Source organism: Chlamydotis macqueenii, chromosome 3, assembly GCF_036417535.1.
Source record: "Chlamydotis macqueenii isolate bChlMac1 chromosome 3, bChlMac1.mat, whole genome shotgun sequence".
NCBI lineage: Eukaryota > Metazoa > Chordata > Aves > Otidiformes > Otididae > Chlamydotis > Chlamydotis macqueenii.
In genome coordinates, this window is record NC_141558.1 from 37886164 (window position 1) to 38008059 (window position 121896).

Sequence of the window (121896 nt, forward strand, 5' to 3'; positions counted from 1 at the left end):
AAAAACACACAAACTGTTTCGGAGTTTGCTGATTTCACCCAGCAGAAATTTAGAGTAGCTTTACTTGCCACAAGCAAGATAGTTTTCAACTTTATGCTAGGCAAATTATTTAATTAGCAATGCAACTTTTTATTAATGTCTAGCGTACATCTTCTGAACAAAGACTAATGTGAAGGTCTGGATACTTTCTGAACTAGTCCATATTGTTGTCAGCAATTTCTGTCACTGAGATTCTCGTCTATGTCACCAAAAACTCTGATCGTTAATACTCAGCGCATTTAGTAGTTTCACATTGTCAAAATATTTAAGCAAAAGATAAGTCAGACAATTTGTACTATTGCCTTAAAATTTATGTATTGCAAACTGAATTTGAATGCAAAGAATAAAGAGATCCTCCAGTATTCTGGTTTTAAGCCAGCAGGTTGACAAGTCAGGAGCAATGGAACACTTTGCAAGATTGCCATTACAGAAGCATTTTGAAGATGTTAATTTATCTGCCTTTACTTGCATATTCAGCACCAAATAACCAGTGTCATGAATCATGTCAGCAACAAATAACCAGTGTCACCACTATGAAAATTTGTCTTATTTACATCTCTATCATGTTTGGTCAATACTGCTCTACATGTAGCTCCTCTGTATTTCTTGTCAAAGTTGGTGGATGAACTTCCATTGGCCTCTACATACAAAGATTTTATTGGCCAAAATCAGGATCACTTGACCTTGAGAGATTTGAGAGGTATTTCAGACAAGTCTCATTCTCAACGAGCACATCATCTGAATTTTTGATGCATTATCATCTTTCTGAAAACCTAAGATGCTTTAAGATGATAAGACAAGAAGAAGACATCAGTACTCTTGAAATTTAAGGTAAAGGGATATGATCTACTGAAGGTGTATTGCTTTTGGATTTCAAAACAACCACCATGCCCCCCCCAAAAAAAACCCCAACAAATCCACAAAATGGGAGTTCACGTTTGCATTAAAAGCCACACAGGAAATCGGAACCATCTTGAATAAGGAGAGACCGTGGAGGGAGCTGCCCAGGCCTAAATAGACAGGGGCTTGGGGTTACCATTTGACAAGGTAGTATTAGACTCCATCCTGAGAAGTTGCCTGGTCTGCTAGCTCTGTGAATCCCAGGTTCACAGCTTGGCTGGTGGGATGCACCGGGAGGTCTAGACAAGGGCCATATAAAGCAGCTAGAAAGGGTTCTTGCTGCTAAGAATAACCCAGAATTGTGGGTTTCATCTTGACTCTTTGGAACTGTGCTTTCAACTTCATAATGAAGACCCTAAAGGAGAGAAGATATATTAATGACAGGCTGAACGGCCATTTTGAGACAAATGCTCAAAGATAATTCTTAATAGATTTTGAAATGAGAAAAAAGAGTCAGCTTGCGTTACTTTGACCTTCAGATACCCACATGGAGGGAAGGAGGCATGTCTAGAGGCTGATTCATCACACCTCATGCCTGAATTCTGCACCAGAGGTGCCCATGTTTCAGGTGATGTAAAGCATGTAGGACTGTATTTCGTGCACCTTAAGTTAGGCTTTTCTCAGCATATTTCTGCTTTTTTTTTTGATGGTTTCCCAGTTTTCACTTTCACATCTCTCAGTTCTTCAGACAGCATAGATGCCCTTTCCGCTTGCCTTCACAGCCCAGGCAGAGGTTCAGACCCCATCCCGGTTACGGCCAAGCCAGCATCAGGCCAAGCACTGTTGCTGTGCTTCCCCCTCTTGCTCTGAGGGCCAGTGGTACAAACAGCTCCTGGAGAGGCTGGCTGTAACCATAGTGATAGCAGCAGCCCTGAACAGAGCTGTTCAGCTCTGGGGAGGGGGAGAAAAGGACTTTTCAAAGGAGGAGCATCCTCCTGACTTTGTGTCAGGTTGATGGAGCCAGGTAGGTAGCGGTATTCTCCCTCTATGGCACATGCGGTAGAAATTGCAAAATACCAGTAGATACCCAAATCATGCAATACCTAGGAGTTTCTATGCTTCTGTTGTTACATATAACCTCATCGCTTGGTCTTCTGCAGCTTCTGTCCACAACAATTCATTCAGCCTCTGTACTCACTCTCCTTAACGGCAGCTGTTCAAATAGTTCCTTTGGTTACTGTGATAAAAAGCTCTAATGAGAAATTAAGGAAAGCTGTCATTTTCCAGTCAGAATGATGGTCCAAGAAGGACATAGCCTGGATGTGCTCATACATCCCAAGTAGACTATTCATTAAATTTTGAGAGACCACTTGAATTACTTTTCCTGTGTATGGATCTAATAGAATAACAATACACAGTGACTAGGGTACAGGCTAGGAGGTGTAGGCATATGCTCTACATCCTACAGGAAAGGCCTTTTTTGTGCTTACAAGGAAATAAAAAAAAATAAATTATAGCTTAGATGGGGGAAATAATTAATATGAGGGAGAAAACTTTACAAAGAATAGATAACAGGCTCTTTTACTGGTCCCTAAACCATGTTAAACCAAGGTCACGTTCTGCAAAATACGGAGCGGATGGCATATTGCAGACTTAGGTGGTAATTGGCACATGTTGTGCTGTTCTTTACAGAGCAACAAGGTATGTGCCTTCCCCTTATGCAGCATGCTGGTTCCCACAAGGACAACCTTAAAATCTGTATAATCTTCGAGATCTCTGTTGTCTGACCCAGTCATCCACATCACATGCTTCCAGTACCCAAAGGGGGCTTACAGGAAAGATAGGGAGAAACTCTTCAGCAGGGCCTGTTGTAAAAGAAAAAGGAGTAATGGTTTTAAAATAGAAGGAAGACATAAGGAAGAAATTTTTTACCATGAGGGTGGTGGAACACTGGAACAGGTTGCCCAGAGAGGTGGTAGATATCCCATCCCTGGAAACATTCAAGGCCAGGTTGGATGGGGCTCTGAGCAGCCTGACCTAGTTGGAGATGTCCCTGCTCCTTGCAGGGGGGTTGGACTAGATGACCCTCAAAGGTCACTTCCAACTATTCTATGAGTCTGTGATCACAAGGATAACTTTTGCTGCTGGAGTAGCTTTTAGCTTGGGTCTGACAATAACACCAAGGTTAATTGACCAGAAATGGGACTTGATAGTGGCTTCAATGCAAAAGTCTCGAATTATGAAGTATATTGCACTTCTACACAACAGATTAAAGCTAGGTTTTATTTTTCTTTTTTTTTTTTTACCTTTTCTTTTATACTGAGCACTACTCTTATTCTACGGATTTATTGAAACAAGTCTGTAGACCAAAAGTTACCTAACTTGCTCCTTCTATAGGTAATGTGTATTCTAATATAGTCCATGTAGAAATAGCAGCTTTATATTGATATTAGACAGATGTGAGAATTAAATTAAGAAAGGCCGCAGGTCAACTTAAATACAAATATTTAATGTTCAGCTGAAGCTGCTGATAGCGGGAAGGGGAACATCTGTCAAACAATTTAGGTGAAGTCATGCTAGGCTTCACAGACATTAGCATAAAACAGATTTGCAGGAGTATACAGAAACAGATAATTTACTACTAATTGACTTTCAAAATTTATTACTCATTAACTAATTGATGGTCCTGTCTTTGAACACAAAGTAACTCTGAAGGCATTGATCACAGCTGCATCATTTCCTCAGAGAGGGAAGCATGTTGCCCAAAGTAAAGTCCAAATTTCATTTTTCCATGTGCCATATTTAACTGTGATCCATGGAACAGGCAACCTACCTTGGCTTTGTGGTCATTGCATTTTTCTGTTCATGCAAGCCAGCTTTTTTGGTGAAGGTGCGCCCTTTTGTTATCCGTACTGACAATGTGCCAGCATTTTGCTGTAAGTGGTGAATTGCTGTCATATTAATAACTGCAATAATTGTACAACTGTAATAGTGGTATTTTAATACAATTGCAGTTGGATTCTGACTATGGCCATCGTGGCCAGGGGTGCTTCGTTGACTATCACTTGTCCAGCTTCTGTTTGCTCTGCCAGTGCAAGCCTTATGCTGCTGTCGCTGACACGGAGGGGATGCAGCACAAGTGGCTGAAACAATGGCTGAGAAGCAGTTAGCCATGGTTTGCAAAGGAGAAAGCTTCTCTGTACTCTTGCAAAAAAAAAAAAAAAAAGAAAAGCCTGTCAAGAGAAGTCCATTTCTTTTCTTCACTATGCTACATTAGTAAAGCATAGCTGCAATCCTGAAAGCTAAACCTGGTATCTCACCCACTTATCTGACTCTTACCAACAAATCTAGGTGGCAAATTGTCCATTTCTGAAGAAGGTAGGCTGCCACTAAACAGTAACTTTAATGTGCTGAATACTTTTCAGTAAATTATGTGCATTTACAGCATATTTTTATTGTACATGTTGTCCAGTGTCTGCAGGAGCTGAGGGATAGAGAGCGTTAGGCAAAAGCTATTAAGAAAGTGGGTCTTCAGTCAAGGCCAGGAAGGACGACATACCTACTGTTCAAGAGCTCTGCCAGGTGATAGGAACTGTTTATTTGAGCTTTTCAGCATCCTCGAAGCAGGTTTTAACCAAGCAAGAACTCGATGTATTGTAGAAAAAAGCTGAACTACAAGTAAGAGGTTGCTGGGGTTCAGCATAACGCATTTTCCTTGTGGTCAGCGGAAATGTGGTACCATCCAAACTTCAGGACTGAGCTTTATACCGCATACCGTGTGCCCCGTCTGCTGCTGCTCTAGGCTCAGAAATACACAGCTGTACAGCAAAGTGACAGCAAAATATTGTCAAAGTTTGTTAAGAAATTTGTGAAATTATAATTTCAGTGACAGGTTTGTTCAGCAGAGGTTCAACAGATGTCAGACACATCAAATAAAAGTAAAATCTTCAACCCAGTAAAATCTTCAGCATAATGCATTTTCCTTGTGGTCAGCGGAAATGTGGTACCATCCAAACTTCAGGACTGAGCTTTATACCGCATACCGTGTGCCCCGTCTGCTGCTGCTCTAGGCTCAGAAATACACAGCTGTACAGCAAAGTGACAGCAAAATATTGTCAAAGTTTGTTAAGAAATTTGTGAAATTATAATTTCAGTGACAGGTTTGTTCAGCAGAGGTTCAACAGATGTCAGACACATCAAATAAAAGTAAAATCTTCAACCCAGAGGATAGAATAAGTTTTAAGCAAAAAAAGATAAGCATATATTTAAAAGGGGAGACAGATTGTGAATTGTAATTCCTTATGACCAAATATGACTTCTGTTCACTTGGAAAGAAGCTGGATTAGGCAATTCGATACATGAATGTATGCTAAAACTTATATATGCATATATGTATATCATGGTGATTTTTTTTCCTATGTTTTTAGCAATATTAGTATTTTAATAGTTCTGGTATTTTCAGTGCACATTAGAATTTTGTTAAGGCCTCTGAGCACAAAGCTCAGTCTGTTGATGTAAGACCAAATTCTTCAGCTATGCTTTTGAAGCATAGCTGTGACTGGTATGGCTTGGTGTGTTCTCACTTCCTACTCTTCCAAGCTTGACTTTGCTTTTTTACCGAATCTCTCCACCCACAGGAGGACACTTTTGATTGTGCTGGCCTCCAGTGGCAACCTAAGAGTGATTTCAGGGGTGGGATGTAATCAGTCAACTCCTTCATCTTGACTTCATGCATTACACGTTTTAATGGTCTTGCACAACGTTGCCTGTGTCACAACCACATAAAGAACTAAGCCCTTCTGATTTTGGATTGCTTGGTAAACTGGGATCATTACCAACACGTTAATACAGTCAAGTGCATATATCTAGAAGCAAATCCTATAAGATGTCTTGCTGGAAAGCTTTTACTCTGAAAAGGGGTTAGAGGTCACAGCAGGCAAACAACATATTTGAACTTCCAGTGTGATGCCGTTTGGAAAGACCTGGTCGGACTTATGACTTTATAATCAGATACCACCAACAGGACCAGGATGTGATTTTCGTTTCTTTGTATGACATGGATGACAATCGCACTACAAGACTGCTTGAATTCTGATTTTCATGTCCTTTTTAAAGAATTTTGAGAAAATAGACTAGAGTGTTAGGAGGCTCTTTCCTTCCTCTTCATAGAGAGGTCCATGTGTCCCCTCAAGATAGACATATGGACCATGGCTGTAGGCTGCTTTCCATAAAGGGGAAGAATTTTTCTACTTCTCCAAATTAGATACATAATTTGATAAAGAAGGAAGCAGAAGAGGACAAATAATTTTCTTTGCCAGGAGCATCTACATGAGGTAGGATTTTATTTCTGGCACTTTTTTTCAGCCCAGCTGTAGATGTTGCTACTATTTCTGTAGAGTGAGAGAGATATCCTTTTGCACAGGATGGTTGGCTCAAGCTGCCCCCAAGCCAAATGAGAGATTTTCCATTGGCTCTCGCAGTGGCAGGACCGTACTCAATCTGTTTGCAATCTCCAGTCCTGGTACAGAGAACTGCAATGAACAGTGACAAATATAAGTTCCCCTGCCCTTTCCTTAGCTCACTGAGCAGTCTGATAATGACCACTTACTTGGAAAAAAACATATATTCCAGCATAGGAGGAAAATTGGCCACTCCTCTGTTTGCACACAAAACATGCAGGTAAATATTTGGCATAGGCATTGCCCAATGCAACCCCGCTGCTCTCCTTTCAGCAGCTCTGTTCAGTGCACGTAATGGGGCCATGTTCGCTTGCCTATGGGGCATTCCCAGTTTCTTTTCTTGTATCTTCTGTTTGTGGGATGATTTTCTCGTTTCATCAAAGCTGCTTATACTTGAATAGAAATCCAGAAAAGTAGTCCTCAACTTCTTGAAAATCAGGATATAAAAAGTAGTCATGGATTTGGCACTTGGTAGACAAATGAGTTCCTTTTATTCTTAAGACCGTGGTAGGAATGTTTCCTTCTAGGCTGTCACAAGAAAGCATAATTTCCAAAGTAAGTGCAGGACCTGACTTTAGTTAGCAAACTAAAATACCACTTAAAGAATATGCGTCAAAGTTAATTTCTCCTTGAGTTTTGTCCAGTTGGGTAAGAACAATGTTGACTGCTCAAAATATACAAAAATATACCAAATACAAAAAGAGGTGTCTAAACATCACCTTTAACTAAACCAATCTGTATTTATCCTGCTGCTGTAGAATACTCACTCTAAGAGGAAAACAATTACCTGCTAATCACTTTGTGTTCAGAAAATAAACCAAACATTTCCTGATGCCATGTTGAATTCAGCCCATGAGAAGAAAGAGTACAACATTATTGAGATTTTTAAATTTTTGTTTAGCTATCTGATGAGACAGCCTGTTGTTTAGAAGTGCTGAGCGCCAGCTCTCTCCTTCCATACCACCTTGGAAGTGGTGGTACTATGAGTTATCTTGCAGTTCTTGTGTTTTTTAAGATCCAAAGATTGACAGGAGCAAGTTATCGATCCTGCCTCAGATTAGAAATGACATATGTGGGAGCTAATACTGTGCTAAATTTAGGGTGAAGTAGGGAATGCAAGGCTAGAACTAGAAAATGTGATGCCCTGAAGCCCTTCATCAAGAAACGCCGCTTCCAGTGGGCAGAATGGTGAAAATTATCTATTAGATGAACTGTGATAAGGGAAGTAGCTTGATAATCAGGTACTTCCAGAGTGAGGCCATGTAAAAGGAAGTGTAGTAGGACATGCAAGAGCAGAAAGCTAAAGATTACTACAAATTCTTATGCTTGAAAGAGAGGAACAGCCTCTAGAAGCAAACATTAATCGAGACCAAGATGTGGACAGAAATTGCCTCTCTGACCATGTCTATCAGGCTACTTATTTCTATTCCAGGGTATATAATTAAGTGCCTATATGGAAGACTTTAGTCTAAAATGATGGATTGAAATCTAGCATAAGTCTCATTTCCGTGTGTTGCTAACAGAAAAATTATGGCCATTATTGAATACCATTGATTGTTGACATTTTTGCTTCACAATGTACTTTCCTTTAGCCTTCATTTCTACAGCATTCTCCATTCAAAGAACTCCAGGTACTTCACAAATGCTAATTCAACCTCCCAGCTCCACTGCATGGAAAGTAACTGTTATTACTCCCAGGGACTACGTTCTCTTTATGTCGAGGAAGTGCTCACCACATTGCTGGCCCTGCTAGAGACCTTCTATAATAAGCTGTTTGCGGCACTAGAGATCTAAGGAGCAAAACCAAAAAAAGGCTATCATTGTTCAATGTGAAACAATTCTGCTAGTAAATCTCTAAGCAGAAAGGTAACAAATGGTCAGAAAAACACAGCTTAGTGAAAAAAAATTATTAAAAAAAGACACAGCAAGGATGTCATATAGAAAATACATATGCCATGTTATACCCCATTTACATTTTGGTGTACAAACAGTATTAATGAGCACATGGATGCATATGTGTGGCTTTCAGCTGAGTAAATGGCAGTTAAGGAGTCTTAGGCTGTACTGTACTCAACAGTGGAGAATATGGAAGTTTATCCTTTTGCATCTTTTTTGCCTTTACACTGTCAGACTTGGCAGGTCAGGGCAGAACACTCAGTATTTGTGCATGTTTCATCTTGATGAGTTTGAGTGGGACTATTGTAGAGGGAGGCTAACCCACTGCATAATGGTAATGTATTTATATTTATATGTCTTTTCAATAATTGATGATATGTTTTTATGTCTCTTCAGTAAGCATTCATAGGAATAAACAGCCTTTTCTGCATAACATGCAGGATTAGACACTGCTTTTTATTCACACTGAATTTTGCTGGGATTATAAAGCTGTTTGATAACTACTCATGAAAAAGACAGAAGGTGCATACTATCTGTTTAAACCTGGAATGTATGCATTTATGTACATTAATAGTAGTATCATCATTAAATAAATTAATTTTTTTGACAGAGATGAACTATTCTTTATCTCTCAAGACTGAGGTTGGAGAGTTCACCGCATACATTATGAAAGTCTGATATCTAGAATGCTTGGTAGTCATTCTGATCTCAGATAATGACTTTGGAATAGATGTAATGAAGTGGAATAACTCATTTAGACTGCACCTTGTCAACATCATTATTAATTTAAAACAGTCATTTTTGAAGATTTAAAGTAGTTGCTGATGATCTACATTGGCAGAACTGAGCGGAATATTGGGGCTGGATTTCTAGTCCACTCCTGCCCTTTCATGCCACTCCTGCCACATAAAGGATCTGGAAACCTACCAGGATCATCCCACAAATATTTCTAGTGGCATAAAACCAGTATATGAATGGCATACTGTCTCTTTCCAGCCCTTCGGTAGGAAAGATGGTTGATCTCAACCATGAACGACAGTAATGGGGATGCTGCAGCACTTCATCAAGTTTTTTCTAACCTATATCAGGCACCAAAGAGAATTTCAGTGGTCACTGCAATGAATCAGCTCATGACCATAGGTCAGCTATCTTGATGAAGCTAGGCCTAAATTATGTGGTAAACCTTTATTTAAAATGACAGAGCAGTTTGTAGTGTTAATCCAAATTGTTAGCGATTACCATAGCATTTAGACTGTTTGGATGATACGAGACAATGCAGGAATGCCTCTGAGTGCTCTGATTTTTTGTGTGTGAGTTCTTCACTGCACTCAGACATTCTTGATATCTGTTATTGACCTGCATCAAAAAATTCTGAAGGAAGAAAAAGAAGTTTGCTCCTGTATCAATGACTCACAATCTGGGAAAAACAAAACCAGAACTCTTCAAGCTTTCTTTTCTATTGCGCACTGGCAGCAAAAGATCATGAGGTAACACCTCTTTACCCAAATAAATCAGGTGCAGGCAGTGAATGAATTCCTCACACATTTACAACTCTCCACACTAGTTACCTTGGAGGGTGAATGTCTGATTGCCTTGTTTTACAATTCAGCCATGCTCTGGCCTAGTATTCCTGTAGAAAGTTTTCATATAGATGCTTTATGAGGGCATGGAATGTAAGAGGAGGGTATATATAAGTACTGAATACAAAATGTTAAAATTTGGCAGATTTTCTGTATGTATTTGATGCAGATGTAAAAGAAGAACTTGGCTCTTTGAGGCTTCATTCACAATCAGCAAGACCTTGCACAAAGACTCTGTAAGAATGACATGATTCTTCTGAGCGGAGTGGGGTTAAGGGAGACAGAAGTCTTCATGAAAATCAAGCACATTCTCTTTACAATGTAAAATCCCCACAGATGTAGGAATCCAAAGAACCTGGATACAGTAATGTTTTTTTATTACATCTTTGTGAGTTGCATTCCTGTTGAGGTTTATCAAAACTTTCAGAAATTTCTCTATTCACGGGTCTGGAAGTCAGGTTTAATTATAACCTTTGCTGTGAACCCTGACACACAAAGCTATAAACAAATAATAATTATCTCTGAAACTTGCTGAGCCATCTTTAAATTTTGCACTGAAGTTTGCTGATTTTGGACAATTGGATGAGGTGGCTTCTTAACAATTGCAAAGCACTGTGAGTCCATAAACTTGGTTCTGGCTCATGATCGGTCCACAGCAACAAGAAACTTCTTTTGGTATTTTAGGGGGAAATTATATAGCTGAGATATCTATTCTAGTCAATGTGCATCTTCCAGTTGTGGATTTTTTTAAAGCAAATGTAACTAAGCATTTCTTCTTCATGTAACATATAGCAAATAAAGAATTAGATAATATTTCTGAGTGGCTGAGGATATATTCCAGCTTGGGTCATTAAATTTTTGTTCTCCCAAAAGGACACCAGTAAATTACAAAAATTCACATCAAACAAAATAAAATAGAGTGTTCTTAAAACAATAATAAAAACTGCAGTGAACCTGCTTCAAGCACCCACTTGAGAGACAAGTGAAAAACTTGTAAGCTACTTAACATTTAATGATCTAAAAGAGATGAGTTGAGTCATACTCAGCTTGAAATCAATTGAGTATTCTTCAGGGATAGTTTCTTGAGAGGAGGTTACCTAAGCAAGGAATACTTTCATGTTGCTTTTTACATGTTTTACCTAACATGTAAGTATTGTCCTGAAAACAGTAAATGATATGAAATTGTCTTAGAAAAATAATCACTGGGGGGAAAAAATCCAAACCAACAAAAACCATGGGTAAAGATAGACATCTGTAACTGGGGAAACATAAGATCATGGCAGAAACATTGCTCTCCAGTTCTCACTCAGAAGGGTGATGTCCTTGTCGTTGGCTGCTTCTACATTTTGTAACCTTCCTCAAAGTTACGTATGGCTTTAATTCTCATTTACACTCCTGTCATCACTACAACAGAGTACCTTGCGCTGGTAATACCACAAGTTTGAGGAGATGGAGATCTAGCTCTAGGAACGTGATTCATTTGTTGAAGTGTGGACATCTATCCAAGTTATTTATTTGCTTTCTAGCCAAGAAGTGGAAATTCTGAAGTATAATCCATCTTATCATAAAATAGATGCCTTTATAAAGATCAGATTAATCCCATGTATTTCTCTCCCTTGACAATAAAGGAAAGCCAGGTAATGAGCTCACACACAAATATCCATGGTGTGGGCAGCTAAAGTGACCTAGGATTAATCTTAGTCCCAGCCTCACCAATTTAATTTAAACCCTGTGGTCTTTACATCCCTTTTAACACTGTTGTTATCCCTGAATGAATGATGAGAAGCAGAGATGATGGGATAGGACACTTGAAAAGTATTAGCTCTGGAAAACACATAACATACTGGAACCTCTCCAGTGTCTTTGTGTCCTTTGCCAGGGATTTCAAGAGTGTCCCCAATTCCTTATAGCTGACAATTTCAGAGGCTGCTGGAGTGCAGGATGAACACCTGGTCTTCAGCGATAATAAAGGCTCCAGGCTTTATCAAAGGTCAAAAAACCTGAGACCTGCTGAGCTGCTGAAAATACTTCAGATCATCCTTATTTGAGGTCTTCTTGTAAAAGGAAAAGATATTTTAGAGGGGGTGAAATTAGAGCTCTCCACAAACCCTGGGTAAATGGGCTTTAATATTCTTCCTTGAAACTGAGTGAGAGAGGTGGGGAAGAGAAGGGAAAGGAAATTCCCTCTGATTCACAGACGCAGATGGAGGAGGAACAGGACATCTGCTCCTCCAGCGGGCTGCAGGAGTGGCTGCTTCCCTGGAAGAGCCCATCAGGAGGGTTTCTGACCTATTTGTGCCATGTCTTTTTATCTCCTGCTACTCACATGACCCAGTAATGCTGGAGCAGAGAAAGTTACTGTGATTTATTCAGCTGCCTACATACCAGTTTCAGGGACTCCCCTCTCACACTGCTCAGGCACCCCCCAGACTAATCCCCACCCCATCCATGTGGTTGCGTAGGATGAGTAAATGGGGTTTATCTTAACATTACCCTCCTATTACCTCAGCAAGTTGACTTCAATATGACAGATTTTACTAGAAATACAGCACTAAGATCTTCATCCAGTGTAAATCAGCACAGTGCTATTAAGAATTATTCTGTCCTAGGAGAAGAAACTGCCTGTCAAATTTAGAAATGATACTCTGTACTGTTGCCCAGTTCAGCAACACTTAGACCTGGTGGCAGCTCTAGTGCCTTTTAGCTGGCAAGGGTAGCTAACTGAGCTCATATAAATTAGGGGAAAAAATCCTTCCTTGAAGGAGAATAGAATTTAACTTCCTTATATGTAAGCACCAAGGAAGCAACTGGTAGGAATGATGCAGGTCACTGTGTGTATCTACTGAAAAGTCCCTCATTGTGGAAGGTGACTACTGACTATGGGACTAGGAAGGGAATAAGTTATTCTTTGACGTGAATAAAAGTTTTAGAATTTGAATCTAAGAGAATATCCTGAATGTGTTCAGATTTCCCTTCCCCAGTTTTTGAACTTGCATAGAAGTGGCAGACATAAATCATCACAACATATACTGCTCCAACACTATAGCAACAAATAGCCAAGGCATAATCTTCCAGAACTGAAAATAGTCTTAGTTTCATTTAATGTTTCTCACTACGATTCAGTACCTTCTGTGACATCAAGATGCAGTTGATTGCTGACTAATATACATATATTTCTTGTATTTAGTTCCTTTAGTTTAAAAAAGCAATGCTTTCACTCCTGGGAAGTAAGCTTTGATAAATATTATTCTTTATAATATTGAACTTTGATAAATATTCATCTACCTTCTGACAATTTTTTTTTTTTGCATACTGATGAATAACCAACAAGGTACACATTTCATTCCAGATTACCATGTTATGTTTCTGTAATAAAGCAAACTGGTATTTGATCACCAGCTAGCCAGCATTCTTGCTACAGGTTTTGAAGTTACAGTTAGACTTTACAATAATTCTGTGATAAAAAAACAATTCTGGAACCATTCAACACTCTAAACCCTGAATTCAGCCCAATCTGTGCACATGTGGAGATGCAATCTTTTTTTTTTTTAATTAAAAATCTGTAAGACCAGGGAACAGAATTAAACATGACATTGATTTTATACACTTGCTTTCTGGCTCACTTGTGATGGCAGTGCTCAGACCATGCCAAGCAATGCTTGTTTAACATGATTTACATAATTATTTTTCCTGATTTTTTCCTCTGAAATCGAAACCATTCTGTCATTGGCAGGACCAAATACCAAAAATATAAATCAGTGCCATTGTTAGGATAGAGGCATATATATTTAAAGAGCTCTCAAAATAATCTATAATTTAATTTGGTGGGCTAACAGTCAGTAAAGGCTAAGTCCTATTTGCCTTACTTATGCAAGTTATTACATTGCAATGAGATTAGTCACCTAACATAAGTAGGAGTTGGTTCTGTAACAAATCTGCAAACACACAGAAAAAAATGGAGTTAATCCTGAAATACCATTTTTAGCTTGCTCTCATTGTGTCTCTTTAATATTATAGAGGTGTCCTAGTAGTGAAAGTTTTAACCTTGGCTCTCCTGCTTTTTGAGAGATGAAGTAAGCCCTTCATCTGAATGGTTTTTTCATAGTTTAATATCCTCATCTGTTTTACTTGAAAGCTAGGCTTAAAAAATGAATAATAAATTTGATGAGAGCTGGTTAAAGAAAGCATTGCATTGAATCTGGATTGCTCCCAGCTATCTTAATTGAACAAAGGGAAAGTTTCCAAATATACCTTCTATATTGGCTGACTGCCTTAAAAGTTCTCTGGAGCTAGAAGAGAAAGTCCTTCCTCTCCAAACTAAAGCACATACTATAAATAAAAAATCCATTCAAATCCGTTGTATGAAGTTAGACTCAAAACAATATAAAACAGATTATTGCATTCAAGCTGGCACCTGAATTAAGCTATATGATGTATCTGGTTTGGTGTTGGTACAGATAACAGGGGTTTAATTTTTGTCATTGTGTAATTTTTGCACATGGATAAAAACCTGATTTTTAAAAGTAAAAAATCCTATTCTGATTTGGGTAGACATAAATCAGTAAAAGTACTGGCAGGAATTCCTGGTGATGTGGAAGCTGGTCTGCAAGGTTTGGCCCCAAACTGAAACAGGGGCTGCCGATCCCTGGAAGCAATTGAAGAGAGACGGCTGGTGGCGTCGAAAGAATTGACTGGAACTTGGATTACTTTACCATCTAGAGAGAAGATAAATTCAAAACCTGGTGTTTCATTGAGCCACATCATCCCTCCGAAACATTACCCCATAGCCAGTTGTAGGCACAGGTCTGCGTAGGCTGAGCAGCTGAAGGACGATGCAGTAGGTAGGTTGATGACTGTCAAAAAAAAAAAATCCAGCCTTATTATATTGGTGCTTTCTGAGAGTGGGATGGGATTTCTGCAGTCCTAAACTGCCAGGGAACTCCCTCTAGTGACTGGGAGGGCCCATGGGAGAGGCAAAATGAAGCCAGTGGTGGCAAAGCCTTACGAGACCTTTTCCTGGGGCTGAGGAATAGCAGCACAGCAGTTGTTAGCAGTCGTTAGCATCCCCCTGCCATGCGTATTTTGAAACACAATATCCAGATATCAGTTAGCAAAAATCCCTTTAAAATAGATGCAGTCTGGTTTTGCCTCGTACTGCCAAACCCCACCAGTGGGATGTCCAAGGATCTTATGGAGATGGCTCGGTAACATTGTGGAGGAGGCGCTTGTGTAATTGAAGGCAGCGGTTTGTATGTCATATGCAATAGCCTGTGCTCCCACAGTGAGACCAAAGATTTTTCCATATGGAAGGTATACCAGCTTCTCAGGAGCAGCAGAAACATGTGATTTTCATAATAAATGAGCCTGGGAAGAGGAAGGCAGCACAAAAAATACATATTTAAAACACAGGGGTGGTGTTGATTGTTGTCTATAGGTGATGTTTCATTCTGCTCAAAACAGCAGTCTGGCTTACCTTCTATGCACATAATATACTATACTCTTCACATAAATTGCAAGTTCCTGGGAACTGGTATTTGTCATTCGGTGTGTGGCAATTACATCTAAATTATTCTGAAAAAAAAAAAAGTATACATACAATTTAGTACACAGAAGCATATAATAAAATAATGTTGATGTTTTTAACGAGCTATTCAGCTTCTTAAAGGTTAGGAATTGCCAAAGTTAGGAGAGTAACTCAAATTTAGCTCATTTGTGAGTACAGTTAATAATACTGTACCTAATGACACAGTCACATCTTTTTCCACAGCATTGCTGCCTCATTTTGTCTGGGGGATGGACAGATCTCACTGAGTGGCAAGCTAATCAAATATTCCACTTTCAGTAGGCTCAAGCCCTGCTTACATGTTATTAACACAATTATTCAAATCCTTTATTGAATTATTAATCTCCTCATGAGATTTACTACAATGATCTCTTTGCCATACTATCACCGTTTACCAACATTAATTAATATATCCCTACAGCTCTGTTTTGAGGTTACTCCTCCTTCGATTTTATGCAGAGGGACCTAAGACAGAGAGACCTAAAGAACAGATTCAAACCCCAGAATTATCAAGTATTGTCTAAATTTGGGTGCCCAATATTAGAAGCTCAGAGCCTGATTTTTTCCATGTGTTCAAATCGCAGCTAGCAATTTTAAGTGCAGCTGTGAATGTTCAGCCCTTTTCTAATTTAGACCCAGATGTCTCCTATTGGGCCACAAGAAAATGAAAAATGACAGAGGCAGGGATAGCATCAGTCTCTCCAGGGCAGCATTCAGTTGCCTGCAGTCCCCTGCCTCATTCGCTGCATATTTTATAACTTCTGGAGCTAGTGAAGCAGGAGTCACACGAACAACAGCTAGACTGGCTACACGACCCTGAAACCCTCTTTAATTACATGATTGCATATGATATCTTTCCAGTTATTTCTACTTATTCAGTGCACAGAAAGAATGATCTTAGAAAAATACTGGAATTTCATTGCACATAAACCTTCATTCTAGCATTTCCAAATTATTGAGAGCCTGACTTTGCAAACTCTCTGCTTTCTTTCACTGCATGCTACCTAAGCCTTCTCCAGTACAGCAACACACTAACATCCTGGGGGCATCTCCATGCAAAATATTTCTTAATAAAAGGCCTTTTTCTTTTTTTTTTTTTTCAGTCTATGCTCTGGAAAGGAAGAGTTTTGTGGTGAAAGCCCAAGGCAAGGAAATAGGAAATTTAGTTCCAGAATTGGTTCTGCCATATACTTTCTTAGTGACCTTGGGCAGCCCTTATCCTTGCTGTCATTCCCTTTCATCATCTTGAGGCTGGAACCAGCACGAGGTCTGCTTCAGGGCTGTTTTGTGGAGCTCGACTCATAATTCTCAGTAGAGGCTCAGATTCTCAGGTGGAATGTGCTATAAAAGTGTGAAGTATTATGCAACAGCATGCTGCAATAGAAGTGTGCAATACAAAGCAGTGTCATGAAATACTAATGATGGTATAATTGTATTAGGAGACAAGCCTTTACAAATTGTTTACCTGCTGTAGAAGATATCTTTATTAATTTCATTATTTCTCCTTAACCTGACTGTGATGATGAGATATCAAGGCTCCGATGACTAGTATAAAATGTCCAGCATCCCTGCCTGACTACAGAACACCAAGTAAATACGCACAGCTTGCCTTTAACTGGGATGCCTTGGAGTCCAAAGAGCGTTTCACTGTAGTTTTACATGTTTAATACCCTGTTTTGGGCAAATTCTTTACCTTTCCCATTGACTGCAATAGCATTAGCTTTTTCAGCTTCACAGGAGTCCTGGCTACAGGAGCCTGGCCCCACATAGGCCATTTTTCTATGAGACTCTAGTTGTTAACAGTAGCTATGTAGTTGCCACCTGAAGGACTTTTGTAAGGATGTTTGCCTGACTTTCTGAGTATGGGTAAGTAGTGCAAAATACCAATAAAGACTATTTAAACAGGATTGAGAACAAGCTAAATGATCTGTAACACATCTATACCACTCCTGGTCTGCAGAGGACAAGGACTGGCAATACGGTAAATAATCATGAGGACAGGGCTATCATATACACTGAGCTGAGCTAATGTCTTATACATCTGGGGACAATGTAGTCAAACTACATGAGGGAGATGTGTCCAGAAGAGCATGTAAGGACAAGCAGACAAGAAACTCAATGTGAGAATACACGGTATGCTTGGACGGGGTTGTAAACAGCTGAAGTGTGAGAAGATAATGCTGTAGGTGGAGCTGGTGAGATGGATATTGAAACACCACAAGGGAGTCCTTTGCACATATTTTTTAGAAGATAGGGGAGAATGAGAAAAAGTGCAGACAAAAGGCACAGAAACAAGACAATTTCTGGCAAAACGGCAGAAATTGAAGTCATTACTTGAGGTAAAGATGTGAGAATTTTAAAAAGATTTAATTACATGAATCAACATCTTTCTGGAGAAAATATCCTAGGTAGGATAAGTCTCTTCAGTTAGGGAAGGAAAACTATTAAAAAATCAGTGCCAGGAATTTTAAACTGGGCAAGCTTAATAGCATAAAAGATACCATTTTTTTTTTAGTGGGATGGTAACTTATCATAGCAACATGTCACCACAAGGAGAAAGGTGCATTTTCTGTCCCTTTGGATTCACAGCTTGGATGCCATCTGGAGGATAGGCAGTAGTCCAACACAACATCAATATCAATGATATACAGGATGATCTAATGATCCCTTTTGGCCTGATACTCAAGGAACTGCAGTTCACCAGAGTTCTGCAATTGACTTTAACGAAGGCAGGATTTCATCTTCTGTTCCCAAGGCTTTAATAATAGAAAAGGTATTAATTACCTCTGCTCAAATGAATGGAGACAGAGTGATGCGCAATACCATGGAGGAAAGATGCCAAGATAAAGCAGCAATGATGCAAGTTGAAACCAACTTTTTTTTTTTATTATTTTATGAGTATTTTCTGTGTTTCAGCTGCATAGTCTCTTGAAGCACATCTGTGTGGTCAGTTCCAATTATAGAACACTTCTTGGATGTAACCTCACGTACAGCGGGAACAAGGGCTGCATTACAGGCTTTGGAAAGCAGCAGATGAGAGGGGAGATCCTAGTGATCCAGATTTTGCCAAAAGAACAGATGCAATTTTGGTAATTGAAGGCGAGCTAAGTTGTCAAAGATGGGTCAAATTGAAGGTCATCTGTGTTCTCCATGAAGGGAAGCAGAATTAACAGCAGTGGATAATTCTGGGCTTTGGAAATGACTGTATCTCTGTCAACGAGCCAAGAGAAAAGATAGATTCTTCTGCTTCAGCGGGGTTGACTATTGCTTCAACTTCAGAAACTGGCTTATTTGGATAGCTGCATTTAGATGCCTTGCCAGAAGTGAAGCTGCTGGCTATGTACTAGTTTATTTTAATAAAGATGTGTTCAAATGTTACAAATCTGAAAATGTTTCTTTCCTGTCTGTCTCTGCAGCACACCCTGCGCATAAAAGGCTGATGAGTTATTTAACCCCTTCCATGTTAAGAAGAGCTAGAACACTTGCTATAATAAAAAATATTCTGGGTTTAAAGGTCAAGTGCAGCAAATACTCTGAGAAGGCTGCAGTTACTGAAAGCAGAACTTTGATTTTCTTGTTTTCATTTAGATTTACATTTTGAGACATCGGATCACAAATGCAAGAGGTCCCCCTAAGGTATGAACAGCATCCAGTAAAATATGGACATATATCCAAGATGAATACACACCTACAGGCAAAACCACAAACATACAATTGATCAGAAAGCCCATGAAGTATCCCCCAAAAGGATTTCAACATCAAATATTTTTAATATTTTTGATAGTGAGTATGTACAGTGGAGCCATCAGAACAGTCAAACAATAATGATTAATTTTATGCTTTAGCTCTTTGAAAATACCAGTTCCTCCAGTGAGCATGATAATTAAAAAATGCATAAATAAGTGGGTTCCAGGTTATCAAGCCTCCCTGGTACGTGCCTTTCTCATTCAGAAAACCCTTAAATTCCAAATCGAGTTTGTAACAACCTCATCTGGAACAGAGATGATGTGAATACCCATCTGCCCTAGCCATCCATTTGGCTGCTTAAATAATTAATTAAAATATCCTTCTTCTGAATTCAGTAGAAGTTCCCATGATGTGAACTAAGTGGCATTTCAGCCATTAATTAATGTCAGTAGAAATTATTGGTGCAATATTATGAGTAATTGGAGGAAATTCTGAGGTCTGTTTTATACAGAGACTGCACCAGCTGGTCGCATGTTGTCAGTAGCTCTGAAAAGACAGCAGCACAGTCAGTGGGATTCAGCTCCAGGTCAGCACACGTGAATTTAAGTGTGCCCACACACAGACATCTAGAGACTTTTGAACATGCCTTGGGCATCCTGCTGGGCCACCAGCTCCTGCTGCAGAAGGGTTTGGGTCTCCTGCAGGTCCTGCTGTCATGTGTAGCAGCTCTGTGTGGATGAGTGAGACACAAAAGGGCATCTTGAATGGCACAAGGTACCTGTGCATGGTCACTGCATCCCTCTCATGCCCTCTCTCAGGGATGGTGGGAGTTTGAATGCTTGGCCCACATGTAAACCTAGATATGCAGACATCTATGTGCAGGTGTTTGCATCCTTCCCTGTACATCATCTAGCAGACAGACTAATTTCAACAGGCTGTTTAGGCATACCAAGGGTTGGTCCTAACCTTGGTGTGCCCTAGATTTCTCAGATACTTTAGGAGGCCTCACAGCTGTTCACAAACACAGTCAGACAGTGGGATAGAGAGAGGGGAGAGAGGAGACACAGACCTCAGCCTCAGGATGGGGAGGCTCTCCAGGCAGAGGAGCTGCTGCTGGGAGGGAGTCAATAGGCAGCACTGACAACATTGCTCTCCAAGAGATGGATGCACAGACATGTTGCAGCATCGACAGGGATGAATGATGCTGCCAAGGCCTCTGTTTAGCCACTCAGTAGTTTTCACATCTGAGAATCGGCTTTGCAAAGCCACGGGCATGGCCAGACAGCATTCCCTGAAACAATACAATGACCACTGGCCATGGCACTGGCTGTTGCCCATCCTTTAGGATGCATGGGAGGAAGAAGGGGAAATTACACAGTGTTGTGGTTTAGCTCAAGTCACCACACAGTTTCTTGCTCACCCTCCCCCTCCCAAGTGGGATGGGGGAGAGAACTGGGAAGAAAGGAAAACTCGTGGGTTAAGATGAGGACAGTTTACTGGAATAGCAAAGGAAAATTAAAATAATAACAGAATATAGGGATATTAAAATATACAAAATTAACAACATACATTTTCTAACCACCCAATGTCCCAATGACTGATACAGCCCGTCCCGAGCAGCAATTGAGGAAACAAAATCAAGTAGCAAGCAAAGGAGTGAGAAGGAGAGAGCAAGGTAGAGAGCAATGCCAGCGAGTGAGATGCTCCCCTGCAAGCAACCCCCACTATATGCTGAGCATGATGTTTACAGCATGGAATACTCTTTGGCCAGTTTGGGTCAATTATTCTGTCTGTAGCCCTCCCAGCTTCCTGTACCTGCACATTAGCGAGACTTGGAAAGCCAGACAGTGTCCTTGGTCTCATTAGCAACAACTCATCTCATCAGCGTGTTTATCAACATTCTTCACACACGAAATCCAAACCACGCCAGCTACTGAGAGGAAAATTAACTCCATCCCAGCCAAAACCAAGACACACAGCAACTGATGTCTGTAATGAATACATCATTCGTGTAGAAAAACATATACTCTATCTTCTCTGACACTGTGTTTTATTTTCTTCAGTAAAACTTCCTAACTCTATACCTCAAATTAATACACTGTGCTTTGGCTATGAAGGCCAATCTGAAAAGTATGTAGTAACTCCAGAAGATACTAATAGCCTTTAGGAACTCACTGGTAGCATCCAATAGCTGGCAGAGAAGTGATACATGAATATCCATAGAAATATTTATAGATGCATTGTGTATCAGTGCGGTGGCTGATCTCATTAAAACACATCTGCACGCTTGCCTTCCTAAAATGAGCCTGGGATCTGTGAACGATTTGCAGTATCTGGCCGTAGATGGCACCAAACAACCAGGAGCGGAGCAATCCCTGTTTGCTGCTGGAGCAGCCGGGCGGGGAGGGGGCTGCACCCCAGAGCAGCCCCAGTCTGCCATGAGATGCTAGAAATTTCACTGTTTCTTCTCCCAAGATGCGATTGTGCATATCCCCCCCAAATGAAATAGCCTTTCTGAGCTTCACATCTATTTTTTCATGTTTAATTCCCTCTTAGTCATTTTTTTTTTTCAAATACAACAGCACAGAAAAAGCCCAACCACGGTCATGGACAGCACTTTGAAAGAGCACAGGAAGGGACCATTGCTGCTTTGGACACCTAGCAGTCTGAATAGGATGTTGCATAGGATTGTAAGGGGCTTTCAGAGTAATGAAGCTTAATTTTTGCTTTTGCAAGAAATTAGGTAAAGCAACCCTAACTGATGAAGCTCTGTCTTAAAATCTAATTACTGTTTTTTATTCCCACAAGAGCTATTGGGACAGTGTTTTCCTCCTGTGCCTCTTTGAAGCTTAGAAAGGTTTTAATTTCCAGCCTAGATTCATTTGTGGACATATTATCCTTTTTTATTCCTGTACCAACATTGTGTTTTAGCTTAAATAGCTCTTCTCCCTACCTGGTATATGCTACTCAACAGAGGTTCCCATCGGGCCCATTAGATTGTGCACTTCCAGACATGTGGTCAACAGGCTTTTGAGGAAGAGCATGTGCTCTTTTAGCCTTCATCTCCCTTCCCTGAAGATACACCCAGAGCTTTTAACTCCTTGGGTCCCAACAAAACGCCCAGCTGCCATGGAGGCTGGATCACTGCAGCCCAGGTAAAGAGCTTATAAACACATCAGCTTGCTGAGAGCCATCCAGAGAGCGTGGGCCAGGTGAGATTAGGGGAAAGATGAGTTAGGAGTAAACAGGCAAGGGAAGAAGTGAGGGGATGGGATTTTGAGGAGGGGTGATGGGGTTGAGCAGTGGTGCATATGGTTTGGGGCAGACTGGTCTCTCAACTAGCTTTCGTCGCTTCTGCCATTGCCTGTTGTGACCATAACAGGGAGGCTAGAAAGCAGGCATTGTGGACTGCATGTGAGGTCAAGGCCTCTCTTCACCTATCACCTGCTGTCCTGGAGTCTTGCCATTTGGGTCATCATCCTCCTCCAGCTTGCTAGCTGGATGCTCTTCTGACGTGCTGGTGTCTCGCAGCTGTGTGCCTCTGGGTGCACATCCGTTCCCCAAACTCAGCCATTAAACTGGATCCCAGTGGTGATCCTCCAGCACTTCTCAGAGTACCCTCCTGCAAATAAGTTACTTTTTTTTTTCAAGCACAATGTGCAGTTATTCTCCATCCCTCCTTCTCCCCTCCTTCTCAGCTGTGGCCACCTTGAAACTCTCCTCACCCTGTCTTCCTCCTACAGTCGAGATAATATTTTTTCCTTTTGGAGTGCTTATTAAATACTTTGCAGAAGTCCAGTCAGGCCTCTTTCCTGTCTGAAACAGATCATTTATTTGGAAAAGAGGAAACTGAGACTGAGTAAGATTAAACAACAACCTGATGTACTGACAGCACTGGAGATTCATTTGCAGTATTACCCAGAGGAGGGCAATTTGTCCCCAAACGTAGCTGCTATACTTCGGTCCAGCTCTACTACTCTTTTTGCAAACTAAAAAGAACACAGTGACGTTAAATTTTGTGTATCCTCAGTTACAAACAGGGGCTAGGAAGTTCGCATGTTGCTGGGCCTGAAGGTCTGTTCTCATAATGCTGAACTCAGATGTGCAGTGTTACATCTGAGAATATTGCTTTCCTTTCATTACATTTCTGTTTCATTTTAGTCAATTAATATTGACTAATACTGAGTGATTGCTTCTGGGAATAATAAGAGGAAAGTACGACATGGATATGGAAACAGGATGGGCAAATTTATTTTGCAAACACAAATTCAGACAATTTTAGACTTTATTCAGCACAGGTCTCTCATTAAACATAGAGTATAAGCTCCAGAAATCAAAGATTGTCTTGTATATTCTGTAGGGCACACTAGCTATGAAACCAATAATAATTCTATTGTGTTTTGCCTCAGTAAAAACAGAACACAAAGCGCAGAACTGTAATATAAAAAAAGGCGCTCTCAGCTCATTCCAAAAATTCATACAGAGCCTTTATGCTAGGAGAAGGCAAAAGGACAGGGGGGACATAAAGGGATACTGCTTTACATCTGCAGCTTCTAGGAGTCTGGCTCTTGTTCTGGTTCATGGGCTCAGGGCCTCTGCCTAACACCAACATTTGTTTGAGCACATGCATAAATTATATGTAAGATAGATAAACTGATACCCAAGCTCAGACATTACAGCTTCTTCTCTCACTTAGCGTGAAGTAAAATATCCTAAGCATCCCTCTTCTAATGTTTTTGCTACTGGTCATAAGTGATTACTGTAGTAAGTCCAAGTAACAGCTGTATTCCATGTTCACAAGTTTTCTGTAATCTGCATTAGTATATTTTTTTTCTTTAAAGTACATTTCTCCATTACTGTCCAACAGAATGAAATGTTGATTAATGTCAGCTCACTACAGGAGAGTAGGGAGGAGAGGTGGAATAACTAGACTGGCCACTGCTCTTAACTGAGTCTGCTGGAATTGAAAAATCATTTTCTGTCCTTCTTTCTGTTTGTTTAATAATGTAACAGAAATTTTATTTTATAGGTCTCCCTGAACTTCATCTGTCTTTCCATTCATTTTAGTCATTTAGTATTTTTTCATTTTTTTTTTTTTTCTCGATTTTCTCCATACCAATGACCCCCTCTGAATTAATATTCCTATTAAAAATGTAGAACATTTTCAGCTTCTGTTTGGAATTTATTTTCTGTCATCTCCTTCACAGAAATGAAGTCCAAAGCCGAATACCAGATCAATCCACCTGCCTTCCCGCATGTCCCAGGACACCTAATATGAAACTGTTGCTTTTCAAACAGGCTGAATGTTAGTCTTTTCCAAAACCTAGCAGCACAGAGGGTGGGCTTGTGTGATCTCAGGCAGTAAAACCATTTCTACATGCACAGGCAGGTAGAGGGTTTCCAAGGTCCCCAGCACGCCTGAGCTCCTGGAAAATGAAAATACTCTCTCGTCAGGTCCTGGAGGGATTTGGAGCATGTACTGCTGGTGGCATGGAGGGTGTTATTTTTTCCTGACTCCGAAGCCTTGAAGCATGAGATTTGATTATAATCATTGTCCCATTGCAGAGCTGCAAAATTTATGAGCATTAAGAGCACAGCAGCAAATTTTCTTCTCTCTGTAGAAGATCACCAGCAGGTATATGGGGTAAGCCCAAGATTTCGAATACACACACAAATGCACACAGCTTTCCCTACTCTATCTGCAGGCAGGAGACAGACAGGTAATTCACCCAAAAGCACGTGAGCAGCCTCTATTGCTTTCCTGGGTAAAGTGATCAACCATTCTCTCCTTTTTCTGCCCAAAGGAAGCTTCATTTCATCTAAGCTCAGCTGACAATTCCTGGACCACGTTTTGCTGCTGTTTCCAAGGATGAAACAGTGGTCAGGCAACTTCTCCATTCGAGACACGGTTATCAAGACACCTCCTAGCCTCCTTCTGTGAAAGGTTTTTCCTAATCTTTGGATTATTTCTGGGTCTCTCCTCAAGGCCAGGGCAGTGCGGGACCTCTCCCAGCTGGGCTGCATGGGGGGTACATTTGCCTCCTTGCCCACAAGCCACCCCCCTTCCGAGGTGACCTCTCCTTTCTCACGGCTGCAGAAGCAGTGGTGCACCACGATTTGTCTTCTCCCCCATGTTTCCCTTTCCCTTTTCATTCTCCTCAGAGCTCCTTATTTCCAGTACTTTGTCTCACACTGAAAATGTGTAGAAATAAGTTTTTCCCCCAGTAACTGGATCTTTCTTTGGTAGATGTTAGAACAAACCCTACTGCATCGGAACCAAGTACACAGCAGATTCAGAGCACTAAGTAGCCAATCCCTAGTACGTGTTACTGATGCGGTCTTCTGAGATCCAAAATCTTGCCAGCAAAGACTTTGTGACTCACCCCATGAATCATCATCATAAATGCTGAATATCCTTGGACTAGAAACTGAACGCTGGGAGACCCAACAAAACCAGCCTGGTTCTTCGGAGGTCTCCATTCTCATCTCGCTTGAGACCTGTCTGTGAATGTCTGGATTTACCACTTACCTTATTAATTTCACCAGATGAAAACATTTAGATCTAAATATATGAATATATATATACATTAAAAAAAAATATAAATGCTCTGCGGAAACCCAAGTAGATGGTATTGACACACTGTCGCTCTTGCCCAAACTGTAGCCAAGTCAAAGACAGTGAAATTTCGTTTGATAAGATCTGCCTTCCATGAAATCATGACATTCTTGTATTGACAAATACAATACTTGTATGTTTAGCCTCTACCTCTTTGGTGCTACCATCTTATAGAAACCATTCCAGTGTTTTGCCTGTTAGGCTATTTTCTGTGTATTTTCCCCTCTTTTTAATATTGCAAATGAATACATCAAAAATATTTCAATACATTAAAATACTAGTGTTAGTGGTTACACGATCTCTTCATATATTTCCTTGAAAGTCCTTGGTGTGAAATCTCCAGACCTGTACATTTGAAAACGTTTAAATTTAGTAGGCACCACTTTGCCTTCTCCTGTGTTAATTTTATAAAAATGCAAAAGAAAGCTTCTGTGCCAGATAAAAGCATTGCTGTAGTTTGTATTTTCCTTTTTCCCTACGTAGGCTGAGCACAAATCTGGTTCCTCCATAACCCCAAAGTCTACAGAGGAAAGCTGAGCCTCACATGAGAACTTCACCCAAAGGCTTTTAGGCAGTGGTTTCAGGAAGACCCTTCCTGCCCGTGTGGCAGTGGGTGTTCAGGGCTGCCTTCTGTACCACGCATCCCTTGGTGCCTGCCACGTTCACCAACAACTACAGCGTGCTCATGACCATTTCATCTTCGGCTCCCTCCTGAGAAGCAGCCATAAATCAAATTTCCTTTCAGCTAGATTTGTAGTTTTGGGATTTGCATCCTGATCAGATACAAGGTAATTCACCAGACGATTCTTCTAAGCATTTGGAGAACTGCAAAGAAAGCAGCACTTCTGGTTTCAGTACTCTAACCAGTTGTCGTAGTTCAGCCCCAATCGGGACCAGATTACGCAGTCTCTCTCTCACTCTCCCCACCCTCCAAGAGAACAGGGAGAAATAATATAAGAAAAATGGCTCGAGGTTTGAGATAAGGATGGGGAGAAATCCTTAAAATTACCATCATGGGCAAAACAGACTCGACTTGGGGAAAAGTATTCATTTATTTCTAAAACTAGCAGGAGAATGAGACAGGGAACAAGATAACCTCCCCCCACCCCTCCCTCTTCCTGGGCTTAACATTATCTCTACTACCTTCCCCTCCTGAGCGGCACAGGGGGGAAAAGGGAATGGGGGTCGCGGTCAGTTCATCACGCATTGTTTCATGCCGCTGCTTCGTGGTCAGGGGAAGAACTCCTCGCATTCCTCCCCCGCTCCATCGTGGGGTCCCTCCCATGGGCCACAGTCCTTCGCGAAACTGTTCCGGTGTGGGTCATCTTTTCCACAGGGTGCAGTCCTGTTGGATACCTGGAGTACCAGGGGCACTTAGTGAACAATCCAGACTGAATGGAATTGTTATGTTTGTGAGCAGCAGGCCTCAAGGACATCACTGAAGCCGCTTGTGAGAAAGTACTGAAGCTGTCTGTAAGAAAGTACTGAAGCCACCTGTGAGAAAATAATGAGGCCGCCTGTGAGAAAGTAATGAAGCTTCCTGTGAGAAAGTAAACGAAGAAGCCTTGAGAAGAAGGAAAACAGCTGGCATACGTGACGGTGGGGCTGAACGTGAAGCAGGGTGCAGGTGGAGAGAACTGTGCATGTGAACAAAGAGATTTAACAAATCATATTTTAGCTAGGAGCACGTGCATGATATAGTTAACCAATTAGTAGAGAGCTTGCATATGATACGGAATTAGAAGGGCTATATTAACCGGGATGTATCAACAATAAATTGGCATTTGCTTGATCATATTGGTCATCAGCAGTGTCCGTGACTTCCACGTCAGCACAGTCCCTCCAGAACAGCTGTCCCAGCAGGCCCTCCACGGGCCACAGCCACCTTCAGGCCTCCACCTGCTCTGGCGTGGGGTCCTCCATGGGCTGCTGGTGGATCTCTACCCCTCCGTGGACCTCCATGGGCTGCAGGGGGACAACCCGCTCCACCATGATCGTCACCACAGGCTGCAGGGGAATCTTGGCCAGGAGCCGCATTACTCCTCCCCCTCCTTCTTCACTGACCTTGGCGTCTGCAGCTGTTCCTCACAACAGGCTGGCAGACGCCTCTCAGGATCCTTTCTTTTTACATCTTATTCACTTCTCATCTCCTCTCCATTTCTTGCATCCAGGCCAGGCTGAGTCCGGCCCAGTCAGCTGCCTGGTGGGAGGCCATAGGGTGAGGCCTGCAAGGCCCACAAGGCTCGCGCCTCCCCCTCTCTGCCCCCCGCTCAGCTGCTTCACATCTTCTCTACTTTTTTTTTCCTGTTTTCCCCTTCTTAAATACGTTATCGTAGAGGCATTATCACAGGACATTCTGCTACCAATTTGCTCGGCCTTGCCAGCAGCGGGTCCGCCCTAGGCCCGGCCGAGTCCACTAAACAAAGGGGAGCGACTTCTAGCAGTTTCCTACAGAAGCTACCACCTCAGCCCCCCCCTCACTAAACAAAACCAGAACACCAGTGTTTAATGATATGCTCTGCCTTTACTCCCCACCCTGCTCTACAGCTCTTCTCTCCCCAACACTTAATTCTGATCTTCAAGGTGTATTTGAGCCCTACAAAATTTAGCAGATTGCAAAGCAGTTCATAGAATCATAGAATCACATGGTTGGATGGGACCTATAAGATCATCTAGTCCAACCGTCTTCCCACTACCATTGCTGCCACAGCTACTAAACCATATCTTGTAGCTCCCCATCAAGCAGCCTCTTGAACGCTGCCAGGGACGGCGACTCCGCCACCTCCCTGGGCAGGCCATTTCAGTGCCTGACCACTCTTTGGGAGAAAAAGTTTTTCCTCACGTCCAATCTAAACCTCCTCTGGTACAACTTGTGGCCATTTCCTCGGGTCCTGCTTGTTGCCTGGGAGAAGAGGCCAAACCCCTGCTCATCACAACCTGCCTTCAGGAAGCTATAGAGTGCAATGAGATCTCCCCTGAGCCTCCTCTTCTCCAGACTAAACAATCCCAACTCTCACAGCCGGTCCTCATAAGATTTGTGCTCCAGACCCCTCACCAGCTTTGTTGCCCTTCTCTGGACACGTTCCAGGGCTTCAATGTCTTTCTTGTAGTGAGGGGCCCAAAACTGAACACAATACTCTAGGTGCGGTTACTGTGTATCTTGTGTATCTTACTGTGTATCTGTTACTGTTTATCTTGGCAGTAATTGCATTACCAGTCCTTTTTTTCTCTCCACAGTTATTACTTAGGACACCTATATAAGGCCTTCCCATAGAGAGCCTAATCGGTATTAATGTTGTTGATGACTGTGGTTTGGGAAGTCTGCCTCTCTGTTGCAACAGGGCATTTTGCTCTCAGATTGCACCAAATCCTAATTATCTTTTTTAGTGCATTGAATTTTAAATTACATAAATGTGAGCAGATTATTCCTTCAGTGTGGAAATAGGCTTCCTACAGCTAGCTGACATCCAACACTGGCATGGATTTTTTTGAAGACATCACAGCGTGGCCACAGTAACCCTGGGCAGGGGAATGCTGGGGTGCTTCGGGATTTCTCCGTGCTACAACCCCATGAGCTACAACCATCTCTGGTTGTTTCCTTCTTGCCACATTGCGAGCCAGTATTTTTTTCTCTAGACTATCATTGCTAATGAAAAATCACGATTAAAAGTTTGATGTATCAGGAAGCATCCCTTAACCTGAAGAACAACATTCATGGCATGATGTGCAAGTGACCAAGTCAGCCCTTCAAGGAGCTGCAAAACCTGGGAAGTCTCACTGACATTAGGTCAGTGCACAGGCTGAGAGTAGTTACTGGTCCTCCATGCCTGGTGCTTCTTTCAGCTGAGCTGTGGTTTTGTTAAAGTATAAAAGATGCATAGCATCAAAACAACTAAATAACACAACTGAGCCTTTTTAGATCACTCTGCTTTTTATACATGAGAAATTACAGTTTCCCTAGACAAGCAGTGATTCAATAGATACACCATCAACACAAGTCACACATGCATTCATAGTGCAATAAAACTGTTAGTGTTTTGGCACCTGGGAGAGCATTGCTTTTATTATAAACCACATCTGTAAATGCATTTGCTCTGTTTGGGACCTTCTCCACTTCTCTTTCCATGAGACACAGAGGGGATGGTGAAAATACCAAACGAAGTGCCTCACCGTTTAAGAAGAGAAGGTGTATTTCCCTGGCTTCTTGTTAGAAATGCAATTAGCTTTTCAAACGGTCACTTACTTCCTTCTCTAGGTAGCATGGAGGATGCAAAAACTTAACAGTGCTCAAGTAGAGCCACGCCAGATGGCAAGTGATAGGGAGGTTTTGTCCCCAGATCCTTTTAACAGAGCACGGGACTTCTGCAGTCTGCACGGCACCTCAGCCTGATAAGACACTGATCCCCAAGAATGCTTTGAGTGATGGGTCAGCAAAATCTGGAATCAAAGGCAGTGGCTTTCAGTGAGCTGATCTGAACATGGGAAGAATAATATAGTTTTGATGATGCTTCCCCAGGGGATACCCATACGGGAATTACAGCTATAACATGGTACAGTTTATTTAAAGGGCAGTGCTTGATTTAAAAGGTGTGAGACTGTAACTCAGGAGTTACTCCTCGCTGGCAGTTGATTCTGAACTAATGATTTGGTTATACTAAGTTTAAAAAAAAAAAAACAACTTCATCTCTAATATGCCTAAACTAATAGAGCTAGCAGAACATACTCAAATGGAACATTATCATTAAAAAGCTTTTTCATCAAGTGTCCGGTACAAATAAGTCTGCACTAGAACAGGCTGAATGGGCATTTCTGAGGCTTTCTGCATGGCTGAGAAGTTAAAAAGATGGCTCCTGATTTGTGACATTACAGATCTTCAGCTTTTGCTGTCTTAGGTGCTCCAATACCTCTATGAGTCCTGGTCTTCACAGAAGTTAACTAAGGGAGATTTAATCACAGATCTAAGACCCTAGATTCAGTTACTAGGTTTCCATTTTTCAGATTTCTTATTTCTCCTCCTCTGTATCATGAAATGTAGCACATATATTTGTACTTGCACAGCCAGCAAACCCCAACTTTGATGCTTTAGCAATAGTGACAAATGTGAGATGATGAAAAACTTGAGGATAAAATGCCTGTCAGAGAACCCCAAATTGAAATTCTCAGGACATTGCTTTATTTTATGCTGTTAAATCTAGCTGAAAGAAAACAGGATCTTTGTTTCTTAAGACTTTGTTTCCTTCCACTGTTTCTTTCCTATACTAAGCCACAGACTGTAATCCTGTTTGTCATCACAATCTGTCGTGGGAATTATGATATGATGCCGTTCTCACTGATGGCAAAACTCATCTTTACTTAGGAACACAGGCAACCACATTGTATGATCTCTTTCTTCAGTTTATACGATACAGAGTCAGCCCTAAGGTATCAAATGGAGTAATGAGTAAAACGTTCAGTTCTCATATAAGAAAAATAAAGCAGTATGTCCTAGGTATAAGAAAATTTATCTCAAATTGACCTGTTTCTGTGTTGAATGTCTTAGGTAAGGCTCTTTAGGGTTGAGGCACAGAAAATCAGAGATTACTAAAAAAAAATTTAATCCTGGGATCTATGCCTTCTGCATGAGATTGTGCAGACTGTCTTGCAGAAGCACATGATCTGCAGGGGAGCTGGATCCCCCAGTCAGAGAGGCACCAGCACTGCTTAGTGTAGCACGGTCCATGTCAATGCGAAGAGATGCTCTGGTAACTGAATGAATCCCCAGGAACAGACTTATGTAATTTGAATTCATGCCAGGGTGTGACTCCAGTTTTGATATCATTCCATCATGAAGAAACCTTGACCTTATTCAATCCCAACTGCTCTTTCCCTCCACTGCTAGTATTGTTAATCAATACTAGCACAGGCAGTGAAATTTGGCTTATGAAAGCTGGCATCTAATCTTGATCTATTAAAAAATTGCAAAGAAAGAAATCAAAACATCAATAACTCTACAGAATTTTTCTTACAGGTGCAGAGGATCTTTATCAGAAATAAAAGATTATAAGAGAAACAATATACAGGGCATTGGGTACAACAGAATGATCTGCAGATTTCCCACTATGCTTTTTATGCACCTGGAGCAAGGACTGTACTTTCAATCTATTTTTACTTTACTTTATGGAATTAGGCAGGCTATGAAGAATATTACACAAAATCTCCATGGTTATGAGAGAACATAAAGCTCATTCTCTAAAAGACGGCTCACCTTGAGTCCCTCCATAGGAGCTGCCCAAAAAAAAAGACAGGCAGTCTCTATACTTGCAAGTAACCATACCTGCAAACTCTACACTTTCCTCACCTAATTTTGTGCATTGTGTGAGTTGAAGGTACAGCCAGATAATTGCTTGGAGAATTGCCAAGGTTATCAAAATACACTCAAGGTTTACAGTGAGGAAGGAAAAAAGGAAAGGTTTCATACTAAAAGCAGAGATAATGAGGGAAGAGATTCAGATAGCACACATTCAGCTTCTTTTCCCTGCTGACCTCTAGAGAAAAGGCAGGTCACTCTCATATTGAAGAAATGCCCACAGGCACAGTTAAAATTGGAACTCAGAAACCCTGCCCTGAATATAAGGAAGGTGAGTGAGCAGGAGAATAAGGTAAAATCAGCTCTGAGAGCCACCGTATCTGTGACATGGTTGGCAAGAGAGGTTTCCTCAAGGATGAACAAAGACAATGTTGGAAATGCTTCTGCACAAGGATGTCTTGAAAGCAAAGGAAAATCAGACATATATATTTGAGCTACAAAGTACATTTTAACTATCTAAGCTGTGAATAGGGATCTTGAGAACAGTGTGACTTTCCTACTCCCAGGATAATCATGCCAATAGATATAAATCATGTTTATGCATCTGACAGCAGCCTCCTCACATGGACTGCAGGCGGAGGTTTCGGTCGTAAGGTGCTTACACTCGGTGGCCGTGTCCTCCTCCTGCCAGTCCAGTGCCTCTGCTCTCTGTCTGGCCACTCTTCCCTCTGACCCTCTGCAAGAGGTTTTTCCATACATCCCCCTCCCTACATTCATTTCCCCGCCTGATGTAGCTGATGTGCTGAGAGAGCTTGGGCTCCTGCTGTCCTCTTGTCTTCACCTCTGCAGATTTGGAAGATGCTTTACTCTATCTTACAGCCAGTGAATCCTGAAATACTTTTCTGGACAACAGAAAGAGTGTCCACAGGAGAAATAGAAGCCTTCTCCCTCCCCCATCAAGATGGCCTGCTGCCTCCTGATTAGGCCATTTTCTGGGAAGACCTAAGTTTCAGTTCTTTCAGCCTGAGATAACAGTTAAACAGATACATCCTGAGGCAGAGCTCAGCTGAGATCTCCCAGCTGGTTTATAAGAATCACTAACCCCTCTTCAGCTGATAAATAAAGCAGATAAAATGGATATAGTCCACAGCAGTCCGTGGTCCACCCTGCCTTATCCCTGAATTTAGCCCTCAAAATGCAGCAATTTGTTTTTCTGCTCTATTCAAGATACTCTGTGGGTATGAAGAGGAAGTTCCTGTGCACATTACGTCTATGGCATTTCTAATTGTAATATAATTTTGACTTTCAGGAAGGCTGGTCAGACATGAAAATGTAAAGGGAACTGATCCTGATGATAACGATAAGGACAACTAACTAACAAAGGGGCATTTGGTGTTTAGCTCATGCTCTCTGAGACCACGGCCTGATAATAAAAGGGAACAAAAGAAACGTGATGAATGAGTGGCACTCCTAAGAGGAAACAAAACATAGTCACAAACAAAGACAGTGAAATAATAGGGATCCTTTAAACCAATCAGTGCTTTCCTGCAGGACTCACAAGACACAAAATTCACATAGGCCAAAAAGGCTGATCGCAAAGCATGTATGTATTTGTAAACAAGACGTAGTCTGGAGTCAGGAGAACGGCAAGCGCTAAATGATGTGTTGACTGAAAGGAACATGAATTGGGTCCGTTGAACCTTCAGTGCACATAAAAGTTCAAAGACTCATTTAAATAATATTCCTAGCCTGTATTTCGAATGAAAAAAATAATCTTGGATGTAAGCATTTCCCTATTTTCAGATTTTGCAACACAAAATTTGCCATTTAGCAGTAGAACACAAAATGATAAGCATAAAAACTCAGCAACTGAATCTGGGTTTTTTTTGCATCCAGTCTGAATGAAACAGAAGTATAAAAGAGTACCAAGGCAAGTAACTAGGTCAAAGCCTGATGTTTTCCAGTGCAAATGGATGCAGGTGCTTTGGTTTCCTTTTAGAGAAATACTAAAAAGTTAGAAACCCCCTCCACTTTCTATTTCTACACCGTAATCACAGGCATAAGAAACAACAACAAAAATCCCATTTTACCATATTTTCACTGCTGGATTTAAACAGCTTAATTCAAAAGTGAAACAAGATCCAACTTCACTGCTCAGTCTCATTAACTAAGTTAAAATTGCCACATTTCCGACGCATCGCTGGGCTGGTGTGCAACGCGCACATCCCCACAGTGCTTCGAAGCTCCCTGGCCAAGACCCCAAGGGAAGCATCATAGACCCTCCACCTGGCCCACAGGACCTCAGCTCTGCTACCCCTTCTAAGCCATCGCTCTACCACATCTTTGCTCCCCAATCCTCTTCTTGTGAATGAGTTCAAGAGCTAACTGCTGCAATGCTGTTCCGCTCTGAGTAGGCCCTGAGCAGAGCCCTCCTTCCCCAAGACACCCAGGAGCTCCAAACACGTGCGATCGTCAGCAGTTAAAAGAACAACACAAAGAAAATGAATTGTGAAGAGCAGAGCGTGACACATCCCCTTGGATGGGGAGAAAGGTCTGCTGGGGCAGCGTGAGTAAGTGATTGATCTGGTACACAGATGCAATCTCTGTGCTGATATGGCCACCTGAAATTTCTGGGAAACACCGATATGCCAATATTGACCCTTATTGATCGATATATGAATCCATGTATAACCATGCACATGCCTGTGCATGTGTGCCTTTTACATGTCTGTATAAAATGTAGATTGGCTGGATGCAAATGTGGACAAAACTAACACCCCTGTGTAAGGTGGGGCTGTAAATAATCCAACCTGCTCCATGTCACGGGGGAATACCTGCAGATTTACTTGGGGAGGTTGAGTTTTGGGCTTAGCTGTGGTAGGACCTTTCAGAGGCTTCTCAGCACAGATCCCCCTCTCCTTATCCCAAAGAAATAATTTTGTGTATCCATACAAGAGATTCCACTCATAAGACACAGAATAACAGAGTGAAATTACCTCCCTAAGTGAGAAGTGTGATCAACACTTTGCTAGAAAACCTTCCAGGACCATTTGCAAAAATAGCTGAAGCTGGGTTGTTTGCATTAGCACTCTGAACTATTCCCAAGCTGAGACCAGATCTTTGTGTTTTCTCAGGCATAAGGGGAAGCGGGGAAGCGTTAATGTTTACTGAGTCAGAACACTGCTGCTTAAGGAGCTTAATTAAAGTTATCATTCCTGGCTCACGGTATCTCAAGGCAAGTCACAGACTGCACCGAGCCGCCAGAAAAAGGCAGATAAGCACACCACCATTTTCCGTGTTTTCTGAGTAACCAACTGCGACAAGAGGAAGCGTCGGTCTGAAAATAACCCTGTTACTGTTCACATTTTTTTCTTACCAAGTTCTCACTATAACAGAAGAATGTGAAAATGGAAATAATTGAATTGCACATTGAAAGGGATATATTTCATATGAGTTAAAGATGTTTATCTTCATTGAAATAACCAGACAGGGGGCTGCTGTGCTGCATTCAGTTAAGAAAGGCTTGGTATTCATGTTTATTTTCCATTTACAAATGAGGGCCCCTGGGATAGGATAACTTAGCTGGAACTGCTCATCTTGAAATTATCACTTGGAATCTAGCCCAGTTTGCAATAATCAACGGGTATTATCAGACAGATAGAAGTGGAGAAAATAATAACCTGTTTTTTCCTCCAATTTTTAAATTACTTTGGTTAGAATATAAGAACAACTACCCCCAGCTAGGCAGGGTGCCTGTCTGGTTCAGTCTCCGACACTGGATACTGAGAAGGCTGGGATATATCTGCCATGTCTATGTCTGATATTATTTAAAACTTCTCTATGCTTTTGGTCTTTATGGCACCCTGTGGCAATGAGTTTCTCAATTTAATTACACATTATATGAAAAAAACATCTTCTGTTAATTTTTAATGGCAATTTTATATGATGCTTTTAGATCTTATGTTATGAGCTGTTATGAGAAACAGCTATTTACTATCTCTATATCATTAATGATTTACAGATATCCAGTAAAATTCTTTAAGTCATATTTTTCTAAGCTGAAGAGTGCTGTAATGTTTCCTCCCCTTGCCTAGATGCTGTTTCCAGTTTCTGGTCCTAATTGCCGCCTTTCTGTACCTTTTCTAGATATACTGTACCAGTGGAGCAAAAGTCCATCCAATATCCAGGATGTAGTTTCACCAATGGCTCACAGAGCAGTATAATCATGGGGTTTGTTTCATTTTACTATCTGCATTTAATTAGCTGTTGATACCTTAAACAACGTCAAGTATGTTGGTAAAGTGCGACTTCCAAGCCATGCTTACTCCCTCAGATATAAAACATTTACCTTTATTTCACTTTTTTTACTCCTGTCATTTACTTTTGATTAGCTTCATCATTTGTAAGCAGCTCCCTTTTTGAACTTGGGATGTTGGTATCTTTTCCATTTTTGCAGGGATACTGGACTGGAACACACTGTCCTCCAGTAGAAATAGCTCCTGCAGGCCGCTCAGGACTGTATCTAGAGTGGCTTTTCCTCTTGCGGATCATATGACTAGGTGGGCCAAGAAGTAAAACTGTCTAAAACTGTCATTTCCGAATAGTACTGTGCTATGAACTTTTCCTAATCCCCCTGCAAACAGTTGATGTTTCCCATTGCAGCCTTTAATACGAGAGTGTTTCACAACTGTTGTTACCTTCCAGTCAAGTCACTGGCAGCCCAGCCTTGATCATCAGGTGGATTTATCATGCTCAATTTTACTCATTGAACCGGTCAGCTTTTTGTCAGAGCTTGTCAGGCAGGCTCCTGAGCTTGTGGACAGAAGAGAAGAATGGGCACTTGCAGAGTGGGGCCAGTTCCACCTGTTTGGCACCCTGCCTTGGGATGGGTGGGCTCTCCTCTGGATAGGCCAGTCTGACCTCTGAGTACAGGACAACAGTTTTTTTACTATCATTCCTTCTCAAGTAGGGAATTTCAACCCAAATTTGATTGAAATAGTTGGACAAGTTGTCCAAATGTGGGATGAGCGGGTTCATGGTGCTCCGGGTGAAGAACTGGCTGAAGGGCAGAACTCAAAGGGTGTAGTGAATGGGGCTACATCTGGCTGGTGATCCGTCACCAGTGGTGTTCCTCAAGGTTCAATTCTAGGGCCAGTTCTGTTCAATATATTTATCAACAATCTAGACACAGCAGTTGAATGCACCATTAGCAAGTCTGCTGATAATACCAATCTGGGAGGTGCTGTTGACTCTCTTGAGGGACAGAAGGCCTTGCAGAAGGATTTAGAGAGATTGGAGCATTGGGCAGTGATTAATGGGATTAAATTTAACAAGCCCAAATGCTGAATTCTGCACCTAGGATGGAGTAATGCCAGGCACAAGTATAAACTGGGAGAGGAATGGCTGGAGAGCAGCCCTGCAGAAAGGGATCTGGGAGTGCTGGTTGACAGCAGGCTCAATACGAGTCAGCAGTGAGCCCTGGCAGCCAAGAGGGCAAATTGCATCCCGGGGTGCATCAAACTCTACATAACCAGCTGGTCAAAAGAGGTGATTGTCCTGCTGTATTCATTGTTGGTGCAGCCTCACCTTGAGTATACTGTGTGCAGTTTTGGACCCCACAATTTAAGAAGGATGTGAATGTCATAGAATCATAGAATCATAGAATGGTTAGGGTTGGAAGGGACCTTCAAAGGTCATCTAGTCCAACCCCCCTGCAAGGAGCAGGGACATCCCCAACTAGGTCAGGTTGCTCAGAGCCTCATCCAGCCTGGCCTTGAACGTTTCCAGGGATGGGGCCTCCACCACCTTTCTGGGCAACCTGCTCCAGTGTTCTATAACTCGCATCATAAAAAATTTTTCCTAATTTCTAATCTAAATCTACCCCCCTCTATTTTAAAACCTTTACCTCTCGTCCTATCGCAACAGGCCCTACTAAACAGCCTTTCCCCATCTTTCTTGGAGGCCCCCTTGAGGTACTGGAAGACCGCTATCAGGTCTCCCCGGAGCCTCCTCTTCTGCAGGCTGAACAGCCCTAACTCTCTCAGCCTGTCCTCATAAGAGAGGTGCTCCAGCCCTTTTATCATCTTCGTGGCCCTCCTCTGGACCTTCTCCAACTGGCCCATGTCCTTCTTGTGTTGGGGGCTCCAGAACTGGACACAGTACTCCAGATGGGGTCTCACCAGGGCAGAGTAGAGGGGGAGAATCACCTCCCTCGACCTGCTGGCCACGCTTCTCTTGATGCAGCCCAGGATGCGGTTGGCCTTCTGAGCCGCAAGGGCGCATTGCCTGCTCATGTTGAGCTTCTCATCCACCAGCACTCCCAAGTCCTTCTCCTCAGGGCTGCTCTCAATCCATTCCCCGCCCAGCCTGTATTTGTGCCTGGGATTGCCATGACCCAGGTGCAGGACCTTGCACTTGGCCTGGTTGAACTTCATGAGGTTGGCACGGGCCCACCTCTCCAGCCTGTCAAGGTCCCTCTGGATGGCATCCCTCCCTTCCAGCGTGTCGACGGCACCACACAACTTGATGTCGTCGGCGAACTTGCTGAGGGTGCACTCTATCCCACTGTCCATGTCGCCGACAAAGATGTTGAACAGGGCCGGGCTCAGCACGGACCCCTGAGGGACGCCACTCGTGACCGGTCTCCACATGGACATTGAGCCGTTGACCACCACTCTCTGAGTGCGGCCATCCAGCCAACTCCTTATCCACCGAGTGGTCCGTCCATCAAACCCATGTCTCTCTAGTTTAGAGAGAAGGATGTCGTGCGGGACAGTGTCAAAAGCTTTGCACAAGTCCAGGTAGATGATGTCAGTTGCTCGTCCCTTGTCCACCGATGCCGTCACCCCGTCATAGAAGGCCACCAAATTGGTCAGGCACGATCTGCCCTTGGTGAAGCCATGTTGGCTGTCACCAACCACCTCCTTGCTCTCCATGTGCCTTAGCATGGTTTCCAGGAGAATCTGCTCCATGACCTTGCCAGGCACAGAGGTGAGGCTGACCGGCCTGTAGTTACCTGGGTCCTCCTTATTCCCCTTTTTAAAAATTGGGGTTATGTTCCCTCTCTTCCAGTCATCGGGGACCTCACCAGACCGCCACGACTTCTCAAATACAATAGCCAGTGGCTTGGCAACTTCATCCGCCAGTTCCCTTAGGACCCGTGGATGGATCTCATCAGGACCCATGGACTTGTGCACCTTCAGGTTCCTTAGATGATCCCGAACCTGCTCTTCGAGTACAATGGGCAGTTCTTCATTCTCGCAGTCCCTGCTTGCACCTTCTACAGCTTGGGCGGTGGGACAGGAACTCTTGTCGGTGAAGACTGAGGCAAAAAAGTCATTGAGAACTTCAGCCTTCTCCATGTCCTGGGTAACCAGGACACCAGTTCCCTTCTGGAGGGGGCCTACATTTACCCTGGACTTTCTTTTGTCCCCTACGTACCTATAAAAGCTCTTCCTGTTACATTTTATATCCCTGGCCAGATTCAGTTCTGCCAGGGCTTTGGCCTTCCTTACCTTATCCCTGGCCACTCGCGCAGCCTCTTTGTAGTCCTCCCAGGCTACCTGTCCCCACTTCCACCCTCTATAGGCTTCCTTTTTCACTTTCAGTTGGTCCAGGAGCTCCTTGCTCATCCACGCCGGCCTCCTGGCCTTTTTGCCCGACTTGTTTTTCATCGGGATGCACCTCTGCTGAGCTTGGAGGAGGTGCTCCTTGAATATGGACCAACTTTCCTGGGCCCCTCTTCCCTCCAGGGCCGCCTCCCATGGCACTTGGCCCATCAGGTCCCTGAAGAGGCCGAAGTCCGCCTTCCTGAAGTCTAGGGCAGAGAGCTTGCCATGTATTTTCCTTGCTGCCCCGTGGATCTTGAACTCCACCATGTCATGGTCGCTGCAGCCAAGGCTGTCCTTTAGTTTCACATCCCCGACCAGCCCCTCCCTGTTGGTGAGCACAAGGTCGAGCATGGCACCCCTCCTTGTTGGCTCCTCTATTGCCTGCAGGAGGAAGTTGTCATCCACGCATTCCAGGAACCTCCTGGACTGCCTGTGCCCTTGAATGAGTTCAGAGGAGGGCAACAAAAGTGGTGAAAGGGCTGGAAGGAATGTCCTATGAAGAGCAGCTGAGGACTTTGGGTTTGTGTAGTTTGGAGAAAAGGAGGCTGAGGGGTGACCTCATTGCTCTCTACAGCTCCCTGAGGACGGGAAGTGGAGAGGGAGGTGCTGAGCTCTTCTCCCTGGTATCCAGTGATAGGACGTGTGGGAATGGTTCAAAACTGTGCCAGGGGAGGTTTAGGCTGGACATAAGGAAGCATTTCATCACCAAGAGGGCTGTCAAACACTGGCACAGGCTTCCTAGAGAGGTGGTTGATGCCTCAAGCCTGACAGCGTGTAACAGGCATTTGGACAATGCCCTTAACAACATGATTTAACTTGGTCAGACCTGAAGTGGTCAGGCAGTTGGATTAGATGATTGTTGTAGGTCCCTTCCAATAGAAATAGTCTATTCTAAATTTATTTTATGGCACATTTTCATTCAGTTACCAATTTGAAACTTAGCTTTCTTTTAACAAGGACTACTGCTCCTCTAATGGCAAAATCTTCTCTGTTATTCATATTTATTTGTACTCTACTATATTACCATGTCTCAATGACACCTTCTAGCAGATGCCTACTATTGCAAACATTTAAAATTAAATGTTCCCATTCACTAATTTCCATCCATAGACTCCCAGGACTCACACAGAGCATTTTTCTGTGGAGTCTTGATCTAATCCTGTTTTGTATACCAGATTTTCTTTAGATTGTTTGCACCACTCTTTGTTATTTCCTCTCTGCATTTTGTCATCTTCTCTCAGGCACGCAGAGTGTTTTTGGTTTTACCCTTTTGATAATGAGTCACTCAGACGGGCATGCTCTCCTGCACCTGTCATCTTGTCCTCAATCCTCCATTTAAAAACGCTCCTAGTCTTTTTTTTTTAATCCTCAGTGCTAGCAGACTCCCGCTCCACATTGAAAACTGAGGTTTTCACACATTCCACGTTTGTCTTTATTCTGTTTACTGGAATGCTGGTTTACATAAACAAAGACTCTTAAACACAATATTGGAGATGTTCAGGGAAAACAAATCTCAACTGATAAATATGAATGTGTGTAATGTCCTCATGGGAAAATTAATCATAGTAGTCCAACTCAACAAGAGAGTAGGGAGATGAGGTGAGTCTGTCCATCTTGGTGACAGACTTCCTTGACACAGCTCAGTTTGGTTAGGAGGAACTGCAAAAAACAGTTTGTGCATAATTTATTTAAAATGGACATGCATGATTTTAAATAAACAAACAGAATTCAAGTATTTCTCAGCCTGTTCACAGTTAGGTTACAAAAATATAGAAATATGCACACACAGAGATGAACCTTTTGAAGTAAATGATTTGCTGAAAATTATATCCTTGGTTCTGGTGTTCATTGAGGCATGCTATTAAGCTGAGCTAATTTCTTATGTCTGCCTCAGAAAGCCGCTACCCCAACTGTCGCTGTGGTTTGCACGTGCAGCACAGAGGAGGACACAAAACCCATGCCCTCCTCCTCCAGGGAGCCCTCCCAGAAAGCTTATGCCGCCACTGCTTTCTGTCCTTGGTATCCATCCAGATTTGTCCTGCTGCTTGGCCTGTGACAGGGAATCCCAGGCCGTATAAAGCCCATGAAAATAACAAAGCCTTATGCCATGTATGCTCTGCTCTTTCTCCACCACCAGCCTTACATACACACCTAAAGGATGTGCTGGGGAGGCTGGAGCTGGTGCCATTCATAAATCCGAGCCTTTGCAGGATTCCCAATGCATCCTCTCCCATTCCACTAAGCCAAGGGCATCTTGGATGCGAGGGAGGATTAAGCCTGATCAAGTCAATACTTCCCAGGGATATTAGCTCTGCCCTCAAAGAAGTTTGAAATTTTCCAGAAGATTAAAGCCATTAGTATTTATGATACCATGACTTAGAACAAGGAACTGAAAACTCTATGCGGAACTTCCTATATATGTGTTGTGCCATGCAGAAACCCTTGGGTATTTTACACAGAAATGTTCATCATAATTATAGTACTAGAACATCTTTATCTGCCAAAGCGTCTGCCTTGCACCTGCTCTCCTGCCGTGGAAAGAGAGCAACGAGAGAGAACATAGGCTGCAGCAGGAAGGGGAAGGAAAATAGTAACCTCTTTAGAAAAGCTCCATCAGTTTTTCCTTAAACAAATTTTTACTTGGCCTCAGTGTGGGGAAAACCAAGCACAGCTCTTCCACTGCTTCCTTGCTGATGGATACAAGCAATCTTGTGAAGCGCACCTCAGCTCTACAGTTCTTTGAAGAATTGAAATGAAAGGACGCATCCTTAGAAGTTGGTATTTTCTCTTTATCTGGTTCAGCAGGCACAGGTCTTGCAGTATCGGGACAGGCTTTCTTTCCCTCCCACAGATGGGAACGTATTTATTGGCACTGCGGCATCAGCTGAGAATAGACACCGCTCCTTCGCAGTTCCAAGTAAAGTCGCTGCAGGTTTCAGAAGGAGCCAGGGCAGGCTTTAAAATTGTGTTTCCTTTTGAGGCTATTGAATCCCTTCTAGATTTCCAGCTTGATGCCAGTCAACATGAGGGGTTTTCTTCTGATAAAAGCAAAAAAATGCACCAGGTAATGAAGCCCCCATCTATTCTGCAGTTACTGCATAGCCCTGATTTTCAGCCATTACTAATACAGGTTCAAATTCAAAGAAAAAGGATTTGTTTCAACAAGGTGCTTGAGAACATACATGTGTAAAGGTTGCTTTAACAGAATGTTCACTTAATATTTGTACAAATTAAGTCCAGCAGTCCCTATTCATGTCCTCTGAATCCTAAGTAAATCAGTAAATAAATAAAACCACCATCAAATATACATGTTTCAATGTATTTAAAATACTTATCTCAGACAAAAACTACTCAGTGTGCATGTCAACCTATTTTATTTTGGAGTACTTGCTGAATGCTAATGTCACGGACAATATCAGTGATATCTTGCAGTGCTGAGATAATGAATACCCAAGGTAATAATTTCCATTATGAGATCCGAATTTCAGCTGGAAAACACTCTGTACATTCTTTGCCTTTTAAATTATTTCTTCTTAGTAGCAGCACCATTTTTAAAAACATATATTTGTCAAGTCTTATGTACTTAGGAAGAGATGCCTGACGAGGTTTAGATTTGTTATGTGTCAATCCCCAACTAGGTCATATATATTCAGTTAAAAGTGAATTTAATATATATTTAATATATATATAAAAACATACTAGATATATTTTCACAGCATATATACATATTTTTTTTCTGTGAAGAAAAGAATATATATTCTTCTACAGAATATACATATTCTCTCTATGTTTTATATATATTCACAGCATACATACATATATATTCTGTGAAGGTAAGAAAAAAAAATCAAACAAGAATTTACAATGTCTAGTATAGCCATAAAGTATTTCAATTACAAAAAAAAAAATTATATGATACAAATTGTTATTCTAGATAAATAATTACTTTAAGAAGACAATACGTACATGTAATGGAAAATTTTCAGACTTTTAAAAAATACTTACACTGCAGTAATGCCTGGAGACTGGGGAGATACTTGGCTGACTAACAAAATGCTAATTATTTGGAAACTTCTGTTCCACAGATTAAAGCCACATCAATAACTAGGATAGTGGGATCTGTGGAATTCTTAAAGAACACTAATGAAAAAAATCTGTCAGGAGAAAGTGTAAAAGATGAGACAAGAAAATTTTCAATAATGTGATATCACAATGATTTGCTCTTCTGTATCTTGTATTGTGAATGGTAGGATGTACAAGAATGCAATGTGTAATAATGAGACTGTGGCTACAGGTCAGAGAGGAAAGAAATTAATAAATTGCTGAGCAGAGGAAGATGATAAAAATATGGAGGATGCAGCTTTAAAAACATTGTGATAGTGATCTTCAGGTTCTTTAAAAATTAGAAATTTATGCCTATCAGAGAAAATTTGCTATCATCGACTTTGAAATTTTTCGCTGTAGCAATCTGAATATATATATATTCATATCAAAATCAAACATGGCACCTCATAGTTTATCATCTGATATAAAATACATTTAATATTTTGTATATTTCATAGTAAGTACTCTAATATCTTGAACATTAACTTGGGGCATATAAATACATGCATAGAAGCTTTAGAGGGAAATTAAAAAGGGGAGGATCTTAGGCAAAACCTCCAGATGGAATAAACACATCTGTCTCACACTCCCAGACAATCATGTGTCAAAACAATATTATTAAGATTGTGATAGCAAGCACCAGAAAGTTAGAAAAATGCCAGAATCATGGTTGTCTACACAAGTTAAATTCAGTTCGTCCCTGTATATGCAGTATGGCAGCCAATGCATTGCCATCTTCTGTTTTTCACAAGTATCTTCCCTCTCTCGGTGCCCGGAATAGGTGATGACAATGTACTGAATTGCTATTCAATGTATCATTTGTTCTCCATACAGCCTGCATGCTCTGATGTTTTTCTTGCGCAGCAAAAACTTACAGATGGATTTCAAACTGCTGCTCTGATGAAAGTCTTTTTAGTGAGCCACTCCAACTATAATTTTATAGCCCTAGACACCGCCTGAATTTGAGTGGATTTTCAGAAAAAAAAAATTAGTCCAAATAAAATTTGGAAAGTTATAAACCATGGAAAATGTGATTTTTGAGACAGGCAATCTCAAAAATAAGTGATATTAATATTTATTTTTGGTACCTCTGCTATTTATCTGCATCTTCATTAAGACAGGCAGACTACAACAAGCTCCATATTCCCTGTGTTCGATGCCGCCATTACGGATCACTGGGATGTGAGCACGCAATGAAGAAGCACTGAAATTCTGCCAGGATGGAATTTGCAGCCCCATAACATCAGTCACCAGAAGCCAGGGAGGAACCGCAGGGCGAGGGGTTTTCTGTCAGCGCTTCTCTCCAGGCACCTGCGTAAGAGATCTGACATCCCCGCAGCGCAGCACGAGATACCGAGCTATCTTTAGGGCTCGTGCTGTCTTTCTCAGGTGCTTGTTTGTTAGAGGTACGGCTCACACATCACTGTTTCCTGCAATTAATTCCCTCCTGACAGAGGTTAAATGCTGAATTATATACATCACTGGCTTAGTGGCATGCCTCCTTTTTGACGGTTGATGCTGCACTGATAGAGATACAGGGGAAATTGAAAAACAACCAGTCCGCTTCCATTACTATCTTTGTAGCCAGGAAAGCAATAAATCTGAAGAAACAGTTAATTGAATGGCATTGTGAGAGGAGAGATGACACTGCTAGGGACTGTATTACCAGTCAGAGGAGTCAGATGAGGACATTGCCATGATTATCTAATTTCTTCATCTCTTCTGTCAATAGCTGTTGGGCTAGAGCGATTTAATTTCATTTGGCTGCCTCTTGCTTCTTTTCAGAGGTGAGAGGGTAAATCTTGCCAGTGCCACACTGCAGCACCGCGCGCTCCGACTGCAGCAAACACTGTGACATTGTGCTGCGTTACGCTGAGCGAGCCAGACGCTTCTGCAGAGCCCCGGCATTAACGATGTGTCAGTGCTTCACTGACTCCCATTCCATTAAAAGAAGTTACAAGATTGGTGTTTGGCACTGATGTCTCTGTTTCTTACCTGCATGGAATTCAAAGTGCCCACAGATCAACGCCAAATGATATTCCTGTTTTCTAAAAGATCCCTGTAACCGGTGGCTGATCCCATTACACATTCTTAGTCCCTTAATGTGTCACTTTCCCATGCGGATACATTATCCTTTACCATTTGCCAACCAGGGCCTGGGAGCAGAGTGCAATGGGGCAGGGAAAGAAAGAAGCCCAGCCTGCTGTGTGGAGTCACACCGTGCCCCATGGACATGCCAGGTCTCAGGGTGTGCGTGTGCCACACACACACACAGACACAAAAATTATTCCTTCTTCCCCAGCAGATACCAATCATCACCCGAACGTGCTCTTGTGACCACAGATTTTGTAATAGAATCAGGGCTGGGATAAATCCAGGAAAACTGGAGGTCTTCAGTCTCATTGACAAGAGTGGACTGTAGAGCTGCGCCCCTTCGAGTGAGGCCATTTGCTATGGAATCCTCTAACCCTACCTGATGGTGCTCCCCAAGACACTAGGAACTAGTTTCCCAACAGCACGAAGAAGGTGAAAACACATGTGCTTCCCTGGAAATGCACCCCTCCTTTTCACAAAGTCGTCCTTCCAGCATTCTGCAACACTTCGTATCCAGTTGAATAGAGAAAGGGGGAGAATAATTTTCTCCATAAAATGAAAGAACTACATTTAATACTATTACAGCCTAGTCAAAATTCAGAGAGATGGGAAGAACTGAGATGGATATCTCCACGGAAAAGCATTTCATCTTTAGGCCTCCAAACATACCTCTCTGCAGGAAACACCAGGCACTCGGGCTTAACTGGAATTACACTGTTTGAACATGTGCTGCATTTTTGTATATAAATGACATGGAAAAAATACACAATAGGACAAACACAGTCTTTACTAGCCAAGCAGTAGTTTTATAGCCGTTGGTAATGTGAATAGATTGACCTGCTGATTAAGATCTGTTTCCTTTTTTTTTTAATAAAACTTAACTTGTATTTATTTTATTCCTTAGGACCTAGTTTGGATCTCATATTACTTTGTGGAAATGTTGAACCAAGCCCACTTTCAGGTCCATTAATGGAATTGAACATACTGTACAAAATCAAATAATGGTGAGGATACAGGTTGGTAAAACTACCTGTGCTGTTCTTTGTTCTTTACAAACTGATGCTTTACTTTCAAATTACAGCAGAAAAATGTGTCCTATATATCATATCACTACCAAAAAATGCTTAATGTCTCATAAGACACAACTGCAAAGTTTCCAGTAAAGTAACTATAACTGCACACAGATGAACATAAATTTCCTCTGCAAACATTGGATTTACTGGCAAAAAAAAAAAAATGATCCATTTATGAGCAAATAGAACAAACATGTAAATAAATTACATATGCATGTACAGTCAGTATCTGTAGGCAAATACCAGGCATACACTTACTTTCCAAAACTGGTCCTAAAATGTTGCCAAAATTGGAAGCATCAAGATGAAGCTAAGCTCTAAAATACTCAAGATCAAATTTTGTCTGTTAAGGAGTTTCTGCAGTCTAAATTCGGTGAGCAGAGTTTGACCTTGCCTTTCTCACTAAAACAAAGCCCTAACAAGATCAAGCCAATTCTCTCCGTGTATAAACTCACGCAGTAATTTTCATACAATGTCCCTGTTTTACTAACAAATGAGAGCTACCACTGCCTTTGGAGAGGCTGATGCAAAGCCAGCTGAGTGTCCTCTGTCCAGATATTCCCATGTCCAAGTGTGATTAGCACTGTCTTGTCAAATTTAGCTCTAAGCCATTTGTGAACACCTTCTTTGTTTATAATAGCACACCCAAATCTGCACAGACCTCTGTGTTTGCTCTTCGGTGTATCCTATTAACAGTGCATTACATTTCAAGATGTCATACTGCAGAAAGCCACAAAAGGACTTTTAATGAATTTAAAACCAAACCAAGTGAATTACTTTCATTCTGGATAAATGCTGCTTGGTAAACATTCTGAGAAAACAAAATCGGGTTTTTAGTTCTACTTCTGTAAATCCAGAGTGACTGTACAACAAGTATTGGTACTGCATCTGAAATTGTTCCATTGCAATTATACCAAAAATCCCTATAAAAATCAAACTGTGGATGAACAGAATTGAACCCTGTAAATTGCCAGCGATGATCTGCTTGGAAAGTGATATAAGGAAATAAACAAAATCTATGACCTTACAAGAAATTTTCAAGAAGCTGAGAACTGATGGAATGGCTAGATTTTTTTATTATTGTGTAAGAAAGTAAATAAAACCATATAACATCATATTTCAGTTTTCATTCCACTGTCATATTTACAGCACAGTGTATTAGATCCTGACTGCCAGCCTTGCTTTACTAAAGGCAGTCTAGTTATATACATACAACCAAGAACAACCTTCAGCTCAGGAGCTACTTTTTTTATGTTGAAATACAAAAAAAAAAAAAAAAAGCAGGAACTAAGGCACAGAAAGGAGAAAATAATTTTAATTAGATGAGTCAAGAATGCATGAGGCGACTGTCAGACTTTGTGACAAATTCAGAACTATGCTTTGCACTACTATATGCAAAAAAATGCCCATTTTAAAGCGTGTTCCATCACTACCATTGAACCAACTGTTTGCCCAGCAGCTGTATGTAGCTCCTGCCCACAGAGGTTTTAGCACAATTAAACCGTGGCTTGGAGAGTGACTTAACAACGCACTGTTACTCTTGCTCTGTCCACAAACTGAAGAAGAAAAGACACTCAAGACAAAAGAATCTTCTAGCCTTGATTTAACAATTTCTAGCTTCTATCTGAGGGTCAGTGGGTAAGCGGCAAAATGTTAGGGGTTTTTTGGTTTTTACGTGGTGTCAATGAGAATAAGTTACTATTGCAAAGACAGACATTTGTATTTCTCTCTACAAACAGGAGTACATTACTAAAATATAAAGCCAAGAAGAGTAACAGAGTGTGAAAATATGCAGGGGAACAACAGCTGTTAGTCATTATTTTCTCCTTATCCTTTCAACACCTCTGCTTCAGTTTGCTCTCTAATGGGTAAATCACACTTTCTCCCTAGGACATTTTCTCATTTCGAGCAGGAACTAAAAAGAATTTTGAGACAATTAAGAGTCATTGTCCAAAAACACTCCTTTTGTTGCTTTTACTGTAGACACTGAAATCCATTTTTATGCTTTTTAAAACAGGTAAAGCTGATGTTGTGTTCTTTTAGTCCTTTGTCACTACTAATGTGATGGAGGATGTTTCTGCTTTTCTTCTTTAGACAATGAATCTAGCCTCTGTTCTTTTTTTTCCCTTACAGAGTTTATTTAATATTTCTCAAAAGAGAAATACCAACTACAAAAATGATTGCTCTCACTTCATTTAGGCAAAAGACGAATCTAACATCAGACAGCTTTTAAACATCTGTTTTACGCTTTACCTCATCTGACAAGGTTTCACAGTAGCCATTTGGAAATAGAGAAAAAATAGACAAAATTCTGCTTATGATCAAATTCAACATATTGCATAAGCTACTTTGCGCTGTTCTCCATTGCTTAACTGTAAGATGAATATTTACTGGGAGTTTGAGCCTTTTGTTCACTCTGATTTTAATTAATCTGACTCTAGGCCACAGTGAAAATGAGGTGGGAAAAAATGCAAACAGCTACAAGCATCACAGTGCAGTAAGATTACTCTGGAAATCATATTCTCTTAAACATTTGGCTTAACACGGATGTTTAAACCCCTTGTTGAAGGGGCTAATGAAACTCTAATGAAAAGCCCCTAAGTTGGGCTTTTCACTGTGGAATTGCGTAATAAATTTTCCTTTAATAATTCTTAAAGTCATAATAATTATAAAATTTTCCAAGTGGTCAAATGGCAGAAACCTCCAAAATGACAGAACGCACCCACTGCTGAGGCTGGAATGTATCACAGCGTGCACAAGCTTAAATGTGTGCACTCTCCCATCTATTTCTCTTTCAAAGTAAGAGGTTGCTTTTCTTCCAAAAGGCAATTCAGTCTACATCTGGCTTTGACTTAAAGATCTGAAAAAGAATGCTATTAATCCAATGCTATTAATCTGATTGCATTTCCCACACTGCTTCTAATAGCTAACGCATTTTTACAGCTGGTACTGCTGATAGTGTTTAGTGAAACAGATTGCGCTGACGACACCGTGGAGGAGGCACAGGTAACCTTGTGGCTGCAGCTATTCTTGGGCAGCGCTAAGGCGGACACACTCCTTATGGCTACGCTCAAAAAGGCAAAATATTACTCCAAAGAGCACAGTGCCTCAGCCTTTGTGGTGTCTCAGCAATGTAAGTCTTCAATGGGCCAGTGAACCTGAGTTTGAAGGCCTCCTTCAGCATCGAGGGCGGCTCCATCCCACAAACCCTCCGGCCGGTGTTATTACTGTTCACCTGCTCTTATAAACCATCACTCTGTTGTTTCTGTCCCACTGACGTGCATCAGTGATTGCAATCTCAGAAAGAAAAGGGGGAAAACAACCAAAGAAAATGGAAATACAAATCAGCTCTCTTGGTACCAGGGAACACGGGAATGGTACAGGTTTGGCATAAAACCTTGCGGATGTCGCAACAGCATCTGGTGCTGGCAGCGGGATGAAGTGTGGGCCACGTGGAAAAGAATAAAGGAAAGCACGTTTGCTTGTCAAAATACCCTGTAAGTAAATATTTTTTTTAAAAAAAAGCCACTATGCTAACTAAGAATGCAAGGTTATCTTACGGGGAAGATGCCACGGAGCGTATCGGGGAGGAAGGTGATGGGTTATGACATAAAGACCCCTCTGAGCAGCCTCCTTTTCTGCACCACCCCAAGGTGAAATTCCTTTGTCCGTGCCCGCGCACCCTGCGAGGGCTCCGCAGGACGACCCCCCCGCCCCCCGCCGGTCCCGTGTGTGCCGTCCCGCCCCGCCCCGCGTCAGCCCTGCTCCCGCCGGATCGGGGCTGGTACCAGCGCCGGCGGCAGGGCCCGGAGGAGTGGAGCCGCTGCCCCCTCTCTTCCCCCCCCCCCCCCCCCTTCCCACACGCAATAAACAAACGCGGTTTTATCAACAAAAGGCCTCGCTTGCGGCGGCTTCACCCCCCCGCCCTCGCTGGGGCCCGGGCGCATCCCCGCTGCTGCCTCGCCCCCCGCCCTGTTCCCACAGGGCCCCGGCAGCAGCCATGTGTCTGCTCAAGTGCGATTAACACCGACGTGCCAAATCCACCTCCCCACCCCCGCGGCCATTTGGGGCATGCACGCGCCCGCGCCTCCTGTTTACACAAGCGCGCAGCCCGTTTGCGGATGGCGCTGGCAAATGAGCCGGGGGAGGTGGGCTCCGCGGCGCCCCGCGGCCGCCGCCGCCGCTTATAAAACCCTCCGGGCCCGGGGCGAAGGGAGCCAGGCCAGCGGCGGCCCGGCGGCGGAATGGAGGGCGGAGAAACGGGGAGCGGTGGCCACCGCCGCTGCCCGCCCCCGGGGGCGCTGCCCCCGCACGGGTACTCGCCCCTCTCCTCCTCGCCCCCTCGGTGCGGGGGGCGGCCCGGCCCTGCCCTAACGGCCCTGCCCTTGCCCCGCAGGTCGGCGCCTTTCTGGAGGCCCTGGGTGCCCGCGCAGGGTGATGCAGCCCGGCGGACCAGCCCCGCTGCGGTGAGTAGGAACTCGGGGGGTGGCCGGGGTGGGACCCCCCGAGGGCCGGGTGCTGTGCCATGGCGGTGAGCTGATCTCCTCCGTTCTCTCCTCCTCAGCCTGACAGCCCCTGCGAGCTGGCGGAAGCCTCCCGGAAGCTGGCGCAGTACGCGCACCCCGTCAGGTAAGTGGCGGCATCGAGATCGGGACCGGGCCGCCGCCGGTTCCCGTGGATGGGCTCTGGGCGGACCGGTCCCGTCGCTGGCGGGGCCCGTGGTGCAGCGCAGCCGGGAGAGAAGGGTCCCTCGCTCGGCGGTGCTGGACTGGCCAGGCACGGGCTCCCCCGCCCCTTCGGATGCCACCCACGTCTGGATGTAGATGGGAGCGATTTGGCCATTTGCTTTTTGAACTGACAGGCCCTCGGGGAAATGGTTGCTGGCACTTGTGGATTTACCAGGTCTTTAAGATGAAATGTTGACATGCTTCCGTGGCGTGGGGCTTAGACATGTTACGTGGTGATGGTGGCTTTTTTATTTTCTGTGGTGACAGGGTTGACTGAAGCATCTCGCTGCTCATTCCTGTGCCCAGGGTTTTAAAAAAGGGAGGTAGCAGGGTTATCGTCTGCCTGGCTGTGCAAACCTCTGATGTCCTCCCGGCACACGGGAGTGGGCACAGACGTGGGAGAGAGCGGCAGAAGGAAAGGATACGGACTGGCTAAGGCAGCACTGCCAAGAAAAATACTCGTGCAACTCCTGCTTTCGTGATGAAGGCAATGATGGTATCTGCACTGTCAGTTCTGAAAAGGAAATAAAGGAAATAGCTACAGCTGAATCCACAGGAAAGTTTGTATTCAGAAGTACTAGAAGGTGTTGCAAGGTGCGTAAAATAATTGCACAGGTGGCTCTTCCAGATAAGATGCAGCTTTCTCCCAAATCTAGGCTCTGCTCTCAGACTGGTGCACAGGCTGTCTAAGCAATTGGACGGTCTTTGACTTCACCGTGACTGCTCCCGTGCTTAGGTACCAGTAAATGCTGCAGGGAGCATTGGGAATGGAGAGATGTTACCAAACAAGCATCAGTTGCTTTGTGCTGCGAAGGAAGTGGTGTTCTGTAAAACAGTAGTGTGGAGAGCACTTTCTGTAATTGCTATGAAACCACCTAGTTCTGTTTCTTAATGTATTTCTATTATAAACAATCTGTAATCAGTATTTAATTATGTTGCAATGTGCTAGTCTCTTAGCTCTTGGGACTTCTATTGTGTGTTTCTTCCAGCTACTTCCAAACTGTAAGCAAAAAAGGATGCTATCTGACAAGGAAGACTAATTGTGGAGTGTATTTAATTGCAATATATTATCTCACTAGCTGATAGCCCTTGCTACGCTGTGATATTATCAGCAATTTTTATGTTAATTTCTGGATACAACACAGACTACTTTAAAATCCAGAGCTGTGGGGCATCTTCTGTAAGGAGTCTGTTGGATGATCCTTTTTGAAAAGACAGGAGTTTGGGCTGAAATATCATGGTCTGATCCCCCTTTCACTTTGAGATTTGTTTCAGAGTGTTGTAAACAATGACTTAGGTTGGAGATCCTCAGTAACAAAACTACTAATTTAACCCAAATATACTGGGGATCTTGTCTGACACCAATTATGTTCCCCATTAATAGACCCAGTGAGGGCAGTAATATTTGGATCAGATCCCTAGGTAATAGTCCTGATGAGGTACCGAAGTGGTAAGTTTCAGGTGCAGTGGATCTTGGGCTTTGGAGTTTTGCTGCAAAACTAGCACTTTTAAGTGCATATTTATCTCTTCAGATGAAAATACAGAATCCAGAGAGTATTTTTTTTTTTCTATTTAAATGTAGAAAGCAGTTTAGCAATTGATCATGCGAGGAAAAACTCTGTAGGATGTTTAACAGAATTTCACTGCTATTTTTTGTCTGTCAGCCTCCTAGGAGAATACGCAGTAACAATAAGCAAACCTATTGTATACTTGTTTCAGGCTATTTTGGCCCAAATCAAGGTGCTATGATTACTTGTATCAGGAAGCTGAAGCACTTCTGAAAAACTTTCCAGTCCAAGCTACAATTTCCTTTTATGAAGACTCTGATAGCGAAGATGATGAAGATGAACTGGAACAAGACTCAAGAACAGAATCAGGTTGCTGATTGCAGAAAAGGCCAATGTGACTTCTAAGACTTAATTTAAACTTAATATAAAAAATGTATTATAGTATTTTTAAAGATAATTTATTTGTATGTAAGTTATTCTTAATAAAACTGAAATGTTTTGTAATTTTATCTGAGCCTTTTCCCTTTGTTCTGTTTCTGTCCTGCTTTGTCTAAGGTCTTGTGCTTTGTAGGCTGTAACTTGGACATCAATTTTAGGAGCAGAGAATGGATGCCCTGCTTTGAAGAGCTCTATGGTTATGTGACTTCCTTAAAGCTTGAGGACACAAGGAAAGCTTTTTCATTGTGATTTAGTAGGCTCCATGTGGAAGCATATCAACAAATTGTATTGGATTAAGTATTCCAATTGTGCCTGCTGCTATAAGAGTTTCAAACATGGAAAAGAAACTGTATAGCTGTTTTCCAGATGGAGAGGAGGGTCCAAATCCTAATCAAATGATGATGATTCAATTTAGTTTTTGCTCTTAAGGACAGGGTTTGCCTTAAGTCACTCCTGCTCTCTCATGTACATGAACTGTATTGTTACACATAAATGTAGTACGAGACTATCAGTTTTACTTGTAAAGTCAACAACATCACAAAATGAGAAAAAGGCCCGATGTGAGTTGTTTGATAATCAAAGTCTGGGACCCATCATTGTGTTACTGAAAATCTGAATTAAAAAAAAAAAACACTCGCCAACACGATTTGTAGTGTTAAAGAGCAGGCATTATTTATTGCAGTGGTGGGCAATGGGGGATTGTTCCAGTGAGCATGTGCTCTAGATAGCAACGACTTGGGTTTTTTACTGCAGCAATAAGCAGAAACTTAAAGCCTTCATTAAGTCAGCAATTTAACAAGCTGCTGGGCAAGCAGAGCTAATGATCTCTTTACCAAAACAAAATATTAACTTTTTAGTATCAATTCCCCCCTTTCGGAAACATGTAATCCTTATTATTGATTTCCAAATAATTTTTTAAAATGGCATTTTTGTTGCAGTCAATTGATACAGCAACCAGAACGACTACTATAAGGATTATAATTATATCTTGTTAATTGGCTGGTCCACCATCCCAAAAGAGAAATACCTAGGTTTTCAAAGACAGTTTGTACCTAGTTCTTTTCTAATCTTTCTTTAATTTCCTTAGTACTAGCTGCTACTTCTTTAATTCTATCTAATTGTTTTGTTAAAGATTCAGTGACGTTAGGAATATGTATACAACATTGTTCTGGCTGTTTGTGTAAGTATCCGCAAAGGCCGTGTTCTCTTGCTAGTAATAGATCTAAAGCTTGTCTATTTTGCAGGGTCATTTTTGAAGCAGCCTGGAGTTGCTGGTTTAGTTCCCCCGAACTTGTCTCAGTAGATTTTGCTAAAATATCTATTTGTCCAGTAATAGTACCTATTTCCAGCCTATTTCTTAATGACATTGACTGGGGGCTAAATATAGATTCTAACACCCATCCGGCCATCACTCCACTACTAGGTGGTCTCCAAGGATCATCGCTAGTGCTAGCATCCCTTTTGGTCAGATGGTGCCAAGTGGTGGTAATGGGATTTTTCCTCCAGAGAGGACAGAGAGTTAGTAAACCTAATGTGAAAGTATAGGATTTTCCATTTAAAGGTAAATGTGTCATCCAAGTTCCGTCTCCTCTGACCCATACTGTACGTCCCATAGAGGGCACTGTATCTGTTAAGCAATTGGCTTTCTTATCTTCATGCCAGGTTTGATTCACGTGAGTTAGAAGGCCACGACACAGGCACCCTTGCCTTAATGCTCTCGCTAGGGGTCCTATCTCTTGAATTTCTAAATTCAATGTTGAACAAGTGTAAATTTGGGTGCAATTTAATTTATCAGTAACACTCACATCATTTTGTAAGGGTGTTTCTGTTGAGGGTGTATTAGTCCCTTTTTGTCCCTCCCATTTCAAGCACCAGTTAGCTCCCTGATGATAACGCCAAACTCCTGCTTCTTGGCCTTCCCAAATTGAGGTTTGATCCATTCCCCAGGGTATTTTAGCACAATCTAGTGACATCCAATTGTTCAATTTACTTTGACCTGTTTGTCGTTTTGTTCGGATTTTTTCTTCTACATTCCAACAAAGCTGATGGCCTGTGGGTAGCTTGCTTGTTATTCCTGAACAGTTCGATTTATCATTTTCATAACTCCAAACCACAGTCTCTCCTGTAGTCAATTTGCTAATTTTGTTTGACCAGCATGCACTTCCATTACTGTAATACATTACCTGATCCTGGGGAATTTTTATCATTATGGTTCCTGAATTGTTATGAAGAGCTTGCCACATACGTTCTAAGTTAAAAGTTAAGACCCCCCACTCTAGAGGATATTGGCCTGACTTGGGGAGTGGCAAACAGGCTGTCAGGCTGCTGGCATTGTGTAGCCTTCCAAAAGATTGTAATAGCTGCAGAATCATGTTATCTTGTTCCGCTGTCACTTGGTAACAGCATTGTAACATCAAAATCATAAATCTTTTAAACCCCATTGCTATAGTAATCTGAGTTTACAAACTATTACCCAAGCAAAGAAAATTACAACTGTTAATATAAACACTAATATTCCTTGGGTGCACTCCAACTCTGTTTATGGTTCCAAACTTTCCCAAGTATAATTCATTAAGCCCTATGGAATTTTAAAGTTAATGGGTTATCTGTTTGTTGAACAATCCAATGCGGCACCTCTGGCTCCTGGTCTGGCTGTCCCATTGGTTTCTGGGCCGGCTGATCCTTTGATTCTGGGGCAGGTTTTGTTCATGTGTAACGAATCCAGGGTTCAAGTCCAGCAACTTTCACTGCAGTGTGAGTTGTAAGCAGGAGTGGTATAGTCTCTTCCACTTGTCCTTCAGGGGTTCCTCATTCCAGGTTCGAACGTTGACTCAGTCTCCTGGCTGATGTTTGTGTGCCTGAACATCTACGGCGACAGGTGAAGCCCAGACGATATACCTGTGTAAAAAAGAAAGAACCATTTCCAAAGATACAACATAATCTTTTAATGACTGCTCCCCAGTAGCATGTGTTTCCCTAACTCCAGTTACCATTGCATAGGGCCTCCCATAGAAGATTTCATAGGGGTTCAGTTTCTCCTTAGATGTCAGCCTAATCCTAATTCTTAATAAAGCTAATGGCAATATATCAGACCATATCAACTGAGTTTCTTGATGTATTTTACTTATCTGCCTTTTTAAACTTTGATTTATCCTCTCAACTTTTCCACTAGATTGCAGCCTCCAGAGGGGTTGTAAATCCCATTTAATCCCAATTGCCTTGCACAGCCTTTGAACTATTTCAGCTATAAAATGAGGTCCCCTATCTGAAGACATCCCTGCCAGTATTCCAAACCTCAGGATAATTTCTTTCGATAGATTTTTAACCACTTAGCTTTGTTGGTAGTATCCTAGTCTACTTTTGAGCAGTTTCCAGTGATTTCTCATAAAACTCTGAGGGATTTTCATTTCTGCCTTGGACCACTTGATACAACATGGACTTATTCATGGCTTTAGGGATGGCATGTCTCACTCCAAACACCAGTAATCTCTGATATTTAGTCAATAAATCCCGATGAGCAGGATTATTAGGATCCCATCATCTAGGATTCATGAGTGGGAAGTGATTGTTCACATTATCCGCTTGGTTCTGCTGCACATGAACCCTTTCAGCCTCTTTCTTTGCCTTAGCTATCACCAAAGTCTTTTCATCAACTGTCAACAAGGCATCCAAAACTACTTGCAAATCATTCCAGTCAGGATCCTGGGTTCTTAAAATTGTTTCCAGTACATTCGCTGTTTTTCTAGGATCCCCCCTGTAAATCCCAGCAAGCTCTTTCCAAGCTCTTAAACCCATTACAGCAAAAGGCACTTTTACTGTTACACGTCCATTAGGCCCCACAGCCTGTCTCAGTGGAGCTGCTGTTTCCTATTCCTCCCTGAGTCCTTCTTGCTATCGGAGTAACTCCTCCTCTTCCTCTGGACCTGACTCTCTGTCAGATCCAGGATCTTCATCTTACAACATATCTCCCAGTCCTGGATCTGCCTTTTGTACTTCCTGAGCTCCCCCTTGTCTATTCATCACTCTTGGTCGGATCAATTCCATCTCTTCCTCCTCCATCGGTGTGTACTTTGTATACACCTTTTACCAATACGACAAGCCGAACAACAACACTTTCTAATTCTCTCTTGATCCTTTTCTAATGCTAATACAAAAGGGTCACTTGGTATCTGATTACAATCCTTTCACCGCTCAGGGTGGTTTCACAAAGCAAAGAACAAATCTACATATCGCACTTCATCCCATTTTCCTTCACAGTGACAAACCAGCATTAACTGTAACATGGTATTATAATTCAAACTCCCATTTACCAGCCATTTCTCCTGATCCTCCAGCTTATACACTGGCCACTAATGATTACAATATTCAACAAGTTTTCTACAAGTCAAAGGATCCCTTCCCAGATCTTTCCAATGTCTCAAAATGCAGCCTAAGGGGGAAGCTTTCAAAATTCCACCCCCTGTTGAGGATCCTGAACCTATTTCCAAAGTATTCTCAATGCACAACATTAGACAATATACTTATTAAGCCTGCACAAACTCCGTACACAGTATTTCAGTCGCAACACCACTTTCACACAATTTGTGCAAAATACCAAGATCCGTCATGCATGCAATGCGTCTGCGGATTCAAACTCACAGATGCTATACTCCAGGCGTCCCTGTAGTCACGTATAGAATTTTCAAACCTGCTACCAGGAATTCCAAACTTAGCCCACACCCATGGGACCTCCCAGTCATGACTTACAGAAGGGCTCCAAACCAGAAAATAACACCTTACAATTTATCCAGATGCCGTGCTTCCTGGACTTACCGAGCCAGGGGTCAGAGGATCTCTCTGAAAAATCCTTCAGTGTGCCCTGGGGACCTCACAGTCCTGTGGATCCGTCAAGCCTCAGGAGCAGGGTCCCACCTGGGTTGCCAAATTGTTACCGAAAATCTGAATTGAAAAAAAAAAAAAACTCTCCAACACAATTTGTAGTGTTAAAGAGCAGGCGTTATTTATTGCAGTGGGGGGTCGTTCAGTGAGCATGTGCTGTAGGTAGCAAGGACCTGGGGTTTTTAATGCAGCAGTAAGCAGAAACTTAAAGCCTTCGTTATGTCAGCAATTTAACAAGCAGCTGGGCAAACAGAGAAACAAAACATTAACTTTTTGGTATCAATCACGCAGGCCAAAGTCCCTAACGGGACTAAACAAACCCCAAACTTTGATTCAGGCGCCGGTGCCGCTGTCAGGTACAGCCTGCGTACCGAGCGCTCCCGTGTGTGCTGCTGCGGGCTGGGCTGGTTCGACGGGCCAGCGCCATCCCTGGAGCCCCTGCCCCCCTCACCTCCGCTCCCAGGGGAGCCGGCGCAGCTGGGCGGGAAGGAGCGGGCCCTCACGCACAGCCCTTCTCACCGCGGGCAACAGCAACAGCGCCCGTTACAGTGACCTGGAGACCTGGACGTGAAACCAGCGCCACGGGAGAGCAGCTCCCCGGCGTGAGACACAAAGGTGTAGGCGGTGCACGGCGCTCTCTCCTCAAGGCCCGACTGCGGCGGGACCCCCCAGGCCCCGCGGCGGCAGAACGGATGCCTGGGCCTAGGCGGTTTCCACCGGTATCCTCAATACCCCGCACGGTACCGCCAGGCCGCTACCCCGCCTCAGCCCCGCCCGGACCCGGTCCCGGCCCCCGCCCGCCACCGCGCCTGCGCCCTGTGCCGGAGCGCTCCGCCCGCCCGCCCGCCCGCGGGGCGCAGGCCGCGGCCCGGGCCGGCAGGATGCTGAACGTCCCACCGCAGGCCTTCCCCGCCTCCGGCTCCCAGCAGCGGGTGGCTGCCGGCGGCCGCGCTAAGGTAGGGACAGCTCGGCTGCCGCCGTGGGGGTGGAGGACAGGCGCAGCCGGCGGTTGGGCCTTCCCCGGCACCGCGGCCTTGAGCCCTGTTGGGGCTGCTTCTGCCCCGCCCGCGGGGCTGCCGGTGGCCGTCGCTTGTGGGGGGGTGTGGAAGGTGTGGGTGCAGGCCGCCGCCCCAGCCCGGCGGAGTCACCGGCTCCCTGGCTTGGTTTCGGCCGGCTGTGTGGCCTGGGCCTTCTCCGCGCAGTTGCTGGGGCTTACCGGTCGGCTCCGGGTCGGGACGGCGGCAGGATTGCCTCTGGCCGCTTCCCTCGAGGGGTCTCGTACTCCAGTTGCCGCCGAGGGGACGCGGCGGCTGTGGTCGGGCCCCGGGCAAGGGGCTGGCTCTGCTGCGTCGTTGAAAAACACATCGTACTTCTCATTTTAGAAGGTGGTGGTGAATAACACGTCCTCCTCTGCCTTCCCGGGCTGTCTCGGGGTTGCTCCTGTGCAGAGACAGAGACTTTCAGCTTGAAATTACTGTGTGCAGCTTACGCTTTACGTGTTGAGTCTTCATCTTTGGAGTGGTTTGGGAGGGCATTTAGTGCCTGCAGACCTCACCTGGAAAGCAAACTCGGATTTAGACTAAAAGTAGCATCAAGTCATGTGGGTCTATGTGCTCTTTATTTTCTGGCTTCTGGTTTGGCTACAGTTTTGTAAAACAACGATCCTTTAACCTCGTTCCTGGCTGTTGGAATTTGGATCAAAGGGCCTCCCGGGTCTGTCTGTGGTGCTGTTGAAAAGGAAGGTGCTAGAGACTCTGAAGATCTTGCTCTGCCCTTCAGGGCAAGCCATGGCTAATACATCCCTGGTAAGCTAGAAGACTTCAGTCCCAGCTTTCTCTGGGTGAGATTTCCACTTGTTGTAGGGCTTGCAGAAAGCCCTTATGAATGTTGTGAAGGTGAACTCTCCTACCTCGCCATGACTTTCAAATCTCTTGTATGTGTTGCGTATACATTTCCAGACCATATCTCAAATTATGCTATTAAAAACTTTTTTTTTTTTTTACCAGCACAGGAGAACTTGGTATCTCCAGTTTGCTTTGGGAAGAGTAGTCTAAATGTTTCATAGAATCGTGGAATAGTTTGGGTTGGAAGGGACCTTTAAAGGTCATCTAGTCCAACTCCCCTGCAAGGAGCAGGGACATCAACGTGTTTGTTGATGTTTGAGAATTCCCTTGTGAGGGTTACTATATCGGACACTTCCTTAAGCATCCTTACTGCTGAGTAGGGTTCCCAAATGTTTGTGAGGTATATGGGTTCTGTTGTTTCTTGTTTTGTCCGAGTCCTCCTAGGGAGCTTAGAAAAGTGTATTGAATGGTTCTTTCATCCTTTAGAGTTTAACAACATTTGTACATTTATTATTTTTCAGGTACCTTTAAAACCAGGAAGGAGTCTTATGGATTGGATTCGACTAACTAAAAGTGGGAAGGACTTGACTGGTTTAAGAGGGAAGCTAATTGAAGTGACTGAAGATGAGCTTGCTAAACACAACAAAAAGGAGGACTGCTGGATATGTATCAGAGGTTGGTTGCTGAGATGTTGCTTCTACATTTTTTACCTAGCTGCTCTCTTCTGCACTTAAAGAAAAAGCAACAAAACCCGAACAACAACAACAAAAGCCACACCCAAAACCAGACTTTGTGCCTTCTGTGTTTAGGCCAGGTGTAATCTTGACATAATTGGATACATCTTTGTTCAAGTTAGAGATTCTGTGTCTTGGAGAGTCCTTAGCAGTTGACTCTTTTTAGGAATTGCTTTAAAGCATCCAGAGACATATAAATGTGATCTTTGAGAAATAAGTCTGCAAGCCCACATATTACTTCATAAAACTTAGTGAGGCAAATGACAGTTGCCACACAGAGCAATTGTAATCTCTTATCTAGCATAACAAAGATCTGTGGTAACTAAGCTATTCTGTTTATGTTATTATTTTAATGAAAATTTAGCTCAAAAGTTGAAAGTATCATATGTTTTAAGTTAAGGATGTGTGAAAGGTGGTTTGGAGCAATGGCTGTAGCTTGAAGAATGTTTTCAGTGCTGAAAACGAAGCTCCTAGTTGTCTTACAGAAAGGAGTAAAGTGTTTCCTCACCAGTTTAATAATTTAGAGGCTAAACTATGTTAATATCACCTTAAATTTGTTATAATAACAGCATTTCTGTGGAGATAGATTAAGAAGATCAGAGTACGTAATGTGACATTTCTTTAGGAAGAGCAGTTCATTTAGTGGTAACTTTGATCTGGTAAGGAACAGCATTGATATTTCACATAATGTAATCTCTGAACTCCAGGAAAAGAAAGTTAAGAATTTCTCTATCAGGGCAACTGGTTTTGTTGGGTGTTAAAGGGGATTAGAGTAAAAGTAAGGGTAAAATGTCATTCAGTACTGGCTTTTGAACAAAACAACAGGATTGTCAGTGGTCTGTGTGCTGCTCTTGCACATGTGCTAGTGAAACTATAGTGGGAGGAGAGCTAAAGAAAGCTTATTTACTGTGGAGGTCTGTTCTTTTTTTTCTCTCAAAAAGGAACATATACTGCAGACAGAATCACTGCTTAAAAATGTTTCTACTTTGTTTTTGATCTCTTATTCCCCTTAGACTGCCTCTCTGAGGTTGGTGCAGGTACAAGAACTGTATGGTGCTGCTTCTGTATCTGTCTTTAAGTTTTTCCATCTCTGCCTTTTCTTTGTTGTAGAACTACTAATGCAAAAAACCAGCATAACTGAGAATCCTGGTAGATTATCTGTAGACCTAGTATGTGGACAGGTAATAAAATAACACCATTGTGGAAAAGACATTTGGACTGTGTCTCTATAACAAAGAGCAGAAATTGATGAGAGGGGTGTGAAGTAGAGGAAGATCAGGAGCTAACTTTGTTCAAAAACCCAGTATGAGCCCCCAACACAAGAAGGACGTAGACCAGTTGGAGCTAGTCCAGAGGAGGGCCACAAAGATGATTAGAGGGCTGGAGCACCTCTCCTATGAGGACAGGCTGAGAGAGTTGGGGCTGTTCGGCCTGGAGAAGAGGAGGCTCTAGGGAGACCTGATAGTGGTCTTCCAGTACCTCAAGGGGGCCTACTGGAAAGATGGGGAGAGGCTGTTCAGTAGGGCCTGTTGTGACAGGACGAAGGATAATGGCTTTAAAATAGAGGGAGGTAGATTTAGATTGGATATTAGGAAAAAAATTTTTACAATGCGAGTTATAGAACACTGTAACAGGTTGCCCAGAGAGGTGATGGATGCCCCATCCCTGGAAAAGTTCGAGGCCAAGTTGGATGAGGTTCTGAGCAACCTGATCTAGTCAGGGATGTCCCTGCTCCTTGCAGGGGGGTTGGACTAGATGACCTTTGAAGGTCCCTTCCAACCCTAATCATTCTATGATCATCAAAGAAAGCTGTCATATAGGCCACAAATTTATATAAAAAGTGGGATGTCAACAGGGTTAAAAAAAATGTGAAGGATATATAAAAAGACTTCTTTTGCTCCTGCAAGTTTGATGTTAAATTGGAGGAGGTCTACTTAACATTTTATTGCGTGCAGTAATCAATGCTGCACACAAGATGGCATAGTGAATACATCCATCAGAAGACCAGGTCAGTAAAATATGCAGAGATTCTTCCTTTGTTATATGGAATGGTTTTTCTTACCAACTAGGATTGTCCCAAGTATATCTCCTTCCTGCTCAATGTTGAATGCCACCTCTTCTGAAGTAATTAATGTACACTTCTTAATGTGTTAAAAGCATCTTATGAAAGCACTGGCACAGTTCCACTTCTGGTAGCTTCCTGTTTTGATAATGTTATATATCTTTAAATATTCTACTAGGTAGGCCTGCATTAGTCCTGTTAACAGCAATATGCCTGTAGTGAAATCTGTTTATAGCTGCATTCTCCAGGCTCTAATTACTCTGGTTGTGTAGCAACAATAATTAGATTTCATCATTTCAGATCTATGAAGAAGCATAGTTTTCTCTCCCTGAAAATACTGAGAATAGTACTTATGTAGAAAGAATGCTGAGCCCTTTTACTGGGACAAATTTGGTACCAGAGTTGTAAGCCTTTAATGAGCAGAGGCTATGTTTAGTTTTTTATATTGCTGAATCTGGAGAATGGAAGTTTTGTTGCTGATGGTAGCAGTTTTTCCTTATGGGAGACAGTACATTCCAGTAGGCATTTTATTCCATGGGTGATGGGAGGTGGGGAAACAACTATGACAGCACTTTAGGAGTAACTTAGTTGGAAGGGAGAGTGAAAATAATTCTGTGTGCTAACTGCCTCAGTTTCTCTATTTAAACCAGCCTCTGGTTCTTTCACCTGCTAGTTAGGATACATGTTCAACTTCAAGGGTTTATTCTATTAAAGCTTTAACCCTGCAGGTTTCTCCAGGCATTCACTGGGACAAGTGGTATGTAGGGCGTTGTAGGATTGGCCTCTCTATGTAATAAGATACCCAATCACATAAAGCACAAGACATATCTTATGTTTTTGTTTTTGGAAAGTCATACTGTTTGTTCCGATCATGTCTGCTGTTTGCCATTACACTGTTAAATATCCACCAACCTTTCAGCTGGTTTTGGAGATAGGAGTGGTTTTAGTGGTTGTAAAAATACTGCTCATTTTCTGCAGGATTTGTATATAATGTCACACCGTACATGGAATATCATCCCGGTGGTGAGGATGAACTAATGAAAGCAGCAGGAACTGATGGTACAGATCTCTTTGATCAGGTGAGAACAACTGGTAGGCAATGACACTTGCTTACTGAAAGGTATTTTGAAAAAAATGCATGTTTTCTGATTATTTTTAGGGCATTCCAGTCGAAATGGTGATTTGAACTTTTTCAGGTCTAAGGAAAGGCAATGAGGTACTGCTCAGAAGGGTGTTCATGTGTTGTGAAAAAGGCATATAGTTTAAACTCTGTACCAAAAGACAATAATAAAAATGTCATTTTATGTTGGAATGATGCTTCAATTTGACCATTTTATTAAATTATTTTTTTTTAGCAGAAATAGCAATAAAGCTAGCAACAACTTGAGATACCACCTTCTTAGTAAATTACTACAACAGCTAATTGCTGGCATTTGAGAGGTTTTCTTCTCAGAACTTTAACTTTTTGAAAAACACTTGTGGTATTCTTTTGTTTATTAACTTGACCGCTGGATTATCAGCGAACAAAGTACTAAGAAAAAATGCTGGGGTTGCTATTAACTGATTGGGAATAAACTGCAAGATGACAGTTGGTCTCTTCCTTGTCTATCGTTTGTTTAAATGTCTTGAAAAGACTCAGAAAATTAAAGGGTCTGCAGAGTGTACTTTCTGTAAGTAATCACTTGCAAACCTGGTGCTCTAAAAGGTGATTGACTGAGTTGGTATATTTTGGAAAGACTTTCTTTGAATCTCCTTGGCTCACAAGGTTTCTCTGAGAAATTGGGAGAAAGCAGAAAGGAAATCTCCCCTGTTTCTGAAAGGAAACATTTATCTTTTTACAGTTTGTGCATCGCAGTGTTATGCCTTTATTTGCAAAATGTTTTTACCAATTAATGTAAATAAAGATGTGATGATGTTTTAGCTTTATTAAATTTATCTTTAGTTAATCCTTTCACAAAAGAAGTGTTGTATTCCGGCATAGTTCTCTATGAAATTTGGAGTTTCTTTCCTAAAAGTTAATCCAGTGTCAAAGTGTGGCCTGGAGTTCTGTAGCTGGTTCGCTGTCAAATGTTGTATGATGTAGACAGAAATGGGAATCTTGACTTCAGGAAGATTTGGGGAAGCCCCTCAAGTTGTTATTAAGTTCAGATACCATCCCGGTGGTGAGGGATACATACTTCCTACATTTTTTTTAGTTTGTTTTGTCGTGGGAGTGGAAAGCAGTGTTCAGATCCTTAAAATATGCTGTTCACATTTTTGTTTCTGACTGATGTCTTTCCTGTTCTGGAGGCATTTCTGTTGTTACCCCCTCTGCTTTACCATTCTGTGTCTGTTGGACACTGATCGCTTTAAGAGTTCAGTAGGTTGCTGGTATTTCTCAAATTTCTAGAAAAAATAACTGTTGTTTGAAATCCTTCATTTCTTTCTGTTATCTGGATATAAGGAAACTACAACTTGTGGATGAGATTCTTTGTCTCATCTTCTTAGCTTGTCCAGTTTAAAGTTATTTTTAAATCTCCAAGTACGATTCAAATTTTTAATGCAGCACTTAGTTTCCTTTTCTTTTATGATGTTGTCCTGGATACCCTATCAGAATTGCCTTTTCTGCCATCCATTTCCTCTGGAAGTTCTCCAGTTCTGGTCTATAAAGCTACTGCTTTTTCTTCACTTTATTTGTCTTTCTAAAATAGGTAATTTCCAAATAATTCAGTGATAGTAAGAGAGAAACAAACAGAAATACACCAACTTGGTAGGAGGTGTTTGTGTGTCTAAACAACTATTCTTTATCTTTGTTTCCTTCATCCTTTTCACCCTCACTTCTATCTAAACAAGACTAATTACCCTTCTTGTAAAGACAGGATCTTTATTCTGCTAATTGCATAGCATACATCATAAAAATGCTCTTCTGAAGTATTTTCTGTAACTCAAGATTAAGATGTTCAGATACTGAAAAGCATAAATTGTATAAATTAAGCTATTGTCACATTTTCATGGTTCTATTTTTTTATTTGATTACATACTATCTATAATAGAAGTAAAAATAAGTACTGAACAACAGAATAATGACTGTGTGTGTTTAAAAAAAATCATCTAAATTAGTTATATTAGCCACTATACAAAAATGAACTTTTCTGTTTCAGTGCGTAGAAGAACATAGTAAGAATTACAAATTTTGTGAAAATCAATTTTGTTAATATAGGTTCATCGTTGGGTCAATTATGAGTCGATGCTGAAGGAATGTCTTGTTGGGAGAATGGCTGTCAAGCCTATTGCTGCTCCAAAAGGTGAGGGTTTTAAGAATTAAATATTTTCCCTTATGCTTTATTCCAAAATTTCCTAAATCATCATATTTATGAGGAGAGTCTCTATTCTTGCGCAGGGATGAAGGCTATTGCGTACATGCAGTCTTTACATTAAATAGCTGAAGATGAAACTGTTGTATGCATTAAAACTTCTGTAAGTGATGTACTGCTACGTTTCTTCTTTTATTTTTAGTCATCAGAAAACAGATGTGTGTTATGTGCATATGTATATAGAAATTTTTTTTTTTCCCCCAAGATCCCTCTTCCTTCTGATCCTAACAGACAAACTGTCATAGGCAGCTCTCTCATCTTGAAATGAAAGTCAGTATCTTCAGTCAGATTTCAGCACCAGACGTAGGTCTGGCAAGCTGCATGTGTATTGAGATAATTGAATACACTTTATGGACAGTTATCCTTTCCAGAACGCTTTATTGCATCCTTTAGTTTGAATTTACTTGGAGAAAATGTTGCTGATACAACAGACTCGTCTGAGCCAGGACAGCAAGAGATGTAGTGTGTTATTTTAAAATGCTGCTGATCGTTTCCAGAGACTTTAATCTTCAGTATTTGTTCTGGTTTGTAGGCCACAGCAAAAATTTCCTATACCTAGGAAGCAGACACTGTTACCGAATATTGACCCTTAGCAAAACTGCAGTGAAAACATTAAATAATTAATGTTTGCAACTATTTTTCTCATTTCTGTGGCATCCTTTAGTTCACAGATTCAGCCATCTCTTGTAGCTCTTCAGCTTCTGACAAGATGCACTGCGTACTTACTTAGCACTTAGATCACATCTCCTAACAGTTAGGTTGAGTTCAGGTCTGTACGTGAAGGGGAATAGTACTTTACATCTCCGTATTGTTAGGTAGCTAATTTTAGTGTGGAGCTTTTAAGGTAAATGCTGCAAAGTATAAACAAACCTCAACAGTGTAACTGCTTCGTGGGGTTGAGGTGTTACAGAAGAGTTACTACCACTTTGTCATCTGAGTTAGAAATTTAAAACTAAATCTGACTTTTGCTGGTTTCCTTAATCTAACTTTTCTGCAGCTGAAAGGAATTCTTGTGGCAGCCAGTCAGTAAAAAACAAACATGTCTTTGCCCCTGTCAGCTCTGACAGCCCGTTTTCTACTGCTCACTGTTTCTTCTACTTTTCTCTCTAATAGGACTGCTCTATCTATTTCGCTATGCTAAAATTTGCAGGATGAAGATTGCCAGCCGTGTAAAAAGTGGTTCTGTTGCCTGTGTCTCTTTTGGCCATTTCAGGCTTGAAAAAAAATGTAACTTTGTTATTGAAGAATAAAACGGATTAGACTGCATTGGCTGAAATTCTTCATTGTAAAATTCTCAAAGTTTACTTTGATTCCTGGTAGGCTATGTTTTCTCCTCTCTGGAACAGTGAATTATAAAAAATGCGGTTGACTAACTGCACTGTCAGCCAGCAACAATTCTTGTCTTGTGTCCTTCCAGAAAGACAAAGCAAAGTTTACATTTGAAAATGGAAGAATAAAATACAGAGTTAAGATGCGTGTTTTTGAATATAGGATTAAATAAGCCCATAAGTACGGAGGAAAGTCAGGCGTATAAATTGCTTTATTTTTGTGGCAGAGGGTTAGTGTTTCGCAGTAGGGTAAGCATCAGTGCTTGCTGTTTGGTGTGGTCTCAATATGGTGCGAATAAGGCATATGCAGGTTTGTTGGGGCATTGCTGAAAGATTTGTTGTTTTTTAGCTTAGTTTTGTTTCCTGTATTCTGGTGATTTTTTTGGAAGGTTGTAGAATTACTTGCTCAGTGAACTGTTTAAGGAAGCTGAAGCTTGTTTCTTGCATACTTCGGGATTTGTTTGTTTGTTGTTTTTTTTAAAGAAAGAAGAGTATTTTGAAGGTGCTGATGATAGTTAATGTTTTGTCAACTTGTCTTTTGGGAATACTGCTTGGTGGTATGGTAGTGACCAATAGGAAATTCTGATGTGTCCCTTCTGTGATGTGTCAGAGCGCTGGAGCTGTGCACTGAAATGCATAGTGTTTGTACTTGCTGAGAAGGCCAGTGCAGGAACTACCACAGTACCCAGGCATGTAAGAGATGATTTCAGTATCTCCCTCAGCAAACCTGTACAACATTAAACTGCTTGCCTTCCCTTCAGGGTACTCAACAGTAAACATCAGCATGGGCATCAGTTTGTTGTCTGGTATCTTTTAATACTGCTATTGTTTCTCATAGACACATCTTAGTATATGTCCCTGTGTCACTTCAGTGGTAATGTAACTTGGGAGTCGGAATGTGTGTTATATTATTATTAATTCAGTGAGATCAGGCTGAGAGCTATGGTGTCGTCCAAGGAAGAGAGGTAGGACTGTGTCTTGGAAATGCCTCAAACTGTCCTTAAAATTGCAATTTCGGTTTCAGTGCAGCGTGTTAAAATGTAGTGAAATGAGAGTAGACTTTTGTACACAAAAAATTACCTTTAATCACAAACGAGTTTTTGTGAATTACTTGCCTATACTGGCGGAAAGCTTGAAGTGGTGTATAGCAGAATACACAGACAAATAGAGCCTCAAGCAAAAATTTTGAGTGAACTGTCCCATTCATCTTGTGGAGTGTTTTGTTTTTAGCTTGTAGTGGCACAACATGAAAGCCTCCAATGAAGGCAGTTCTTGGTCACCTCTGAAGTAATTTTGCAATACTGTATGCTTGATGCTTTGTTCCAGGAGCTGTTTGTTCACTTCTCTCACAGTGGCATTTTTCCTCTAACACTGGCTGCTATGATGCAGAGCACTGAGAGGAATTCAGAAGAACAGGGGAGAAGCATTCACATTTTGGCTTTCATAAAAGGGAGCAGGAGGAGCACATTGGTTTGTCCCACTTCCCCAAACCTGGCTCCCATAAAAGAGGATAAAAAAAATAGGCCTTCATATTGGGACATTCTGAGATGTGCTTGTGGAAAAGGCAGAAAGTGGCTTGGGTACATCCAAAGGACTAGTTTCCCCATAGATTTGCTATGAGCAGAAGGATATGTAGCTGAGAGTTGAACACCATATGTATGAATTAACACTATATAATTCACCTGCTTGGTCTTTGTCTTGCTTTTTTTTCTCCAGCATTTTTTGTTTGGAGTAGTTGCAGCATAATGTAGATAATGAAAAACTCAGATAATAACTTGTCAGATAAAACCATTTGACAGAAGGAAGTTGTTCTGGTTTTGTTAGTGAGGGGGGGCCTAAGGTGGTAGCTTCTCTAGGAAACTGCTAGAAGTCGCTCCCCTTTGTTCAGTGGACTCGGCCGGGCCTAGGGCGGACCCGCTGCTGGCCAAGGCCGAGCCAATTGGTAGCAGAATGTCCCGTGATAACGCCTCTGCGATAACGTATTTAAGTAGGGGAAAACAGGAAAAAGAGGAGAGAAGATGTGAAGCAGCTGAGCGGGGGGGCAGAGAGGGGGAGGCGCGAGCCTCATGGGCCTTGCAGGCCTCACCCTCTGGCCTCCCGCCGGGCAGCCGACTGGGCCCAACTCGGCCCGGCCCGGCTGCAAGAAGTGGAGAGGAGATGAGAAGTGAATAAGATGTAAAAAGGATCCTGAGAGGCGTCTGCCAGCCTGTTGTGAGGAACGGCTGCAGACGCCAAGGTCAGTTCAGAAGGAGGGGGAGGAGTAATATGGCTCCTGGCCAAGATTCCTCTGCAACTCGTGGTGAAGACCATGGTGGAGCGGGTTGTCCCCCTGCAGCCCATGGAGGTCCACGGAGGGGCAGAGATCCACCTGCAGCTCGTGGAGGACCCCACGTCAGAGCAGGTGGAGGCCTGAAGGAGGCTGTGGCCCGTGGAGGGCCCGCTGGGGCAGCTGTTCTAGAGGGACTGCACCCCGTGGAAGAGATGACCCACGCCGGAGCAGTTTCACGGAGGACTGTGGCCCGTGGGAGGGACCCCACGCTGGAGCAGAGGAGGAATGCGAGAAGTTCTTCCCCTGACGATGATACAGCGGCGTAAAACAACGCGTGATGAACTGACCGCGACCCCCATTCCCTTTTCCCCCCCCGTGCCGCTCGGGAGGGGAAGGTAGTAGAGATAATGTTAAGCCCGGGAAGAGGGAGGGGTGGGGGGAGGTTATCTTGTTCCCTGTCTCATTCTCCTGCTAATTTTAGAAAATAAATGAATAGTTTTCCCCAAGTCGAGTCTGTTTTGCCCGTGACGGTAACTTTAAGGATTTCTCCCCGTCCTTATCTCAAACCTTGAGCCGTTTTTCTTATATCATCTCCCCCTGTTCTCTCGGAGGGTGGGGGGAGCGGGAGAGAGACTGCGTAGTCTGGTCCTGATCAGGGCTGAACTACGACAGAAGTTATAGGAAGATTTTCTTTTTCCTGGGTTTCTGCCAAGGGCTGGGTTTAGATTGCCAAGGATTGGGTTGGTCAGATTCAGTGTCTACTGTGTGTCGTCCTGAGACAAGTTTCATCGAAAGTCTTAGAGATTTAGTGAGCTTCTTAGCTATGAAGTTTATAGTTGCACAAGATAATCTGTGATGTCTGTTTTGAAGTACCAGTGTTCTTGTCTTTCCTATTCTTTAGTGCTGTGCAACTTTTGACATTTTTAACATAGTATTTTTTTAATTATACATAATCTTTTGGAATGCTAATCAGTGCTACATTTATTTGTGAGTTCTTGATATCTGAAGCATCCTGGTCAATCTGTTAATGTTCTGGAAGGTGTATTTGGAGATCCTTACTTTGGCTTTATTCTTTGTCATGATGTGTGCAAGTACCATGCTGTAACTTCTTACTGTCGTGCTTTTTTATTTCTTAATGCTTGTAGAGATTTCTGCTACTCTATCTGAAGAGAGGAGACGACTTAATGGTAAGTATTCACCTGGCGTGAGATAGGGAGTAACTCTTAAACTTACTTGAATATTATTGAATGAGCAATGTTTATCCGGAGTTCTATCTGTCTTTATTTTGAATCTGATGTTGAGGTGTTAGTGATCTATGGAAATTACAGAAGGCAAAATCCTAATCAGGTATTGTGGATTCAGTGTTTAAAAGTAATATAAGACTGCAGTAGAGTAGTATAGATGAGAGAGAGGTATGAAATGGACAAGCTTTCTGCTCTAGTCTGACAAGAAAGGTCACAAATCACTGTGTGATATGAAATGTGCTGCTACAAAATTTCCAGGCTTTTTGATCCTTCTTTGTCTCAGAAAAGCTAGGTGGCCATGCAGCTGGGATAGCAGAGGTAAGACAAGATCTTGGGAAACACTTAAAATTAATAAGTCTGCTAAAAGCTGGAAGGTCATCACTAGGAAATGAGTTGAAATGAGTTGAAATGGAGGTAAATTAACTGATCACAGCATGACTGAACTGCTTGAAATGCCACTGTGAGAATGATTGGGCTGACAATTGGTATAGCTTTGAGAAGCAGCTATAGTCCTGTGAATGTATCAGGAGGTTGACCATAGCCCTTGTAAAGACGAGGAAGCATTCAAACTTGCACTGAGCCTTTCCTTGCATGTAGCTCTGATAGCTAGTGATCGAGAATTATGCATTTGATTTTGATGCTTTTAGAGAAATGTTACAGACTGATTAGTTGTATTAGTAGAAGAGTCTTCCTAAAAGAATGTAGCTTATGAAGTCCCATCAAATGAGTTGTGATGGGAGTGTGTTGGTGGAGCAAATAAGATGAACGCCTGTGAAAGGAAGTAATACAGTTTGAACTCAAGGCTGATCTATTGGCACAAAAGGGGACACGAGCAAATTGGTCATGGAACGATGAAGGGTGAAACTAGAGCATTCAAATTTTGGAGTGGCAGGAGGAGCAGAAACCTGGATATGTCTTAAGATGAAGCCGGAGAAGTTCTCAGAGTGGTGTCCCAGCAAGTCCAGGCACAGTAAGGGGAAGATAACTCATTCATTCTTTCTCTGGTGAATTTGAGTTCCCATTTGTTTTCTTTTTCTTTGCTCTCTCTTTCTGTTCTGTATATAGAACCATAGAATCATAGAATGGTTAGGGTTGGAAGGGACCTTCAAAGGTCATCTACTCCAACCCCCCTGCAAGGAGCAGGGACATCCCTGACTAGATCAGGTTGCTCAGAGCCTCATCCAGCCTGGCCTTGAACGTTTCCAGGGATGGGGCCTCCACCACCTTTCTGGGCAACCTGTTACAGTGTTCTATAACTCGCATCGTAAAAAATTTTTTCCTAATTTCTAATCTAAATCTACCCCCCTCTATTTTAAAACCTTTACCTCTCGTCCTATCGCAACAGGCCCTACTAAACAGCCTTTCCCCATCTTTCCAGTAGGCCCCCTTGAGGTACTGGAAGACCGCTATCAGGTCTCCCCGGAGCTTCCTCTTCTGCAGGCTGAACAGCCCCAACTCTCTCAGCCTGTCCTCACAGGAGAGGTGCTCCAGCCCTTTTATCATCTTCGTGGCCCTCCTCTGGACCTTCTCCAACTGGCCCATGTCCTTCTTGTGTTGGGGGCTCCAGAACTGGACACAGTACTCCAGGTGGGGTCTCACCAGGGCAGAGTAGAGGGGGAGAATCACCTCCCTCGACCTGCTGGCCACGCTCCTCTTGATGCAGCCCAGGATGCGGTTGGCCTTCTGGGCCGCAAGGGCGCATTGCATGCTCATGTTGAGCTTCTCATCCACCGGCACTCCCAAGTCCTTCTTTTCAGGGCTGCTCTCAATCCATTCCCCGCCCAGCCTGTATTTGTGCCTGGGATTGCCATGACCCAGGTGCCATGACCCAATATGTTGTATTTGACTTCTAAAAGGCAGTTTACCTTTTAGCATGCACAAGCATTGAGCTACCCAAAAAGTTAAGCGTACATCATATAAAAGTAAGCAAGACTCACTTTATTTGTTCTGATTTTGCTGTACAGTCTTACAAGATGTTAAGCTAAACTTTGACAGATTGCTGCCTGTCCTTCCTTTTTTTGCTTCAGCAACAATTTGCTGGAACCTGTTAATCTTGTTTTGGAGGACTCGGGGGAATTAGAAAACAAACTCTGCTTTACTCTGTCAGAATGATAGCACTAGCAGCTAGTAGTTATTAAATACACAAAAAGTATTCTACTTCTTCAAGTAGAAGACTAATTATACCATCTATTTCATTGTTCTTCTCTTCTTTGTTATTTTGATTGATGAATTTCTTACTGTTTGTGCTTGTCTAGCTGTCCAGAGCTTTCCTATGCATCTTTGACATTCAGTGTATTCAGGTAAAGAGAAATAAGTTGTATTCCTCAGGGATGCATATTGGGCCCAGCCCTGTTGAACATCTTTGTCAGTGACATGGACAGTGGGATAGAGTGCACCCTAACTATTACTATGATGATTTTTTGTAATATTAATAGTAAAAAAAAAAAAAAAAAGGACTTAGGCAGTTCCACCATCTGAAAACAAGCTAATGTTTGAGTATATGCACATCAGATCTTGAAAAAACTTATGTAGAAAAGGGTGGTGGGAGAAGAGTTTGAGCTAGAGTTTCAAGTAGAAAAATCTTGAGCTTCAACCGTATGGAATTCTTTAGCATAAGTAATATAAGTGTTCCTGTTTTTCTTAGTAATATTTGGAGTTTACAAATACGGGTCAAGCTTGTTCTGGGTCTTCTAAGAACAAAGAAAACAGTAGGTACAGAAAGCTTTCAGAGCATCCTAAAATAGTTTAGATTGGAAGGAACATCTGGAGCTTCTTTAGTCCAGTCTCTGCTCAAAGCATAGTGAACTTCAAACTTCGATACTACATCAGATGGCTCATGAGCAGCCCCACCCTAATGGGGAAGAGATATGGTGTTTTGTTTTTTCTTTTCTTGTTTTGGGCTTCCCCCCTGCTCATAGATAGCCAGATTCTTCTCAGAGGTGCACAGCAGAAGGACAAGAGGCAATAGACAAGTAGTAGTGAAAATTCTGGTTATCTTCTCTACTTCTTTCTCTCCCAGCTCCTTCTCTTTAGGTAGTTGAAGACTGCAGTTGGATTTCCCCTTAGCCTTTTATTCTGGAGGCTGAAGAAACATAGTTCCCTCAGCCTCCTTTCATATATCACTGTGCTCCAGCTGCTGATCATCTTGGTGACCATTCCCAGGACTTGATCTGGTATATCAGTGTCTGTCCTGCACTGTCAAGCCAACACCGGACACAGTACTCCAGATGTGATCTCAGGAATGCTGAAGAGAGAGGAAGAATCACTTCCCAGAATTGATTGCTATGCTCTTGCCCAGGGTGATGTTGGCCTTCATTATCACAATGATGCAGTATGTGCCCAAGTTTGACTTCTTTACTAACTCTCTGGAATGTTTTCTGCAAAACTGCTTTCTATCCTTTCAGACCTCCAACTTGTTTTATTGCATAAAATAATTTTTTTCCCAAGTGCAAAACTTTGCATTTGCTTTTGAGCTTCATGGAGCCTTTGTCAGCACATTTCTTCAATCTGTGAGATTTCTTTGAGTGATAGCCATGACTATCACTCAAAGTATTTCGACGACTTCCCATAACGTGTTATTGGTCTCGTACTTCCTGACAGTGTGACAGTGTGTGCCCTTCAGGTTGCTAATGATGATATCAAACAGTATCAGCACTCCCTGTTCCTAGGGAATGACAGCTGTAACTAGTCACCAGTTGGACTCTGTACTGTTCATCACACCTTTTGTGACTGGCAGTCCTACTGATTTTCTATCCAGATTGTAATCCACCTATCAAACCCAGCTATCTTCAGCATGGTTACAAAGATAACGTGAGAGACTCTATCAGTAGCTTTGCTGTCTCATCTTCCATGGGATTCTGCAAAGCAGTTCCCTGAACAAGCTGAAGTTTGCTCTTGTGAGGAACAGAGTTGCAATTCTGCTGGTCCCTTCTCTTAGGACCTTAAACTCCTTCATTTCATGCCTGCCATCAGCCTTCGGCTTCACCACAAGCTCTTTATTTATGACCACCATGACCAGTAGAGCGCTTTCCTTAATTGGTTCATCGGTCACCTGAATCATTGTCTTTTTATTGCAATGTGAATTCTTGTTTTCACATAGCATCTTACAGTATTTCAGAATAATTCATAAATAACTTGGTTTGCCAGAATATTCTATTTTATTATGACTGTTGATATATTTCTGTTGACCTGCAAAAGCAAATAGGAGTGTGTATGTCCATGAATATGGAGGCCAACCTAAGCATGTGATATATGTCCTCAAGAAAGACTTAGCCTTTAAGAAGGCTTTTGTCATTAGGTAACTGTTTTTCTTTTGCAGTCTAACTACTCTGCCATTTAGCTTCCTTGGCAGATGGTGTGTACTTAGGGGTAATTAAGGATCAAAGAATAAGTAATTCTAGCAAGTTTTAATTGCTTTGGTTTAATTCCTCCATCTGGATGATCAAATAGTTTTGACAGATTCGATTAGACCAGAGAGACTCTTTGTTTTTATCTACTTTCCACATGGTGGAGCCACTAACTTATTGTGTTTAAACTTGTAGTTAAACTAAGAAACTTACTGGCATTAAGAGGATAAAGATCTAGGTAACTGAGAATTCATAGAATTCATACATTAATTATTTCATGCATAGCCATTTCAGGTTTGCAAGGTTTGCCTGGCTTGAAACCAGCACTTACCAACTGTTGTCTTAGACTTCTGACTAACCATTGTCCAGGAAAACTGCTGTTCGTGTAGTGTTACAAATCGTTTTATGTTTCAATCTGTGCAGCTTCCTCCATCGTGATTCTTTGTAACTTCCTTCTATTAAAATTGATGAAGGATTGCAGTTGCTTTAATGTCATCTCTGTTCAAGTTTTTGCCAAATATGTTCAGTTTCAGATTAGCACAGTTGATGTTTTCAAAAACTGACCAAGTATTGCCTCTCAGCAAAAGCTTTTTCAAACTGTTTCATTTTGTTTAATAGTTAAAGTGAGTAGCTGACTTATGTGAAAATTCCTACCAAAGCACAAAGTACAGAGATTAAGGCTGATATCTTTGATTAACTGACTGATGTGAAATTTTACTTGTGAATTAGATTAGACCAGATGTCCCAAATTGAATTAGTTCATCTGGATTGTATAAACAAATAGTTCTGTTAAAGGAAATTCATCCAGGTTACATTTTTCTGTGTTTCACTATCACAAAGTGTGAAAGGCTAATAGCAGATGAAACTGAGACCAGGCTGCATGTACCAGAAGGGCTGCACGCACATGTTCCATGGTATATGGAGCTCTTAATTTGTGAAATAGAACTTCATGTTCACCAAGAGGAAGTGCTGAATAAAAACAAAATTTAAAAAGTGCACAGATGCTTCTGGCTGCGCGTGGAAATAAACCCACTAAATATTGTGGAGGAGTACTTAGAACATTCAATTTAAAAACAAACAAACAAAAAAATAAAACCAAGCAACCCCCCCCCCAAAAAAAAAAAAACAACCCCAAAACCACAAACCAACTCTGATTATTACTTCTATTAGGTGAGCATCACAGCAAATATTTTAAGGACTCTGCTTTTTGTAGGTGTGCTTCCTGAGAAGAAAATACTGGGTGCTTCTGCTAAAGATTTAACTCCAAGGTAAACCTTTGTATTGCATTGTCTGCTGAACACTCTGTTTAATAATTCTGTGCAGTTCCTGGTAAATGCAAGCAGCTTCTTCCATGGTTAGCTATTGATGTTTCAGCTAAATGAGTATGTATCATTACCATCCTCTCATAAGTGGGAAAGTTGAGGTTCAGGTTTAAACAACTTCCCAAAGGTCATATTGACCATATAGGCAGATGGTGATGCAAGGTTCTTGGCTTACTCTGTTGGTTTCTAACGTTTCCATTGCCTGCGTTGTATACAAATTTATGGCTTATATTTGCAGGCTCCTCAGCCTTGCTTCTTGAGAAAACTCCTGGAAAGTGATTCCAGCTGGGCTGATTACTTTTTTTACTTTAGTTAATTTGTCCATAAATATATGAGTTGGCATGCCTTGGAAAAGTACTTAATTTCAAGCTGGACTATATTAAGATGTGATAGCTGTATCCAAGTTTCTACAATATGCAAAGCAGGCTCTAAAACCTCACTGTGGTATGCCTGCTATTGTCACTGAGGTGTCATTTTACTCCATGATGGCTGGAGTCGCCAGGGTTCAGTTTCTCATTTTGAATCAAAATCTCCTGTGAGTGTGTTATCTCTGGGCTAGTTATATGCAGTCATGTAAAATATTGTGGCTTGTGAACAACTGGGAACATGGCTTATCTTCTGGGGTGCTCCCCAAACCCCGCTGCCTTTCTTCCTGTGTGTATCTGGCATGTTCTGGTGTGTGACTAGAAGGTGTGTAGCTTAGAATGTATTGGCTGTCAGGAGTGTGTCTGCTGGAGGAGGCATTGTCCCTCTCTGCCTTCTTTTCTGGTCCAAGAGTCCAAACAGAAGACAGAAGTGGTTAGGACATTGAGTAAGGGAGAAGATGCAAGAGGTTAATCTTGTTGTGGGGACAGAGTTGGCTGTCACTTGCTAGGATTGCAACCTTCAAGATGCTAGAGTCAGGTGAGAATTGCGGATGTCCTATAGTGGAGAGCCAGGCATGAGGTTCAGATGTATGGTCCCCGTGAAAAAGACTAGAGAAAGGAATAGCTTTTCTGGGGTTGGGTGAGTAAGTTACTTCTTGGCATGTGTAAGGCAGTGCAAGCAATCAGCATTTGAAGGCTTTCTATTTCTTACCTTACCCTGGATTTATTACAAGGTTTGGGTGGCCTGGGAACATAGGAATGTAAAATCTTGATTTGGGGAGATGAAGGGAACTGAGGTTTTGTGATATGTATGTGAAATCTATTACTCCTGAAAGCCAGCCTGCCTGTTTAATGCTTTTACCTGGAGTCAAGAATTTTAGTCATCTTGTTAGGAAGGTTCATATGCTGCAAAGAGGATCCACATGCTTTTTAAGTAAAACGAATGCCATATAATTTTAGCTGCAATGTACTGACTACCAGGAAGCATAATTAGGCTGTTTTTATTTTAATAGTCTTTTCAAAATTATTGGCTCTGGACTTATGTCCTGGTTTTGGCAAGGATGGAGTTAGTTTTCCTCTCAGTAGCTGGTGTGTTTTGGATTTTGGATGTGAATAATGTTGATAAACACACCGGTGATATGAGCTGTTGCTAATGAGACCAAGGATACCATCTGGCTTTCCAGGTCTTGCTAATGTGCAAGCGCAGGAAGCTGGGAGAGAGACAGACAGAATTGACCCAAACTGGCCAAAGAGAGTATTCCATGCCATCAGTGTCATGTTCAGTGTATAAGTGGGGGTTGCCCATGGAAGGGGCATCTCTTTTTGCTGGCATTGCTGTCTCTGCCTTGCTGGCTCCTTTTCTCTCTTTTGCTTGCTGCTTGGTTTCACTTACATGATCGCTGCTCAGGACAGGCTGTATTGGTCATTGTGACACTGGATGGTGAGAAATTGTGCAGTGTTCATTTTGTATATTTTAGTATCCTTATATTTTGTTATTATTGTGATTTTCCTTTGCTATTCTAGTAAACTGTCTTCATCTTAACCCATGAGTTTTCCTTTCTTCCCAATTTCTCTCCCCCATCTCCCTGGGGAGGGGGAGGATAAGCGAGAAACTGTATGGTGATTAGGGCTAAACCACAAGAACTTATCTCTTAAAAGAACAGTAAATAGTAAAAAATAGTAAATAGTGTGGCTTGTAAATTAATGAAATAATCTCTACTTGAAAACTACTAGTTAAATATGTTTTGGTATGCCCAAAGAAAGTATGCATTTTTTTCTTTACTGCATTTTTTGTTTTACAGTTATGACTGGTTCCAAACTGATAGTTTGGTCACCGTTGTCATATATACTAAGCAGAAGGTAAGTGTATTTTATGAAAGAGAATTACGAGATCCAGTTGTGATCCAGCTTGAATTCTGAGAGAACTTTGTTTTTGTTTTTGTTTTTTTCCCTTGCTTATGAAAGGATATGAATGCAGAGTTGGTGATAGTTGACTGTCAAGACAAACGTTTAAGGGCAGAGATTATTGTGGATGACCACTCGTATCTTGTAGAAGTTGGTAGGTACTGTAATTTTGCAGTTGAAAGTACTGAATTTTCATTCTACATTATTAAAACCCTCTCATCAGACCATATGTGTTTTATGTATACCAATTAATATTTTATTCCTCTTTCATTAAAGATGAGTAACTTAAAGTACCTTGATGTAAAGGAATTACATTTTTTATCAGCTCACATCTTCATTTGTTTAGTATGTATTTAGCTTTTTACATGTGGAATAAAATGTAGTAAGAAATTTATGTAAAAGTAATGTGAATTTTTCTTCAAGTGTGTTTTTGATGGTTATTGAAATGCGCTTATTCAAAAAGGAGAAGTGGAATGATTTAGATAAATGCCAGATTGATAGCTTTACATGAGTCATCATTGAAAGTGATGGGGAAAATGATGCCTTTCTTCATGTTATGTATTAGGCCTGCAGAAGTCACTGGGACTGATATGATACACAAGTGAAATTTTAGGGCCAGATAAAAGTGCATATGGTTCTAGGCTCATTAGTTCACTCAGTATTTCTAGCTTTAAACTGTGTGTGTATATAATGACTAGGATGTAGTTTTGTTTCCTCTTAGAATAATTTGTTTTTCTTTATTTCAGACTTGCATCATGCAGTTCAAGAAGACTTGGCTGGTAAGTACTGTCTTTCGCAGCACTTCTGTATCTCTTCTCGTATCAGAATGTGGAATTTCAATTTGTTGTTCTGACTCATCAGATACTTCAGTTTTGCTTACCACCAGGTTCTGACACAATCAATCAAATCAAACCACAGGACCGAATATTTTTTTTTTTTTTTCCGTTGTGGGATTTGAGCCTGTGAAATTAATAAGTTGATGGTGCTCTGATCCCTCTGAGTATGACTAAATGTCAAAATAATTAGAAGTTTGTTCTGTTGTGTATTTGTAAACTGTTCTTTGGGATTTTCTGGGATTTAATTATTCATTCAAATGGCCTTGAAAACAAAGGAAGAGGTAAGTAGTAGTTGTTACCAATTTCCAGTAAATGAGGACTCTGAATTCATGAGCATTCTTTTTCACCAGATGGGCTGTGAAGCTTTTCACAATGTATTTGGTAAATAAGATATATTAATTATGCATATTAAGTTAGTGCTTGTTTTAAATGCACTGCGAAACATTATAATGAGATAGCTGGAAGTATATTAAATTTGATCTTTTAATTTAACGGATTAATTCTGTGTATCTTGAGAAATGACTAATCCTTCTAAAATTTAATTATAATGGAAGAGTAAAATATTTTTTTTTGTACAAAATGTAACTAAAAGTAGTGATGTGAAACCTTTTATCTTTTAGTGAATATTGCTGAAAAGGTTGGGAAAGTAGAGATTATTTTAAAGAAAAAGGATAACGTTCATTGGAAAATGCTGGGACAGCCCTTGGAGAGTCACAATACATTTATCAAACGCACAGACAGAGGTAAGTGTTTTCATCACCATGTTACTAGTTGTTTTAAGACTTCTTGGAGCATTAGACATGCTTGATTTCTCCCAGGATTTTCTTTTCCTGTAGTCATACTTTGTTTCTTTGAAGAATGTTCTCTGGTCTTGTTGAAAGCTTCTCAGGAATTCTCCTTGAAAAGGTTCAGCTTAGAGGTGTTTTGTTTTGTTTTGTTTTGTTTTTTGCTTTATTTTGTTGGTTTGTTTTGTCCTGCAGTAGAATTGGAGGTCTTCTAAGCTTGTGGAAAGACTGAAAGAACCTAGTAGAGGAAGGTTAAGACTGCTTGAATCTTGTTGCATCTCATGGCCACCTGTGTGCTTGATATCCTTTCTGTCCATATAAAAACCTCAGTAGACCCTGAGGAGATAGTGCATGGACTTGTGTCAGTCCTTATAGGAGTAACTGTAATGAAGGAACAAAAGCCTCTACTTCCAAGTCTTACTTACAGATGTAGTAACATCTTTCAATGCTGTAATGTTGTTCCAGCACCCTTCATCTTTGTAACTTGAGCTATGATTAAATAAGACACTTAAAACCATGTGTGGGTATTGAAGCCAGCTCTGACTAAGCTGATGTGTCTGCAAGAAGTAGATGTTACCTCTGAGTTCATTGTGTGGTAACCGAATAGTATGAACTTTATGCACCACCAAAATGCATTAGTCTGATTAGTGTGCTGCTTTTTTTTTTTTTTTTTTTAAACAGATAAATGAAAAGTTTTTGCACAATTACATTATATGATATCAGCATGGTCCTGATGTTATTGCAGCTGTCAAATTTCTCAAAAACCCTCTTGGCTCTCTGTCTAATGATGCTCAAAATTTGACTGTTTGACATTATTATGTGTGAAAGCAAAGCTGTACACTTTTAAGAGCTAATTAAATGTTGATCACAGTGTTGTACACCCCTTACTGGCTCTTAGTTATGCTACTTAGGCCTTTAAAGTTGAGAGATTACTGTGGTAGAAAAGGCAGACTGACTGCATAAAAACACATCTCTTTAGCTTATGCAGAATGTAATTTTCCTTATGAGAGTTTCAGAAACTGTTGACTCATCTACTTTAATATTAGACTTTTTCAATATAATCCTCTGAATTTAAGGAATTACAGCCTGGACTGTTATGTTTTCCACTGTCCGTTGCTCATTTTGTCTCTCCTTGTCACTTTTCATGATCATAATAGAATGGTTTGGGTTGGAAGGAACCTTCAAAGGTCATCTAGTCCAACTCCCCTGCAAGGAGCAGGGACATCTCCAACCAGATCAGGTTGCTCAGAGCCCTGTCCAACCTGACCTTGAACGTCTCCAGGGATGGGCCATCTACCACCTCTCTGGGCAAACAGTTCCAGTGTTTCACCACTCTTACCACAATTTTTTTTTCTTTATATCTAGTCTAAATCTGCCCTCTTTCAGTTTAAAACCTCTGCTGCTTGACCTATCTCTACAGGGCCTGTTAAAAAGTTTCTCCCCATCTTTCTTTTAGGCCCCCTTTAAGTACTGGAAGGCCACAGTAAGGTTTCTCCGGAGCCTCCTCTTCTCCAGGCTGAACAGCACCAACTCTTTCAGCCTGTCCTCATAGGAGAGGTTCTCCAGCCCTCTGACCATTTTCATGGCTCTCCTCTGGACCCACTCCAACAGGTCCATGTCTTTCCTGTGCTGAGGGCTGCAGAGCTGGATGCAGTACTCCAGGTGGGGTTCCACAAGAGCAGAGTAGAGAGGGAGAATCACCTTCCTCGACTTGCTGGCCATGCTTCTTTTGATGCAGCCCAGGATATGATTGGCTGCCTGGGCTGCAAGCACACATTGCCAGCTCATGTCCAGCTTTTCATCCACCAGTACCTCCAAGTCTTTCTCAGCAGGGCTGCACTCAATCCCTTCATCCCCCAGCCTGTATTGATACCGGAGGTTGCCTCAACCCACGTGCAGGACCTTGCACTGGGTCGTATTGAGCCTCTTGTGGTTTACATGGGCCCACTTCTCGAGCTTGTCAAGGTCCCTCTGGATGCATCCTGTCCCTCAGGCGTGTCAGCTGCACCACTCAGCTTGGTGTCATCTGCAAACGTGCTGAGGGTGCACTTGATCGCACTGTCTGTGTCATTGATGAAGATATTAAACAGTACTGGACCTCTGAGGGACAGCACTTGTCACCAACCTCTATCTGGACATCGAGCCATTGCTGGATGCAACCATCCAACCAATTCCTCATCTGCTAAACAGTCCACCCATTGAATCCATATGATTATGGAAAACAAAATGAGCAAATAACTTGAAAGAACAAGAGGTGTAGAATATAGTGGCTTTATAGCTCCTTTGCAAATGAGGAAGGTGAGGAAGATTGGATGCAACTGTCAAAAATCCAAATTGAAGGTTAGTAACCAGTGGTTCCTAGATTATTATTCTGCAGTTTTTTCTAAGAAGTCAGTCTCCAGCATAGCATTTGTCATGTTATGCACAGAAGTGTTATAGTGTTGTGTTGTGATTTAGCCTGAGTCACCACACAGTTTCTCGCTCAACACCCCCCCCGCCCCCCCCAGTGGGATTAGGGAGAGAATTGGGAAGGAAGGAAAACTCATGGGTTGAGATGAAGACAGTTTACTGGAATAGCAAAGGAAAATTACAATAATAACAGAGTATAAGTATATCAATATATACAAAATGAACAGTGCACAATTTCTCACCACTCAATGTCACAATGACCAATACAGGCCGTCTGAAGCAGTGACCACAGAAACGAAACCAAGCAGCAACCAAAGGAGCGAAAGGGAGGCAGCAAGGTAGAGGGAACGATGCCAGCAAGCAAGCGAGAGGTGGAAGAAGATACCCCCCGCCATGAGCAACCCCTGCTTATATATTGAGCATGACGTTTATGGCATGCAATATGCTCTTTGGCCAGTTTGGGTCAATTATTTTGTCTGTCTCTCTCCTAGCTTCCTGCATCTGCACGTTAGTGAGACTTGGAAAGCCAGACAGTGTCCTTGGTCTCATTAACAACAATCGATATCATCGGGGTGTTTTATTAAAATTCTTCACATCCGAAATCTGAAACACACCGGCTACTGAGAGGAAAATTAACTCCATCCCTACTGAAACTACGCAGGACATATAGATATTGGATAACTTTATTATATATCACTGACTGAATTCATATAGGTTTGAACTCAATTTAAGTTAAAGGACTTGCTGAGCCCGAGTTTCATCAGTTCCCTGATTAGAAAGGTGAGGAATCTAGCAAATATATTTATATCTATGGCTTTTTAATCCCTACTCCAGAAACGTTTATTCTACACTTCTTTTAATTTTAAACTGTTGATTTTAATTTTAACTTTAAAATCGAACATGCCAGAAGGTTTATAGAGGAAGAATGTTCAGACCAAAATGTCTGTCTCATATTCCAATCCTGTGCTTTCAGCTGAGCCATAAAATCTATATGTTGGAGGCTTCTGTTTGTTCAACTTAGTTTTAAGTAGCCACTATCTTTTTGTGCTTAGAATTGTGGCCCATTACTATAAATTGCAGAGTTTTTAATTTTGCTTCCATTTCTGTGGAAGCAAAATAATGTTATGTGTAAAGCAACCTTGTACAGTGTGAGCACAAAAATGGTGATTAATAACTCCAGATGCTCTCCTTGTCTTTATTGGATGTGCACTTGAGTTTGTATATCATACTACTGAAGCAAAATAACTTTATTCTGGAAATAATGGCTACTTCAGGCCTGGTAAGTAATTCTGACCTCATAAATGAATTGATACGTTTTGTATATTAGGTTAAATAGATCTTTGAAGAGATCCTTGAAGAGGAGATTAGATTGTTCTTTGATAAACTGCAGAAATGCTTAGGATGAAGTGTGTTACAGACATAGAGGTTCTCCTTAACACTACAGTTTATTTTGCAGGCTGGAATGGCCGCGTTACCAAGGTTGTATGTGTACAGTTTGCCTATTTATTTGTGCATGGAACCATTCTATGATTCTCCAGAAGATATCGTTATCTGTGCAGCAGTTTTGTTAGTAAAACTTATTTCATATATATATATTAATTATGGTCCTGTAGGTCTTGTTTCCAGCAGTGGAGGAAGCTCAGTTTAGAGAGGGATGTCTCTAGACTGTGGTTGTATTGAGTTTATGTGGCAGGGTTTTGGTAGCAGGAGGGCTGTAGGAGTGGCTTCTGAGAAGAGATCAGGAGCTGTGATGCTGACACTCAGTATCTGCAGAAAGTTTAGTCAAAGCTAACCTCCTTCCCAACTGTTTTCACTAGTTTGAAAAGTAGGAGTTGATATTGGGCACTTGCATCATGTTCCAAAATTGAGAGAGCAGTGCCTTTTGCTTGGTAGCAAATTCTAGTCTTTGGCATCTGCCAGTTAACTGGGCTTCATGGGATACTGAAAGCAACTGTTCTCCTTCAGCTTGCTACTAGAGGCTGATGTTCTCTTGTTGAAAGGCTTTTCCTGCATTGCCAGTTGGTTTTGGTTGCAGCTCCAAATTTGATTGGGACCATTGATAATGAACTAATTTTATTTAATATAGCAAACAAGACAATCTAAAGTGGCAGTTTGCTTAGACCTAGAAAGGTCTCTTGTTTTCAAAAGTCAGATTGAGTGAGTTGGAACGAAAGTTCTGTATGACAAATTAAGAAGAAAAGGAGGGAGGTAAAGGTTAGTTCGTTGTGTGTGGGAAAGGTTGGGATTTGACAGGTTGGAAAGGTCAGATAATTGTCAGGAAACAGTGAATCGGTTGATGAATGAGTGTTTTAATTTCTCTCTTCACTCCCAAATATCTGAAAGAGTATTAGCTGCTCAGTATTGTGGAATATATTACCAGCCTCCCATATCCTTCCAAGTAATTCTTAAGTTTGAAGAATTTACAGCAATCTTAGCGTATTTGTTTCTATACTGTACTTTGCAATCTTAGTATGTATTGTTTTTCAAAGAATGGTAGAAAACCAAATTACAATAAACCTTTTATAAAATTTATATTATATAACCAGAGGGCTGATGATGTTTTGTTTTACTTCAAGATTGGTATGAAATGAAATTACTGCCTTTTCTTTTTCAGGGCTGTAGGCATTCTTTTGGTACATCTGAATTGTCTGCTCATTCAAAATAAGTGGTTTGTAGGATGTTAGATGAAAGACATAAGAAAATATTAATGAAGAAAGATGTATTCCATGTCAGGGGCTTTACATCATGCCTCTGCAGGCATTTATAGTGGGGAACTGTTGTGGTTTAGCCCCAGCTGGCAACCACGTGGCTGCTCGTTCGCTCCTCTCCCCCACCCCAATGGGATGGGGAGGGGAATCAGGAAACAGAAAGGTAAAACTTGTGCGTTGGGATAAAAACAGTTGAACAGGACAGCAAAGGAAGAGAAAACAAGAAAAAAAAAAAAGCTTTTCTCTGTTTAAAATTCTTTTGTTTCTGTTGTGGTTGAATTGACAGGCTGTGATCCTGTACTTACTGAAGAAGGAAATGTTATAGTGATGGCTGTCCCTTCAGGCAGCAATTGACTGCGGTGTTGCAGAACACTCTGTAACTAGGCTCCAGCTGTCTTGAACTCTTTGGCTGGGTTTTTAATCCAGAATATCTGGGGAATAGCAAAATGTTTGGGGTAATGATGCTGCAATAAGGAAACTGCAGTACAGATAAGTTACTTGGAAAATGATAATTCATTAGATTAATTTACTGAAATACTCAAAACAATTCTTAAAGGACTCTTAGGGAACATGGGGAAGGAGAATGGACAGGCTATCTTACTGAGATCCTTTCAAGCTTTTTTTTTTTTTTTTTTTTTGGTCCAGCAATTGGTACCTGTTCTCAAACTGTAGCCCTAGTTAGTAAAGTTCAGCCAGCCTTAGTGGCTTGGGCGTCTCTTTAGTGGTGCTGTTGGAGGTAGGAGCAAGGAAGCAATGGCAGTAGTCACCTGAGCTGCAGCAATGCCTAGAATTTCCTTTACATTTTGTCTTGCATTTAATGAAAACTTCACTGAAAACTTGTATAAGTACTCTGTCAGGCCAGACTTGCTTAAGAAGTGTTGTTGACTCGAGAAAGAATTTTGACTGACTTCAGGATTTAGGCTGTGTACAAGTGATGTACACTTATTACAGATTTTCTGACAGTCCATTCCTGTTCAGAGGAGAATCATCATGTGGTTGAAGTCAGGAAGTAAAGAAGCATCTGCTGGTGCAGTGGCAAAAGGTCCAGGTGCTTCTACTTCTACCTGTTAAGACTTAAAGAAATATTAGAATCATAGACTAACTTAGTTGAAAGGGACCTTTAGTAGTCATCTGGTGTAACCTCTTGCTCAAAGTTGTCCAGTCAAAGCTTGAATATCTCTAAGGACAGAGACTCTCTCTGGGCAGCCTGCCCCACTGTTTGACCAGACCATCCTCATGGTGATGCCTAGTTGGAATTTCCTGAGCTGGGGCTTGTGTCCTTTACATCTCACCCTGTTTCCTGACTAGCCCAGCTATTTATGCTAGTGACTTGAGTATTTTTCAATAACATGAGAAAAAGAGGGGGGAAGAAAGGTCGCTTCCCTGAAATTGCTTCAATGCAGAAAGTGTCATTAGAAGGGTATCAGGCTTAAGTATTCTCATATATGAACCTATCAAATTTTGAGAGGCTTCACGTGAAAATATTCACTGGGACTGGTTACAAATTTTACATTCAAAATGATAAATGACATAATGGGATTATTGTAGGGAAGAGGCTTCTTCTCTCTGTTTTTTTTTTGTCTTGCTTTGGAAGTAGATTTAGATAGTGCTGCTCGTGGGATTTTGTTGCTTGCTTTTTTTTTTTTTTTTTTTTTTTTTTTTTTTTTTTTTTTTTTAAATTCTTGGATGGTCTAAGCTTCCAGTATTTTATAGCCCGTGACACTTCCCTTGAGTTACAGAATTGTTTCGGCAGTGGGATACTATCATTATGCTGGTATTTCAGGTTAGAGCTAAAAAACTGCAGTGCTGAAACAAAGGCTTAGCTGAAAAATGCTCTTCTAAAGGTAGAAGAGGAAAAATGACTTTTGGTCATCTTCAGTTTACGTCTTTGGTTTTGTATCTGGATTTCTACAATACGCCCTCACTTGCCTTATGTAGCAATTGTTATTCTCATTGGTATTTTAGGAAAGTCGGGACACTTGCTCCTAAGTAGTCAAATACCAACTTATTGTGGCAATGGCAACAGACCTCTATCAGTTAATAGAATATTGTAGTTGAGAGCTGAGGGATACCTTCCTATATTCGGCATTTGTTGCTAAATTAGCCTTTATAGGCATGTTTCCTTCCAGAGTGAAAGCTACTAACTGGTTGTTTTTGTGTCCCTGCTTCTTGTTCTTCGACGTACTCTTCCTTGCTGCTTTACCCCTACTTACGTTCTGTGATCTCTGGTTATAATCAGCAGGGCATAGCCCTCCCTTTTGTTGTGTTTTCAAATCCTCTCTTAGATCGTGAAGGGATGTAATGATGCAGATTACATAGATGAGGATGGCTGCTGAGGTGAAACGGGTGCAGGTCTGGCTAGCCTTACACCGAGTGCTTTGTCACAGAGATAATTTCCACTGTAAGCAATCAGTTATTGCCCCTGCTGTAGCAGAGGCAGAGTAAATGGGTTCTATTGCTCTGAGCATATTGCAGGTATAGGGAAAATACATTACTTTAAGCTTCCATAAGGTACTGATGAAACTGTTACAGTTTATTTCGCCTTTATCCCTTTTTTTAATTCTCCCTTACTGATAGGAATGTACACAGGGTTTGGTTTTTTTAATAGTTATTCTGATTAGCAGTGTTCTTTCCCTGGTTTCTTTCTCAGTTTCTTAAAAAATTTTGGTGGAAATGCAGACTTTGCATAGTGATTTTTTTCTTTTTTTCTTTTTTCTTTTTTTAAATACTTTCTTGCTTTCATTTACCTTTTGCCCAGCGTTTGGAAAGCACATTTGAAACCCATGTCCTCTCCTCCAAAATACCCAGCGTTTGGAAAGCACATTTGAAACCCATGTCCTCTCCTCCAAAACACCTTGTATCAACAAAAACTTTTGCTGTACATATGACTTTATAGTTGATTTAAGTAGGCATGTGAACATATAACTGGAGTTCATAATTTCTAGTTAGCTGAAAGACACCAATTCATGTCTAAAATATTTATTGATAATGCTGAAGCATGTGTTGCCTGTGTAGGCACAGATGTTAATTTCATTTTATGTTGTGTGTAAGCATTTAAGTATTAGTATTGTGTACCTGAAAAACTGTGCAAAACTGTATCAGAAATACTCAGCATGGTAATAGCAGTGAAACTGCAACAATGCAGGGTGGTCAGCCCAATAAATATGCAGGATGCTGTCTGGGTTTAGGCAGTCTGTTACTGAGGGCTGTGGTGCTTTGCCTTGCTTACATCTTATTTGCATTACCCAAACTGATTTTAGTCTTCATATATATGTATTCATGCTGTAGTCATAAGGTGAATTCAGTGCAGGTGCAATGTAGTACGGGAGGTTCTCCTTTCTACTAGTATTTGGTGGGTTTTTTCCTTCTTTCCAGTCAATGCTGGTAACTCAGAGATTCAGTCTGTTATAAGCCTAATGTAAGGCTATAAAAGAGTCCTTAGTCCAAAATTAGAAAAATAATTATAAGTAATGGTACAAGAACCATCTGTTTATAGTCTTAATATAACTGTATAGAGCAAAATACCTGCCTTTCTCTATCTCTTATTAAAAGGTGTATAAGAATAGAAAGGCAGATTGAGACTTAAGTAACAAGTAAAATCATGTTTTTAGGACTGTTCTACAGAAAATGCAAGTTGGTTTCTAAGACAGAAGTTACCCATGACACCAAGCTCTTCTGCTTAATGTTGCCTAAGAGCACACATCTCCGTGTTCCTACTGGGCAACATGTTTACCTCAAGCAAATCATTGCAGGTAAGAAAAATTGAGAATGTAGCTGTGCATATTAACATAAAGCTGTTTTCATAGTCTTGGGAGAATGCCAAGTGCACTGCCACTAATTCCCTGGCTGTAGTTAGAAAATCTTTGCTTCCAGGATGACAGTCAGTGCTTATTAATGAACTGACGGGATTAATATTGCTGGAAAGCTAACTGTCGAGGTGGCTGGCATTTACTGTTGACCTTATTGGCTCTTCTTTCAACTCTCCCTTTGAAACATTCTCTCTACTGAAGTAGTGCTGTTTATCTTTGAAGGGGTGGAAGCTCATTGTACAACTGTTATGTATGATTAGTCAGTTCCTTTTAGTTTGCCGCTTTTTTGGCATACAGAAGGTAAATGTTGCAAGTTTGCTTTTTTTTTTTTTTCCTCTTTTTCTGAGGGATTTATAGCAGGCATGGTAACACTTCTTTACATTTCAATTGCACACTATTGATGATAACATGAAGTTTTGGGAGGTATGCATCCTCAAAAGCATTGTTTAAGCACTGTTCTTCAAAATTTTGTAAAAGGTAAACGTAAAAAATAAAATTGGAGGTCAAAGAAATATCCGTTTTATTTTTTAAGGGTACTTTTTAAAATTTGTGCATTAGTAGTTATGCTGGTCACTGTGCTTGCAGTGCACTATGCATGGTAGAGAGATTTCTCAGAAGAATTTTTAAATATCCTTTAATTGCAGACTGATTTGTCCTCCTCCCTACCTAATTTTTGCTGGTGTCTAACTCTTGCAATCTTTCTTTCTTTCATTATACAATAGCTTTTTGAAGTGATAGTGGAAGAAGATATAATCATGCAGTACTAAAAATCTATTTCAATTTAGAAAAAATCAAGCTGTGGTACTTGAAATTAAATGCAAATGTTTAGATATTCACGTTCATTGGGGATGACTCTCGATCTTTTTTTTCCAGTGTTTTGAATTGCTAAGTAGTGTAGAAATAACATACTGTACAATGGCCTGCATATTTTAATTGGAAATGGAAATCTACTATAATAAGAACTGGTGCAGTGAAAAGTAACATACTTGCTTAAAAGCGGGCAAGGGTGTTATTTTTATGGGATATGCAGATTATTTGTTTACTGTTTGCTTATTTTGGTATTTGTTTGCAGTAAATTTGCTGGATATAGAGTACTTTTCATATTATTTCAGCTACCTTTTCGTCTTCTGTCTAGGGACAGAAGTAGTAAAACCGTACACACCTATATTGCCTTTTTTACCACTGGATTTCAAAGAACCATCTCACGATGCTGGTGCACATATATATTTAATGATTAAAATTTATTCCTGTGGACTGTTAACACAGGCAGTTGACCACCTACAAATTGGTAAGTATATGTTGGGGATTTTTGTGTTTGGTTTTGCAGTGATTGCTCTATCTTTTCAGATTCACTGTCTGGATATTGTTGTGTTCTTATTTTTACCTACTTATACATCAGGACATACTTAAAACGTTTTTTTAAACCTTATTCTCCATGCCCCAAATGAACAGACTGTATACTGTAACAAGGAGTTTTCCGTTACATAAAGCTCTCCTGACTGATCTTCCATTTAATTGTTCAGATGTGTCAACTGTATCACACATGATAGTTGATTACTTTGTATTTGATTGTATATATTCTTAGAACAACTTTTTGTACTTTTGAATAAAGACAGCTAATAAATAAAGACTTAAGGTGCACTTCCTTTTCTGTTTCAGATATGAGGCAGATTTTAACACTGACTTTGCAAATGTTTGTGTACTCGTATACTGTAAAATCCATCAAAACAAGACATTTTAATTGGACATCTGTTCTTTTAACAAGAATGATCCTTGTGTGAAATGTGTAGTACAAGTTTGGAAGGAACCCTAATACTACAACAATGAAGGCAATATGAAAGGGCCTTTTAAAAATCTGAGTACTAATCAGCCTGCTTTTATCCGGTTAATCTTTATTATTCTGGTTTGTGTGTGTTTGTTTTAATAAAGGAGACTATATTTCTGTCAGCAATCCTGAAGGTAACTTCAAGAAGTCACAGGTTCAAACTTCAGAAGAGCTCTTTTTATTGGCAGCAGGCACAGGCTTCACACCAATGGTTAAACTGCTGAATTTCGCTTTGGCTGAAGTTAGTTGCCTTCGGTATGTACACTTCTTACGATATATCCCCAAGCTAGAATAATCTATAGGAAGGATGAAACATAATGGGCAAGTTTCAGTGTTAATAAAACATTTTTTAAAAATTAATAAATGGCATGAAAGCATTTTTCCTCAGCTTGCTCCAGAAGCTGGTAAGCTTTAGGGAATAGCCTGTCAGAGTCTTTGGGAGCTTACACATTTGGTTATTGGCTACCATCAGCAAAATGGACTGATTTGCATTTTTTACTTTAGTTGTGATACAAATGAGCTGAGCAAGTAGAAAATCTGAGGTTTTATTTTTTTAAAAACTAGCTTTGCATTTGAGTGCATTTTTCTAGTATTGAAATGTTTCAATGTTGATGCTGTTTTTTGGACTGAGGGGTTTTTCAGCTCTTTAGTTATAGCTCTCTTTAATCTATTTGAATAGTTAGCACACCTCTATATTGTTTTCACCTGCTAAGCAACAGTAACATATTTATGCTCTATGAGTCCCTGTTTTCACAAAAGTGCGACTTGTATAATTGTAGCATTAAGCATATTCAAATGCTTAATTTTTGTCAATATGAACTGTTGTAATTTGGGAGAGTATAAAAACACAAAATATGCCTGAACTGTATTTTATTTAAAGCTGTTGCACAGGACAGTTCAGCAGACTTGCTACTGTTTTCCTGTACCTTTGAATTCAGACTCTTGTAATGCAGATTAATTGCTAATACTGAGTTTCATTCAATATAAGTGCAGGATGTTTTGGTTCATTATGTCTTCATGAAGCACATTTTGAAACAATTAATTGGACACTGGTATTTATAGTAATGCTAAAAAGAACTACATGTACTGCAGAAATCTGTTTCTAGAAAGCAATCTAAACCCAGACATTATTCATATAACCCTGTTATGTGAGCAGAGAGACTGGGTACTATTTGGATTTTCCAAAGCATCATGTATTGTCAGTAGCAAATAACACATGGCTGGCTGACTTTGTGAATCCCAAAGATAAATCTGTCATCTGACAAAATGCTTCAGAAGCAGTACTAAGAGAATTTGGAATCACTTTTTTTTTTTTTTTTTTTTTTTTTTTTTTAATATGTCCAGTAAAGGTGGTTGTGAAAATATGAAAGCAAAACTTGAGGAGACTAGATGTAAATCTTGACATTTTGTCCGTAACCAGAATAAGCAAAATTGACAATGTGCGTGAAAGACTACTGCTGCCCAGATGGTGCTGGTATCTACCCTGTCCTTGAAAGATGACCAGTTGCTTATTTTAACTCTCTTCAGCACAGTTTTCTATGGGAACTTGACGCTTACAGTTAGCTTAGGATGTAACAGCATATATTTTCTTACTGAGTTGAAGTAAACAAGTTTTTCCTTCTTGCCGTGGCAGCTTGTTAGGTGCTAGAATGACCTGATCTAGTACAAGTACAGGTTCTGTTTATATGCAGACACTTAAAGCTTAATGTTTCTGACTGCTCTAGGCAATGTAGTTTCTTAGCTTTTTATTTGCTGTTTAACTCTCACTGTTTGGGGTTTGGTTTTTTTGTGTCTTTTTTTTTTTTTTCAAGAATGTCTTTAATGTATGTGTATGCATTTATATACAGCATTTATATACAGGATAATATATATAACAATATATATAGAATTTGCATAAAATTATCTTACTGTGTAAACTTGGATTACGTACAGTAGAACACAAATTTCGGAGAGAAAGTTGAGGAAAGATCTGAATAATGACCAGCTTGTCACTTGAGGGTGCAGAAGCAGCTTCTGTCTGTACTGCTGGACAAGTGCTGCTGAAGCTCTGGGGCTGCACTGCGAATGTTGGAGAATCCACAGCTTCCCTAGGCAGCATTTGCTGTGATGTAATGGGCTTAGATCATTGGATTTCCATTCTTACTGTCTAGCCAAAGTCTCCCTATTATCTTTCAAGTCTGTTATTTCTGAATGAGTTTATTTTAATATTTAAAGATGCAGCATAGTTAATTTGGAGCTGTTTTGTTCTATATGAGGCAAGCTTTACAAAGCTTGTACATTGTAACTTTTGGGTTGTAATGCATCTGGAACTTCATTCTCTCAACAACACTATTGATGAAGTGTATTATACACAGCTGTCATACCTCAGTTTTATATTTTGGCAGCAGAAAATGAACATGCTTCTCAGAAGATGATCTCTTATCTTTGGCATTTGATGTAGCTTGTAAGAGATTTCTTGGTATCTTTAAATGTGACTGCTGGAGATCATGAACTCTCCACAGAAGTCCTAGCATGTGATGCGCGTGCGTGAAAGTGGCTCTCTGCAAGTTACGGAGGATGAGGTGATGGGAATTAATAGTTTCAGCACAGCATCAAGTAAGCGTACTACTGTGTCTAGTGCTGGTGTCTTAGAAGCTAGACTGGCCGCATGTAAAAGGAGAGTCTGTAGTGGACTACTGTGTCTAGGGAACTGTGTGGTGTGAAGGATCAGCAGGCTTAGCTCAACCTCAGTGGTGGCCCTGACAGGTACCCATGTGGTTCTGCATGCATTTCTGTGCTGAGTATCCCAGCACTCAGGCTTCCTGCAGGTGTGGCACTGAACTTACTGCTTCTGGCACCACAGCAACGTGCTCTCTCTGCTCAGAGCTGTGCCTAAGTGGAAAACAACAACAGTAACTTAAAGCCCTGTGAGATGCAGCTCAGGACCTGCTTGCATTTAACAGGAGATCATCTGTCTTATATCAGTCGTCCCAGGGTATTAGTCTGTTATTAGCAATAAAGGAGAAGCTACGTTTATGTGGTTTTATCAAATGGTAAATTCTATTTTGTAAAGTCAATCCTTTTGTGTTTTACTTCCATTGTAGTGTAAAAATCTGGAGAGATAATAGCACTGATCTTAATGACAGAGCATTTATTTTTATATGAACTATCTGGCAAATGTAATGCTTGTAAACAGTAGCTTTCCAGGAAAATAGATTTTATAAATCAACAAATAAAGTAGGAATAAGATAACCTGGTATAGATCTGTAGTTTGCTCTTCAAGTTATGAGTTAATTTTCTCTGTGTGTTTAGATTACATCTTTATGAACTTTTTACTGACACAACCTTCTTGGAATTCCAGTTTCACCTCTACAAGCTGGTGTATGTAATATTAAAAAAGTCTACAAAGTTCATATACCAGCTATTAATTGAGGCAGTGATGCTCAAACAATATTGAGAAATCATTAGATAAAACTTGACAAGATATACTGTATTCTCTGTCAGGTCTCAGTAACTTCAAAAGACTTCATTTTTCTTAGGATAGCAGTTCCTGAACTAGAGGTTGCAACTGCAGGCAGGGTTATGATGTTTAGAAGAGAGGTCACAAGTTCAACAGACTTTCAGGTACAGCAAGAAAGATACTGTATTGGGTTAGTGGCAAAAAGATTGGAGGATTGCAGAGATGCAAAACAAAATGTAAATAAAAGGCTTCTGTATAATGCAGTAAGTTCTGATTCTTTAACATGTGGTTCAAATACAGAAACAATCTGTAGTTTGTTTATTTATTTTAAGGACAGTGAAGCTGATCTTCTTCAACAAAACAGAAGATGACATACTTTGGAGAAACCAACTAGAGCAATTAGCTCTTAAAGATGAAAGGTATGTAAAAGTCTTACGGAGAACAACTTGTAGAATCCCAGTGTAGAGAAGAACAAATCCTGGGGCTGAGATTAACTGTACAGCTTTCGCATAAAGACAGATCCTGATTCTGGAATCTTTTAGCTAAGAATTTAGTGAGACCTAGGGAGTGGAAGGAGATGTGCTTGTATCTGTGACAGATGCATAGCAGGTGGCTGTGTCATTATGTTCTGTAGGTCCCATAGGAAGCCAGGGATTTGACTTGGCAATAGATGTTTATTGGTGATTACGTTATATGATTCCATGATTCTGTGATATGTTAGATGAGGTGATTGTGAAGACTGTCTGAGAGGCTTTTTTGAAGGTGAAGAAAATTAGCAATAGAAAATACAGATATGCAAAGAGAAGCACAGAAGTGATAGTCAGGAACGGCATACCCTGGGAGCAATATTCTGAATTTAGAGAGAAGTCTTGAAAAGTCTCTTTGGTGTCAGTTAGTTGAGAAAATGTTTATCTAGAAATTCAAAGTTTAAATTAGGCCCACTACTTTAATTTTTACTTACTGCTGAATTGTTGCATTTTTTTTTCCCTCAGTTACAATGTAATTGCGAATTAAAATGCACGGGGATGGGGGGGGTGTGCACATGTAATGTCAACTTAGTTTTGCAGGCCATAGTTCTGTCAGGAGACACAGGAATATCATGTTGCCTTTTAATTTCAGTACCTTTGCTTTTATCACTAGATAAATTGTCACTGCCTAGATTTTATGTGATAGAAGTACGTTTTGTTTATACTTACTTAGTTGAAATTGTATGAACAAATTAATTTCACTTGTTTCTTCACAACATTGAAGTGGAACATCAATAGTAATTCATAACCTGGTGATGTCTGGCACATTCAAAGCTTCATAGTTGAGACACTGTGCAAATTTATGGTAAAAACCCTTTCTCCCTTTCGCTAGGAGCCTCAGATACACAAGCACTTGGTTGTTTTACTCAATAACTATCCTGCTACTGGGTTTTTAAAGACAGTTACAGTATTTTCTTATTGATGAAATTGTACTCACGTTTTCACAAGTTTGGCTAAGCATTTTTAATTCATTACTTGTGTATTGAGCTCCAGCAACATTTGTGTAAGTGAATAATGGAACAATAAAATCTGTGCTTCAGTATCTTAATGGTTACCAGCTGTTATTCTTTGTAAAGTGAAATATACAGCTAAAATTTTTAAGATTGAAAGATTGAGTTAAATAAATACACAATACTGGAGGTGATTTCATTGACTTGATTGGTAGAAACAACTACGCGTCTGTGAGATCTGATACTGTGCAGTGGGAGCTGAGCAGAACAAGAAGGTAATCGTAGGAAACGTCAGTGCCTCAGTCACTAGCCTTTTGTTTAGCAGACTTCCAGTCGGCGGCAATATCCTGAAATAGTGTTCTGCTTGACAGGTTTGAAGTTCAATTCATTCTTTCACAACCAGCCAAGGACTGGGTGGGTAAACAGGGGAAGATTTCTTCATCTCTCCTCTCAGAGTTTGTGAAAAGAAGCAGAAAAGACTCCAAAGTGCTTATCTGCATCTGTGGTCCAACACCTTTTACAGAAAATGGCGTACAGTGAGTATTTTAAATGATGAAATAGAGAATGAGGAATTTTTTTAAAACTTGTCACCTAACCAGCTATGGTGTTTCTGTGTTGGTAGTCTTTCAAAAACGACCTTATGTTTTCTGTTTTGCAAAAAAACTTTTTAAATTAAAACAAAAAAAAAGATAGATAGCTGGCATCTTACTTTAGGATTATATTTAGTGTGTAGATAAGTAAATATCAGCAATGTGTAAATTTCATGAGCTCTAGTAAGTTGTCTAAAACTTTTTAAGAGCATCTCTTTAACAATGACCTTTTTTCCCCAAGTTTTAAATGCTGCTTTTAATTTGATGTTAGTAGAAAAATTCCTACGTTAGGAAATAGACTTTCTGTGTTGGTGTTAGCTTGACAAATTAAGTTATTAAAAGTAAAATTCAAAGCAGCTGTTCTGTCACCAACATTTCTCTCCCTTTTTTTTTTTCCAGTTAATGAATTTATTTACATCTGTAACGGATACTTTCCTTATTTCTATATGCCATATATTTAAAGATAAAAGGCCTTCTAACTTTCTCTTACCCAGCTTCAAAATATTGAACCAATATAGACTTCACTTGCGTTTCTGCAGCGCTACTGAAATCAGGTGCATGGATGTAATGGAGGGTGGAATTAGCCAACAATTATGCTACCTCTTGAGAAATCTGAGATAATTAAAATGATATCTGTGTTTACTTTTAGGCATTTTTTCAGTAACCTAAAAGATCATGTAGCACATACGAGCTCCTGGGCATGAGTTGTTTTCTAAATGTATTTGCAAAAGTAAACTTCATTGTGCATGTTTGAATAAAAGCAAGATTGTGGTGCTGATGTTATGCTTCAGCTGTATCTGTGATGGATTTTGGGTTCCAAATATTAATATTAACAACCTGATTTCTGACTTTCAGATACCTAAAGGATCTTGGATACTCCCAAGAAGAGATACATGCTTTTACTGCATAAACCCATGTCAGGATATCAATGTTTGTTTGTATAATTCAATCTTCTTATTTACATTCATTAATTTAAATAAGTGAGAAGCAATTTTTAAGACTTGAATTTCACTCTTGGTACCAAACTGTTTCTCATAAGAAATAGATCTTTGAAAAAAATTTTATACTGTGTTTTATCTTGGTTTTGTAAATATTTTCTAATACTTAAGTCATCCAGGGTATTAATTTATTGTAGACACAAGCAAAAATGTATAGTATGCATTATGTAAGATATTTCCTGTTGTTGGTTCATGAGAGTTCTTAAATTTGTGACACGCACCGATTTAGGTTTTGACTTGAAAAACTTATTATTTCTTACTGTAAAAAGTCTTAAGAGCAATACTGTCTGAAATTAAATATTGCACTGTAACTCAGGTAACCAGTCATTGAAAAATGTTCTTTTTCATCTGATATCTCTGTTTGACTTGCAAGTGATCCAGATACATTTTTGGCTTTGTAAACAAACAGAAGTACCTTTGGTAAAGTATAAAAATTTACATCAAATAATAAAAAAAATAATTTCACATTATGCATTTTTGCTTTTTTTTTTTTTATATTTTCAGTTTATAATGTCATACAGAAAGGTTTGCACAAGCTTAGGACACCAAGTGAGAACTCAGAACAGAGGCAGAGAGTCTTGGTCTCCACTACACTTTCTGTGTGACCTCACTGGTATCAGGCATCCCTTGTGATGACCCATTCTGGGGGTAAAAACATAACACCACCAGGGTATGGACCGTAGAGGTACCTAGAAATATTTGACAGGTTGCAGTAGTATTAAATGAGGTTATTTGAACCAGTGGGGTTTTTGTACTCCATTGCTAAAAGTATGTTATCATGAGGGAGTAATCTGCTGTCTAATAACAGTTTGGAGAAAAAAGCAGCAAAGCAGCTACCCCCCTTCTAGATATTGTCAGTAATATCTGTGTCTTGTTTCGTATGACATCTGGTACTGTTTACATCTTCCTGTTGTGTTGAATGGGTGGGTATTTCTTCCTCTAAAGAAGCCAGACTTGGGGTTGTGGCATTAATACTTCAGCATTTAGAAGTGTTTTAATAATACCCTTTAAAAAGGTTAAATTGCTATCTGACAGTGACTAGCTGTGCTAAACTGAGCTGTTATCTCTTCGGTGCCCTATCATTTATTAGACTTGAAGTTAGGAAAGGATCTGGTTGTCAGTCATTGCCCATAAGTCACAAGGTATTTCAGAAGAGACAGTGGTAGTGTCATCATTTTGTCATCTAGAAGGATCTAAATGTTTTCAGTTATTTTGCAATGCATTATTTGTGGAGATTTGTACTACAAAGCTCTGAAAAAGGTTCTCTTTCACTGAGCAGAAACATCAATGCTATGCTGGAAAAACAAAACATTCATTGAATTTTGTCATTTTTTTTTCTGTCACAAACGAAGATTACTGTGGTGACTTAAAAATTACATTTTAGTGTTAATGACTAAACTTCACATCTTCCATAGGATACTGAGGAATTCCTCATGTTCCTGTCACCCAGAATCTGATGGAATGGTGTTCCATGTAAAAGAATTTCATTAATTGCTTCCCTCTCAGACTTTTTGGTTTTAACGGGTTACTTTGCCAATATCCTGCCCTTTGTGCTTTGATTGTCCTTACTTGCCTTTATCCAGAAGGATAAAATAAGGTGTTTTGGATAAACAGTACATCAATTACTTAGGCCATATTTATCAATAGATGACGACTTCTCGAAGGCTTTGTGCAGTCCAGGTAGCGATCATAGATGTGGAACTACTTCAGAGTAGGTCTAAAAGCTTGTGCAGTTAGTGTGCATCCCCTTAGGCTTCTGAAAGTTTATTTCCAGTCTGGTGTACTAGTGGTTATTGCTGTTTACAGTTGCAGCTCAAAAGAATTTATGCTCTTGTAGGACTTCGATCCTGAAGCAAGTAAGACCTTGACGCAATTGTTTATGTTCAGTGTCATAAGGCGTGCGGATCTTAAAATGCCTTAAATATGAAACAAGGAAAGCAACCAAATTGGTAGCTGCCCTTGCAAATCCAACAAGATACTGAGTGTACAGAGGTGTTCTGCTGTGGTGGTCCTTCCAGGTCAGATCTTCGTGGGGTTGGAGTAAACATCCCAAATCTTGGGCTGCATCTGTCCAGAGGGAAAAGAGGAGTCTATTTGCAGGGCTTGTTGACCTTGTACTTTTCCTGGAAACTCAATCAAAACTGAGTAATATTGAGATGCTGGTGTTACTGATGACATGCAAAAGAGACGTCCTTAGAAGTTTCAATATGCAAATATGTTACCTTTGAAAACTTTTCAATGGTTGCTATTGCTAGTTAGGTTCTGATTCACTCATTGTCAGGCAGTATCAAGCACTGAATTCGGGAGTGTTTCTGTTCATAATAAAAACTGAATATCTAAGTCACGTCTAGTAAAGGGGAAAGACTGGAGATTCCTACACAAGATCATCTGTGAATCAACATTGAGTTACCATTTGGACCAGTGTGCTGCGGGGCTCCCATTGCACTGAGGGAGATAAAAAGCCTGATGATCCTACAAGGTGCAATATTTGGTGATCTTAAGGGTGTTTTCCAACCTAGATGATTCTATATTGAGGATTAAATAGTGAGCAAGCGTTTCTGCATTCTTTTGAGATGACGAAATAGGCTCTGATGACTAAACTGTCTGTTTTAAGTAATACAGAACTAGTATTCTTAAACAGAGATTCATAATTGACTGTCACAAACTATAATCAATTACTGTGGGTAACTTAATTTGTTCTCTTTTTTTTTTATTCTTGATGTTGAAGTGGGGTTTTTTTAAATGTATCTGCACTGTAATTGTGTTGTGGTTACATCTAGTTCTCAACAAGTGCCTCAGGTTGCCTGCCAGCTTCTGGTGGTTATATTCTGTGGTTGGTTGTTAGAGAGGAAGAGATCAATAGTTAACTATCTTCTGGAAGTCAAGAAAATACATCTATACATACACATATCTCCAGTACTTCTAACTGATGTTTCCGTAGCAAGATTGTCAGCCTGTGGCATAAGTTTTTAAGAATTTGCACATCTCTAGGAATGCAGCATGTTAGTTTACTGAAAGGTGGGTCTTTGTTTCTCCTATACTTGTACAACTTTTTCGGCATTAGTTCACTGACTTGTGTTGTTGAAAATTAATGGATCTTCCCATAAGCTTTCAGTTGGTTAAAATTACTTTTACAGTAAATTTGTGCTCAGCAAAATTATACGCTACCCAGCTTCTGTTGGAGCTGGCCTGCAGATTCAGAGTTACTGGATGGGAAGAGGAGAGAGGGAACAGGCTGTCATGTGCTGTGCAAGGATTGACCAGAAGAGCTATGTTTTCCTAGGAAATAAGACTAAAAATGGAAGATGACATCACAAGAATATTGTCCCATTCCCACTTTTTATAAATGACCTGGTTAATGGCAGATAAACACTCTCTTGAATTAACATGCTGGGCCATCTCTGGATGGTATTTCACCAAGCAACAAATGTTTTTTAGTTTTCCAAAAGGAAATCTGAAACATTTATCAGAAGGCACTGGTTTAATGATTGTGTTGTCAGGCTTAAAGAGAGAACTTGTATAGCAAATAATTTATGGGGGAAAAGGGACATCTGCAGTCTCCTAGCTCTTTGTTTGAAACATATTATTGGATAAACACTTCATGTAATTCTTGTTACATTTACAGCTGTAAATTTTGTGCAATTAACAGTAGTTTGAAGGAAATACTTCAGTACAATATATTAATAATAATAATCTGCCAAGAGACTATTCATAAAATATTTAAGTGTTTGTCCACACATTAGAAACATGAAAAATACAGTAGTTAATATTATACAATACACAGTGTTTATACTGCATTTTGTTGTTGAAGGTGTACAGATTGAAATCCCAATTATACATTGTAATCCGTTAGTAAGACTGCTTTATAGCTAGCTGCTGCATGCTGCTAATAATGAGAAAGGATGATACATTGTAACAATTATTTGTCAGTTGTATTTTTAAAAAAAAAAAAATCAATTTCTTGGGTTTTGTTGCCTTTAATAAATGTGAGGAAGACCATTGTTTATAGGAAAGTTCAATTTGCAGATGTATCAGTTCTAGTTCTGGAGTACGTACATATTCAAAGACTGATTAAAACAAGCTCAGAGGAGCCAATGTGAAGTGACATAGTTGATCATTTTCCTGCTGCTGCTCAAGAAGGTGTTTGTATGCTCATTAAGAGAGAACTGTTTATAGAAAAGCATCCCTAATAAAACCACCCAGTAAATATAAGGAATCTGAAGAATGCAATCATTCAGTAGGTCTTCATTAACCAAAAAAACCCCAGTCTAATGTTTTGTTTACACAGTGTTTATTATTTCAGTGCATCAGTTCTGACTCTTCTGGAGGAGATTCATTACACAGTAAGGCTGAACAATTTGCTCTGTTGTCTCCTCCCATACATTTTTTTTTCTGAGCAAAATTATCTGGAGGGAGAAGCCACGGAAACCTCCACATAGGTGTATCTTTTATAATACTAGCCCTTAGCTGCTTTTCTAGAAGAATTCTTGCTTTACAAAACTGCAACACCCACCTTATTTTAAAAGATGGTAATACATTTTATGCGTCAGTGACATCTTAACATTAGTGGCTCACGCTACATGCAGTTGAAATAAACAGTTTATTCTCCACCCTCACAAGAAGGGAGGATACATTATCTGTACTGTGGAAATATGTCTTCTGCCTTTTACCTCAGGCTGCTGCATCTTCATTTTCCAGTTTTAAAAACCAACCAACCAAAGCCAAACTAAAACATAAATCCACCACACAAATTTGTGGAAATTACACCTATAAAATCTGCACATTAAATCACAATTTGAATAGGGATTTTCGGAAACAAGCTTTTTTATGAACTCACTATCTTATAAAATGCTATTGCAGAAGACTGATGCATTTCCCCTCTTTCATTCTTCTCTTGCAGACAGGTCTGTAATGTGGCTCTTTGAGCTGCATGGTTTGGAAATGTTTCAATTCTGCCTACAGTCTTCATTGCTCCTTGACCTTGTCAAGGATGATAATCCCTACAATGATCCCTTCTAGACTGCTTCAGGAGGACCTCTTTAAGCATGGCATTCTACATTTCCAATTGGGAACAGCTGAAATCCAGATCACATCCAAGTGTGCAGTTGAGAGCAGTCATAATTTGACATTTGTAGTGGAGTTAAGTGGAGGGACATTCGTTCCCAAGTGGACTTTCTGGTAAAATGAGCAGAGTTGCTTGTTTCCCCCAAGATAGGCTCTCAAAACTTTAGGCACTCAGAGGATTTTTAAGATATAATTTAGGATGAATTGTCGTACTTCTAAAAGCCTCTGATTTCCTTTGAAGTTCTGAATAGATCTGTTATTACTCATAAATTGCTTTGCACAAGTAGCTTAGCAACAAATGGCCATTTGACATTATTTCAACTTTTTAATCTAGATATGATACTATTTCTTTAAAGTGGCTGAAGTAACTTTAAGTTTTACTTATATTGTTCTAATACTTGAAAGACTTGTTGCAGATTATAAATTTTATAATAAAATCCTAAAGTGATGGACAACAAGCTGAACATCTAAAATCAAGGCTAATTTATATTAACAAGTGAAAATGTTTTTTTGAAGGCAGTGATGCTCACGGTCTGCCTGTTTCCATTAGGTAGCGTCACAGCCTTCTGCGGCTGTTAAAATGGAGCTGCTGACAGTCTGGTTTTCTCTTGTAGTTAACCTTTATTGCTGATGATGTGATCAACGTGGCTCATTCCTGCAGCTGTTCTGCATCCCCGCGTGAGCTGGTGTTCTAAGGCATATTGCAAAGCAGCTTCTGTGACTTGCAAAACATGCCAGAAAAATAAAATACTTAAGATCCTCAGACAAATGCTTGCAGCACTGTTCTTGGCTAGGATTCTGCAGAAACCTTGGCTGGAAGAGCCTGCTGGAGAGGTGGTGCAGCCTCTGCCCTTAGGGGCTTTCCAGACCTGACTGGGTACAGCCCTGAGCAACCTGGTCTGGACTAGAGACTTCCTGAGGTTGCTTCACACACAAATTATCCTTTGATTCTCTGAATGTGTGCTCAAACTTACTTTTTTTTGTGGTAACAGTTCCTGTTAATCTATAGTTCAATTTCATGCAGATTCTGTTGTTAGAGAGTATAACCACCCCCATCATGTTCTGAAGATCACGTAACTCCTCTGTTCATAGTAATTTTTCATATCTGTGTTCACTTAACCTGTTGTTTTGCAGTAAAGATGACAGCAGCAGTAGCTGATTTTTTTCCTTGAAGCATACAGCCATTGGAGTTTTGTAGCTGTATCTGTGTTTTTGTAAATAAATAACAAACAAATTTGCCTATGGTATTGGATTACTGGACAAAATTTGTAAATTTGGATACAATGTATTCTCTCCATAATGCCCCTTTACTGATGGTATGGTAGCCAGTCTACTGAGGAAAACTATATTCATAAAAAGGAGGAATTCTTACGATTTGGAGTTGTATGGATATTCAGTGACTGTGTCTGGCTTTTTAAGTGTGTCACTTTTTTAATACCTGCAAATCAAATTAAGACTATGTACCATATTTAATGGTTTTAGAGATAGAAATACGTAATAGAAGATAGAGAAGTATTACTTAGGGAAATTAAAAATAGTAATTAATTCACAATTTAAGTAATTTTCTCTTTGCTGAAAGTAACAGAATGTAGGTACTGTTTGTGTATACTGATGACATGGTCCATTAGGATTTCCTTTTGTAAAAACCTGACTGGGTGATTGCAGAGCACAGATGAAAGCTTGCAGAGACAGTAATAATCAGATAATATAGCTGGAAAGCAGTATGTTAGTTTATATGAAATTATAATAATCTATTACAAATAAGGGGGAGAAAAGTCTTACCAGTGAAGTCACCAATTCAAACAGTTTTCCTTTGATAAAACAGTGGAGGATAAATCACCTGCACCTCATGACGAGTAGGTCAAAGCAAAACAGAGCATTAGCAGGAACCCACGGCAATCAGCTGCAGCAGGGGACCTGCCACCTCTCTTTCCTCATGTGGTTGTGCTGAGCCCGTGGCTGGATGCTGGGGAATGGGGACGTATGGTCCACATGGCTTCTCCTGCAAGCTTTGGACAACTCTGATGAAGAGCCTTGAGGAGGTCTTTCAGCTACTTAAACTATTGTGCTTTTTCATCTGTTTCTTCTGGGTAAGTTCTTTACCATCCTGAGTTGATTCAGCTCACCAAAAGGAGCGAGATGAATATCAAGGCTGACACAAGGGTGAAGTATGTAGCTGGGATTCCTCAGATACATGGAGAAAGCGTTTGTTAAAAAAGAAAATGTAATTTAGTGTGAACTTGAGTCACATTGGGGTATCAGATCTCCCAACCAGTCAGTTGCTGACTGGATGGTGATGGGAGTCTCTGCTGCTTTGGGCTTTGCAGTGGTGTTATCAGCTGGACCAGGTAAGACTCTGGAAACTGGTTCTGTGCAGTTCTTGTAACCCACAGTCTTGCACGAACACTCCAGAACGTGCATGATGCATTGCTATTGATCTTCTTTAGTACAGACAAAGCATCTCTTCAATGTCTTGACTTTGCAGAAAAGACTCTCCTTGGTCTTGTGTTACTGTTTCTGTAGGAATAATTTCTATTAGCTAACATCTTATCTATGTACAAGTTGATCAATTCTGTAGCAGGGACCACCCCTGAAGTTAATCAACACATTTAAGGACACAAACTGGGTGAGATGCAGTGGGAGCTGCCCAGGGGAATCTCAAGAACTGTCCCAAATTCCCACCCACTGAGCTCCTGTAACAACAAGTCAATTAATTGTGACAGTTCAGTTACAGAGGTTCAAGTGCACTGGGTGTACCCTGCTACACCACAACTGTCCCTAAAAAGCAAACTTGATTTTCATGCTAGTAACTCAGAACTGATGTGCTGTAACTCTTGCCACCCCCTGGCCAGGTAGAACCTGTCCTCTTGGCAGCAGGCAGTTTTTAGGCAAGATGACCCCAGCACCCAGTTTGTCTGAGGTTTTCCCAGCCCTAGGATCCACGGTCAAAATCTGACTGGTTCATCACGAGCCCAGGAAAAGTTTAATTCCACAGGTGGCAGGAAAACTAGCAGCAGGCAGGCAAATGCAATACATGTTCTGCTTTTTAGTTGCCTCTAATCGATGACACCTTTTTTGTGTGGAGGGACACACCTTCTGCGGTTAGAAACACATTGGCATGTGGTTTACGCACAATTATCTCGGCTCATATAAGCACTAACTTGTAGCATTTTTTTTTTCTTTGTAGGATGATACTGGAAGTACCATAACAGTTTTTGTCAAGGTGAGACATTTTCCCATTCTTTCATTCCTGCACACTATTACACATTTAAAAGCTTGGAGGGGAGGAAGAAATAATGACAGGGGAAAAAAAAGAAACCAACACCTTAGAGTTCAGAGTTTTGGCTGTCTATTTTAAGAATCTTCTCAGAGCAGGATTTTGCCTGAAAATGAGATGCCTAAAATGAGGTGCCAGCAGCCAAGCTAGGTTTCTGAGCTCCCTCTGTAGTCACTGGCACCCAAATCAGCGCAGCCTGTGCAGATCCAAGGGTTGGTTCTGCTGAGCTGGGTGTGGGATTCAGGATGCCCAGTGCCATTTGTGATGTACAGTGGCAACCCAAAGCTACATACAGAGTCTTTTTTTTTCCTCCCTTCAGTTCATGCCTGTCAGGCAATGTTTTCTGCGGGTCTAAAGAACAGTTGGCTGCCTCAAAAGTATTTTATTTCCCTCTGAATATACATAAAAGCCTTTCTGCACAGGGAATGCAATCAGTTTTCAGAAACTGATCAGTAACTCAGCAATGAAGAATTTGTGAATAACTGTGGTTATTAGTCTGAGCTACTCACGTTTTGGAGATAAGCAACCTTTAATTCCACTGGTTTTAGGCTAACATGCGCAGTTGTGGGGGGATTTTTGTTTGTTTTTTGGTTTTAATAGTATTGAGCATTGGTGAGGGAGGGATGTGGCACCCCCTTCTGTGTGAAATGGGGTGAGCGACAAGCTTCCCCACCATATTTTGCTGTCGTTGACAAGAATTTTTTCAAAAATATCTGTAGCTTGTTGCTGATCCTCTAAACAAGTGGACGTATAGCCACTGTCCATGTGTGGAGGTGAATCTCCAGCACATGTCACTAAATCTCCTGTCTCATCGCTTAGGTCTTTCATCACTAGTGATGTAAAGTAATAATAGCTGATTAGAAATGAAGCAGAGAAGTTTCCAAGCATAGCTGTAGTCCGGATGTATCTCTTTGGAGTCTTTCTATGACAAGACTTGCAAAGTACTGTGAAATCAGGTTTAGGTTTCATTTTAATTTTTATTTTTCATAACTGTCTTCAAGGTAGTTTTTTCCTGTCTATTTTTATTTTTTTACAAAATTCAATCTACTACTAAAAGGTTAACAGTTTTATAATTTTCCTGACCTTAATTTAAATGGTCTTATTAACATACCTGTTTTCATACCATCATTGGCAAGAATAATCTTGCTTTATTTTATTCCTTCGTAGAGGTATGTAAATCTACTCAGGGCAGGGGCTATGTGATTTTCATAGCAGCATAAACGTTAAGAAATTTAGATTAAAAAAAAAACAAACAAAACTCTCCTTACCCCAGTCCCATAGTTCAACTTCCTGAGCAGATATTGTTAATGTTGAATTTGTCCATAACTGGGGAAAAAACTCAATTCGTGGTTTTATAGAGCTGTCTTAGTGTGTGATCAGTGACTTAACATTCTAGTCAGAGTCTAAATATACTTAGTCCTGGGCCAGTGTAAATATTCTCCATACTGTCCTATGTGTATGCAATACAGATTCACCTCTTAGTTAACTACCCGCCTTTCATTCTTCCATTTTTCTTTTATTGGCCAAATTTCATGTTTTCCCAAGCTGAAGTTTGCAGGCCTGGATACTCTGTTCCCATGGAAACAGATGACTGTCTTCAAACAAACTGGGCATGTGGAGTTGCTGTGGCAACACAGGTAAGAAATTCTGGTAGGTGCAGAAAAGTGTCAAGCCTGGACTGGCTGCTAAGCCCCCAGCATCTGGCATGTGGCAGGAGCTGATGCTGGATGCCCCAGAAGGGAGGAAAAACTTCCCTAGGATGCAGCTAATGGTATTAAACCTTAAAATGTCCGAATATTTCTCCCAGCTTGTATCCTTCAGCATTCAGTCATGAAGAGTGCGCTCGCCTGGCATGTTTTGTAGCTTCTCAATGGATTTATTGATTCTGTTATTGATAATTTGGTTTGTGGAGGTCAAAGGGGAATGTTGGTTGTTGTTTTTTTTTTTGCTGCCAGTTTGCAAATGTTTCTAATTAAAATGTACGTGCTGACAATCCTGTCTGTATTTGTATCTGCAGGTCCCATTGGAAGTATTTTTTCCTATTTAAAATAAAGAACTCATTTAAAACAAGGCGAAGAAGATGTAGTCCTTGTGAATTTAAAAGCAAGTAAACCAAGAAGTTTGAGTCACTTGCAGAAGATACACAGCCATGTCTATAACCACCTGCCAGAAAATGGAGGTGGGAAAGAGACTCTAGATTATGTGGCAGAGGAATAACTTCATGCTGCTCAAATTGACTAGACTTAATCATGCAAGAGAGGCTTTTGCCAATGTATATTTAAAGCCAGGTATGTTAGTTAAAGCACTGTGAACTTTCTCTTCGCTAAGTCAGAAGAAATGCCTGGCTCATTCCCAATAAAGATGCAAAAAAGTTGCTAAAGTGATTGACCAGCTCAGGATGGGGAGAAGGTGGTCATCTTCCTTCCCCTTCTGGCCTTGTTGATCTCTGCTTTGAACTGTGCCCCTCTTGATCAAACAGGGGTCGGTGCTGAAGAACACTAAGCAAAATTTTGAGCATCAGCTCCAAAAATGGTGAAGGCGAGGCAAACCATTTTAGAGAGGAGTCATCTGCTTCAGTTGAAGTTGTGAAAGCTACACCCCGAATGGTGATCATTGCAAGGAAAAGTGTGCAGGAAAAGCCAGGGTGGTGCCGTACCGATGCATGCTCCAAGGTGATGATAAAGGAGATATGAGTGACAGCTCTAAACGTCAGCTGTTTGGGAGATGAAAGGAAAGAAATTATGGCCAGGAACGTTATAATCCAGGGGCTTCTGTGCAGTATAAAATGAAAAAAAAAAGCCTCTACTGTGTTGAACGTTCCATACAGTTGTTGTTAATGCGCTAAGTGATGAAAGGCGTCCACAGATGCTCTCAGACCACTGGGAAGAGAGAGAAAGGAGGGTACATAAAATGTAACTGTGTTAAATTTTGGGGACAAGACTTCTAAAAATTAGAAACTTGAAGGTAGGTACCCAAGTCTGGAGGCAGAAAACCAAATTCGAAAGGCACAAAGAACAGCTGAGCACCTCAGTGCCCACCCGCTTAAGCTTAAAGAAGCGTGATCTCCTATCTCTGCAGCAGGCTGAGCCGCTGTTCAAAAGTGCATCCAATGCCTCTGATAGCTCAGACTGTTTGGAGAAGCAGGGTTTGCTCCTAAATGCCACAGTCACTGCGAGTTTTAAGTAAGACAGTCTTCATCTACCCTCTGCCCATAGCCATTCAACAAGATGAATGAATAAAATCACAGTAGATTCTATATGGTGGCATGTTTAAATCCAAAAAGGGGTTTAAATAACCATCTTAATTCCATCTACTGTCCCTTCAAGAGTCTACATCATTTCTCCTAGGACAAATAAGTCTATTAACAGCACTTCTCCAGCACACTTGCTAAATTAACAATGTTCTTATTCAGTGCAGAAAATCCTGTGCAATTATTTTCCTGGAAAGAATACTGAATACTGACACCTTAAATAATAGATTCCTAGGTAGTAGGACTTATACGCAGGCATTCCTTTGCATATTTTGAAACTAGTGAAACAAGTTTAATAATTTAGTATATCTTCCCTGTTATCCTTTTCACAAACTGTAGAAAACTTGCCAGCAAAGCTTCGGAGTTTACATGCTGAATTACTGCTATGTCGTCTAATTGAGAAACAGATAGGGACTTGACCAGCCTTCCCAAGCTTGCGTCCTGGAAGCTCTTTGGAGCCTGCTTGGATTCTGTTCAGGCTCTTAATGTGAGGGTACTCCACTACCTTTGGACTTTGTGAATACAGTGAAAATGAACCCTGCCGAAATGCTTTGGCAAACCTTGCACCTCCTCTTGCATCTGCTGAAGAGTGGTCAGTTGTGTAAGGAGAAGTGCAGGGCTCATAATCTCGCAGACCTCAGGGACTGTGGACTGGTGCATACTGGAGAACGCATGGAGCGTGCCAGCTCCTGCAGGAAGCCAGTTTGCAGAGCAGGTATTTGGCCTACCATATGCTCTGGCTTAAGCAAACCACTCATCCCTTCAAAAGAGAAGATCTAGTGAATTTTCAGTGAATCTTCCCCTAATTAGAGTTAGGTTGTTTTACTAATTATTTACCTGTTTACTTAATACTAAGTGACAAAATCTAAGGAATTTCAGTAGTAGGCTTTCTTGGCCCCTTGCATGTACAGAATTGAATTCTGGCTAAACCCAACTGAGGTGGGCATGAGTTGCTGAAAGGGTTTTATGTGCTGCGTGGGAGACAAGGCAGAATGGACCAGCTGGGCAGTTCACTGTGGTTTTGGAGTTGTATCAATCCCCTTTCAGGGGAAAATAATTTACCTTGCTTCTCCTTTTTCTGCAGGAGAGTAGCACTAGGTTGAAAGCATTTAGAATCTTCTTTGAGCTTTAGCTTGGATTGAAAGTGTTTCTTTATTTATATTTGAGATGTAACCTCTCAAAAACTCCACTCAAGAGGACCTTTGATCAGGCCTTCGCAATGGTGTCCTGCAGAACCACAGATGGTCAGTGAACAGGGACAGGAAGGGATTATCGAATAACATACCAGTTTCTGCTTATACAGGCCATTTGGGTGAATTGCTTTTCAGACTTGTTTATACATCACTTTGTCCAGTGAGACTAATCTCTAGCTTGGCTTACTCATCAGTACTGTTGTCTCAAAATGTCTCTCTGCACCTACTCCCCCCAGTTTAGAGGCTCCAACCACCTCATATACATGAATGTAGCTTATATGCTCCGCAGCACTAATGACTTGTGTGCATGTTTCTGTCTCCTATGACTAACATGGTGCTCACCATTCCTCTCAGCAGTGCTCTCCTCTGCCCCATACTGCTCGCTTTTCTTTCTTCTTAAGCTGCATAATTTATTAACAGAATCAGTTAAATGCAGATCAACTGTCTCAAATTTCAGCTTAAAGTTTCCTCTTTCTGTTTCAGACATAAAGCTGGTGTGTCATCATTTTTTTTTTCCTAATTCAGTTTGTCTAAGAGAAGAAATAACATCTCTCAGGAAACCAGGTCTTGTTAAGATTAAAAAAAAAACACCCACAACCCTTTAGCACATGTTGGGGATCTAAGAACATGGCTCAGTCTGGGGTTTAGAACAGGATCAGTCTTGGGGCCAATCTTGTTTAATATCTTTATCAACGATCTGGATGAGGGGATTGAGTGCTCCCTCACTAAGTTTGCAGATGACACCAAATTGGGCAGGAGTGTCATTCTGCCCCAGGGTAGGAAGAATCTGCGGAGGGACCTTGACAGGCAGGATCGATGGGCCGAGGTCAGTTGTACAAGGGTCAAAATGCTGAGTGCCACTGAGTCCTGCACTTGGGTCACAACAACCCTATGCAATGCTACAGGCTTGGAGAAGAGTGGCTGGAAAACTGCCTTGCAGAAAGGGACCTGGAGGTGCCGGTAGACAGCCAGCTGAACATGAGCCAGCAGTGTGCCCTGGTGGCCAAGAAGGCCAACAGCATCCTGGCTTGCATCAGGAACAGTGTGGCCAGCAGGAGTAGGGAAGTGATTGTGCCCCTGTACTCAGCACTGGTGAGGCCACACCTTGAATACTGTGTTCAGTTTTGGGCCCCTCGCTACAAGAAGGATGTTGAGTTGCTGCAGCACGTCTAGAGAAGGGCAATGAAGCTGGTGAAGGATCTAGAGCACAAGTCTTATGAGGAGCGGCTGAGGGAACTGGGATTGTTTAGCCTGAAGACAAGGAGGCTGAGGGGAGACTTCATCACTCTCTACAACTACCTGAAAGGAGGTTGTAGGGAGGCAAGTGCTGGTCTCTCCTCCCAAGTAACTAGCGATAGAACAAGAGGAAATGGCCTCAAGTTGTGTCAGGGGAGGTTTAGATTGGATACTAGGAAACACCTCTTTACTGAAAGAGTGTTCAGGCACTGGAACAGGCTGTCCAAGGAAGTGGTGGAGTCACCATCCCTGGAGGTGTTCAAAGAACGTGTAGACCTGGCACTTCAGAACATGGTTTAGTAGGCAGGAGGCGTTGGGTTGATGGTTGTACTTAATGATCTTGGAGGTCTTTTCCAACGTTAAAGATTCTATGATTCTATTCTATGGTGTCTTGCCTATTTAACTGAGAGATTTGCCAGTCTCTCTCGATAAGGCGTTATAATGAAGATGTAACTTATCTTGGTGAACACTTAAATCCATGTAGCCTTCCCTTGCATTCTCTTAGTAAAATAAGAGTAATTTTATGATGAAATGTGTCATGGCTACGAAAGAGCTTTTCCTAGCCTAGAAAATAATTGCTTTGGAAAACAATATCTTAAACATTCATAACTAATAAAGATCTAGCAACAAAACTTGTAAGTAGATGTTGAACTTTTATCTAGTCTCTTCCTGATTATTACTATCGTTACTTCAAAGTGACTGCAAAGAAAAATCAAATGTGACTCCTTTCCCTTTTCATTCTTTGTGAGAAGTGAAGAAAGCCCTTTAATCCTGTCCATAATTGCTTATTTTTCAATTAGAAATTATAATTTTGTCCATTCTTCAAGGTAGCAGAAAAATTAATGCATTTTTTAATACTGCAAGCTTAGGATGATTAAAAGTTACTGAACTGCTTGAAATGTTCATGTTTCCATTAGTAATTAACCTCTTAATGACTACTAGTACAACAAAGACACCTTTTTCAGCTTCACCAGCCCATCAGTTATCACTGAGAGAACTTATGGTGAACTCCACTTTGATATCCCAATATGTCGTCCAGCAGAATTGGGCAGCAGATTTAATGCTCCTGATTTTCTCTGTGCTATGTCATAGTGGTTGGTTTTATGGTGTCGTTGAACTGAAGCTGTTACACTAGAAGCCATAAACTGAGACTGATGGACAGCTTCGATTGTGCTAGAGCAGTTCAATCTATTAAAAAGCCAAATGGCGTGTCAGAACAAGACAGTGATGTGTCCTGATCTAATAGGCAAGCTGTATGCACCAGAGCTTTTTTTTAAGGTGTCTGGCTTTGATTCTGGCTTAGTTTCTGTAGTCCAACCCTGAAACCAAGTTTATGCTATGAACCTGGAAAATCCATGCAGCCTTGCCTCTGTATATGGTAGAGGTTCCTTTGACAACATGGGATGTGGGTTTCTTGCCAGTTGCAGGGTTTTTTTTTTAACTTTTGCAGGCATGGCTATATAGAGGTTTGGTAATTAGTGGATATCTATGCTCCCCAGAACATATGTAGATATAGCAATACAAGCAAGAGTTCCCTTGGATTTGAGGAAATTAAGAAATAATTACCCAAAGTGATTTGCTACCCTAATCCTGCAACAAGTGGACAGTTACCATAGAAATGCAAGTGATGTTCAGCGTAAGAAAGAAAATAACTGGAAGGTGCATGGGTGGTTTGGAACAATGCTTAGTTCAGATTCCCCTCACTGGGAATGAAGCCAACAGAAGAATGTCATGTTTAATAAAACAGGACACTGAAAAGACCAGAGTGTCTCAGGTGGGCAAAGCCTACAGAAAGAGGCACAGAATACAATTTTTGTCTGTATTCCGCACATAATTGTATCGCTAATGGCATGCAGTGGTTTTGGCAGTCCAGTTGGCTTCCGAACTGAAAGTGTGTTTGCTTTTATTTCCTCTTTCAAATAGGCTCATATCGTGGCAGTGTTTGCAAATAAATTTTAGGTACTCAGGAGAGTATGAGTGTGAGGCAAGTTCAGAATTTACATCCTTTTAAGCTGTGCACAGTGAAGCACAAAGACAGTGCATTTTTACTCAACAAATAATGATTATATACATTTTTTTTAGTGCAGTGGAATCTCCTCTTGGTAAAGCTATTAAGAGTTAACCTATTTCTAAGCACGGCAACAATGCTTGTGAATTGTGTATTGGGATGCTCACACAACCTGAACACAAGATAAAGGAGCTGACAGACCAAGACCCAGAGAAGTGGGGTTATCTGGGAGTATCTCTTAATGCCTACTGCTTGACAGGTGAGCACGCATCTCATGCAGGATAAATCCATCGCTCCAGCACAGAGGTATCTCCTTTCCTGCTATACATTGGAGACAACTGATCCTGCAGCTGCAGAAAGTCCCCTCATGGTTTAGGCTGGGGCTCAATGCACATTGAGTCTGGGAAGCTAGGGTTATCCCTGCTCTGATGGGGTTTTCTGTCCTTGCTGATCTTTTGTGAGGCCACAACATCAGCAGGACATTTCTCTTTCATCCTCAGTCCTGACCTTTGGCTCATATCTCAGATTTAAAACTAGGTTGAGAACTTGGTTTCATTAAGATGCTTCAGTCTTCTCATAGTTCCCTCATCAAATCAACTACTTATTCCTCATGAAATGGAAAACTGCTGGCCATCCCTTGCCCAGCAGGTACTGGGGAGCTTTTCCAGAATGCCAAGAGTGTAAGAGCCCTCTGACAGCATGCAGAGTACAATGGGCTTAGCCTACTTCTACATCCACTAGTCATGCAGGGTGGGACGTGGATCCTCAAACAAACACCTTGGGAATGAAGCCCCAGGCAAAGATTTTAGTAGAAAGAAGACAAGTAGTCCAGTGTTGTGTACCTCAGCAGATGCTTTGGCTTCAGACTCTTAGAAAAGCAAACTAAGGTACAATTGGCTTAGCCTACTTCTATGTCCACTAGTCATCCATCCCTTTGGAACTAAAAGATGCTCTTGATCTTGGTTTAGTGGGTGAACTCTTCTTTCCAACCCAGATTTGTGTGTGTCGCAAAGTGGCAAAAATAGTTTTTAGCAATGGTGGCATCAGCAACTAGAATACAAGAATGTGAATCCCTAGACACTGGAAAAAAACTACTTCTGGCTGACGCTGTGATAGTGTCTATCCTAGTCTATCTTCCTCCCCCTACGTCAACATTCACTGAAGAGAAGGAATGGCTGCATAATAAAGAAATAGAGGTGTTGAGGAAAACATGAATTTGACACAACCCCAAATTTCAGAGTGCCTCAGAGCATTGTTTGAAAAAATGCCAAGCGAAATGACCAGAGAAAAGAGTTGAGCTAAATGTAGATGTTCTGATGGGCGAGTACTATTTCCTGACATGTTCACAAGGGTGTTTAGAGATGGGAAGTGTTTGAAAAAGAAAATGAAACCAGCATGAAATTCTGTAATGTACCTGCAGAAATCCAGGGGTGATGCCAAGGTGCAAAACATTACCTTCTTTTTTCCTTCAGTTTCAACGAGCCCCAGGTCAGGCCCTGAATGCGTATTCTCCCGCTGTCATCTGGGCCTGCAGGGGACTCTTCTGATTAACACAAGCAGTGAATGTAGGTCTTCTCCCTCCCCTTTTCCCATTGGGCAAAAATATATTTGGCATGACAGAATTTAATAAAAATGCTTATTTGTTTCAGATCTCCCCTGCTTCTTTTGTAAGAATAGGGTTTTTTTTTTTCCAAGTCTAGGTTGCTGTTGAAAATAAACCTTAGAATTATTTTTTAATAAAAAATATCTCGTATGTGAAAATAATATTTTCTGTATTGCTGAGATATATTTACTGCAGACACAGTTAGAATGGCACAATTTAAGTCCTTTATCTCGTGGAGGAAAAGGAACCAATGACTACAAGCATTCCCGTTATTTAAGAAGTGCAGACTTCTCAAAACTAATTCAGATCTTCAGTGGGGAGTGACTGCTCTCATCCCGAGGAGCCGTGCAAAGTGTACATATACTTGTTTGTGTGAACCTCTGGGAGATGTGGGTAGGGTGCCTTCATTTCAGCTTTTGTTGCAGGTAAATGCAGGGATCTGAATGTATAAATGGTATTTGCAGAAAACAAGCTCCATGTACATCATCTTCTAACGCGGAGTTTTTGCTGTTGCTCTGAGATCATAGGAAACCATGTTCTGCTGGAGCAGTGGCAGTAGGCAGTCTAGGGCCATAGCCGCTGGTAAGGCATGTTTGACCTGGGAGATGGATGATTTGTTTCTGTAATATGTTCCATCTTCCCTTCAAATCTGTTCTGGGATATTTTATTTTATTGCTGCTGTCAAGAAACTCTGATCTGTTCAAAGGGCCTAGAAGTCTGAGGTATGCATCTTGCCTGCCCTTCCTGTCTACCGTTGGTCATTAGCCTCTGTGTCTCTGCAAGCACCTAGATCCAAAACGTATTTATTCTGCCTTGCAGCTACACCTCCTGGAAAGCTGTCTTATATCTATTCCAATTACTCTACGTGTCTCTCTTACACTCCTCACTCTCAGTAAAGTATTTAATATAACAGAGCAAATGTGTCAAGACTGTGTTTACGCTGCTTTTTGCTTTTACAGCCTACCATAGGAGAGTAGTCACTGACACTACGCACCTCCCCTCACTGCCTCTGCAAGTCACTTTCTGAAACATCTGGTAAATAAAATTACTTGGCTGATACTGCCCTTAGTTCTGTTCAAGAAACACCAGCTTGATTTTTGTATTTAAAATTGTTATTTTATCTGCTCTGCAGCATGATACTCTTGTAAACCAGACTCTAGTAGGTTGCTGCTGAAGAGTGACATCTGCAAGAAGCTTCCTTTTAGCTATTTTTTTTTCTGTTCTCTTTCAAGACAAGATTTTTTTTTTTCCAAAATGACCATTGCCCTGTAGTATGGACTATTGAAAATGTCTTCATGGAGTCTTGCTGACTTGCAGATAACTGGTCTGGAAGTCTGTTCCCCAGTGAACCTTCAGGGACCAGGTGAACCTTAGCTTGGGGTAGATCTTAAACCATCATGGTTTTCCCAGAGCTTACTGCTATCCTGTCTGATTTTCATGTTCCCTTCCCAGCTGTAATTTTAACAACCTTCTCCAGAGTGAAAAGAGTAAGTACAGAACAGACCAATCTGGACAAGACGAGATGCAGGCAAGAAAATTCATCAGCTGGTTTTAACGTCTTCAAGGCTTTTCTTATTTATTGTCAGTTGTATCCTGTAGTTATTTCTAACAGCTAACACTTGTGAATCTGCCATTGCTATAAGTTAGGCAGCACCCAGACACTGTCTCCATTAACTTGCTTGATAAACAATCATATTCAGCAAGCAGATGAGTGGACAACCGTGTATGGATCTACTAGCTGAAAAGCCCAGACTCTAAGATTTAAACATCTGTGAGTTAAATTTGGCATTGATGGATAGGCAAAAAAAAGATGCTTTTGCTGCAATAAAGCAAAGATTTAACAGAACTGCAGCTTCTTATTCTTTACATTACAACTTAAGAAAAATTTTCTCTCACTTTGGGATGGGAAAATTGTAAGCTGTACAACATACCCTGCTCCTTTTTAAGTGTTAAGACAACGCTAACAGCAGGGGGGGAAAAAGGCTCATCCAGAAGTAAATCTAATATTACTCTTGCCTTCTGGAAGGGTAAGATTTGAAGTTAAACATTTCTTCATCAGTTGCATAGCAATGCAATCTGCTTGCTATCACATATTGTGTGAGCCTGAGTTTTTCATTCAGCTTCTGATTACAAGAGCCCCAAAACTGGGACAATCCTCACCATTAAGCATGTTGTAGGAAATGCAATTTCTCCTGCCCAATGTATCTGGGTTTGTTTGTTTTTTTTTCAGTAATTGCCATTGTTGCTCTGCCTTCAAACAAAAGCATCAATGAACAGAAAGGTACTCTCATTATATGTAGCTGAGGGTGACAGAAAGGTGAGAGGCATGATTCATCTTCCTTAACCATGCAGAAGCCAAGTGTAGTGTATTCAGCTGACCGCTGCTTATAGTCAAGGGGAGACGGATGGGAAAGGGGACCTACCGAGCATGGTTCACCTAATTGCAGACAGACACATTTCCACTAGGCAGTAAGTCCCATCTTTCTCTCCCCTTTCTATGTAGGACAAACCTAGATTAACTGTTCAACTAGTTGCCTAAATGCATGATTTAGATTAACCTCTTCCAGCATACAAAACTATTAGTGCTTGCAGTGATCATACCAGTGTTTCAGAAACACAGATACCTCAATGCTTCAAAAAATAAGTTTTATATTTACATCTACTTCAGAATTTTGTTGTCTTCTTCTGTTCTTGTTAGGACACAGTGGGGAAACAGAGGTCAGAGACAGAGAGTTTGGAGCATGGTGAGCTAAACAGACATGGTATGGGAGCTTTTCCAACATAGATCCCTCAAAGTGCGATCACTCATTATGCATGGTATACAGGGTCTGGCTGGAATTGACTTAATTTTCTTCACAGCAGCTCATCTGATGCTTTTTTTTTTGTTGTTTGTGACCAAAACAGTGTTGATAATACACTCATGTTTTAGCTATTGCTGAACAGTGTTTGCACAGTGTCAAGGCCTTCTTAGTTTCTCATTCTGCATATCCCTTCTCCATAGATTGGAGGTAGAGAGGGTACACAACCAGGCCACTGACCCAAACTAACCAGAGATATTCCATGCCATGTAATCTCATGCTCAACAACAAAATGGACAGGAGGTGATTAGGGAGATGAGCAATCTTTTTTTTTTGCTCATGGCTGGGCATTGGTCCACCCGTGGGAGGTGGTGAGTGTTTGCCTTTGCATCACTTGTTTTGTTTTTTTTTTCTCTCTTCTTCCACTTCTCCTTCACTTATTAAACTATTTTTTTTCTTGACCCACAAGTTTTCATGCTTTTACTCTTCCTTTCCTCTTCCCCTGCCTCACTAGGGGTCGGAGGGGGAAGTGAGTAAATGGTTAGCTGCTTAGCTGCCTACCAGGGTTAACCCACAACACAACATTATTGCATTGAAAAGACAGCTTCCACTTCAAACCAAGCTGTGTGAGTTTCTGAAGCCCTGGTTGTACACGCCTATACAACAATTGAAACAAGTAGAAAGAAAAAAGAAGCTACCAAAGTTGATCTCAAGTTACAAGCCTTCCATCACTATGTCTCTGCTGCTCATACTAAGCATTTTTTGTCTAGCACCAGCTGAGCTGGTAAGTACACAGAGCACCAGTTTATATCCCCAAAGCTGTGTCTGCAAGGTACTGAGGCTGACTCATTAGCCGTGTCTCTTACTAAGGCTCATTATTACTAAGAGCCACACCAGCATGGCTGTAATGTTTTCATCTCCCAGAGGTAACTCATTCCACACCAAACAGTATATGTTCTCCTGTATTGAGTTTGTGTAGCTAGGTTTTGGAAATGGGGAGTCTACAGGGGTGGCTTCTGTGAGAAGCTGCCAGAAGCTTCCCCTGTGTTTGACAGAGCCAATGCCAGCTGGCTTCAAGATGGACCCACCGCTGACCCAGGCTGAGCCCGTCAGTGATGGTGGTAGCGCCTCTGTGATAACATAGCTAAGAAGGGGGAAAAAAGCTGCGCAACAGCAATTGCAGCTGGAGAGAAGACCGAGAATATGTGAGAGGAACAGCCCTACAGACACTCAGGTCAGTGAAGAAGCAGGGGGAGGAGGTGCTCCAGGTGCCGGAGCAGAGATTCCCCTGCAGCCCATGGTGCAGCCCATGGTGAAGCAGGCTGTCCTCCTGCAGCCCATGGAGGCATCCACATGCAGCCCAGTGAGGACCCCACGCTGGGGCAGGCAGATGCCTGAAGGAAGCTGTGACCCCATGGGAAGCGCATGCTGGAGGAGGCTCCTGGCAGGGCCTGTGGACTCGTGGAGAGAGGAGCCCACGCTGGAGCAGGTCTTCTGGCAGGGCTTGTGACCCTTTGGGTGACCCACACTGGAGCAGTCTGTTCCTGAGAGACTGCACCCCATGGAAGGGACTCAAGCTGGAGCAGTTCGTGAAGAACTGCAGCCTGTGGGAAGGACTCACGTGAGAGAAGCTTGTGGAGCACTGTCTCCCATGGAAGGGACCCCATGCTGGCGCAGGGGAAGAGTGTGAGGAGTCCTCCCCCTGAGGAGGAAGGAGCGGCAGAAACAACGTGTGATAGACTGACCATAACCCCCATTCCCTGTCCTCCTGTGCAGCTCAAGGGGAGAAGGGATAGAATTTGGGAGTAAAGTTAAGCCCGAGAAGAAGGGAGGAGTGGGGGGAAGATCCTTTAAGATTTAGTGTTTATTTTTGTATTATCCTACTCTGATTTAATTGGTAATAAATTAAATTAATTTTCCCCAAGTTGAGTCTGTTTTGCCCATGATGGTACTTGCTGAGTAATCTCCCTGTCCTTATCTCAGTCCACAAGCCTTTCGTTATATTTTCTTTCCCCTGTCCAGCTGAGCAGGGGAGTGACAGAGCAGCTTTGGTGGGCACCTAATGTCCAGCTAACATCAAGCTACCACATCTTCACAGTATTAGTTGGTATAGTAATCCTTAGCATGTACATAGCAGATCTTTGAAGCCATCGAAGCCAATCAGCTCTTATAGGATGGACCCTAGCAGTGCAAACACTGAGCAAATGTCTTTGGTGAAAGTCATAGACCTTCTGAAAATAAACAGCCATGAGCATCTAGGCACATATGCATGGCTCTGGGTCCTATCTACAGCTGTAAATGTTGACTTACAAAGCCCTGGTCTTCTAGCTGCTTTGGGATGACCAGTCTAGTCATGGCAATATGTAGGCCAGAGTCATGCAGGAGCAAGAAGGAATGGTCTCAAGTACTAGCTGGTTTCACCTCACGGTTTCTCAAGTAAGAGCTCATTTTGGCTCCTGGTTTAGCCATGGACTGCTTGAGCAAGATCCTTCAAACCTGTGCCTCGGCTGCACACCATCTGCTCCAGTGCTGTGGCAGTACTTCCCCTTGGGATTGATATCCGAGGTGTCTTTCACTGGACACAAAGTGTGACTGTCTTTTTCTACTTTGGGCTCTTGTTCTCTCTTTGGGCATCTTCCTATAACATTCCCTTCTACATCTGTTCCCCTGCCATTTAACCTCTACACGCTTCAGGACAGGGCCTGGCCCATTACATGGACTTGTACTATACTTCAAAAAATGAAACTTCAATATCTGGAGCTACTGCCAAGATTGTTGTTGTTAAAAAAAAAAAAAAAAGAAAAAGAAAAAGAAAGGAAACGAAGAACTGAAGTTCTTTAACTTTGTTTGGAGGTCCTTAGCTCTCTTTTCTTCTACACCAAGCTTTTTCTGAATGTTGTATTCTACCGGCTCAAAGGACATCAGTCACTTTTCAGTATCATAATGGATTTATTAAAAGATGATAACTTGCTTACCAGGAACTTGAGTTATAAGAAAGATGTAGGGATATTATCAGTTTTGTTTTCATTCTCTCCCATGTAATACAAAACTATTCTTCTTGAAGATATGCAGAAGTGGCAAGAAGTTAATAATATGCTCTTGCTGGAGAGAAGCACCTCAGCATTAATTACATCTCTCATGAGGAGACTTCAGGCGTATCACTTCCACCCACACTAATCATAAAACCAGTACTGTGAATTGTTTCACAATTATATCCCTGTCAAGCCAATGCAAATTTATGACCGTTACTTTCTTTTAAAATCCTAAAATCTTATTTTATTTTGATGAATACAGATAAGGCCTGTTAGTTTTGTTACGAGATGTATACTATGATTCCATAAAGCTGACTATTATTTATATTACTGAGCCGTTTGAACTTCGCTCTCTTATCAAAGATCAGCCTAGCACGAGAACCAGCATA

General features: G+C 41.1%; 2 protein-coding genes and 1 long non-coding RNA gene across 6 annotated transcripts; 2 read left to right on the plus strand and 1 right to left on the minus strand.

The window, feature by feature from the left end:
- Window positions 1-50941: 50941 nt before the first annotated feature.
- On the plus strand, window positions 50942-53591 carry RIPPLY2 (ripply transcriptional repressor 2). Of its 3 annotated transcripts, XR_015258038.1 has the most exons (5): window positions 50943-51313; window positions 51412-51476; window positions 51709-51749; window positions 51842-52168; window positions 53294-53409. XR_015258038.1 is itself a non-coding variant. In XM_086743739.1 (4 exons), exons 1-4 carry the CDS (start codon window positions 51092-51094, stop codon window positions 53353-53355), a joined length of 390 nt encoding a protein of 129 aa, XP_086599865.1. In that variant the 5' UTR covers window positions 50942-51091; the 3' UTR covers window positions 53356-53378. The 3 variants fall into 3 exon arrangements, 2 of the variants coding, with proteins under 2 accessions (XP_086599865.1, XP_086599864.1); XM_086743739.1 differs by lacking the exon at window positions 51842-52168 and having other exon boundaries at window positions 50942-51313; window positions 53294-53378; XM_086743738.1 differs by lacking the exons at window positions 51709-51749; window positions 51842-52168 and having other exon boundaries at window positions 50951-51313; window positions 53294-53591.
- A 2452-nt stretch (window positions 53592-56043) lies between these two features.
- On the minus strand, window positions 56044-59151 carry LOC147601220 (uncharacterized). The gene is made up of 3 exons (XR_015258039.1): window positions 58850-59151; window positions 58333-58458; window positions 56044-56418 (listed from the first exon to the last, which is right to left on the minus strand). It is a non-coding gene; the product is annotated as an uncharacterized LOC147601220 (long non-coding RNA).
- An 88-nt stretch (window positions 59152-59239) lies between these two features.
- Window positions 59240-98112, plus strand: CYB5R4 (cytochrome b5 reductase 4). Of its 2 annotated transcripts, XM_086743737.1 has the most exons (17): window positions 59240-59354; window positions 60764-60917; window positions 64017-64117; window positions 66238-66322; window positions 71134-71175; window positions 76792-76846; window positions 79068-79125; window positions 79231-79324; window positions 79917-79949; window positions 80627-80749; window positions 89520-89660; window positions 90853-91005; window positions 91647-91797; window positions 95061-95228; window positions 95314-95400; window positions 96830-96994; window positions 97904-98112. In XM_086743737.1, the coding sequence occupies exons 1-17, from the start codon at window positions 59280-59282 to the stop codon at window positions 97956-97958; spliced, it is 1740 nt and encodes a 579-aa protein (XP_086599863.1). In that variant the 5' UTR covers window positions 59240-59279; the 3' UTR covers window positions 97959-98112. The 2 variants fall into 2 exon arrangements, with proteins under 2 accessions (XP_086599863.1, XP_086599862.1); XM_086743736.1 differs by lacking the exon at window positions 95061-95228.
- Window positions 98113-121896: the final 23784 nt, after the last annotated feature.

Coding starts and splice junctions, on each gene's coding strand:
- RIPPLY2 (XM_086743738.1), top strand. CDS start 51,092: ATGGAGGGCGGAGAAACGGGGAGCGGTGGCCACCGCCGCTGCCCGCCC. Junction 51,314..51,411: donor GGCGGACCAGCCCCGCTGCG/GTGAGTAGGAAC, acceptor TCTCCTCCTCAG/CCTGACAGCCCCTGCGAGCT. Junction 51,477..53,293: donor CAGTACGCGCACCCCGTCAG/GTAAGTGGCGGC, acceptor TACTTGTTTCAG/GCTATTTTGGCCCAAATCAA.
- CYB5R4 (XM_086743737.1), top strand. CDS start 59,280: ATGCTGAACGTCCCACCGCAGGCCTTCCCCGCCTCCGGCTCCCAGCAG. Junction 66,323..71,133: donor GCCTATTGCTGCTCCAAAAG/GTGAGGGTTTTA, acceptor TAATGCTTGTAG/AGATTTCTGCTACTCTATCT. Junction 89,661..90,852: donor CCTCAAGCAAATCATTGCAG/GTAAGAAAAATT, acceptor TCTTCTGTCTAG/GGACAGAAGTAGTAAAACCG.